Genomic DNA, 144,179 nt, shown 5'->3' with positions numbered 1-144,179 from the left:
CATTGTTAAGGTTAATTCCAGATGTGTAAACTAATGTCACCAAATATAATGTTTTCAACAAATCTGACCAATTTAAATGCATAGAAATTAGCATCAACTAGATTAATAAATGCTACAGAACATGTTGTTAATTGTATGTATTAATCTAAAATTAATTGTTGTTTTAGGTCAGTTAAATAACATAAGATACATCTTATTATTTTAATGTAATAATAATACTGTTAAAATAAACATTAACAGATTAAAGCTCAAAAGTTTAATTAAATGTCAGCGCCAATAGCCATGTGGTTAACGCGTCGACACATGGCACCTAGGTGTTCACGGTGACCCGAGTTCAATTCCTGGCTTGAGATCCTTTGCCGACCCTTCCCCATCTCTGCTTTCCTGTCTCTAAATCTCCACTGTCCTATCACAATAAAGGTGAAAACCCCTCCAAAATAATTATAAAAAAAAGTTTAATCAAATTAATTCCAATTTATGAACTAACTTGAAACACCAAGTAAAATCTTGTATGTGAAATAATTAAGTTCACAATAAGAAAACTAAAAAGTTATCGTTCATTGATCAAATAATTTAGCAATTATTGTTACCTGATATGGTATAGCTAACTAACTAGTGTATAGCTAATTAACGTTAACAATTAACTTTATTGAAGCGTTACCAAAATATGCTTGACATGAAAGGTGTGGTTACATCACAAAAACCTTTTATTCATTTTCCTTCAGTTTAGTCCCTCATTTATCAGGAGTCGCCACAGCGGATTGAACCACCTACATTGAAAAAATACATCTTTTTCAGAGTTAATATGAGCTCAAATTATTTGTGAGTCCACAGAAAATGTTTGGAGTTTGCTAAATCAATTACTCTGCATGGAAAACGACCAAAGCAAGAATAAGAAAAATGATTATAGTAAAAGTAATGGTCACAGATTATAAACTTTCCCTTCATTCATATAAACTTTTAAGCTAAACTGTTGACATAAAAAGTCCATGGACATATTATGCTTATGCCAGCTTTTGTTGTAAATCCTCCACACTATCGTGTGTGTGTTCTGGTGTGACAGTAACTTACCTAAACTTGTACACACAGCTTTAAAGTCATCTTAACTTCATTGAATCCCTTTTCCTGCAGAAACTACTGATTTTCCGGTGTCATTGTTAACTGTATTATATACATCTCTCTCTCTCTCTCTCTCTGCGCGCTCATTGGTCCCGAGTGATGATGATGCGCCCGAGCGCGCGCGCTTCTTTCTGCAAAGCTTTCTTCACTTCACGCACATTTAAAACAAAAATCTCTCAACCCAGTCTTTCTGACACACTTCAGTGTAAGCAGCCAAAAACACAAACCTGCCATTCAAACAGCGGGACAGACCGCCACTGTCTCCTTTCACACATGACTTCAATAGACTTTGAGGTGTCTTAGCAAGTTATTTCTTCTTCTTCCACACAAATGAACTTAATGAACATGGTAAAGCAGCCCATGGAGCACATCAAGAGACCAATGAACGCCTTCATGGTTTGGTCTCGAGGTCAGAGAAGACAAATGGCCCTGGAGAACCCAAAGATGCACAACTCGGAGATCAGCAAGAGGCTCGGGGCTGAGTGGAAACGGCTGTCCGAGTCTGAAAAAAGACCGTACATCGACGAGGCCAAACGACTGCGTGCGCAACATATGAGAGAGCATCCAGACTATAAATACCGACCGAGACGCAAACCTAAAGGGCTCCTAAGGAAGGACATGGTGCTGACTTTACCGCTTGTCGGCGAGAGGGACTCGGACAAACCACGAGATGTTCATTCATCATCCGCTGCTGCGCAGAATCAATTCGTGGAGCAGAGCCGCTCCAGCTGCACTGTTTTCCCGCACGAGAAACTGGGATTTAGCCCTGGCTCTTTGGCTTTCTCTCCGGCTGGGTATCAGGGTGCACACAGATCTGTGGGGAGTTTAGGATGCCCTGGCGGTCAGTTCGCACACACTCACCTGTCTCCGGCAAACCCCGGGTACCTGCTTCCCTGTAGCTGCTCGCCCTGGTCTGCCAGCCTCAATCCTCCTCCGCTCGCCTACATTGTGTTTCCAGGTATGAGCAACTCTGCCATCAACTCCACGATGCAGTGACTGTGACTGACTGATCGCGGACTGCTCCTTTTTTCCTTTTAAAGATGAATTTCACGTGTAGCTTTAATAACATGGAAAACATTTGAAATTATTTTATAATTTATTTATTTAGGCTATTTATTGATTTGTTTTTCTTTTTTATGTCTTTTTGATTGGATGAAATTTTACATTTGTTTTCACACACTGATTTGTGAAGCTAATCATTTGTAATGTGGTTTAAGATGAATTTAAACAGAAACACAAATGTTTATCGCAAGTTTGATCTTTTCTTTACTTGAAATTTTTATATGTAAGAAGATCTGTGAACGACCATTTTAAACCACTTCTTTACAACCCAAAAATTGACAAATACAGCCAAAAATGTCAATAACGTTTCTACTTTTTCATTTGTGTATGTGTATATGTATTTATTCATGTTTATTTGCTTGTTTTGATGGAATCTTACATTTATTTTCACACTTTTTGTAATAATATATATGATAGGCTATAATTAATTATTGTTCATAGCCAAACAGGGATTTGAACAGACATCACTGGTATTAACATTTTCTCGTCATCTGAGCATTTTTCTGATAAATCTTTATATTAAAGAAGTGCAGTTAAAGTCTATTTTAAACTCATTGTAAACTCATTTTCTACATGCTAAAATGCCACAGACTCCGCTACACAGACATAGCTGTGCTATAACTTTAAAGTGACGTTATTTATTTGTTAATAATAGTGTACTAAATGATTTTTATTTATTTTTTATGGATTTCCACAGAGTCTAAGGCTACTTGTGCTCCTAATACAGAATTAGTTGTGGTTCAGAGCCAAAGATTAATTTTAGCCATTAATACATACAATTGAGTCAGTCCAAGAAAACTGTCGATTATTTTATATATGAAATAACTTCTGAGGAGACTCATTGCAGGGACATTTATTAAAAAAATGACACAAAAAATAATTTATAAATAACTTGTATTTGTATTTTATGTGTCATTTTAGTATGTTTGAAATAGTCTTTTACAGAATTACTAAACGTTCATGTATATTATGTTATGGTTATTATGATTCCTATTTTTTTTATTTATTCTAATACTGATAATAACATGTATTTATTTATTTATGATGGAAGTCTTGAATTATTTTAGACATTGATTATTCAGAATTACTGTAATAATTATTTGGTGATTTGTCAAATTGTCCAATACTGTATGTTAGCAGTAACTTCTGCATGTAGATCCCAAATAAAAACTCTCCTTTTTTCAAAAACAGCTGTTTTAATCCAGCACTTGACTACATTCTCATTGTGAATTAGAATTTATTTGAAATATTTTTTGTTTTCTTAATAATTATTTAAATAATTAAATAATTGTTTATTTTTGTTTGTCTTCATTTCAGTTTCTGATCTGGTACAAGTGATGTTCTTATCAAAAGTAAAACTGAAAAGAACATTGTTGTATCGAAAAAATAATAATAATAATAAAAAACATCTCCAATTGTAAAGAAATGGTCTTGTAAATGTTTGTCTTTTGTAATAAAGGCAGTTTTTTTCCTTAAGCTTCTTAAACAATGCCTTTGTGTGTTTGACATTGAAATCTTTTTTTTTCACACTTTATACCTTCCCTCTGTCCTTCATCTCCACCCATGTCCATATTAATATATTTTTTATGTCCTAAAATACAGGTTATACATCATCACCATAAATAATGATATGTGTATCTAGTAGACTTGAACTGGTGTCAAGAAGTGTTTGCACATATTTGAGCCCTTATTGCACTTTGTATTTAAATGAAGTGTTTTTACAGCTTGATAAAATAAATGATCTGTTTATAATGATGATGAAACTTGCAGGATGTTTTATTGAAGCAAAGATCAAATATTTATACTCCTCGTGAAACAGAAAGCCATGACTGGACAGTTTTATATTTCCAATCTTGTGAACTTAAATATGTGAACTAAACTATTTCAAGGTATGGCAATCACTTCGGCTATTGTGTAGGGAGCTCACTCTTTCGATTAAAGATGACATTTTTGTGAATCTTTTGAATGGAAGACCAATAGTCATTAATTAAAACTATAAATTCTTATATTTACCAAGAGTGCCAGTAACTGACCACGACTGTATTGTTTTAAAAGCTTAAATTGAGTCCATTTTGTGTGTTATACTGTCCATGTCAAAGGAACATGTCAAAAGTTTTTTCAGATGCATTTTATGTGGAACTTTACATTGGGAAGAGGAAAACAAGAGCGGTATTAGATATTATTAGAAAATCACTTGGCTAATAAGGCAATTACAGCTCATTGTGAAATGTAAGTCTTTTGCTACAAAAATGAACACAGACGCACACATACAGACCTGCTGTATATTCCTAATTTGTTTTCGACACATTTTTAAACAACATTTTTGATAATTAATTTCTAATTATTACTCATTAACTTACTATTACTCGTTTGTCTTTGCTATGATGACTACATAATTACTAGTTATTTTGCAAGTTACTATTCAGCAATTTGGCAAGTCATTTGACAACAATGGTTTGTTCTGTAGCCAATCAAAAAAAAATAAAAAAAAAATTAAATTAAATAAAACAATAAAAACTTAAAAGATCTAATATCTTTTTTTTTCAGCCAAACTAAAGAAAGTAAGACTTTCTGTCTGAAAAAAAATCAAACAAAAAATCCTGTACATTTTTTAAACATCACCTGGAAATATTTTTGAAAAAGAATTAAACTGAAAAAATTCACACGAGGGTTAAAAGGTTCATTTTAAATTTATTACTCGGTTCAAGTTTGTAGAAATCAAAGCATCATGAACCGCTAATTCATCCAGTATATGCTTTACATGGTGGATGTCCTTCCAGCTGCAACCCAGTACTGGGAAACATCCATACACACTCATTCACACACAAACACTACGGCCAATTTAGTTGACTCAATTAGCGCAACCTATAGCGCATGTCTTGGACTGTGGGGGAAACTGGAGCACCAGGCTGTGAGGCAAAAGTGCTAACCACTGAGCCACCTTGTTGCCGAAATTAAAACTTGACCTTCTTAATAATTTTATTTTTCAATCATTGTTTACAATGATTCTTTGAGTAAATATCAACATAACAAAATTAAGTAAAACCTTTTTAATTCTCTATTACTAGCGTTCTGAAAATTTGCAGTTGTTCTCAGATTATTTTTGTTTTATTTATTTCTTATGGTCTAGTAATTTGCTGTTTAATGACATCTGGAGCTCATACTAACAAACAAACAAACAAACAAACAAACAAACAAACAAACAAACAAACATTCAACCAAGTATTAAGTGTTGCCTTCTGTTGTTCTGGTAAGTTATCATGATAGTAACATAAATTCTATAGTGTTGTGTATTCAAATGTTTTTAAAGTTACACACACACATTAAATCCATGCTAGCTTAAATCTATCCATTTGAATAATTCCATGCTAGCTTAATAATATGCTGGAAACAGAAAGTAAACATCTAATAAGTAAAAATGACTCAACAATGTTACTTTTATATAACTTAGTTAAGCGTATTTGACTGTGACACAGTTGAAGTCAGAATTATTAGCCCCCCTTTAATTTTCTTTATTCTTCTTTTTTAAATATTTCCCAAATTATATTTAACAGATCAAGGAAATTTTCACAGTATGTCTGATAACATTTTGTCTTCTAGAGAAAGTCTTATTTGTTTATTTCGGCTAGAATAAAAGCAGTTTTTTTTATTTTTTAAAAATAATTTTAAGGTCAAAATTATTAGCCCCTTTAAGCTATATTTTTTTTTCAACAGTCTACAGAACAAACCATCATTATACAGTAACTTGCCTGATTACCCTAACTTGCTCTCATCAAATTAACTAAATTAATTTAGTTACGCCTTTAAATGTCACTTTAAGCTGTTTAGAAGTGTCTTGTAAAATATTATTTACTGTCATCATGGCAAAGATAAAATAAATCAGTTATTAGAAATGAGTTATTAAAACTATTATGTTTAGAAATGTTGAAAAAATCTTTTCGTTAAACAGAAATTAGGGAAAAAAATAAACAGGGGGGCTAATAATACTGTACATTCAATTTTCTTTAAAAACAAAAATGCATCCCCGTTTGGGTTTTAACTAAAATTATCCTTTAGTACATGTTTACTTTATTGTACACTATGGTGTCTATTTTTATTTGGTGAAAAAAGGTGATAGAATAATGATAAATGGTACCTATTGTACCCCTTTTTCAAGATTTAATATAAGTCTTTTGTGTCTCCGGAATTTGTCTGTAAAGTTTCAGCTCAAAACACCCATCAGATTATTTATTATACCTTTCAGAATATCATTTCTGCTCTGAACACAATGTAGCTGTTTTTGTTGCCTGTGCCGTTAATGCTAGTTCTCCCCGGCCACCGGCTGCATCAGATAAACAGCACAGTGACAGACATGAAGGAAGCAGATCTCACGTAACGCTTGTGAAAAATTCTGGAGTAAAAACTTTACCAATTACTACTTGATAAAACTGATATATTTGTTGTGGAGTTGATTCAAGCCTTTTGATGAGTCACACACAATGTCGTTACAAATGTTTGTGCACATACACACAGCACATGCGTTTAAATTTGCACTGTTTTTGCATGCAAATATGACAAACTCTCAGAAAAAATGGTACAATGTTGTACCAAAGAAGGTACAAACCCTTGTCACTGGGTCAGTGCCTTTTTATGGGACAGAATTGTACCTTAAGACAAAGAAACAAATTTGTACCATTGCAGTTTGTACCTTTAAGGACATGATGGTCCACTGGAAACCAAAATGTACCTTTGGTTTTTAAAACCTGCAGATACAATATTGTACCTTTGATGAAGGTACAATACATATAGTTTTATGTTTTACCAGTTGTTTTGTAATATTGTATTATAGAACTTAATAATTAGTTTTTGAGTTTCTTTAAACATATTTAAATGATGATTCTTGTTTTAATATAGAAATTATTCATAAAATCACTTCGCCTTTCCAGTCATTTTATTTTCATAGGTATTGTAATAAAGGAGTTGAGAACAATTGTGTACCTTCATTTCAGTTGTACCATAAAAGGCACAGAATAGTATCATAAGAAGTCTTTTCTGTACAATATAAGGTACAACTTTTACAAAGACATAAACCTGTTCCTCAAGGAACATTATTTGTACCACCGTGTACTTTTTTTCTGAGAGTGCAGAACACGCATTATATCCACTACTGTATGGATATCTGTTATGTTAATGTAGAAAATAAACATGATTTAAAATCCACATAACGGAATGGAATCGTCTTCTTTTATAACTGTACTGACACACAGCTGTGGTGATAGAGATGGTAAAATCACTAAAAATGCACTATTTTAAAAATGTTTTAAATTTGTAAAACTTATTCTTGATCACATTTGATGATGATTGATGATCACAGAGAGCTTTTTGTTGAAATGATTATACGTGCCACTAGAGACATGTTAATACGGTGCTGTCAATCAATTCGGTGGGTGAGGAAACTGCACTCCTGAAAAAAGTGTTGCATGCAAAACTGTTGCAAACAATTTATTTGTGTTGAATTTAAACAAACAAATTAAATTTAATAATGTTCAACTTAATTTGTTTGTTTATATTCAGCCAAAATAAATTGTTTACAACCACTTAACGTAAAAAAAATTTGAGTAAATCCAAGGAATCATCTTTGAATAATTTTTTTCAGTGTACATCACGTTGCGGTGGGCCTCAAAATGGGAGGGATTTGGATCCTACTTTAATGTTAGGAAATTTAAAAAAAGAGGCTTATTGTGTTTCTATCACACCAATATGACTGTGGACACACTACGCCTAAAGTTCTGTCAAAACAGCCTAAAATAATGATTTTCATCATAGGTGCCCTTTAAAAAAACAAAACAATTACTATACAGTACATTAGTGGTATATTAAACAAAAAGAAACATCTTTAAGAGATACAGTTAGTTGTTTTTTATTGAATTGGCCATTATAATATTACAATGCCACATAATCCCATATATGTATAGTGGTCAACATTTGAAGTGGATCAAAAAGTCCAAAAGTGTCCTATGGCAAGAACAGATGTTTTTCAATAGTTTTAGGACAAACTTGATGAAAAGTTTTTATCAACTTAAATTTGTTGGTGGTTTATATATATATTTCTATATCATTTATCTTTAGTTTTCTATGGAAAGTGCGGTTAGTCACTAGTGTTGTTGTTTATGTCTGGAGCAAATCTGAATGATTATCTATAATAAATGAGCTACAGAGTTATGATATCATGCACAATCATAAATGAGTTATTTGGCTTGGTCTCATCACGTGCATCCTATTTATTGCTATAAACCATTTCAAACCTGTACTCATGACACACACACACACACACACGCGCGACTCAATTCACAACATCTCACGTTTGGCATTCTCCGCTCACAAATGAACTAATTATTTATTGCTCTCATTCTCTTTTCATCATCTGCTGATTCTTCATGCATCAGTAAAGTATTCAGCAGAGGAACAATCAAAGGCGAAGGCAAAATAACGCAGAATCATCTGATGTTAATGTTTTTTCACTGAGTCACCATGATCGAACAATTAGGCGTGTGGTTTAAGGCCTGTCTGAACTGTTCTGAGATATTACACATCAAGTGACCTCAGGTATAATATGTGTTTGTTAATGATCAGACGGATGGCGCTTTTGATGATTAAAACACTTCTTTTTTGTTTGCATTGGAAGTAGGTGGATCTCCAACCACTCAAAGGTTATCATCACAAGCATCACTTTATGAGTGTGCGTGACAGTTTATAAGCAGCCTCAGCCTGTCCAGCCTCAGTGAAGCTCAACACTGGACACCAGCAGATCTTCAGCGAGAAACACAGAACAGACAGAATGAGTGCCCCAGCTCTGCAAACCACAGGCTTCGTTTCAGGCGTCATTGGGACGGCTGGAGTTTTTGCAGCCACCCTAATGGACGTCTGGTGTTTCAGAAACCAGCAACAGGATCATCCCCAAAAGATCAGCCCCATCTACACTTATAAGGGTCTGTGGAAGGACTGCGAGATGTCCGGGACTGTATTCCCTGAGTGCCAGCCTCTCTACAGCCATCCTAACTACTCAGGTGAGATTTAGATTAGATTTTTAGATTAGATTCAACTTTATTGTCATTGCACATGTACAAGTACAAGGCAACGAAATGCAGTTTAGGTCTAACCAGCAGTGCAATAGCAGCAAGTGCAGGATACAGGTATAAGTTATAAAGTGCAGTTATAGAAAAACTATGGTGATATTTACAGATGGATGTACTATCAACATTATATACAGGTTGTATTAGCTATGAACAGATTTACAATAAATGAATATATGTACAGGATACTATTAATAGCAGAAGTGTGCTTACAGATAAACATAATTACAAATGTCCATGTGCAGTGGGTATGTCCAGTTCAAGTAAATGAATCAGTGCAATGAGATTTACCACTCATTTGACACCGATCACTCGACATCGAAGTATAATTCAGCCTTAACCCTTTAACTGCCTGCTCTACCAAATGGTTGACCATGTTTTTACTGTTTTAAAGAATGACTGTTAAAGTCATTTAAAGAATGACTGTTTTAAATAATAGTTTACACACATAGCATTGTTGGTTTACAAAAAATATAACAAACATAATCCTGCTGCACTATTACACTTGATTTTGGTTTTATTTTAAAAAAACAAAACAAGAAAACATGTTAAATGAGAAGTTGAAATATTAAATCAAATACTTCAAAAAATAAAGAGGATTTAACGTTTTTTTTTTTTGAATATATTTTTAAATAATTGGTTTTACACTTCATATTTTCAGATTTTTCATAGTATATGTATTAATTCCGGGACTTTTATCATAAACCAAACATATCAAGAATTTGGTAGTGGCTGATATTTTAGAAATTATGGGAAGGTGTGAAAAAAATGCAATGAGTGTGTTAACACGAGACATTAGGAGTTAAGAAATGCAATCCAAACATTTTTGTCTTGGTGAGGCAGTCAAAGGGGTTAAAAGGTTGCTTATTTTTCTGATTTTTTTGTTGATTCCAGGAATTTTTGCAGCAACGGCATTAAAAGATCAGCTTTTATTTATTCATTATCTTGTGTGTGTGTGTGTGTGTGTGAAAACATTTATCTCATTATCATTTATAAATGTAAATATATATATATATATAGTTTATTTTGACTGTAAATGAAAACAGCATCCATTGTGCCAAAGAGTGGACATTTTAATTTCACCCTCATTATTTTTTTTATACATTTTTTTCAATTTATGCAAAGTACAATAAATAAATAGGAAGTAATACTGCAAAATCTTAATTAAATAATAATCTTAAAAATCTTAATTAAATCGAGCATTCTTTCTTAACATGCCTTCTACTGTTGGCAAGATTTTATTTCTATCTTCTAGAGTTATATTTATTATATTTTAAAAATCAAATTTGAGAATTTTTAGTAGTTATTTTATACTGTAGTTATATTGTTGGCAGACATTTCTGTCCTCTAAGGAACGCCCCCTCACTATTTACTCACCCTCAAGTGGTTTCAACCAGTTATGAGTTTCTTCTGTTGAACACAGCTAAAAACATAATTATTAACTTCAATAGGAAAAACTATGGAAATCAATTGTTACAGTTAGGCATGGGCCGGTATAACTTTCTGACGCTATGATAACCTTGGATAAAAATACAACGGTATCACGGTATTGTGATTGCTGCTCTAAATTAAATTCTTTTTTAAATGTCTGGGTAAAGACAAAATATTTTTGTCCCCATTGAACAACATAATTTCTTTTAGGAAACATTTACAATATTTTGGAAGAGTAAACATGTCAGGTTAAATAATTCAAATAAATCGTTGACTTCTTCTGTCTTCATTTGTTTCAATAACACAGATATCTTTCCAACACACAAAAAAACTCCTTACATATACCTTAGGAACAGTATAACAGAACATTTTAGCCATTTTAAACCGAGGTAATCCTTGAAACCGGTTATCGTCCCATGCCTAGTTACAAGGTTCCAGCTTTCTTCAAAATGTCTTCTTTAGTGTTAAACAGAAGAAAATCAGTCAAACAAGTTTGAAACAAGTCAAAGGTGAGTAAATGATGACAGAATTATCAGTTTTGGATGAACTATCCTTTTAATCAATCTTCGTCAAACCCCAGATTCTGATAATGAGCCATGATTTTTAATGTAGTTGGCTCTGTCTCGCAACTGTTCACTTAAAGACAATATAAATGCACATTATAAAGAAGACAATATAAATGCACATTTACAACACTAATATCAAGACGAGATTGAACAAAAACAAAACTGACGAAAAGATGTTAATGTCATTATTTTGTTTTCAGGAATCCTCCAGGCTGCAAGAGCTTTGATGATAATAGCGATTTTGGTGGCCGTGATCGCAGTGTTCATCGGGTTTTTCTGCTTGAAGTGCCTCAAAATGAGAAATATGCAGCTTTCCACCAGAGCCAAACTCATCCTAAGTTCTGCGATCATTTTCTTCATTGCTGGTATATAAACAAAAGATTATTTATCACTCACTAGCCAAACTAAACCTGTCTGATCCTTCTGTTATCACTATGTTTACAGACGTTATAATAGCATGATATAAGTTTCTTATCATCTTTCTCTTTTCTCTGTAGGAATTTGCGGTATTGCTGCAGCATCAGTGTACGCTGATCAACTAGTGCCTAGTTTCATGATGCCCCAGTTCAACCAAAAGCAAGGAGAGAAGGGAGGAGTACAGTGTGCAAACAATGTAGCAGCAATGGACCCATCTGCTTCCAGGTAAAAGAAAAAAAAAACCCCACAGCAGTCATCCACCAGCATGTAATTCACATGTGTCATGTGTAAAAAAACAGAGTGCATAACTTCCTGATTTTTCTATTATTATTCGGAATGGTTAGGTACACGTTTGGCCCTGCCCTCTACATAGCCTGGGTGGGAGCAGCTTTGTTAATTCTGGGAGGAATTTTGATGAGCATCGCATACAAAAGAATGCAATGGTAAGTCACTGCATTTGTAATACTATCACATGCCACAGGAGGATAGTTCACCCCAAAATTAAAATGCTCTCATCATTTACTCATCCTCCACTTGTTCTAAACCTGTTTGAGCGCTTGTTTTGTAGAACCCAAAAAAAAGTATTTTGATGAATGTTGGAAATGAGTAGCTATTGACTTCCATAATGCTTTTAAAGGCTACCTATTTCCAACATTCATTCATTCATTTTCCTTCAGCTTAGTCCCTTTATTAATCAGGGGTCGCCACAGTGGAATGAATCGCCAACTTATTCAGCATATGTTTTAGGAATGGATGACTTTCTAGCTACTCATACACTACAGCCAATTTAGCTTAATCAATTGACCTACACCACATGTCTTTTGACTGTGGGGGAAACCGGAGCACCCGGAGGAAACTCAAGTGAACAATGGGAGAACTTGCAAACTGTGCCCCAGCGTGTCTTCCACTATTTCCAACATTCTTCAAAATATCATCTTTTGTGTTCAACAGTAAAAAAAAACAACTCATAAAAGTTTGGAGCCACCAGAGAAAAGGGTGGCATAATTAACATTTTTGGGTGAATTTACCTTTAAATCAATCAATCAATCAATCAATCAATCAATCAATCAATCAATCAATCAATCAATCAATCAATCAATCAATCAATCAATCAATCAATCAATCAATCAATCAATCGATCAATCAATCAATCAATCAATCAATCAATCAATCAGTCAGCCTCTTTATTTAAGAATTTCCTAGTTTTCAAACTAACCAGTGTATTGATTTATTTTTAGCAAAACTGAGACGAGAGAGGGCTACATCTACAACGCAGCCCAGTGCAGGGCAGCAGAGGAAGAGTCCCAGTGCCAGACCCAATGCCAGTCTCTGTCCCAGTGCCAGTACCAATGCCATTCCCAAGTCCAGAGAATCTGAGGAGAATCAATAATCTAACTGAAAAAAATACAAAATCTTTCATCCCAGACCAATCAAATGCTTTGCACCGAATTGTAAAAAATGACATGACAAAAAGTCATGAAATCAGATGTTTTTATGATACTTTAACTAATATTAGTTTCAACTAAAGTTTTTTAGTTATGCAAAGTTTAACTTAACATTTTTAGTCAGTTTGACTGATGCTTTCCTTTGATTAAACTAACAAAGATTTAGGCCACAAGAAAGAAACAGGAAGCAGGTCTTTACTGAGTGATAAAGTTATTTTAGTGTTTGCAGTAAAATTGTGTTTGAGTTTAATTGTCTTCAATTAAAAGTCTTAATTCTTGGGCGTAAATTGGCCAGACAACGTTGGAGTGTCGTGTGTGTATGATTCATCAGTCATTTGCTGTTAAAAAAAATGTTTGAATTTCAATAAACCTTTGCCAATCTCTACTTGAGCAGTTGAGTTTCTTGCTCTCGCACATTTGTTTTGTGTGTGTGTTGTGAAAAAAGATTGCTACATAATAAATGTAAAAAATGTTCTTTCTCTCATAAGGTTGAAATATTTTCCTTACAGGAAAACACTGCTAGCTAAATATGGATATAACATGAACATTTTATTGTTTTATATACAGCAAACTAAAAACTATTCACTAACTCTAACTCAATAACTAAAACAACACTGAAAAAAAACACAAAACACTTCTTTATAATTTACTTTACAACTCTGACAATCATAAACATCTATTCACATTTCAAATAACAGTTATAAACCCATCTTATAATCATTTTAATATACTTAAGAACAGTAATCATATTTTTTTGTGTATTTATAGGATAGCCAGTCAACAGAAAACTATTCTTCAACATGTAATAATAATAACTTCTAATAACTAATATCTATTTTTCAGGGAGTTTCATATCTGATGCTGTTTGTTGTAAAATGTCTATAGAGTGAGTAGTATTTAAACAAGAACATCATAAAATGAACAAATATCATAGAAACCTGGATTCTTCTTATTGTAGTCACACAATTAAAAAAGGCCATCAAACAAACCAAAAAAAACATGGGCCTCATCGCTGATTTCCTTTGTGTGATCACTGCAATAGTTAAATGAACGTTAACATATTGTAAACTTGCAATATAAAAACTAAAATGTAATAAATCTTGAAATACCTGCTAAGAGGTGTGTTTTCCTTCAGAGCTGCATCAGTCCTTGAGAAAAAATCAAATCTTTTTTGGACTGAACCTGTTTTGGCTTGACTCTGGTCACTTGAGAGGGAGTTTGTGTTCATTTTTGTCCACATTGCCTGTAAAATGACAATAAATGAAAACTATGTAACTGTGAATGAAAAACAGCCATCCATTTTATGCTTTCTAGCATATTTAAAATACAGGGCACCACATTATTTTTTATATTTAAGTTAAATGTTTAAAGTATTTAACGATACTTACATTTTTAGGTGTAAAAGCCATTGGTTGCACCCTGAAAAAAGTCATATAATTATTATTATTATAGTTATATCATGGTTAAATTGCAATGTCAGCCTTCACAATAGACACATCGCAGGATCTGCAATGTCAAGTTCAGCTTCAGTTTATTCATCCCTCAGGAAATTTGAGTGGAATTATAGCTGACCAAGATCAATACTGTGGAATTATGAAGCTTAAACTTAATAGAATGAAAGAGTGTTTATTATGACAATGAAAATGTATTGCATTTAACTTTTATCAGACCCCCTAGTTTTTCGCGATTTTGTGAACGCTGAATCCAACACAAAATCAACAAAGTCGCAAATTTTTGCAATCCTGCTAAATTCTTAATTTAAATGCAAAATTATTTGCAAATAATGTCAATAATCTCATAAAACACCCATATCCAAACCATATAATCAAATTATATTTATTACAGTTTGCAATTAATTGTTTTACATGAGATGTTGCATATATGCAGCGTATGATGTATTTGACTCTCTCTCGAAAAATGAGTCTCACCTGCACCATCACAATCATAACATTACATGAAAGTGGAGGTAAATTGTTTTGCAGCCTGAGCAGTAAGCAGACTCAGATGAAGTGCGAGTGATTTATATGTGAAGTCAATGGAAAGATGCTATTTGACATTCTATGGCACAAACTGTCACCCAACATACAGTAATCAGAATACAGTAATGAAACACTGCTAGATGTTGGAATAAAGAGGAGGGAAAGCCCTTAAAGTTACCTTTGTGGTAAGACAGGACTCTCAGTTCCTTGCAACGTTTGTGTTGGACAATAAGAGGCTGCAGCCAAACCTCCACATGCATAAAAATGTATTTAATATTTCACAGTTTTACTAAAATATAGACATTCAAAAAATATATTATAAAATGGAAAAAGAATTATAAGATGAATTTAACAAACCAGAATGTGCTGGCTGATGTTGCTCTGTCATCGGGTTAAATTGTTGGGATTCACAACACACATTGCTGGCATCAACCAGGTTTCTGTCATCAAAATCATCCCAATAGTTTACTCCCAGGTCAAATGTCACATCAGGGAAATCAGACCTGAAAAGACCACTGTCGGTGCTGTGGGTTGGGTTTAAATAAACCCTGGCTTTATTAAGACTGACCCTGGGCATGTGTCCATCATTGTGTGGCTTAGGCTGACTGTTAAATGTCATCTCTGAAAAGATTTAACATTTCAGTTTTATGACTTGTGGAGTTAACTGCTTCATTGATATTGCTGTTATTATTATTATTATTATATGTTATCCTGGACCACAAAACCAGTCTTAGGTCGGTTTTGGTTGGTATATTTGTAGGAAATTGTTGTATTTGCAACAATAAAATACAGTAAGCACCAAAATTATCGATGTATATACCAAGGTCATTAGGATATTATTTAAAGATCATGTTCCATGCAGACAGTTTGTAAATTTCCCACCATAAATAATATAAATCAAACCTGAATTTTTGATTAGTAATAAATATTTGCTAAGAATTTAATTTGGATACCTTTAAAGGACAATTTCATTTTATTTAATATGTTTTTTAACCCTCAGATTTTCAAATATTGTCCTATCCCAAACATATATCAATGGAAAGCTTATTTATTGGCTTTCAGATGTGCAAATGTCAGTTTTAAAAAATGATGACTAGTTATGTGGTACAGGGTCAAATATTAAGGGATTAGTTCATCCGAAAAAGAAAGTTCTTTTATTAATTACTCACCCTTGTGTCCTTCCAATCCCAGAGACCTTTGTTCATCTTCTGAACACAAAATAGTATATTTTAGATGAGCTCCCTCATCCTCCATATACAGCAATGGTCACAAGACAATCAGGAACCAAAATACTGTCAAATATTCAGTGTGATTTAAGTGGTTCAACTGTAACTTTACGAAGCTCTAAAAACACATTTATATGACAAAATAAAACTGTAGATATGACTTTTGTCAACCATTTCTTCTCTCCCATGTCAGGTCAGTGTGTGTTTACTACGGCAGTGCAACAAACAAATATCGTTTGTCCCATAGTAAACATGCACCCTGATTTAATGCAGAAGAAATAGGTGAACACAAACGTATTTTGAAGCTGATGGTTAAAGTTAAACCTCACAGAATGTTTTGATAATGCTTATGGGTTATTTCCTGGACTTTGAACATCTCAGGACCATTGTTGTCTATGATGAACAATCTAAAATATGTTAATTCTGTTCCGAAGATAAATGAATGTCTCAGGGGATTAAAACAAAATGAGGGAGAGTAATTAACGACAGAATTTTCATTTTTGAGTGACCCAATTCTTTAACATGAATACGACATGGCAAATATCTCTACAGAAACTCTACACCACTGTACTTTGTGGTAAAGCAGGAGGTTGAGGATGTTCTAATGCAGGGTTTACATGTTCAATATACCCATCTCCCAGCTCATCAATGTAACCTGTAAATAGTTTGACAATAAAAACATCAGAGTTCATTTTCCAGCATCACGTTGTCAGATAATGTCCTTAAAAATTACACTGTTATGTAATTTTGAATAAAGTATATTTTGGTATTAATATTTTAATATCAAATATTTTAGTATATCTTTAGTAACAAGCATTTGTTTCATGTGCCATGAAATGAAAGAGGCTGTTAATAGCACACAAATGAAATAACTAATGTAAAAAAAAAAATTTGAAATAGAATAAAATAAATCCTGATTTCTAAATAAAAGCTATAATAGTATCTCACGATCTTCATTTATTCATTTTCTTTTCTTTTCATTCATTTCTGTTTGGACTTGTGGAGGAAACCCAAGCGAACACAGGGAGAACATGCAAACTCCACACAGAAACGGCAACTGACCTAGCCGAGGCTTGAACCAATGACCTTCTTGCTGTGAGGCGAACATGCTACCCACTGCGCCACCATGCAGTCAACCTCACAATCTTGGTTACTGCAATATTTTAGGTGTATGTGATTAAGAGTAAGCATACCATCAAGCCATGCCTCAGATGATGAATTCTGGCATGGAGTGGCAAAACTGGCCTCCAGATCTTGGACTTGATATGCATTTTGAGCGTAACACTGACTTCCTTTAAACCTTAAAAATAAATAAAAACATCATCAATGTAAAAAAAAAATCCAATCTAAACATGATAAAGGATCGGTTCACACAAAATTATGGTATTTATTACGCAATCTTATATTAATCCACAAAATTAAGAGGTAAGATCCAACCCAGACTCATTCTGATTACGTACCCCTATATACATTTCTGAAGAGCACTAAATACATCCCACGAGCTACGTTTTTGGCAGTTTGTGTTTTTCACGAATCCACCAGAGGCTGTTGTGTATGCTTCTTGAGATCTCAAATTTCTCTCGCGTGTGCCCACCCACTTCCGAAAACCAAACTGACAGTTTTTGAAAAGCAATCCAGAAAAAGAAAACCCATCGCGGCCGCCTGATTTTTACCACGTTTTAAGATTATACCACATTCTCACCCTGTTGTTTGTTTTATTTTTTGGATTTTGTTTTTGTTTTACCTGGTTTCTGAAACTGTTCTTCGCCAAAACTGGTAACAACGGGAAAGCCGTCCATATGGAGGTAAGAGGTCAGCTGGTAAGCACGAAAAGGAACGACATCATACTGGCAACTTGCATTTGTTTTAAGGATGAAATGCAGCCAAACGTTCCTCTGGCTACATAAATGTAGCCTCCAGTAATGTACTGTATTTAGGGCTACATTTTCAAAATGAGCCTATGTTGGTAAAATCTGAGAGCTCCTTCATCCTCCATATATAGCAACAGTGCACTCATTCTCAGACAAATGCCAAAAAAATCTCAAACAGTCCATATGCCTTCAGTGAATCAGTGGAAATATTATCAAGCTTCAAGATTACTTTTGTTTGCACATACATCTAAAATAATTATTTTATAATGATTCAACAGTCTCTTTTCCTCTGTGTCAGTTTAAGACACACATTCACATGTCAGGCTCAGTTGTGCCTGATGCACGTGCCTGTGGTTTGTTTCAAACAGAGAAAGCCATGTGTGTGCATACATCAGTGCACAGTGCTCATGAACACACACTATACTGTCACAGAGGAAATGAATTGTATGAAGTTGTTTTGTTTTTTGAGTCTGGGACCCTGCTGTCTATGGAGGATGAGGGAGCTCTCAGCTATTTCACCTAAAATATGTTAATTTTTGTTTCAAATATGAACGAAGGTCTCAGGGATTTCATTTTTAGGTGAACTTAAAGTTTAATAACACAAACACTGGAGTACCTCTTGGCAGCAGAAAGTGTGTCTTTGGGATTGTAGGAGAACTGCTGCATGCTTATAGCTGCTGTGCCATTATTCATCATCATCTAAAGAGAAAGTCAAAACTCAATTGAAAATACAGTATATCTCACAAAACAAAATATTGGCATGCAGCTGAACTATTATTAGGTTATAACGAATTACATTTTCTGACCGTTGTGTACATGCAATCCTGATCATAAGAATTCTGACCTTCAACCGCTTCACAGGAGTCTCACAAAGTTTCTCATTCCTCATTTTTAGGTTGTCTAGGTATGAGGAGACATTGGACTGTAGTCCAGTCCTTTTGACTCCAATTTTGCCTAAAAAAAGAAATGTCATGAATGAACCAGTACAGACAAGGAGAGCAGTCTAGGATCACCTAAAACCTCTTGTACTCACAGCAGTCATGTCTACAGAGCTCTTTGTTTTTGCAGAGATGATGGCAATTTCTCTTAACCATGTTTGGAGCAACTTGATCCATGAAGAGAATGTCTATATGAATTTGAATATAATATGTTTAACACATGCCATAAATATTACTACATTATTTAAGCCATTTATTAATTCTTCATTCAGTTTTATTTAGAGATGCACTGATTGTGCCAGAGACAAGAGGAGTGCAGCAACCAGATATTTAATTAACAGTTTTCTAGACAGGAGTATAAAAACAGTAAAAAGTAAATATGGTGAAGTAAGTATGAATATATTTTAGAGTCTTGGTTTATTTTAATGTTTTTTTTTTTTTTGCAAGAGAGAGACCGCAAATGAAGGTGATAATGGGGTGACAGTAGAGGAAGAATGCAAGGAAGATAGCAGGAACATCAAAGAAGCCAAGCGAGTTCAAATAAGCGAAGATTACACCAGTAACTATGTTTCTATCCAAAGATGCTAATTAAATTTATGAGCAAAATAGGAATATTGTATAAAAGATTTTCAAATATTGCAGGATTTACATTTAATGACTCACTCAGTCACACTCCTTCACTGTTCTCCACTCCCTCAACTCAGCACTCACAGCACACACAACACTTGAACACCCACTGCTCATAAACTCTCTTATTTACACACACACTCATACACTACAGCAGTGGTCACCAACCTGTCAATCGTGATTGTCTAGTAGATTTTTATCACTTTAACGGTAGATCCCAAAAATGACAGAAGAATAAGTAAAAAAAAAAAACGCAGAGTGATGTATCTCACTTTATTTTTGTTGACCCAACTGCTGTTTTCAAATGTCAATATACAGTTCTTCATATGACATTCAGCAAGGAGCTAGCCTCAAAGTGATAAGGTACTGTTTACATATCGTGTTTTTTGTGCGCTTAAGTTTGTTATTTCAAATGGAGACACATGGCTTGTGTGCACCAATAGGGAACGAAGCGTGCGCATTGCGACACACTCAAGTTTTCTGTGTGCCTACAGCACAGCGAGTTAAAACAATAAATGTTTTTTATGAAACGCGAAAACTCAAGGCACATGAGAAGCTCACAAAATCTCACTGCTAATTAAAAACACCTTTAAAAAGGTGCCTCTCAACTGAAACAACGCGTTTGATGTGGTCGGGCTCTAAGCTGCCACAATAATATCCAGCTACAAGCAGCAGTTTGCCTTCTTATGACATTGTGAATTGATGCTGCAAAATATTGCACAAAATGAAAATTAAAATTGCTAAATTGTATCATAATGTTTTGGTATATAATTATGAAGGCCCTAATAGTTATTATTGTTACAGTACTAGTACAAATTTATTACAGCTTGTTTATAAAATGCTAATGTAGTAGGCTACCTGCAGAAGTGTTATTAAAAATCATATTACCAATCTTTATTTTTTTATTTTTACAGGCACCTTATAAGATCTCATTACTGCTAATGTCACAGTGCATTGTCATCCAAACATTATCACCCTTCCAAATGTCATCCAGGTGCATCTTCACATATTTTCTTGGTTGCATCAATTAAATTTTAAAGTAGGTTAGATTAGTGTTTGTACATGTTAAATTACAGGTCTTAAACAAATGCTATTAAAAAATGTAAAAAAAAATATTTTACAGTCAAGTTTTTTTTGATGGGTAGATTTTGTCTTTCAGCAAGGCAGAGGTTAGTATTCTTGGCCTAAAAATGGTTGGTGATCAATGCACTACAATATACTGCATGTCTTTGGACTATTGGGGAAACTGAAGCACCCAGAGGAAACCTATATGCGAACACAGGAAGAACATGCAGGCTCCTCACAAAAAAGTCTCCTGGCCCAGCTGGAACGCAAAACAGCGACCTTCTTGCTGTGAGGTAACAGTGCTAACCCCTGAGCCACCCTCCATCCAATGTGTCATCTAAAACACAATGGTCAATTCCTGATAAACTGGTGTCAAATATCAAACAGAAAACTTGCTGCGGTAAGAGCAGCTGCGCGAGTCTTTTTCTTATATAATAAATTACTTGTGCCTCAGAAGACCATGTTGACAATGGCGTTTGGAGGGTGAGATGCTCTTTGGGAGCACAGATGCTAAAGAAAGTTCTAAAGGGATAATACTATAATTGAATTTACAAATTCAGATTTTCTTTAACTGCCAGCATAGACAAACAAAAATATACTTTATTCCATAAAAAATATAAACACTACTGTTTCTCCCAAACAGCATTAATTTTTATAGCTTTTCCTTTTTTCTTATTTCACAAAAGTCAAAAGATAAGCATATGCTTATAATATATTAATATATATATATTTATTTAATAAATAATTGTATGTATAGACAGAGTTTATAGATACATAATTTCCAATTCTGTTTTGTTCTGGTAGAGCAAATGCTGACAACTTAAATGCGACTGTTTTCTCTAAACTCACTTATGACTGTTATGTCTAGCAGAGTGTATTACTCATGAAGTTTGGTGAAGGAAAAATCATGGTTTGGGATAACATTCAGTACGAGGGTGTGCAAGAGATCTGCAGAGTGGATGGCAACATCAACAGCCTGAGGTATCAGGACATTTGTGCAGCCCATTATATTACAAACCACAGGAGAGGGCAAATTCTTCAGCAGGATAGCGTTCCTTCTTATACATCAAAGTTCCTGAAAGCAAAGAAGGTCAAGGACTCCAGGATTGGCCAGCCCAGTCACCAGATATGAACATTATTGAGCATGTCTGGGGTAAGATGAAGGACGAGGCATCGAAGATGAATCCAAATAATTTTAATGAACTATGGGAGTCCTGCAGGAACGCTTTCTTTGCCATTCCAGATTACTTTATTAATAAGTTATTTGAGTCATTGCAGAGATGTATAGATGCAGTCCACCAAACTTAAAAAATGATGACTAGTTATGTGGTACAGGGTCAATTATTGAGGGATTAGCTCATCCAAAAAAGAAAGTTCTTTTATTAATTACTCACCCTCGTGTCCCTCCAATCCCAGAGACCTTTGTTCATCTTCTGAACACAAAATAGTATATTTTAGATAAGCTCCCTCATCCTCCATATACAGCAATGGTCACAAGACAATCAGGAACCAAAATACTGTCAAATATTCCGTGTGATTTAAGTGGTTCAACTGTAATTTTACGAAGCTCTAAAAACACATTTATATGACAAAATAAAACTGTAGATATGATTTTTGTCAGCCATTTCTTCTCTCCCATGTCAGGTCAGTGTGTGTTTACTACGGCAGTGCAACAAACAAATATTGTTTTTCCCATAGTAAACATGCACTCTGTTTTAATGCAGAAGAAATAGGTGAACACAAACGTATTTTGAAGCAGATGGTTAAAGTTAAACCTCACAGAATGTTTTGATAATGCTTATGGGTTATTTCCTGGACTTTGAACATCTCAGGACTATGAGTCTTGTCTATGATGAACAATCTAAAATATGTTAATTCTGTTCCGAAGATAAATGAATGTCTCAGGGGATTAAAACAAAATGAGGGAGAGTAATTAACGACAGAATTTTCATTTTTGGGTGACCCAATTCTTTAACATGAATACGACATGGCAAATATCTCTACAGAAACTCTACACCGCTGTACTTTGAGGTAAACCAGGAGGTTGAGGATGTTCTAATGAGAGGGCAAATTCTTCAGCAGGATAGCGTTCCTTCTCATACATCAAAGTTCCTGAAAGCAAAGAAGGTCAAGGACTCCAGGATTGGCCAGCCCAGTCACCAGTTATGAACATTATTGAGCATGTCTGGGGTAAGATGAAGGACGAGGCATCAAAGATGAATCCAAATAATTTTAATGAACTATGGGAGTCCGGCAGGAATTTCTTTGCCATTCTAGATTACTTTATTAATAAGTTATTTGAGTCATTGCAGAGACGTATAGATGCAGTCCTCCAAACTTATGGGAATCATACACAATATTAATAAATTTTCCACTGCACAATGACTTTATATTCTATACTGTTCATTATTTTTGTTAAGTGACAAGACTTTTGTCTAAGCAAAGTCAGACCTTACTGTCCTAATTAAATAATTCAAAATCAAGTCATGATCATATTTTATTTAGGTAAAATAAGCCTAATCTAGAGGCCTTTGCCTTTCATAAAAGCCACTTCTGATACCAAATTATCAACTAGAAGTCAAGTTATTATTTTTTGTTTATAAAACTTGGATAGGCAACAAGACTTTTGTCAGGAAGTGTACAGTGTTTTACATTATGTTTACTGACAGCATTAATTTGTCAAGTATTGACAAATTTTCAGATTAAGTACTCAGATGGCCAATAAAGTATGGGTATCTCTATGACAGCACTCCTAACAGGATGAACCGGCTGAATTGGACAAAAGACCAGCAGACCTCGATCAGTGCATCTCTAGTCAATGCATAATAATAATAATACATTTTGATATATAATAATCATTTTCAAATAATAATCTGACCGTTGAGTGAAGGATTGGGAGTTGCGGCTGTGGGGCCTTGTCTCTTCTTCATTGTGTCGTGAATCCTCTGAAATCTCCATGTTGGTTTCTCTGTAATGGAGCAATTAGCTCGCAAACCCTGCACTCCTGAGTAGTGGGCGCTGTAGTCCTGCTGTATGTCCAGACCCACTACACAATCAACACATATTCACATATTCACTCTACAAAAATAACAGAAATCAGCGAACAGGTTGCTCTGTATGTTTCTGTTTAGGCCAAAAAAACTATATTATACTGAAATGTGATCATCCATAAACCATTACGACTAGTTTAAGTGTTTGTCAGACATAATATATGACCACTGACCATATTCAGAGCTTATCAAATGAATGCTGAGCTCTTCTCCCTTTGGTGATCTTGTCACCTCGATTCTCTTTGACCAGCTCCCAGACTTCAAGATCAAGGTGTCCCTTAATAGCAAAACATGCATTGCTTCCATCATTCAAAAACAAACAAAAAAGATGATTCGCTAATGACAACTAAATCACATAGAACTTACGAGATTTTTTGTTGGAAAACCACCTTATTGTCACAATCTCCAACAATAAGAGTGACATAATGGTGGTCTGGTGCTGTCCGCTTCAGTGCCAACTCCTTAAAGTTACTCATGTTGACTGTGAAAACAATCTCAGCTGTGGATGGACTGTATCGTGGAATCTAGAAGAAAATATTTCATTGCATTCACCTTATTCTTTGCATACGAGCAGGCGCAGCCATTTGAATCTTTTTGGCTCAAGACTTCCGGTCTTATTCACTTGCATTCATTTTTAGACGTTATTTTAGCCTGTTACGCTGCTTGATGTTGCAAACTGATATTTTCTTATTATATGATTTGCTCATAATCATGCAAACACTTGTTAATAGAGCACTGCGGTTCTGCGGTTTATTATTCCTAGTCATTTCTCCCATAGGCAGCTGAATCTGAAGTTTTAAAACAATCGCAAAAACGAGCGCACGTCTGCATTGAAGAATAAGGTCAATATAATAATGTTTGAAAGAGTAAAATTATGACGATTTAAACTGCTGTCTTATCACCGTTAAGACTTCATATTAAAACTTATTAATGTACATGTGAAAATTACTAAATTACTACTTAATGTATATGTAAAATATTAATGTGTATGTGAAAACAGTTTTGTGTATTTTGTAGAGATATTATATTTTGAAGTATAAATATTTCATGTAGTCTCACAATTTGAGTTTAAAAGGCTACAAATATGAAATCTTACCTGTTCCAAACTAACTTCATATCTGGGAAGTTTGCTGATGGCTTCCTTAATCTGGTTTCCAAATGGAGGGTGCCTGTTGACAATCTGCCAGAAAATGAATAATAAAATGATAATATTATAATGTGTTAGTACTACCACTGTAACAAGATAAAGGGCATTGTGACTCCTTCCTGAAAAGTTATTTATCTAAACAATTGTATTAATTAAATTGAAAGGACATTTCAGCGTACTAGCTCCAATTCTCTAGGACTGGTCTGCTCAATTTTGCTGAATGTTGTAAGACCTGCATTGACCAAAGCAGTGGCAAGTGATAATCCTACAAAAGAAGATCCCAATTATAGAAAACACAACACAACCATTTTTTATTAAACTCTAGGTTTTATATACACACACACGTCTAGTCTGCAATCCTTATGGGGACTTCACATAGATGTAATGATTTTTCTGCTGTACCGACTGCATATTCTATCCCACTACCTCAACCCTCACAGAAAACTGTGATTCTGTATTCTGTGTGATTTCTGAGCATGTTTACTCACGGGGAGACCACATATTAGTCCCCATGAGTCTGTGTGCATTCAGGTTTAAGTCCCCATTAGGATATAAAAATAAGACTACACAAAGAGCACAGACACATATAGAAAGGAAGCGTTCTGTATACTATTACCTATCCTGTCAAGCTGTTTGCAGATGTAAGGTGAGTTTTCCCACAGTTTGGCTCGAAAACATTTGGCAAGAATTAAAGCGTTGAGTTGAGCTGCAAAGTTTGATTTGGAGTGGTGACAGAGAAACTCGGTCAGATCTTGGAGAGATCAGAAGAAGCATTTGGTAAAATCTTTGTTAAGTGGCAAAAAACTGTACTTTCACCATGCCATCAAAGAGATTGAAAGCTTAGAGATATTAAGCACTGTCATGTTAGTAACATACATCTGCTAACTCTAATTGCATTTCTGAATATTTTTCCAGTATCCTGTATAAGTCCAAACTCCTGAATGGGAATGCAGCCGAGCTGAGCTTGTATTAGACTAGGATGAGAATATAATTACATGCATAAATAATGAAAACAATTACAGCAGATACAATCAATAGGGTAAAATTATACAACCAAACAGCAAAAGCAAGACTTCACCAATTCACTTTCATGTCGTTACTTTTGATCTTCCCTTCCATTGGAAACCTAAAATTAAAATATAACAGTTTACTAGTGTTAGTCGACAAACACGCAGAACTCTAACTGTGTGTTTTAGAAAGATGAAGACAACTTTGACCTGATGGTGGTTCGGTTTTTATCCTTGTTCACCGTGTTCAAGGTTTTCTTTTCATTTACTCTTAACTGCATGTCACTGAACTCTTTTGCTTTTGATATCATTTCAATCTAGAAAGTGGGAAAATGATTTCTATCCTTATAATATGTTGTATGATGTATGCCTGAAGCAGTCATCTGGATCTAGAAATGAAGAAACAACAATACAGTCTTACCAGCTCAGGTAAGGTCTCTGTTCCAGTCACCATGCTGAACTGCTTCACAGTGTCAAAGGCGACACAGTACCTGGCCATGAGTTTTCCAGTCTCTGTGGGCAACCATTTCATGTATACAGACATTGTAATCAAAAGCTAAATTGGTAGAGTTACTTAAAAAAAGAAAAGATTATATATATTATTGGTAGAAAAAACATTATGAGTAACCTGTGGGCTTGATGTTGATGTCTTCATCCATGGTAATCAAGTTAAAAGAGGCCAAAGAGTTGAGATTCTTCAAGCAGAGTTCTGAAACACACAACGTCAATGTTGTTTTTATACCAGCAGCACATTCTAGACTCTTTAGCCATTGAATATCAACTGATTCACTGATTTAAGCTACTCATTTTTCATACCTTGTAATTTAGTCTCAATTCCACACTTGTCAACTTCAGGGGGAAAGCCTGTGAAATGAGAGGCTAATAAAAAAGAGCTTTGGTTGATGTCTGTAACTTCAGGGTGGCCATGGTTTGAGGTTTACCATAGTGTTTGGGATTTTTCAAAGCACGGATGTACAGGAAAGTGGAACGGATCCAGTCCAGAGCCATGTTCACATCAGATATGGTGTGAAGAACTATCTCTGCATTCAAGTGCTCCACCAGGTTTGTATGCAAGCTGAAAATAGTAACTTTTTGTACTTGTCAAATCCATAAGTAACAAATAAACCAAATTGTTCATATGATCTGTTTTTAAAGAGCACAGAAATGCAATTAAAATGGATAACAGAACAAAATGTGATTAGAAGGTGTGTACCTGCTCTCTATGCAGTCTAAACCACTCAAGAAATGCATGTATTTGTCCTTTGTCTGAGACCGTGTCATGATTACTGCAGTTGCTGTTGTGTCAAACTAAACAAAAACCAAAGCAAGTGTGTACTGTCCTAATCTGAATACTGTGTTTTTGATATTGTGTTTTACTTCTTAAATTGTAGCTGGCATTTTGTCTTTATAATGATTTAGTATTTGTTAATAGTACCTGTGGTCTGCCAGCTCTTCCAATCATTTGTAACAGGTCAGCTTCACTGTACTCCTCGCATGCACCACCAACATAGTGCATTGTGGATTTGATTACCACAAGGTGGGCTGGCATATTCACACCCATGGCTAGAGTGCTTGTTGTAACTAAAACAAAAATTAAAAGTTTTCCTATATATTATATGTATGATAATGCATCCTGAATAATGCGCAATATAAAAGAGTGAAAATAAAGTTGCAGAACGTACATAAAACTGGCAAGTCACCCAATGTAAATGTGTTTTCGGTGATTTTCCTGTCTGACACATCCATGCCAGCGTGATGATATCCAATACCATAAACAAATAGATCTGGAAAAGGTATAAGAAAACATGTTTAATTTACCTTCACCTAACAGTGACCATTGATCATGAATAACATACAGTAGAAGAAATATAATTAACACTCATACCTCTGAGTTTTGCATCAAGCAGAGAGTTTGCATTTTTCACCATTCTGCAAAAGAAAATATCAACTGAGCAGCAAAAAGATAAGCGTAACAGATAAACAGACAACTCCAAACTCAAACAACCACTGACCACACCACTAACCAAATTACCACAGGACTTTTATGAATGAAAAAACTGGTTTTCATAACACTGGTGTGGTGGTAGTGTAATGGTGTGAAAGATATTTTAACACTTTGGTCCCTTTAGTACCAACTGAGCATCATTGAAGTACCACTGCTGAACTGAGTATCATTGCTGACCATGTCTACCACTTCTGACCAATATTTGCTGGATAATGTGCCATGTCACAATGCTTAATGAGTTCACTAAAGATACAAATCTGCAGCAATTAACCCTTCAAAGACATTTGATTGACAGACGATCCAGCCAATCATAGCGCAGATATTCTGTGCCTGTCACTTTGGGCAGCATTCTCCGTCTAAACAGAACAGCTAGATTAACCAGGCATAGTAGATAAACATTGGCGATTAACATAAAAAATGGTGAAAATTTGCTCGTATATGAACGCAATTAACATAGAAAATGGTGAAAATTTGCTCGTATATGAACGCAGACAGCAGGTGCCCAGAAAGGCTGGGCACATATTTTATCTTTTCCTGTAACCAAGAAAAGTGAATGAAATGCGTAAGTTTGTGTGGATGACCTCATCATCAGCTGTTAATCAACAGTACTGTCACTTGATTGACTGATTATTGGACAGCATATGCAACTTTAGCTTATGGAGATGTGATGTGAAAATAACCAGTGAACTATCTGAGGACTAATAAGATGACAGGTGAGGTGAGCTAATTTAAACCGCATAGCTTGAAGACCCAATAAATCTTTACTGTCTCTTATATATTCAAAGATGCATTACTGTCTTGTTCAAGATGCCCCCGTTGGCATGTGTTTGGGAATTATGCATTAGGGAATCAATTTGTATCATTGTAGTTGTATGAAAATGATTCAAACTTCCCATCATTATACTTTGTAGACTAAAGCTAGTCTTTATTTTATTTTCATTTATGCTCACATGGAAAATATTTGTCTTGTATGCATAATGCAGACCTTTATGTCTGCTCTTGTCTGAAATCAGTCTGTAATATGTACATAAATTATACACCATTTCCCCTGGAGAGCGCTCAAATAGATAGGGGACCGCATGGCTGATACTGAAAAGCATGTCGGACAGTGAGAAGGGCAGCTGGGGCTTTGCGAAGGATCAATTAAGCACTAATTTCTATCACAAAATAAAGCAATACTAACAAGAAAGTGTACTTAGTACACTGGCCAGTGCATACCATTAATCTCTTCGAAACAAATATAAAAGTAGTGCTGCTGAATAATCGTTTAGATTGTACATGTATTTTTAGCATGTCAATGTGACTAAAGTACCTTTGTTTGTGATCAATGCTCATGATAAACCTGGCATCCTTGGCAAGCACAGAAGCAGATTGTTGAACTCCTTTTCTTGTGGAGCAAAACTGTGCAAATTTCAAACAAATGGATTACTGTATGTGGGATTTTTTTTTTATTTAACAACTTCTGTATACAAGACTCAACAAATTTTCATTCATGAACTCACTTACAACAAGGGTCGGTTTTTGGTCAGAGTAGGTCTGAATGACGTTGGCCAGTTTGTAGTTGAGAGAAAGATCAAACTTGAATTCATTCTGATTACTTCCACAAGGGAAGCCTAGCACCACTTTCCTCAGTTTCACTGGTCTGTGACTCTCATCCATCTCCAGACATGTGGCAGGCCCTGACTCATCCGAAAGCCATTCAGATACCTGCAAACAGGAAACAATGCAAATTAAACTGAACACAGATGAACCAATCAATTTGGCTGGCTTTGTACTTGGTGAAACTACTTACGTCTTGAATATTAGGGATGGAAGCTGAGACAGCCACAAATCTCACGGACGCTTTTGATTCGGGATTTACAGCCTGGCGGTAGAAGTGCATGGTTTTCATTCTGCTGACCACAACCTCAAGAGTGGCTCCACGGGTTTTGTCTTTCACCACATGTACCTAAAGTTGGTGTGTAGAAAAAAGCAAGTTATTCATTGACAAAACACAATCTATTTAAAGATATTAGCATTAACTTAGAATCTTGTAAGGCTAAATGCAATATATCAGACCTCATCAACGAGGAAGAGACGAATCGATGTCAATAAACAGTTATCCTTCCATCTTCTAGTCATGCTGTCCCATTTTTCCTTGAAAGAGGAGAAAAGCCTTCAGATTTGCTGGAAAGTTGTTTCGTGTTTGGACAGCACATTATGTGGGAACTTACTGGAGTTGTAAAAATGAGATGAGCATCCTGGATTTCAAAAAAGTCATCAATCTCTGTGTCTCCAGTTAATTCCTTGCATTTAAGTCCAAGAGGTCCAAACTTCGGTTTCCAGTTGTCATACTGTTGGCTGCAGAGAGCCTTAATTGGTGCCACTGAAGCACAAATAAAAGTCAAACAGTATTTGGTATAAATTACTGAATAACATTTCTTAATCATAATAAAGGGCCCATTATGGCCTTTCAAATGTTACCATTCATGTAGTTTGTAATAGCTCTTTGTAAATATAAAGTTCAGCAAATGCTAATCATTTCAATTTGTAACTCACTGTACACTGCTCTGACATTGTGCCAAGGCTCTGAAGCCTCAATCAGCAGTCGAACAATGGCCAGCTCAAAAAGCACAGTCTTTCCAGAGCCCGTGGGAGCACACGCAACAAAATTTTTATTGGAGTACAGAACCTGAAAAAGAGCAATAATCTGCCACATACTGTGTTCATGAGCTTTACATTATATAAACGGTGGACACTTACATCATCCAGTGCCTGGGACTGCACATAGTTGAAGTAAGGGAAATCTTTAAACACACTTCTGAATTTTGCAGCTTTGTGAATGTCAAGGAAAACGTGACAATAAATGCAACGCCTGTCCAAAGATATAAATGTACACTAAAAACGACATAAAAATATGTTAAAGTAACTATAACATGTGTTATCCTAATTCCTATGTTTGTATTTCCTATTGAAATATAATATTTAGACATTGACGTATTGAAGAACTTGTTTAATGTGCTAAAAGTGAACAAGTTGTAGCAGTCCTGCAGATACTACATTTGAAGTGGATCAAAACCTTTCATCAAAGTGGTTCAAAAACTAAAATGTGTATTGAACAATATATATAATTATATGAACAATTATGTATGACTCTGGCCTGGAAACACAACCAGTCATAAGTGCCTTTGTTTGGAACTTCCAACAAAACATGACTGAGATACAACTATTTTAAAATCTGAAATCTGAGGGTTCAAAAAAATTCTAAACATTGATAAAGTTGTCCAAATTAAGTTTTTGGCAATGCTTATTAAAAAAATTCAATAAGTTTTAATATATTTACGATAGGAATGCATGGTGGCACAGTGGGTTCATAAAGGCGTGAGGGTGAGTAAATTAAAATTTTTGAGTGAACTATTCCTTTAAAATTCTAATGATTTTGGCATAAAAGAAAAATCAATAATTTTGTCAATGGTCAAAAATTGGTGCAATAATAAGGGTGGCGTTGTGGTACAGTGCCTCACAGCAAGAATGTCGCTAGTTCAAGCCTCGGCTGGGTCAGTTGGCATTTCTATGTGGAGTTTGCATGTTCTCCCCATATTTGTGTGGGTTTCCTCCAGGTGCTCCAGTTTCCCCTACAGTCCAAAGACATACACTATAGGTGAACAGAGTAAGCTAAATTGTCCGTAGTGTATGTGTGTGAATGAGTGTGTATGTGTTTTTCCTAGTACTGGGTTGCAGCTAGTAGATCATCCGCTGCGTAAACATGTGCTGCATAAGTTGGCGGTTCATTCGGCTGTGGCGACCCCTGATTAATAAAGGGACTAAGCCGAAAAGAAAATGAATGAATGAATGAATGAATGAATGAATAAATAATAAATGGTAAAAATTTAGCTGTCTAACTTAAGACTAGTTTTGTGTTCCAAGGTCACATATACAATTACAATATTTATTAATTTATTTTTAATTACTAAATTCTTTATTAATTATACAATAACAATATGTTTTATCGGCGTGGTGGTGGCGCAGTGGATAGCACGATCGCTTCACAGCATTAAGGTCGCTAGTTCGAGCCCCGGCTGGGTCAGTTGGCATTTCTATGTGGAATTTGCATGTTCTTTCCGAGTTCGCATGGGTTTCTTCCGCGTCCTCCGGTTTCACCCACAGTCCAAAGACATGCGCTATAGGTGAATTGAAAAGGCTAAATAGGCCGTAGTGTATGTGTGTGAATGCAAGAGCGTATGAATGTCTCCTGGTGTTAGGTTGTGACTGGAAGGGCATCCGCTGCGTAAAACATATGCTGGATAAGTTGGCGGTTCATTCCGCTGTGGCAACCCCAGATTAATAAAGGGGCTAAGCCGAAAAGAAAATGAATATGTTTTATCCACTTCAAATGTTGGCTATTATAAAGGTGGGTACACTAGCTTCTAAATGGCCTCAAAACTACTGAACATGGAACAAAACATATTAATATTATAATATCATGACTTTAGAAAACAAAACAAAGTCCTTAACATTTTTTAATTTAGGTATCATCAGATAACAGGAGAGGATACGAATTTCAGAGACCGAACGAAGTGTTCCTTTTCCAGAAGACCCTTTAAAAACAAAATCAGAAACAAGTCATAGTCACACATTTTTTAAGGAGCCATTCTTAAAGTATAGTTAACAATTTTTTTAGCTACTGAGTAATAATAATTTATTACAAGTACTTCCTATAAGATAGGGTTAGAATGTGGGTTAGGTTTAGAGTTATTTGTGTGTAATTATGCATAATTAATTATAATTACAGTAAATACGTGTAAAATATGTAATAAGAATACTTTAAAATAAAGTGTTATCCAAGTATGTATGGAAATTTGTACGGTTTGGTGTGTATAACATAAATGACTGCTAAATGACCACAGGTAAACTAACGATACATCAATGCATTCCAGTTAACTATTAGTGCTGTAGTATTGAATTACCTTTAGATTCTGCAAGTTTGAGACCAAGATGAAGACTATGGCTTGAGGGAACATCACATTTCTGCTCTGTTTGGGTCAAACCAATAAAGGGACTACAGGCAGCAACAGCATGTGCAGTCTGTGGGCCGCTGGTCCTCCTAGCAGCCTGAATTAGGAAAGCAGTGTCATTTGTTGTTGACATCGTCTGATTTGAGATACCGTCTTCCCCATTTTCTGAAGTCCTTCTTGTGGGAGCTTGGAACAGCCTAATTTACAAAGAAGAGATAAATGCAGTCTGTTTACCAACTTATTGTTCTACTGCCAGTCTCCATTTCCAACACAAAGAACTGCTTGTTACGACAGAAAATTTTGTTAACTCAATCAAGATGTAGCTTAGATTACCGAGTCTTAAAGGGAGGAGCACTGGCAGTAGGTAAAGGCCTTGTTTCCGCAAAACCCATTCTGAAAACAGCCTGCTCTCCTGCACTAGAGGGTTCATGGCTCCATAGAACGGGCTCCTCCAGCTCATGTGATTTCACAGTCTGACCTTGGATACCGTCAGTGGGATTGTGAATAGGTTTTTGTGCAGGAGGCAGAAATGTCTTTGATCTCTGAGAGTAACCTTCATAAACGAAGAAAGAAAAAAAAAACACCAGAATATTTCATCTGACATATGTCATGTCTAACAAGACTTATTTTTTTAAATATACCAAATGTTGGAGCATTTTCCACCAAAGAACAAATAAAAAAGGCTTACATTTATTTTGAACAGGGTTATTCCACCAAGTATTGATTTCTAAAGTGTTATGAAGTTAAAACACTAGCATTGTGTTGCCAAAAAACAAACATAAACATGTCTAAAAACATTTTTTTTCTGTAATTCGAAAGCATTGTTATTATCGCAATTTACCAGGCTTATTAAACCCTGCTTGGCACCACATTTCTTAACCAATTATTTAGGAATGTGAAGTGCAGGCCCATAGCCAGTCTATTGTAAGGGGTGGTTCTTTTTTCTGAAAACGTGGATCTTTTTTGCAGTTATGCTCCTCATGCGAGGTTTAAATACTGCATTTAAGTGACATTTTAAGCACAAATGTTTGCTGGATAAGCTTGTCGGACGATGATCATAACCAAACTTTTTGATGCAATAAAAATATTTCCTACAATTTTGTCAAAGTGCTTACCATACTATTTTATTACGAAGTATACATTTACAAATTTGCATTTAAACTGTAAATTATTACAGTTTCAGATATAACGTTATGAGAATAGCATTTTGAATAAAAAATAATAATAAAGAAATATGAAAAAATATTTACTTTTAAATACAAATTTATTATCATCCATCATTTAAGACAAAAATTTGAAATCTGGTAAAACTTGTTTTAATCAAAAAAATTTAGGCAAGTAAAGTAAAAGGCAAGTAAAAAACTGGCCGTCTCAGTCAACTTTCCGTGACTGTAAGAATTTGTCCAATTAAATTTTTTAATTAAATTTGTCTTAAAGCCTTCTTCTATCTGTAATTTTCAGAATTTATGATGGCATAGCAATCAAAAATAGGACAAACGAGCACATGTCAAGCCCAAATTTTGAACTTTGTCAGTGTTATGGGCCGGCTATGGGCCTGTTGTGTAAAATGTATGTTAATCTACAGTATAGTATACTACAGGTATGTGCAAAAAAAGAATATAAATAGAAAGTCCATTTATTTCAATAATATGTTTCAAAAAGTGAAACTTGTGTGTTATATTAGTTCACTACACACAAAGAAAAAGATTTAAAGCCTTAATTTGTATCAGTTTTAATGATTATGGATTAAAGATGAAAAAACTCAAATCCAGTATTTCACAAAATTTGAATATCATCAAAGTTCAACATTGTAGGCTCCCTATGTCTCAATCTAGTCCGCTAATTAATGCAAAGCTTTGAAATTGTCTCAGTGTGGCCTAGTAGGCTTCAGAATCATGGGATAGACCTCTGACTTAAACCCTGACTTGACCATCATTGGAACCCCGATTAGGAAAAGTCTCAAAAGGCAATTGCGAAAGAAGCTGGATGCTCACAAAGTGCAGTATCTAAGTATATTAATAGCTAAGAGGAAGGGGAAAATGTGGCTGGAAAACGTGCACAAGTATGACCGCAGGCTTGAGAGGATTGTAAAGCAAGGGTGACTGAAGCTGGTGTCCGAGCATCAAGAATCACCACATACAGACGTCTGCATAACATGGGCTACAGCTGTAGGATTCCATGGGTTAAGCCACTCCCGAACCAAAAATGATAAGAAGCGTCTGTGCTGGCCTGGAAAGAAAAAGTACTGGTCTGTTGCCCAGTGGTCCCAAGTTCTCTTTTCAGATGAAAGCAAATTTTGTATTTCATTTGGAAATCAAGAACCCAGAGTCTGGATGAAGAGCGGAGAAACACAAAAGTCAAGCTGCTTAATGTCCAGTGTGAAGTTTCCACAGTCAGTTATGGTTTGGAGAGCCATGTCAAATGCTGGTGTGGGTTCATTGTCTTTTATCAGGTCCACAGTCAACACAGCTCAATACCAGGACATTTTAGACTACTTCATGTTTCCTGCTCCTGACAAGCTTTTTGGAGGGGATGATTTTATTTTCCAGCAGGATTTGGCACCTGCACACAGAGCCTAAGCTACCAGTACCTGGTTTAAAGACCATGGTATCCCTGTTCTTAATTGGCCAGAAAACGGACTGAAAACACCCCGTTAAACCCTATTGAAAATCAATGTGCTATTGTCAAGAGAAAGATGAGGGAACAGAGACCCTAAAATGCAGACAAGCGGAAGGCCGATATCAAAGCAACTTGGGCTACCATAACAACTTAACTGTGTCAAAGGATGATGGCCTCCTTGCCATGCCACCGTGATGCTGTAATTAGTGCAAAAGGAGGCCCAACAAAGTACTGAGGACATAATACAGTCCATTAACACACTTTTCAGTAGGCCAATATATGTTTAAGATCCGTTTTTATTGGTCACATGAAATACTCTAATTTTGTGAAATACTGGATTTGTGATTTTTTCATTTTTAATCCATAATCATTAAAATTGAAACAAATTAAGGCTTGGAATATTTCACTTTGTGTGTAGTGAACTAATATAACACACAAGTTTCACTTTTTGAAACAATTTATTGAAATAAATGGACTTTCCATCGATTTTCTCATTTTTTGGCACATACCTGTGTAGTAATGTATAGTTAATGTAGTATGAACAGTGTGAAACGTGATTACAGATAACCCAGGATTATGTTTATTTGGGGTTTAGAATGACAGAGGGTAACCAATTTCAAGCGTGAAAAGCTCCATCCATCCATCCATCCATCCATCCATCCATCCATCCATCCATCCATCCATCCATCCATCTATCTATCTATCTATCTATCTATCTATCTATCTATCTATCTATCTATCTATCTATCTATCTGTGTACTTTCATTGAAATTGTTGATTAACAAAGGACATGACACGCTGCCCAAACATCAAACCTTATTATTGCTTCAGTTTTAGCAAGACTCACTAAATGAGGTAGGGTGTGCTGTCTCTCTCTGGATGTCTTGTGTGGAAGGTATTTGTGATAATGATGGTGGAGCATCCCAAACCCAGGAGCCTTGTCCCTGACATAAGGGTTTCCTAAACAGAGTCATTCACAAATATGTTGTCATCAGAACAATAGCCAGTTTATCCACGTGCGTATTAACTATCTGACGTGTCTCTAATCAGGTGTCCTGTAAAGGCCTTACTCACACTTTATGAATTACTGGCCGGTCATAAAACAGGTTATCCAGTGATGATACACCTTCTTCTGAGTCTACCATAATGCGGGTGTCTTTGACAACCTAAAAAAACAACTGTATCGTAAAGATGTTAAGCTTTTTCAATATTAGACATTAAAACATATTAATGTAATGCTAATTATTTGACTGGCTAATGTTGTTTTGAGGTAAAATAATTAGCTTAATGCACAAGTAAGCGGTGAAATGTTTGTTTTAATAGTCCTACGTTATATGGGAAAATATTAACTAATTATTAACTATAGTTAAAATTTTAATAGTAAGTTTTCTGAAGTTTATCTTAATAAAAGCATTTTGTGACGAATAACGTTATAACTGACGCTGTGTTGAAGGCGGCTAGCGAGCCCGCGAAACGTTAACGTTAGATGTGAAGAGTAAATCGCGGGTTGACATCAATAAAGACATTAAACAATATCATAATACAGGAACAAGCTAGGATAAGACATACTCTACGCATATTTCATGGACTTAAAGAACGGGAAGCGACGCGAGTTCAAATTAATAAACGTAACGTTAACGCCTTTGCATGATATATTGCTACTGTTAACTGTCTCACTAACCTAACGTAACACATATTTGAGGGGGGAAATACACCTTTGACGGTCTCTGTTACGTTTCCTCAGTTCAAACCTGATGTACATGTGTGTCCACGACTCAACATAAAACATTTAAATGTGATATGCAGTGCTATAGACGTTATTTAATCTAAATAACTGACTAGGACTCCCTTTGTCATTATTTCTGCTTCTCTTCTGCTCACTTTACCGTCAGTACTTCTACTTGCCACCTATTTGGACTAGTCCAACTTTTGTTTGGGGGGAATTATTTGCGTGACTCACGCAATTTTTACATTTTTGTCCGATTAAACTTATAAGGCGTGTTTTTGATTATTACATTTATGTTATAAATTAGTGGTTGTTAGTATACAATTATAATAATAACACTATTTTAAGGACATTTTGTCAAGTTTATAGAGTCCCCCTCGATGAGACGCAATGCCTTTGTCTGTGGACCATCAAGCAAATATGGCGGCTTCGCAATAGATGGAAAGCTTAAGCGAGCAAAAATGAAATGATAACACTTCAGTGTTATTGTCCACAATCGCACCTGCAGAAAGGTAGGCTAAAATGCATTTGCCAACAATAGCGAAATGAGAAACCACCTACATGCCCCCAATATTTAGCTATGGACATGTGGTTTTAAGCTTGATGTTGAACATAATGGGCTGGATTGCTACCTTGCTAGCAGCACACTCTCATAGTATGGAGTAACAACAGCAAAGCCTAAACAGAAATATTGGATATATATATTAAGTTATTAATGCACGCAAATCTTGATAAGTTCTTAAAGTTTGAATTATTAAAAATACTGTTTGTGATTAAACTGGTTTTCTGGGTTGAAGTCATGTTTTGGTGTTTTTGAAGCACTAATTATGCAAAAATCTAACGTGATCCACAAAAAACAGAATATGCACTTTATTAATTGGATCAAAGCAAAAACATAATGATAACTGTTTAACTGTAAACGGGTTATTAACACATTAGAACATAAATGTTTTCCTAAAGGTACTTTTCCCAGACCATGTGATTTACTTAGCATTTCCATATGAAGAGAAGTGACTGAAGAGATTACTTCTATTCTTTGTTAGTTGTTTTTTGTGTAGTATTAATATGTTTTTCTGTGCATTTTTTGTGCATGTGTCATACTGCAAATTAGCAAACTGCAGCCTTCATACCTTTTATGCAGATTGTAGCTCCTATAATTAGTGTCCCTGTTCATCTAATATATCAGCCATAATGCATGTGTTATTACAGTATTAACATTACGCTTGAACTACTGTCTAGTTATGAGTGTGATTTCCACTTTCATATTAGGCCAACCAACTAGGGTGCTTAACTTTACCATGAATTGCATATACAATGGGGATTGATTGGCTTACTAAATTTATACTTGTTGAAACTTGCTTTGATTTTGAATGATGTTAACACCATGCTGTCAAGTGCAGTGTGCACTGTTGTTTACTGGCAATAGTAAAAAGCAGCTGTAATTAGGTAGATAACTAATTATAATTTTTAATATATTTTTTTATATTAATTAAATATTAATTGGTGGTGTTCGTATAACTAAAACCATTTAGGACCTAGTTATAATATTATACATTGGCAAGGCAAGTTTACTAATATAGCACATTTCATACACAATTGTAATTCAAAGTGCTTTACATAAACTAGAATAAATGAAACAAGAAAAGAAAATGATTAAAACAGATTAAAATGTATTAAAACGGGTTGTAAACGAATGAAAAAGAAAAGAATCACATAATGGTGTGATCTGTTAGACATAGCACAGTGCTCATTCACTAAAGGCACAGCTAAACAGATGTGTTTTCAGTCTTGATTTGAATGTGCCTAATGTTGGAGCACATCAGATCATTTCTGAAAGCTACATTTATAATGTTTAAAATATCATACACACAAGCCAGGTATAAATATCAACCATGAAAGTTATACATTGAATTCACTTTGCACTTTGTGTTTAATTATATTTTGACAAAATGTAAACAAATGTATACTGTTGTTCATTATATTATAACATTAATTGTTTTCCCCAAGTTGACTCTGAGAATAATACAAGCAGATGATTTTGGTTCATGTCCATTGTGTGATTTAATTAGAGAAGAATAAATTATTGTATAGCTGAGAAGAAGAAATATGTGTGAGCATACAGTACTAGTGTAGAAATGACTTCTTTCTATTGGCACAAAAATTGGCCACTATTACATGTTTGCTTGGTTAACGCTATAACGCTATACATTCCTGTGAATTTACTCACCCACAGGTCATCCAAGATGTAGGTGACTTTCTTGGTTATCCATATGATGGTAGTTAGGGTTGAGTAATGTCGACCACTTTGGCATTGGTGATTGACGATGGCATTGTCTGTTGACCCAACCCTAATGGCAGTGAATGGTTATATGTGTTTAGATAAAAAATAGACATATACAAATGAGTCTAAATCAATCGAGATGGCACCTCATGACACACAGGTCTGATGATGCAAAACGATAGGTCAGTGTAAAAAACATTATTTATGATATTATTAGCTACATCAGTGTGAATGTAGTTCTGTTGTTTCATGTGCAATCACCAATATAAATATTCATGTGCAAGGTCATGTGCAATCACCAATATTTATCAACAAACTGCATCACCTGATCTCCCATCCAAGCCTGTGCTCTTGCGCTTTCGTCATTAAAGCGAAAGAACTTAAACTACAGTCGCACATGTGCCAGGAACTGTTTGACCAGGCTAAGGAATAAAGCTAATATTATTCTAAATAATGTTCAATTTCTTACATGGACTGATTGTTTCTAAGCTGGTTTAGGTGGTCCAAGATTGCGCACAATGCATGTGATGTGAATTAGAACTGCATGCCTTGTGTTGTTTTTTGCACTACTCAGTTTGTCCACATGGTGTCAGTACTGAGTCAGACTGTTATTTCACAGTTGGACAAGAAATGGAACCAAAACAACAACAAACTACTAAAGACAGCAAAAACAATTCACTCATGTGCTAACACGTTTAATCGGAAAATAATGATATTAAGATAATCGTTCGGTGATACCAATAGTTGTTTACGTAACTAGTTCAAAAGCACATATAGTATTTCGAAGCACTTCTATAAGCTATGGGTACAGTGAACATTCTATAGTAAAAAATGCCCCGGTGATGAAATTTGCAATAGTGTCTGCATGCAGACTTGCAGGCATGCACTCTCAGACACGTGTTCTTCGTCTGCAAGTGATGTCACTGTAAAGGCAGATTTATATTTCTGCATCAAGCGCATGCGTATGGTCTGGCACAGCCTACGTGTGATCGCATAACCCTCGCCGGCGCTGATGCGCAGCTCTCAAAAAAATTAAACTACACGTTGCAACAACGCATAGTGCAAGCTCTGTGATGAGTCTGCTTGGTCTCGCTGATGAGTGTGGGAGGGCCGAGGGCCACGCGAACCCTTTGGGGTGAATGTTTACAAGCGTCGAGTCCCGTGAAGGAGCTCCAGGTGGAAAGTTTTGTTTTGTGTTTACCTTATGATTAAAGTTGTTGCACGTGTGCTGGTTCCCGCCTCAGAATGAGCAAGTTTAAGGTACTTGTACATTAAGGTAGCATTCAGAAAAAACAAAACACCAGCGAAGAAACTCAATCCAGAGAAACATAAAAACCTCACAGCCAGCTAGCGTTTCGGAAGTATTATTGCAGAGCGACACAAACAGCACGCAGAAGTATAAATGCATGGCAACACGCAAGCCATGCGCCGTGGGTCTAGGCTTGCGCTAGGCTTGGGCGGTATCCAAATTTTGATACCGTCAAACCTCCTCCCTATTTTACCTCGGTTTCCGGTATTACCGTGCATAATAAAAAAAAAATTATGTAAGCCGCAGACAGCGTCACCAAACTGTTGGCTTGTGCCTAAACCATTCAAAAACTGAATACCGTAAATGCGACCTTAGGTTCGCGGTCATCTGTTTGTCTTGTACGTATTAGAGATCTGCACGGGACGCTCTCTCTCATTCACACCCATACATACATACATACATACACACACACACACACACACACACATAAACAGCATCCACTTTGATGCGCGTGTGCTCGGTAGCAATACTGTTGGAATGCACGCCCGCTCCCGTTCAAATTACACCAGAGTTACCGACCGCTCCCGCGCTTTATTCGGAAAGTTATTCCTGCACCGCAAGAAATCTGGTGGGGTCCCGTGGCTCCCACAGTACTGTAGCGGGAATGCAGACCTCTAGTTCGTATTTACCACGTCTCCCTTCTTGTTCGGTTGAAACACTGCCAAACTGCCAAAGGAAATACTGCCAAACTGCAGAGGTTATGTTCTTTTTCGAGACCAGGAGCCTCATGTACAAAGACTTGCGTTGAATTCATTCTAAAACATTGCGTACGCACAAAGCTGTATATGTGTGCACGCAGTAAAAAATTCAGATGTATGAAACACTGCGTACGCAGAATCCCACGCATATTCTCTTTGTACATCCGAAATAACGTGAAACTGAGAGGACATGCCTCCTCCCTGACAGCATCTGGAGATTAAATGAAGATTTAAACAGAATCTCTCATGCATAAAATGTGTAGATGTGGCCAACAGTTACCTGAAAATTCCGTCCCACAGACTTTACAGTGAATGCTTTAGTTATTTTCATAGCGGACTTGAAGCCGATGGAAGTCTTTTATCCACTCTTCGAAAAGTGTAGATGGTGGATTAATGTTCACAGCATGATCAGTAATCAGATGTGCCATTATTTGTAGCTTTAGGTGTTTCTAAGACAAAATCTGTCAGTGTTGTTTTCATTCTCTCATCTTTAGCGCTTTACATTTCGTGGTTTTAGTTCCTGTCATCTGAAGACAGGAGGAGGCGTTGACTGAGTGATTGACAGCTGATTTTAACCAATCCATTCACGTTCAGTTCTAGAGCAGTGGGCTAATAAGAAGAGCGCGAGGGCAGGGCAAGCATTGCGGGCTTTGTTTACTGCTGCAAGTTGACATGACAACAGTTTTAAACTGTTCCTGTGTGCTGCGTTTCAAGTACAAAGGTGCATTTTTCAAACCCCCAGTTTGAGAACCATTGATCTACGCCATTAATAATTTGCATAATACATGCCCATGCCCATGCCAGCTGTACAGTATATAATGGCTTTCCGCAAAGCGTCACTTGTCCAGAGAAAATTATAAAAGGAATTCATAATTATTGCGATGAGACAAAAGAAAAAGAACTTTAAGGGTAATGAAGGTTTTAATGTTGGATGTGGAACACACTTTCTTTTTTTGAAAATGTGAGGTAAAATGCACTACATTTTTCTTAACTTAGAAAAAACTCGTCAAAAGAGCAGAACGCTGTGTATTTTATAATTCTAGCCCTGGCATTTTTTACAGTATGCTAGTTAACCACACAATATCAATTGTGATGCTTAGCGATGCATTTCATGCAGAGTTTTCTTTTTCCAACTTTAGCAGATTTCAATTTTGGTTCTTACTACACATTTCAAAACAATAAAGCATTTACCACTTTGTAATGCTGCCCTTCCCTTTCACAACACTTTCACAAAAATGTTTAGGGACTGAGGACACCAAGTGATGAAGTGTTTCGCATTTTTTCTGCAAACAAGTCATTGTCATATTTGACGCTTTAAAATGCACCACACATTCTCTATTAGAGAAAGGTCGGGACTGCAGACAGGCCAGTCAAGGACCTGTACCCTCCTCCTCTGCAGCCAGGACTTTGTAATGTGTGCAGAATATGGTTTTGCGTTGTCTTATTGAAATATGCATGGGCGTCCCTGAAATAGAAGGCATCATATTGTGCTCCAAAATCTTTGTGCACTTTTCAGCATTATTGGTGCTTCACAGAAGTGACCTTTGCCAAGGACACTGACACAAGCCCATACCATGACAGACCCTGGCTTGTGGACTTGTTGTTGGAAACAGTCTGGATGATAATTTTCTTCTTTGGTGTGAAGCATATATCCATTTCTATCAAAAATAGATAGACTGTGTGCTGGTCCATCCCAGATGCCTCCAAGTCTAGAGAAGTCAACGGCGCTTCTGGACACTTTTAAGATGGGGCTTACTTTTGGCACAGTACAGTTTTTTTTACTGACAGCTTTATTCTTGCGCCCTTGATCTTTACGCATTGAAATTCCTCCAAATTCCTTAAATCTTTTAATTATGTTATTCACTGTTGAAGGTGAAATATCTTTCCTATCTTTCTTTGAGGAACATTGTTTTTAAACATTTCAATAATTTTCTTACTTTATTGACTACATTTCAAACTTTATTAGTAAAAACGTCCGTATGTACATTTCATACATATATTTGTGTGTGCATATGGTTAATGAATGAGACCCATTATTTTGAGAGTTTTAGGAATGCATAATATTGTCTGTACCTTAGATAAATTGGCCAATTATTAATTTAGATGTATACTTCGGTTTTGCCCAGATAAGGAAAATATGCCTTGCTGATAGGTTTAAGGGTTAATTACAAGCCTACAGTAACTTACTTGTCTTAAGCCCCGAAATTTTATTATCTAGTTACTTATGAAAAGCATATGATTTTTGAAACACGCATGACTTAAAAATTCACATTTTCAATAATGATGTTTGCTGTAGATGGCATTTTTCTTATGAATCCCATTCTAATTTCCAGTACACAAATTTCTAGGGAACCTATGGCCAATTAGTCTTTTGGGTTTTGATGTCATTCTTTTGGCTGTTACTGTCATGTTGTCTAAGCTTGTATGATGCAAGTCTGTGGACATCTGTAATATTTCAATATTTGCATTCTTGTAAATAATGTGATAAAATGTATTGATATGTATAACATGCATGATCATCTTTTTTTTTTATTTTATGTTTTGTCTCCAGAAACGGTCCTTAGGACAGTTAGGAATGTCTGCTTTAAAAGAAAGTGCCAATGTAGAGGAAAATGACATCTCAATGTCAAGCATCTCTCAGGACCTTTTGAACAACCAGTCATTTTCTGTAGAGGGAACTACATCAGGACCATCAGTGCATTGTCTTCACGAGACCATGGAGCTGCTGAGTGACCAAGGAGACCTCCTGTCCAGTGTTAGTTTCATGGACTCCATCTGTTCAGATGGACCAGCCAAGGCTTCTTACGTCAATGGATCCACATCACCACATATATCAGATGAAATATTGCTGGATATTTCAAAAAATGTACCAGGATTCCTTCCGAAATCATTACATGCTCAGAATTCTGTGACAACCAATGTCCACTTTGAAGGAGCCGATCCACTCAGAAAAGAGGGGGAAATAACAATAAGGCAAACATTGACAGCAGAGGATGTTGAAAATAGGGGCATATGGGGCTTTGATAACGAATCTCCAGAAGCCTCATTAGATAATTATGATGATGGTAATGACCTTGGCTGGAATCCGCAACGAGAATTTATGAAGTTCTTGTGGGATGACGATAATGGTCTCGAAATTGAAGAAAAACTGTCACCAGTTCCATCACCCATCAACCATAAAAGAAGAGTTCCATCACCTGTTGTTCATAAAAGAAGGAGACGTAAAGAAAAATTGGTGCTAAAAGTTGACCCTTCAGAGGACCCCTTCTCTGATTTGAATTTTGATACAAAACGAGATCACCCTGGTGAAGATAGCCCGACAGACTTTAGTCCTGTAAAGAAAACTCGTTCACCAAGGAAACCATCCAAACTACAGTCACATATTGTGAAGAACACCAAATATTTAAATGGAGCTGCTGAGGCTGTCAAACACTTGTTTCCCAAACCAGCAAAAAAACCTATTAACAAGGCTCAAAAGATGGGATCGATTAGAGAAACTTTGTCATCAGATTCTGAGGGGCCTACATTTTTTCAACAAAACAGCGATTTTAAAGACAAATCACCAGGACAAAGTCAAATCACATGTAATACAGACAAAACTAGCTCAAAGCCGTTCATATGCAAGGAATGTGGACAGTGTTACTATGATCGGAGTTCACTGTTAAATCATATAAGTGTTCACCAGGACAAGGAAAAGAAACTAAATCAGTTCCATCAAATTAAGGATGAAGGGAAAGATGCAAAGTTGCAATGCCCCCAGTGTACTTTTGGAACAAACTGTCCGAACACTTTTGTGCAACACGCTAAGACCCATGAGAAGGACAAACGGTATTATAGTTGTAATAAGTGTGATTTTGTTGAAATGAATGAAGATGAACTGAGACGACATTTGTATCATAAACATGGCGTCACTGGTGCTGATCATACTGTTTGGAAATCAGATGGATTCCAGGAGCGAAAAGTCAATAAATCACCATGTATAAATTCCTACTCCCCTTCTAGAAAAACAAAAAACAGCGTTGGAAATCATGTTGAGGAAGAACAGCTATACTCTCATTCACTTGACAGTGGTGATGAAGAACCACCTACAACTGAACAGACGTTCTCGGTTTGCAATGTTCTTACATCATGTGCAAAACCAAAAGCAAGGTCACCAAGATTGTTAGTGAAGTTCGGGGCACCAGATGAAGACAAGAACCTGTCCAATGGCAAGTGCGGTCTGCTACGGAGGAAAAAACGTGTTGGTGAATCAAGACTTGACAAATCAATCCACACACTTTTATCTAGAAAGAAACGTAGAGACCGGAGTGGCTCAGAAATCAACACTCATCAGGAGCCTGCTGAAAGCAGTACAAAAGAGTTTCTTGACAGTTCGCTCAATTGCGAGACCACATTCTCTGAAACTAGTTCACCTCCCACAAAATATCTGAAAAGATCAGCACATTCTAAAGAAGGGAACACTAAAAGAACTTCTAAGTTTGATGTAAATATTTCCTGCTCAGAAGATGCTGGAAACACCAATTACACGCATTTAGGTTTGGAAAAGCAAATATTGAAGAAGTCGCCTTCCAAAAGAAAAATGTCAACTCCATTCCACAATATGCAAGGCCAAGATATTCTTCTAGATTTCCCAAAATGTAGGCAGAAATTTAAGAAACCTCAAGCATCTAGGAGGAGGAAAGTACTGATCAATAATTCTGACATTTTGAGTGTTTCTAATGATGCTCTTGGACCTAAAGAATGTGAAATTGACAAGAATGCTAATGCTCGATTTGTGAAAAGACGGTCTTCATCTTCAAAGGCGAGTCTTGGTGCCTCAACTGGTCACTTTGAGAGAAATCACAGTTCTCCAAGGGTGTTTTCTGTCAAAGATGAATTCAAGGATGAAGATATCTCAGAGCCAATCACAGCTGTAAAGCTTGAACTGAGCTCAGATGTTGAGACCGATCTGAAGTCTTGTCCGTACTGTCCTGCTGTATTTGAGTCAGGAATTAGCCTCTCTAATCATATAAGAGGTCATTTGCACAGAGTTGGCCTGAAAGTACGCCGTGCTCCAGTTAAATCTGCAGTTAAAGTAGCTTCTGACAAAGTACCTCCAGTTCGACGACAAGCACTGCCGCAAGTCAAAACAGGTGAAAATTTTAATTTACTTTCCTGACTTTCTTGCTGTACTTCTGTTGAGTTTTCTAGACTGGTTGTTACTTAATTTAATTAAAGACACCATACTCCCATAAAGGAAGATTCATTGTTAAAGGGTTAGTTCAAAAGTTTTTATTTACTTGTCCTCATGTTCCAAACCCCTGAGGCCTTCGTTTGTCTTCATAATACAAATGACAGTATTTTAAATTAAATTTGAGAGCTCCCTCATCCTCCATAGACAGCAATGGTCCAGACTCATTCAAGAGAAATGCCAAAAAACATTGTCAAAAAAAACCATGTGCCTTCAGTGGTTCAATCAGAATATTATCACTCTACAAGAATATGTTTGTGTGCACTAATTCAGTGTCTAATTTCGGTGCCACTGGTTCTCCGACAAGGATGTAAGAATCATCTAGGGGTACATCAAAGGCACACATAAGTACGCATTGTGTCACACCATCTCTTAACATTTAATTCTAAACCACTTTGAGGGATATAGTCACCATGGTTGGTTGTTAAGAGTTTGTTCTTGTTGCTTAGATATTGAAGGCAAAGTGCGCAGTACAGCGCATCAGGCTAGCGACTACCTTCATCAACAAGCATGATCACATTTATCTAATTTGCTTAAACCAGAGTGTGGCTATATTTTACATTGGATTCTGACACACCAACATGCAACAGATGCTTTATAAAAGTTTCCTGTAAGGGGGGGGAAACACGTCAAACTTAAGAAATTTGAGGGCTCATGAAATTAACTTAAAGGCCATTTTTAAAGTATCGATTTAGCACCAGTTTCGGAATAACCCCAAACGAAACCCAACTCTAGCTGCAACTTCTGAAGAAAATAATTATTTTAACTGTATGTACTCATACTCGATAAAGTTTCCATTCAGCCACTGAAGACGCATGAATATTTTGAAGATGTATTTTGGTAACTTTTTGGACTTTGAACAAGGTGGGGCGATTGCTGTCTATGGAGGATCGGAGGGCTCTCGGTTTTTATATAAAATATATTTTAGTATTTATTATTAAGATCAGTGTTGGGCACGTTCCTTTAAAAGAGAAATTAGTTATAGTTCTTACAACTAGTAACTTAGTTAGTAACATAATTATAAAAGTAACTAATTACCAGGAGAAGTAATTATTGCAATATTTAAAAAAAAAATCTAATATGTCAAATGACTATAAAATAAATATTAAACATTGTAGACTAATCTACACTATATTAATGTTGGAAACTAGTGCTTACATTTCCAGTTTGCAAAAGCTACCTTTGAACTTGTTAGATTTTCTCCTGGTCCTTGGTGTGTGCGACTGACTGTGCGTGTGCTTTTGTGTGAACACTCGCACTGCCCTGCCTCTGATTGGCAAACAACAGAAATGTACTCTATCTAAGCCAATCATCATGTTCTCAGTTACACCACGTTCACAGACACACCAATCATTATTACTGGCTGGTTATGTGTCCCAGCCCGAAAACACAAACACATACACACACAAACACACACCCCAGAGAAAGAGTGATCCTATGGCTGAAAGAAAGCTGCTCACATGAAAACTGCTTCAGTTTTCTTAATTATAGGAATGTGAATATTATTGTTAGTAATGGCAACGGCATTGTAACAGGTGAAATAGCAATTCATTCGATTACTTGTTACTGAATAAAGTATCGCCGTTAGTAATGCCCTTTATTTATAGCGCCGTTATTCCCATCACTGCTTAAGATGAATGAAAGTCTTAGGCATTTGGAATGAGGATGAGTAATTATTTGACAGATATTTCATTTTTGGGTGAACAATTACTTCAGTTTACGCCCCCACAAGTGAACATTATTTACAGAATTTCATTTAAACTTGCACATGAACTGATGCTGTTGGTTTACAATGGAGAGAATGAACACATGTGTTGTATTGTTCAACAAAATCATACTTTTGCTTATCCTGGATAGTAATGCAACAGCATTAGCTCATGTGTGAGTTTAATTCAAACTGTTGTGATCACACTCAGGATAGGATACTTTTTATGCTGAAGCATAGTGAACAAAAGTATAAACAAAATCAAATTTTAAAAAAGCATTTACATCTATATAATTAGTTTATTATTTTATTTAAATAAATAAAGGAATATGTGCCCTATCCAGAGTGATCTTTCACTTCTCTGAGTAATTTTTTTTTTCCTGAGGCCACCATGCTGGTCACATTTATTGAATTTGTTTACATTCATAAAAGTTGTTGTAATAGGAGAACAAAACAGATCTTAAAGGCACGTTTCTCCCAATAATAAAAATTCTGTTATCCTCATTTTTTAAAAATTGTTAGTCATATACAATTATTTTACATCTTGCATGTCTTTAGTATCATTTTCCTTGCTATGGAAGCCCAAATTTGCTGGTATCCAGGTTTCTTTTTCTACTTAAAAGATAGATTTTACAAAGTTTTTTGTTAATTGCCAAACAAAATGTGGTGTAAGAATTCAGGCTGGTGTACCCTATCTAGATCTGTACAAATTGGCTTATAATAAATGCAAATGCTGTAAATAAAGCTGATTTCAAATGGTTTCTTTGTTGCCTTCTGATCCTGACAGAGGAGGACAAGTCTCAGACTGATCATCCGGCAGAGCTGCCCACTGACTGCCAGCAGACAGAGCTCATCTGTCCTCTCTGTAGGGAGTGGTTTGACAATAGGACCGGGCTGTCCAATCATGTGAGAGGCCACCTAAAGCGACTGGGCAAACCCACTTCCACCGCGTCTAAATCTCCAGTGATCATATTGAAAGAATTGATGCGCGATAAGAAACAGTTTCAGCTAAAGCTGCAGGTTCTTGAAAAGAAGTGCCGCACCACCAATACTTTCTATCCTGTTAGGTTGAGTAACGGACTGACCTTTGCATCCACTGTCAAACGACAAAAAGATGACAAGGAGGAGAAAAAAAGGTTGGAGATTAATAAAGGCTCACCACCAAGCGATCTGATTGGTATTTTGAAGAAAAGAAGAGCACACGAAGAGGCCAAAGCAAAGCATCAGTCTCTTACGGCAAAAAAGGCTCTTTCTTTATCTTCAGGCAAAGACTGTGGCCTTGAAATTCACACTTGCAAAGCAGTGCCAAGTTCACCAGGAGGTAATGTTTCATTTGTTTCAGTGGTCACCTGTAAAATAGGCCAAACGATGCAAAATGAAAGTTTTGTCACTTCGCATTCTTATATTTGACCAAACTCTCATGTTTTCAAACATGAAACTGAGAGAAAAAATTATAATAATAATATAAATTTTAAGTGTAACTTTCACTCTGTTTTAAAAGTTAATAAAAAGAATAAGCATTTGTGTAAATAATGGCAAAATTATTATAACAAGGTGAACTTTGTTTTAAAAGGACAAATAAAGATTTAAGAATTAAAATAATTTAAGTTTCAAATGTAAATGTGAAACTTTTGTTTTGACTATAGCAAAAGAAATCAGTCTCTGCCTTAAAGGTTTCAAAAAAATGATGTAAATGATGAAATTCTTATGGGTGTTTAAAAAATAAATAAGATAAATATTCTCTTATCATTAGTCAATTATGGGTATCTTAAATAAAAATGATAAACGTTTTGAATAGGAAAAATGTAATCTGTGGCGACACAGTGGCTCAATGGTTTGCAGTGGCACCTCACAGCAAGAAAGTCGCTGGCTCGAGCCTTGGCTGCGCCAGTTGGCATTTCTGTGTCGAGTTAGCATGTTCCACGTGCAGGTTTATTCAAAGTCAGGGAGGCAATGGTCAACAAAGGTGCAAACAGAAGTATAAAGGCAGTCCAGAATCATGGTCAAATGTAACAGGCGAGAGGTCGGTAGACAAGTTGCAGACAAGGAGAAAGGGAAACCAGGCAAAGATCAAAACACGGAGGAACAAGACTAAGGGAAACGTGTTGTACTGTCACTTTACAGAAAACAAGACTCGGCAAAGGAAGTGAGTGTGTGCTGTTTAAATAGTGTGTGTAATCAGTCTTTGACAATCCTCAGGTGGTGCAAGAGTAATCAGTCAAAATGAGGAAGCATGTGTGTTTGTGAACGGAGTGCATGTATGAAAATGTAGTCCATGAATGGCGGATTTGTAGTCCATAGGATATTGTGAAAGTGAATGCTTACCAGCGATCTAGGGAGTTATGATCGCTGGTGACCGTGACCGTATGATTGTGTGTGAAAAAGAGTGTATAGATGTTTCCAACTACTAGGTTGCAGCTGGAGGGGGAACTGCTATGTAAAACGTATGCTGAATAAGTTGGCGGTTCATTCCGCTGTGGTGACCCCTGATGAATAAAGGGACTAAGCTGAAGGAAAATGAATGAATTGAGGAAGATGTAATTATTTCTGAATGTTTTTTTTTAAATGGTTATATTTTTTGTTAGGCTTCTAGAAATGTAGACTGATCACAACTAAATGATCCGCTGATGAGGGTCTTGTTGACCCTGAGGAGTGCACGAATGCCTTATAGCAGGCGCTCAGCTAAAACACAACTTAACACATCTAAACCAACTATGTAGGATCTGAAGGAGCATTTAGTAATAAAGACAGGTCCGTTTAATCAAGGTTAATCAAGCTGAACTCTGCAGAAAGGTAGATCTCCAGGAACGGTGTTGGACACCCCTGTCTTACAGCATCTGTAATGACTGTATATGTTTAATCTTATATGTTCTTTTTTCTTTTTTTACAGAGAAAGGTGACAACAAAAGAAATGTGTGTATGCACTGTAATGCCAGCTTCCACAGTGGAATAAGTCTCTCCAATCATCTGAGGGGATATTCACAAAGAAAGAGAAAAGCTCTTCAAGATGGTGCTAGTATGTCGATTTTTTTCGTCCTGAGTAAATGCTTCTTATTCAGACCTTATTTGTAAATGAATATCATCATTTTTCATATCATACAGCTTTTATACAGCTTTACTCTGTGAACAAACAAGAGTCTTTTTTAGCCAAACGATCAGTCATTTGCAGAAAATTATTCATTGTAGAAATATTATCATAGAGTTCTCATTTACAGTCTGATCACATGTGGGCATGTTAATAAAGGTAAAATACAGTAAATGCTCATTAGTTAATTCATTATGTTTTGATAGGTCAAAAGCTTATGTTGTGCTTTTGTTAAATGCCTGGTTGTATTGTTTCTGATACAAACATTGTGTATTATTGCAGCTTTGGACTGTAAACAGAGAAAGCAGAGAGCAAGACCTTGGTCAAAGAAGAAAGCCTACTCAATGATGCACAATCCAGAGGAAATCTATAGACTTACTTGCAGGTAACCTCTATATTATAAGTGCATGTATAATGTATTAGAATATACAAGACTGGAATTGACACAATTTAAAATTCTCAATTTCTACAGATTTGCTGTTTTTCATTATTCTCTTATGGTATTATAACATTTATTCTAAACTTCAATTAAAAATAAAATGTAAAGCACTTGTTTTGCTATATAAAAGACAGTTGGTCAGAGTCACATTTCATTTGGTTTGATTAAACACAACAGTTATTCCACCAGTGACTGATCTCTTAACTCTTTTGTAGTTAAAGCTTTGGTATTTTGGTTTGGTAAATGTATTATTACATGGTATTAAAACATGCAAAATATAAATAAATTATCTAAATGAAATTAGGAAGACAATTTTGACATAATAAATTGACATAATAAAGTGAAAATTATGGTTAAAGGGGTAGTTCACCCAAAAATAAAAATTATGTTATTAATACCTCTTGATGTCTAATTATCCTCATGTTGTTCCAAACCTTAAGACCTTCGTTTTTCTTCATTTTTGGAACATAAATTAAGATATTTTAGGAGAAAAATCTGAGAGCTCCTTCATTCTCCATTAAAAAAAGTGCAGAAAAATAACAGAAAATATCCTCAAAACAGCACCAGTCAACCCTCCTGTTTTTCCCGGGAGTCTCCTGTATTTTACATTTCTGTCCCGCTATCATTCGGCAAAGGTATTTCCTGTATTTCTCCCATATTTTCAAACTTTCTATGAAGGGTGGCAACAAACATTAAAGAGTTGATCCGATCCTCCTTATACGCAAACTATACCGCCGAACCACCAGGGGCGCCCCTTGCTCTTAAATGTGAATCTGTTCTGTGCTTTCATTTCATTTAGACATGAAAACACTTTGAAATAAATATAAAAATGGTGGGATTCTCTCCTCCTATACAATCTTTAAAACTGTCAGTTCATGTAGAGGTGCGTGAGTGATAAATAGACGCAGTTTCCTACATGGTTTTATGTACACGCAATTTGAAGTGGAGTGAAAGTGGAAACTGTTGAATAATATCATTATTTTTGTTTTATGTGCACACAAAATATTTTTAAGGTGCGTCCCAAATCGCATACTTATGCACTTTTCTATGCCGTTTTCTAGTATAAATTGTGTAAGTAGTGCGTTCACACTTAAACTTAAAAATAATTAGTGCACTTTAAAATACCCGGATGATGCACTCATTCACCCAGTAAAATGAAGTGTGGAATGTTGAACACTTCATGCACTCAACGGCCGCTGCTTTGCTTGCATAGCGGAAGAGGCAGAGCTATTGGACGCTCATGTTGGATTACGTTTTTTATTTTGGATTGTGAAAGCAAAATTCCCTCTCTTAAAGGGATTTAAACCACCTCCCGATGGTGAATGTGGTTATACTCATGGCAGGTATTGTTTAGTAGTTTGGTCATTCATTTCACTAATTTGGCAACCGTCAAACGTCATCAGGGAAACGGTTTGAATTTCCGCTTGGTAAAAAAACATTAGTGTTCCAATTGGGTCAACACTACAAATGTATACTATGCTGTTGAGTGTGTAAGTGCATCAGTACACAGTGCATAGTGTGCTATTTGGGACGCAGCTATAGATTAATAATATTCTGATTAAACACTGAAGACACATGGACTGTTTTGAGGATTATTTTTTTTGTATTTTTCTGAGTTGGGTATCTGTCTATAAAGAATGAGGGAGCTCGATGTTTAGGGTTCATGTAAAACATCTTAATTTGTATTCTAAAGACGAAAAAACATATGAAAGGTTTAGATCGATTTTTATTTTTTCATAAATGCAGAGAAACTCAACATTTTTAAGTGGTCTATTTTTTCCCCATAGTTTTATATTATATACAGTTGAAGTCAAAATGATTAGCGCTCCTGTACATTTTTTTCTTTTTTAAATATTTCCCAGATGATGTTTAACAAAGCAAGGTGTTTGTCACAGTATTTCCGATAATATTTTTTTTTCTTATTGAGAAAGTCTTAAGTCTTATTTGTTTTATTTTGGCTAGAATAAAAGCATTTTTTAAGACCATTTTAAGGTCAATATCATTAGCAATATTTTTTTCAGTTGTCTACAGAACAAACTATTATTATACACTTTAAGCTAAATACTATGTATTGTACTATGTACGTACTTACACTTACCGACCACTTTATTAGGTACACATGTCCAACTGCTCATTAACGCAAAATCTAATCTAATCAAAATCTAATCAGCCAATCACATTTAAGTGACTTTAAACGTGGCATGGTTGTTGGTGCCAGACGGGCTGGTTTGAGTATTTCAGAAACTGCTAATTTTTTGCGATTTTTACGCACAACCGTCTTTTAAGGTTTACAGAGAATGGTCTGAAAAAGAGAAAATATCCAGTGAGTGGCAGTTCTGTGGGTGCAAATGCCTTGTTGATGCCAGAGGTCAGAGGAGAATGGCCAGACTGGTTTGAGCTGATAGAAAGGCAACAGTAACTCAAATAACCACTTGTTACAACCGAGGTATGCAGAATTGCATCTCTGAACACACAACAGGTCAAACCTTGAGGCAGATGAGCTACAGCAGCAGAAGACCACACCGGGTGCCACTCCTGTCAGCTAAGAACAGGAAACTGAGGCTACAATTCGCACAGGCTCACCAAAATTGGACAATAGAAGATTGTAACAACAATGTTGCTAGGTCTGATGAGTCTTGATTTCTGCTGTGACAGTCAGATAGTAGGGGTCATAACTTGGCTTCAACAACATGAAAGCATGGATCCATCCTGCATAGTATTAACGGTCCAGGCTGGTGGTGGTGGTGTAATGGTGTGGGGTGTTTTTTCTTGGCATACTTTTGGGCTCATTAGTACCAATTGAGCATCATGTCAACGCCACAGCCTACCTGAGTATTGTTGCTGACCCTTTATGATCACTCACCCATCTTCTGAGGGCTGCTTCCAGCAGGATAACGTGCCATGTCATAAAACACGAATCATCTCAGACTGGTTTCTTGAACATCACAATGAGTTCACTGTACTCAAATGGCCTCCACAGTCACCAGATCGTAATCCAATAGAACACCTTTGGGATGTGTTGGTATGGGAGTTTCGAATCTTGGATGTGCAGCTGACAAATCTGCCCCAACTGTGTGATGCTATCTTGTCAATATGGGCCAAAATCTCTGAGGAATATTTCCAATATCTTGTGCAATCTATACCACAAATGATTAAGGCAGTTCTGAAGGTAAAAGTGGGTACAACACGGTACTAGTAAGGTGTACCTAATAAAGTGGCCGGTTAGTGTATGTACTGTCATCATGGCAAAAATGAAAGAAATCAGTTATTACAAATATTATGTTTAGAAATGTGTTCTAAAAATCTTCTTTCCATTAAACAGAAATTGGGGGAAATATACAGGGGGCTAATAATTGTGACTTCAACTGTATATATTTTTCATTTCTTGTTTTTTCCACAATTGCCAGTACATGATTGTAATCCATTGTGTAATTATTTGCACATGCAGGTTTTGTGATCTAGTCTTCCAGGGCCCTCTGTCAGTGCAGGAGGACTGGATCAAACATTTACAGAGGCACATCATGAATACAGCTGTACCGCACACAGGAGCAGGGTTGGTGGAAGTCACCTCCTTCCCTGAGGACTATTGCCCCAACACAGTACCACACGCACAATCCTCAGTGATGCAAACATCCTCATGAGCCCAGGAATGCACACAGCTCGTCCTCGGAATCTCACTCGTGTAAATTGTTTCAGTTCCCATTGAAATTTTTTTATCCGCCATCCGTAAGGGACTTTTAATCTCGATGAGGATCTTATCACAGGTCGCCTTTTAGATATTGTTACATTGTGCTGGTGTTGTATGGTCAAATAACGTACGGACGGTGGCGGAACTTGAGATTTCAGTGGAACCCGCCGCCAAACACAACCTTTACCTCAGATTCTTCTCATGTTTAATCTGTCAATGCAGATTTATGCTCTACAAAACCTGAAATCGTTTTCTGTATGTGGATTTTTACAACAAGCCATTTTAATTTGAGCATCTACACCATTACCATGATAATATTTGGAAGTTGCACATATGATGCATATGTGTACCATTTAAGTATATGGATTTACTTGATTCAGAAGTTTGACTCCTGCGAACACACCAGTCATTATGTGAAACAACCCGTTTTTATTGATATTTAGCAGACGGTATGCATGTCATTACTCCCTGTTTACACCATTTCCGTTTTGGTTTTGATTTTTATCTGCGGTCTGTAAGTTTACCACATGTGCAAAAAACAACAAAAAAAACATTAACTGTTACTCGTGTAGGCCATTTTTTTTTTTTTTTACAGTCCCAAATTTCTTCTGTATAAACCTTTTTAGGTAATTTATGTGAAAAATGTAAATCGGTATAAACATTTTTGCTGTTGAGAATAAAATGTTTCGTCGTCTTCAGCTTGTTGGGATGCTAAGTTTTGAGCTTGACTATTCACAGCTTATTCATAAACAATTGCTAAGGATAGCAGTCATTTTCCACCCATGTTTATTGAATATCAGTAAATGTGTTAGTTGCAACTTAATTTAGCCCTCTGAAGCATGTATTACTTTGGCCGCTAGAACTTAACATGCTGCCATTTAAGAAAACGTGCAATTGCAAAAAATGCCAACAAATTGCGAAAAGATCTTCATCCATTTGACAGAATATGTAAATGATGACAGAATTCTCACAAAGCAAACACATTAAAAATGTGCTGCATTTTCTCACAACTCAAACAAGTTAATGAAGCGTGCTGCATTTTCTCACAATGCAAACACGTTGCATTTTCTCACAACACTTTCAAAAACATTGGAACACAACAGAAATATTTCAAGAGGCCCGTAAATGTGACGGACGTCGCTGTGCCGTGACTATGGCTGTATGCGAAACTGCCTACTACTCAGTAGGTACTGCATTTGAATTTAAATGTTCCACTCGGTAGTTATAAAAGTATGTTCTATACAGTATGAATGTCAGTAGTATGAATGGAATTCGTACGTACTACATCCGGCCTTTTGTCATGGTCACGTGACCTATCTGCGTAAGTTGCGTCGCTCCACTCCCATTCATGAATTCTCTAGCGGGGCATCATGGGATAGCGCAGCATTCATGGGTTGAGTACTTCAGAATCTCGCTGGAAGTAGTAGGTCATCCGGGTACTTCTCGCATACTGATTTTCTAATTCTATGAATTCAGACATACTATTCAGCTCTCATACTGTTTTTAGTGTACTATATAGTATGGAAGTATGCAGTTTCAAATGCAGCCTATTGCTCAGTGAAGTTGTACAGTAGGTGAGCTTTTGTTTGTTTATTTTAACAACCCAATTCCTTTGTCTTTTGTATTTTATTAGCCTAAATAACCATAAGCTAAATAGGTGTTGCCTCACAGCAAGAACGTTGCTGGTTCGAGCCTTTGCTGGGTCAGTTGGCGTCTCTGTGTGGAGTTTGCATGTTCTCCCTGCGTTCGCATGGGTTTCCTCCGGGTGCTCCGGTTTCCCCCACAGTCCAAGGATATGCGGTACAGGTAAATTGGGTAGACTAAATTGTCCGTAGTGTATGAGTGTGAATGCGTGTGTATGGATGTTTTCCAGAGATGGGTTGCAGCTGGAAGGGCATCCCCTGCGTAAAACATATGCTGGATAAGTTGACGGTTCATTCCGCTGTAGCAACCCCAGATTAATAAAGGGACTAAGCTGGAAAATAAAATGAATATATAACTGGGTCCGTCACTTTTTAGGGTCCCCTTGAAACATTTCCGTTGTGTTCTGTGCTATTTGAAACTGGCAGCGCGCTTTCGTAAATTGTTTTTGCTGTGAGAAATTGCAGCACGTTTTATTAATTTGTTTGTGTTGTGTGAAAATGCAGCATGTTTTGTTAATGTGTATGCATTTTGAGGATTTGCAGCACATATTTGGAAAAACAGATGAAGAGCTTTTCTCAAATTTTCACAAATCACATTTGGCTCTCTCGGCCACTGCAAGTCTGCATAAAGCGGAAGTTGCAGAGATTTATTTCAGTTTGTTTATGTACTTGCAACTGAAACTTAATATTGAGTAGGGGGCAGGGCTTTCTTTTTGCATATCATACCCTCATAGCAAACTAACGGTAAGAGGGGCATGATTTAGAATATTGTGGCTGAAGCAGTCAAACTGACATCAACAGAGGATCACCGTCTACCTCTCCAAATGCGGAATAGAGTTCTGTCAGTGTGCACTAGCAAATTAATCATTGCAAATTTTGATTTCACGCGGACATTTAAAGCTGATTTCTACTTTCGCGAGCCCGATGGAGTGAGTGTTTACAAGTGTGGAGTCCGGTAAAGGAGCTCCAGATGCAAGCTTCTGTTTTGTGTTTATCATATGATTAAAGTTGTTGCACGTCCGCCAGTTCCCACCTCAGAATGAGCGAGTTTTAGCTACTTGTACATTAAGGTAACATTCTGAAAAACAAAACCCCCGCGAAGAAACTCTATACAGCGGAACATTTAAACCTACCGCCAGCTAGCATTTCGGAAGTGGTATTGCGGAGCGACACAGACAGCGTGCAGAAGTATAAATGCACGACTAAGCGCAAGGCAGGCGCTGTGGGTCATGCCATATTCAGTAATCTTTCAAAAATGTATATTTTTAGAAAATGAATAAAATGTATATTCCACTGGCGAACATGTACCTAAACAATAAACAAAACAGTATTAATTTAATGTCAAAATGGTTAAATATCATGCAATTGACTGTTATGGTAAATTGATGAAGAATTATTTAATTTAATGCTTTGAAAAATATTTAATCCTATTTACATGAATTTCAATGTTGTATAGGACAAAGGAATGACATGAAATGGCTGCAGTGGTCAACAAGTGTGGCTGTCTGTCGTCCATCTTGGATTTAAAGGAAAATAATTTGCAGTTACAATGACTGACCACTAAAAAAGACCTAATGGAATGGTGCAGCAGAGAGCACTCATCAGCTGATATGCAGTCTCATCTAAGAAACCATTGCATGTAGGAGAAATATAATTATGTAATTGATTTAATTTGCTGTCTACCTGCAGAGGGTTACAGCTTTAAATAACAATGGCTATTATTTGTTTTCTAGTCTTATAACCTGGATAAGAAATGACTCACCAGTCATCATTTACATTTACCAACAGATTATGGCTTCTTTATTTTTTTATGACCAGAAAAAAAGGTCAGTAGATTTGATTTGAATAAACTATAGATTATATATATATATATAGAGCTTTCTCTTTCTAAATGCACAGTCTTGCAATAAAACCAACACCAAGGTAAGGGTTTTCATTAAATAAATATTTTTGGGCTTTTTTTCTCAGTCACAATTATTAACCCTACTGTAAAATTTGTATTCTTTTAAAAATATTCCACAAGTGATGTTTAACAGAGGGAAGTTTTTTAGTAGTAGTTTTAATAACTTATAGTTTCTAATAACCAATTTATTTTGTCTTTGACAGTACATAATATTTTACTAATTATTTTACAAGATACTACTATTCAGCTTAAAGTGCAGATTAAAGGCTAAACTAGAATAATTTAGGCAAGTTTGGTTAATTAGCTATGCCATTGGACCAGCGGTTTGTTCTGTAGCCAATCGACAAACCATGTTTCCCAAGGGGCCTAATAATATTGACTCTAATTTTTTAAAAAATGTAAAAACTGCTTTTATTTCAGCCAAAATAAACGAAATAAGTCTTATAATAATGTCTTTCTCTTTTAGAAAAAAAATCTTTGAAAAATAAGAGAAATTTTACAGGAGTCCTAAAAATTTTTGCCTTCAACTGTATGTACACTACCTGACAAAAGTCTTGTCGCCTATCCAAGGACTTATACACAAATAATAACTTGACTTCTAGTTGATCATTTGATATCAGAAGTGGCTTATATGAAAGGCAAAGGCCTCTAGATTACGCTTATTTTACCAAAATAAAATATGATCATGACTTGATTTTGAATTATTTAATTAGGAGTGTAAGGTCTGACTTTGCTTAGACAAAAGTCTTGTCACTTAACAGAAATAATGTACAGTATAGAATATAAAGTCATGGTGCAGTGGAAAAATAATTAATATAGTGTGTGACTCCAATGAGCTAGGAGGACTGCATCCATACATCTCTGCAATTACTGAAATAACTTATTAATAAAGTCATCTGGAATGACAAAGAAAGCGTTCTTGCAGGACTCCCAGAGTTCATCGAGATTCTTTGGATTCATCTTCAATGCCTCCTCCTTCATCTTACCCCAGACATGCTCAATAATGTTTATGTCTGGTGACTGGGCTGGGCAATACTGGAGCACCTTCTTTGCTTTCAGGAACTTTGACGTGGAGGCTGAATTATAAGAAGGAGCGCTATCCTGCTGAAGAATTTGCCCTCTCTTGTGGTTTGTAAAGTAACATGCAGCATAAATGTCTTAATACCTCAGGCTGTTGATGTTGCCATCCACTCAGCACATCTCTTGTACAGGCGTACATGAGATGTGCAGAGTGGATGGCAACATCAACAGCCTGATGTAACCCCAAACCATGATTTTTCCTTCCCCAAACTTGACTGAATACTGTGAGAATCTTGGGTCTATGCGGGTTTCAATATGTCTTCTGCAGTACTTGTGTTGATTGGGATGCAGCTCAACAGATGATTCATCGAAATAATCTACGTTCTGCCACTTTTCTAAATGATAAACTCGAAATCAATTATTTGTTGCTCTTACAACTGGGATCGACGACAAGACTTCTGTCAGGCAGGGTAGTATATGGCTTGTATTGCTTGGGATCATTTTGAAATGCTCTTAGAATTGCAAGAAAGGCTGTTTCTACATTTCTCCTTTTGTGGTTTGACAAAGAAAAAAATAATATGTAGAAACACAGAAGTGAGTAAAAATATAAACAAATTAAGAATAATTTTATCACTTCAAATGTCTTCAGTATCAACACTGAATTATTAGTGCTATTGTGATAATATAGAACAAAAAACATCTCTTTAATGAGACAACTCTACAGTCACGTGAAAGTGTCTGAGTCAAATTATTCAACAGCTTTAACTACGAGCATGTTTATCAAGATCTAGAAATTTCTAAGGGCAACAACAGCAAGACCAAAAGAAGGGGGTGGGCAACAATACATGTGAAACAAGGCAGACAAGCTGAAACACGCATGCATGCGAAAGTGTAGTATGCAAAACCTTGAAACTGCTCAAGCAAAGTGTGAGTTTGATAGCCCAAAAATACAAAACAGCCACCATCTCATAACTACACTTTAAATTTAATATCTTTGCATGTAATGTTCTTTGTAAATATCAAAAGATAATCGAGTTGCTTGTTAAAAACAACACACCGTTGCACTCTAAGTGTTTTCAAATGTAGTTCATACACCAAATTTATTAACAAAAACAATCAGAGAGTTAAAAATAAGAAATCAACAATTACATGCCGGAGCGTCGATGTTCTTCGAAAAGCATGTGCATCTTCTAAGACACATTTTAAATGACACGGCAAAAGTGAACCAAGTGTATCTTTATAAGGTCACTGAGTTTTTTTCTAATCATGTGAACATGGTGTACATCCTCCCCCCATCTGGCAGTTTTTAGTCCTTGATATGCCTCTTATCAGCACATTACAGCAAAAACTCTTCATATGCTTCCTTTTTAACAAAGCGAATACAAAAAAACGTGCATTCTCTGACTCGAAAGCGTGTTGCAATATTGCTGTTATTGCTAAAGGTGAACTTTCATAAGGTCTTTTATCGTGTCAGATCATGCCTATTGGAGTGCATCAAATGTTAAGAAGCGCTGCTCCTAAACGTGCGGGAATCATTTAAAGAACATCATGTTGCGTATAATACTGTATAAACAATGAATTTGTTGCCCTAAGTTGGGTCTGTTATTATAATAAAACAGTAAAGACCTCACTAAAAACTGAAACTTAGGAGAACTACTGACCTATAAACCAGGAGCATCCAAACCTACTCCAAAAAGGGCATCTGTCCTGCAGAGCTCTCTGGTTAAACAGCTAATCAAGGACTTCAGGTTTATTAGAAATTCCTAGACAAGTGTCTTGGAGCTAAACTCTGCAGGGCATTGGCCTTTCTGGAGCACTAATGGATTTCCTTGTTTTAAATACTTAAATGGATAGTTCACCTAAAAAAACAAATTCTGTCATCATTTGCTCGTCCTCCGCTTGTTACAAATCTGTTTGAGCTGTTTTTGTGTTCCTCAGAACTTTCATTAAAGTTTACAGCCACTTGAATGTGAGTACAAGGTAAGTAAATTCAGTTTTTTGGATGAACCATCGCCCCTATCCAGTCCTTCACCTGGAGGGCCTGTCCTGCTTATTTAAGTTCCTACTATAATTGAATATATCTGAACTAGCTAGTAAAAGTCTTACTGGGTATAGCAGAAACTTCCAGAAAGGTGTGTTGGGGCAATTTGGAGCTAAAATCTAGAGTACCTCCAGAACCATGATTGGACTCCCCTGACTGTGAGGGTTATCTCACCCCATCTTCATTAGTGGTTTCGACATCTTAGTGACAGGCTAATTTAGTTTCCCCAATTGACATTTCTAGAACTGCAATGGTTCCCAGTTTCTGTGGTGGGAAAACACCAAAAATCCAGTTTGAGACACTGTGAAAAGTTCCTTCAGCACGAAAGCCCAAATTATTCTCATGCTATTGCAAACTTGTATATCTTGTGGAATATAAATGTCTGAAAATGTTTTTTGATTATATGAAGCCAGATATTCAATTAGAATATATTGTCCAAACCAGTTTGAACATCTCTTAATCATGGTTTCCGCTACATTCTTCCATGGTGGGGCGCCACACCAAAATTAATCCCGCCATGGCTACATTACAGCTTCTTATTCAAAACATTCAGTCTTTGTTTTATTTAATAGCTGGTTCTAGTCGCACCAAAATGTATTAAAAGGTAAGTGAATTATAACAGCGCAAACCTTTCTGTAATCGTAGTAGTGTTGTGTGTTATTTGTTTAACCCTTTAAGGTGACATGCTGACTGACCGGTGCGTGAGGCTAGCAAACACGACGTAGATTTCAGTTAAGATGAACAGTTTACATAAATATGCTTTATAGATAAAGGTCTATGGCTCTGCATGCAATGACTTTATCTTGCTGGAGTTTATGGCCGTTTCACTTTACTTCAGGACGCATAAATGAAAAGGTATGCGTATGCGTAATGAAATTGCGTAATGAAATCTGTACGTCTATTGGAGACATTCATAAATATACCTAGCAAATCTAATAAATGTTTGAGACATACTTGTCACATAAACGCACTAAATTTCACTTCAGCAGCATATATTTGAGGGCGTGCAAGAAGTTTATTGCACGAACAGAGGAAATTGGAGCGCAGATGAGATTCACATGCTTGTACTACATAAATGCGATCTCTACTTGTAATACTGCGATCATGACATCTGTCATTGAAATAATGCCATAGGTAGTTGGTAGATCTGTGTAAAAGGCCTGCTGCCACAGCTGAAAAAAATCCTACAGAAAAACACTGCTCTCTTTATATATATTTATATATACAGTTGAAGTCAGAATTATTAGCCCCCCTTTGAATTTTTTTTTTCTTTTTTAAATATTTCCCAAATGATGTTTAACAGAGCAAGGAAAAATCTCCATATATATATATATATATATATATATATATAAATCTCTCCATATATATATATATATATATATATATATATATATATATATATATATATATATATATATATATATATATTATTTTTTTTTTACCAAAGTGAGAAATTAATAGACGTTTTGAGTGACATGAAGATGAGGCTATGATGGCAGAATTTCAAATCTGGGTGAACTGTCCCTTTATAAGAAACATCAGTCTGCATATTCAACAACAAGAAATGTTTGCAAATACAAACATATACACATGAAAAAATGTAACAGAACAAGATTTAAATTAAACCTACATTTTAGGCAAACAGAAGCAAACACAAACCTGTTGTTTGCAACGTTCCTGTTATATTTTGCAACACTTGTGTTTTTTCTTCCTGTCTTTGAGGCCCGCTTCTAGACCGTATTGTTGATGATATATTGGCAGGCCCATAAAAAAAAGCTGCGTTATCCTTTACATATTCATTTATTAAGCATTTTGGTTTGTCTGATAGTTGTGTCATCAAACACAAAGTGTAATGCTTAAATCCCTTCAGATACGTTCCATTAATCACTACTCATGCTATCCTTGACCTCAAGAGGCAGTGTGTCAAAAAGATGATCCTCTACAAAGAGGAGGTTCTTCCGAAGAAGCTGACATTGGCCAAGCTGAAATGGAAGGTAATCCAAGCAGTTCCCTTTGAGCTCTAGGTGGGACAGCTGAACTAACTGGCCAATGGAGTCTGGGATGCTGGTGATGTTGTTATGACCCACACACAAAACCTTCAGTTTTGAACACTTGAACAGTTGATTAGGTAGAACTTCTACCTTGTTGCCTGTGATTGCAAAATGTTGAAGATTGTGAAGGAGTCCTATCTCTACGGGTATATTTGAGATGGAGTTGTTGCTGAGGTCAATGTGCCTCAGTTTTGGAAGGTGAAACAGAGATGGAGGAAGGCTCTCCACTTTATTGTGACAGATAATTAGGGACTCCAGACTCTTCACAAGGCCTATAGATGGTGGAATAGTGCTGATCTTGTTGTACCACAACTTGAGGCACACCAGTCTTCTCAAATGCTGAAAACTGATGATCTCCTCAATGGTGCGGATGTTGTTATTCTTCAAATCAAGTTCTTGCAAGTTAGCCAAGCTAAAGATGGAATGGGGAATCCTCTCCAAATCACAGTTATGGAGCTCCAGATCAACCAGACTGGTCATCTTCTTAAGACTATTCAGCACCAGTAATTTAGTCCCATCGTTGTGTATCACTAATTTAACGAGATGTGGTGACAAATCTGTTAGGTTTGAGGGTATTTTGTTAAGGTTGCTTTTAAGGTACAGTGTCCTCAAGTGTCTCAGATCTCTCAGTGACTCCAGTCCAATCATCTTGTTGTGTTCAGAGTTCAAGTTCCCAAACAGGTTCAGTTCCTTGAGGCTCCTCAACAGATAAATCCATGGTGGGATTTCTGCGACATCAGTAAACTTAATGTGAAGGCATCGTAAATGGTCACGGAGAAAAGTGAAAGCAGTTTGTTCCACTTTAGCAGGGCAGTGATATAGATGTAACTCCCGTAGGTTGGTCATCTGAGAAACTTTAGCTGAAATTCTGACCTCAGGAATAAGCTCTAACTTTAAGATTTCCAGATCAGTGAGGTCGAATACCGCATTAGGGAGTCCCGACAACATAAAGAGGTGAAGTTCCTGCTCCTCTTGAGCATTGGTTGACACATGTTGACGAAGTTTTTCAAAAGTCCACTCATGATTAAGGCTTATTTCTCGTAGTTTGTTCTCGCTAACCTCAGAGAGAAACACCCCAAATCGTTTAGAGTACAGCTGATCATACTGGTCGACCATGTGTAACAGAAAAGCAAAGTCATTCTTGACATCAGGAATATCACTAAAGCTACTTTCCTCTCTGACTTTTTCAAAAGAGTACTCCTTAAGAGGTCTCCTGAAGAGCCAGTAGAGCGTGTACAGACACACCAATCCATAGAGACAGATCATAGCCATGAAAGTGAAGAGAAGTTTCCTTAACATGAATGCCATGTTGTGTGTGCAGAAGAACTGATCATATCCTGTCAAACTTTCCACTTTAGGTTTGCAAATATGGCAGAAGCTTATTTCTGCAGCAAATGTTGACGTATAGCTCAAGATCAGTATGACTTTTAGGACTTTTATCGTCGTCTGAGCCACATAGAGTTTGTAAATGAAGTCGCTGTCTTCTACATGAGCTCGAAATTTCCGCACTTTCTCAAAAAGGGCTTTGGCTTGTTCGCCGTCTTTTTTATCCAAGGTGGTAAGGCTGGGAGCTTCTGCGATGAGCTTTTCAGTTGAAAATGGCACTGTTGGAGTTTCCACCAAAGGAGTAGACTGACTGTCCTCTGAAGATACGTGTTTGTGATAAACAGAACCACCAGTAAACCTCTGCTTGGTTCCCTCTGAATCTTCACAAGCGGTTTCAGACAATGCTTTCGTTGTCCATGGTGATTCAAAGCACCGCCCCAAAATGGAAACAAAGTGTTCGATCTTTGAGCTAGTCTTTGGGTACTTGAACCAAAAATTGCTGCTCACCATTAGCATTATAGTGTGTATGAGGGCAAGGTAAGGGAAGTACTTGTTAAACCATGGTAAGGCATCGTGGTAGCACTTTTGGTTGACAAAAACATACTGCTGGAAGTCCAGGTTTGTTTTAACTCCTGTAGGCTGAGGTTGAGTCCACACTCCTTCTTTTGGTAAGGGGGCAGGTTGAGTGTTAAGAAGCTCATTCGCAACACTGTCAGGAAGGTCTTTAGTTGTTGGAGGTCCTCTGCCCGGAAATGATAAGGAACATTCTGATCGATTTTGTGCCCCCTCAAGGTTTATGTTTTTCTCGAGAATTGGAAGACATGCCACTTGGTCTTTGGATAACTGCATAGTCCCGGAAAAGATGGCTAACATCAACATTATCACGCCAATGTAATCCATGAACACATCCCACCATGGTTTCAGAATGCGATAAGTTGGCTGGATGTCATTAAGGGAGGCAACTTCAGTAAGACTAAACATCCCTGCAATAAAGAGGAGTGCAGTCAGTGCATATATAAAGTCAGTGCATGCCTGAACAAAATTAGCTCGAGTCTATTATTTCATGTCTCATCGTTTCGTAATGTTAATGACGATGCACACATTTGAAAGTATTGGGTGTTTACTCCAAAATAAAAAGAAAGTACTGTATTATAATGAATAGATTTCCATTTAGTCTTTTAGCAGATCCTTTCTGTGACTGGTGTGTATATAAACGGGTGAGGTAAACCACACAGAGTGTGTACGAACTCTGCACTATTCATCAAATACCTGTTAGCCACATGTGGCTTCAAGTTACAACTTGAAAGGTCCGAACCATCCCAAGAGTGTGTTATGTTTGCAGTGGCACTTCACTGTGATGTCTTACATGTTCATGTGGCACGAGAAGCACGACAGATATGTTTTCTTGATTCCAGGTTAAACGTTTGTAGCTGCCAATGTGGTATTAATAGCTCAATTTAACGTTATTCCCACTGGCATGTACACAGCTCGAGCCCGGCTTGATTTGATGTCTGCTATTTTCTCAGACTGGTGCGTGAGAAATAGAGTCTAGAAGCAAAAGGCAGCTGTTATTCATTAGAATTGTCTATGTTAACTATTTAGGGGTTTTAAGAAATATATAAACTAAGAAGCCCACAGTTCTGGCTTTGAGGTGATTACAAAAACTGGGTAATTTCCACTAAAAGATGTGAATATGTTTTAAATTACTTTTTAATTGTATTTATTTATTTTTTAATTATTTATTTATTTTACCAGAAACTGCTTACAGTTTCAATAAGTCTGATTTGCACTGTAAATATCTATGCAACTGTTGATTTATTTCTGTTTAGAAATTTGTATTGGAAAACAATAATACAGCTTTTTTGTTGTTGTTTCGTATTATTTGCAGGGCATACAACATTTGGTTTGGTATTACAATGCTATAGTTTAAGACCTGGGGGGACTTTTTTTTACAAAACATGTTAAGACTTGCAGAAAACATTCAAACATTTTGTAAGCAAGGGACCATCTTTAAAATATAATACACGGAAAAAATGTTTTAATGTTAGTAAATTGAATAAGAAACAAAAAACCTGTCACATCTCATGGTCAAAATGATCAATAACCTAAAAAACAGATGTTTCTGATATTACTATTAATATTATTGTTTGTTAATGAAGATTTCTATTAATAAACATTATATTAGCATGCAGAACTTTCAAAAGAATGTAGTCTTAAAAACTTAATAAATGATAGCTTAACTTCTAGAAAGAAAAAAAAAGAGTAATGCCCATTAAGTGGATGACCCAGTAAATGCAAAACGTATCCAGGTTGTTCTGAAATGGTTATTATTAGGCTAATGAAACATTGCCTCAAAATAGAAATATTCTCACATGTATAATACAGTTAGGCTACATGATGGATCTGCATTAGAGAAAAAAATAACAGTCTAAACGCGAAACTGCACTATAATAACCTGGCTGAAACCCCTGGGAATACTATACTAATAATATTCTAGGAAGTATGAATAAATGAGTCATAAAGACCCAGATACAAACCATAAAACGGTCAACTTACTGTCTGCCTACTCTCCGTCAGTGAAAATCCTCACTGTCGTTCTCCGTAGACACTAGATTTGTCAAAAGTTGTCGTTGAACAGGAAACGGGCTACAAAAGACAAAAACATAATCGCTACCAAACAATTCCCTTTCAGCTCAATATTATAATGTCCGTCAAGCGCTGTTCACGCAGTCTAAAGAAGTCTGAACTCGGCGGTAGCATTGAAATATGCGACTCTTTGTCCGACCTGCTTCGACTTGTAGTTCAGCAGTCAAAATGACGGAGCTGTTCCGCTCGTCAACTGCGTCTTTCATTGGACGGTGACAGCGCTGCGTTTATGAAGCCACTGGATAATAAAGGTAAACGATCAAACAAACCTCTTGAAGACGCTCCCTGTGCGCAAGGCAGTGTCTCAGATAAAGGTGCTTTTAAATTATAGGTGAAGTTTGTGAAGTAGTACAGTTTGGACAGTCATAACCGTGTAATGATTAAGACTAACCCAGTACACTCCTTCTTCTGCTTTTTTCTTCTTTTTTATGAGGAAACTAGGACCCAGATGCGTAGAAAGTGCAGTATTGTTTGGCTGGCACAGTGCAGGAAATGTCTTGGTGACTAAACCAACCCAGCCTAAATGTGTGTTTTTTCCCTCCAAGTTTCAGCTAGTTTTGTAAGAGGAACTTTTTTTTTCCTGCTAAATCATGGTCACGTTGATTTTCTTTCTTTCTTTCTTTCTTTCTTTCTTTCTTTCTTTCTTTCTTTCTTTCTTTCTTTCTTTCTTTCTTTCTTTCTTTCTTTCTTTCTTTCTTTCTTTCTTTCTTTCTTTCTTTCTTTTCCGTGAAATTAACACAGGAATTATATTTTATTTTAGTAATTCAATATTTTATATAGTAATCATAATACTATTTATAAAGCCATTATAGTTAAAGAGAAAAAAAAAAGAAAATTCTTTCATCATTTCACCCTCTACCTTGACCTAAGATATTTTGAAGAGTGCTGGAAACCACTGACTTAGAGTTTTTTCCCCATCATTCTTTAAAACAGCTTATTTTGAGGGTTGGAATCTCAAACTTTCATTTTTGGGTGCATTTACCCTTAAAAAATTGGAAGCATAGACTTAAAAACATAAACTTTAACCTAACTTAAACTTTTGTAATTATAAATGTATTGGAGCAGAGATTTATTTGGTTTATTTGAATTTATTTCTAAAAATCTAATGTTATATTATTGTTTTTCAAATGCTAAAACAATGTAACAATTATTCAAAAAAATCTAAAATAAAATTAAAATAATTATTTGTGAAAAAAAATTAAAGATTACCATTAATAATTTTTTATACCATAATTAATCGCGTGGGTTTCCTCCGGGTGCTCCGGTTTCCCCCACAAGTCTAAAAACATGTGGTTTAGGTGAATTGGGTAAGCTAAAATTGTCCATAGTGTATGTGTGTGAATGAGTGTGTATGGATGTTTCCCAGTGATAGGGTTGCTGGAAGGACATCTGCTGTGTAAAACATATGCTGGATAAGTTGGCGGTTCATTCCGCTGTGGCGGCCCCATATTAATAAAGGGACTAAACTGAAAAGAAAAGGAATGAATGAATGATTAATCGTAGTTTTAGTTATATAGTTATAATCATGCACACTATAATGTATGTAAAGACATTTTCCTCCCAGAGGACCACACGTGAATACAGAATGACCTACATTTTTATTTTTGCAGTTCCATTTTTTTGCAGTTCAATTTGCAGTTGCCATTAAATATAAAAGATATACAATCACCTGTTTACCATTTTATTTGCTCATTTAGTGCTCTTGAGTTTTATTAGAAAGAAATAGATGATAACTTTGGCAACATATGAATGTTCTCGCATGCATGATTATAAGAGGGCCCAACCCTTGAGGTTTAAGAGTACACCAACTGAACTCTTAATGACCATGTATGACACAGTTGCATTATAAAGCACAAATGAATAATGAATTTAAGGATGGTATATCATTTTTCAATAGAGCATAATTGTTGCTGGAATATTAAAAGCCTAAGCTGTAAAACATGACAGATAGTTTTAAAATGAGACATGCAAAGCACATTCATTTTCCATCATTAGTCAAATTAAGGCCACGTGTAGTTCAGCACATGTGTGATTCAGTCCAGGCATTAAATTTAAACTTAAAACTAAATTTTTTGTTAATAATTAAATAGTTAGATCTATATTGTACTACTGTACAATCCCCTTTTTTTCATATTTTAATGACATCTAAACCTTAAAAATGTTTTGGGCCTTCATTTAACCTACTTTTCAGTTAAATACTTCTTTAATGATCCATTTAAAATTAATTTTAGATTAACTTTAGGCCATAGCTATTTATAATATAGCTATAATACTAATAATAACAAGAACAACTGATGTTAAAATAATAATAATTGTAGAATTTTACAGTTTATTTCAATTTACAATGTTATTAGGAGGAAACGATATGTGGATCAGATTAAGGGACCACTTGAAAATGGTTTGTTTTGCAGAGTTTATTATGTGTGAGTTTTAGAAAAATGCCATTATCACATTATTCTAAAAGGTCTGAATATTTCTTCCCAAATTCAATTAAAATGTCTGTCATTAAGAGATCTATTTATCAGAAATATTTGTTTGTTACTGCCTCTATCTGTGATGTCTAAAAATGAATGTAAACATGTCACATTTTAGTTATAAAATAATAATAATAATAATAATAATAAGATACTTTTTCTTAAAATTTGAACTAAATGCCAAAGCTTCATTCATTCATTCATTTTCTTTTCTTTTCAGCTTAGTTCCTTTATTAATCAGGGTTTACAACAGCGTAATGAAGCGCCATCCAGCATATGTTTTACACAGTGGATGCCCTTCCAGCCACAAGCCAACACTGGAAAACACCCACACTCTTGCATTCACACACATACACTGCGGACAATTAAGCTTTTTCAATTCACCTACAGGGCTTGTCTTTGGACTGTGGGGGAAACCGGAGCACCTAGAGGAAACCCACACGAACATGGGGAGAACATGCAAACTCCACACAAAAAAGCCAACTGACCCAGCCATAGCTCGAACCAGTGACCTTCTTGCTGTGAGGCGATCGTGCTACACCACCGTGACGCCTGAAATGCCAAACATTACAGAATAAAACAGAAATTACCTTTTAGTCAAAGATTATACATCGTAAATCCAAAGAGACCTTTTTATAGAAACATACAACATACATATTTTAATTCAAAATATAGACAAACGTAATGAAAATACGACATGTGTCTAAAAAAAACTACAAATGGTGGAACATGAATGAATTTCTCGAAACATAAATGTCAAATTTGAACCTTATGGCACCCCGTCCCTTTTTTTGTGCACGTGACCTACAAAACCTATAAATAGAGGTAGCGAGCGTCCATTGTGTTCACCAGAGAGTCACTGCCGTGGACAACAGACAGAAACAGTATGGCGTCAACGAGCCGGTTGGTTTCATTTCTGATGCTTTTCTGTCGGTTCTCTGTCTGTCTGATATCAGCCTGTAAATGCAAATTATAGATGAACTTTGAATCCCTCCGCTTTGTGCCTCTCTAGGCTTTTATTAGCTGTTTGTCGTCGCCGTGATGCGTATGAAAGGCTCAGAAAAACATGAACACTGTCATTTTCTGCTAGCGCATGTTGTCTGTTCTTTCGTACCCTGTGAAACGAGACAAAGCGAGAGCTGCTGGAGCTGTAAATAACGTTAAAAGACGAGTCGTCAGGGTTGTTGTCTCGGGTCTTTGTGGAGGCTTGAAATGCTTGTCAAATGTGAACCGAGCAACAGTCACCAGAGAGCTAAAAGCGCTAACTGCTCCCACATCAACAACTCAGGAAGTCTTGCCTGGTGTAGTGACAAATTATTGTTGTTATTTAATGTTATGCTAATTAATACCTTCGTTTTTAGGCGTTTACTACTGTAAATGTTGTGTTTGAACAGAAAACCACGAATCAGCCGTCATTTATAGGGGAGTTTCAATGTTTTCTTTTGTAATAATAAGATAAAAAATTATAATTTGTTTTTGAATGAGTTGTTGTGTAGATTTACTTTATAAAAACCTTCATCAATTAACGTTAGCTAATGGATTATGTAAGATCATGATAAGCTTAATGAACATAATTCGTTTTGATGTTTATTATTTATTGTCTTTATCATATTAGTTGAACATACAATTGTTTGTGGTTCAAATCAGTTCTTTGAAAATTAAGCTAACGCTTAATTAAAGTTAAGAATGGTATTTGTTGATGTTAAAATCGTTAATTAGGACTGAAGGAGTTTAGAATTATTTTTCATGTTCGAACTTAGTTCGCTATAGGATTTACGTAAAGTTGGTTTTATATTCGCACATAGGCATGGGCCGTTATAAGTTGCGGATGGTATAATAACCTTGGATAGAAATACCACGGTTTCACGGTATCACAGTATTGGGATTACTGCTCTAAAATAAGTCATTTTTAAATGTCTGGGTAAAAAAAAACTTTTCCACTATTGAACACTATTTTATTTTAAGAAACTTTTATAATATTTTAGCACAGTAAATATGTCAGGGTAAATAGTTAAAATAAATCATTGACTTCTGCTCTCTTCATTATTTTCAAAAACAGATTTCTTTGCAACAACAACAACAAAAAAACCTTACATATACCTTAGGAACAAATTAACAGATTTTAGCCATATTAAAACCTTGTCTTTTCCAAACCGCGATAAACCTTTCGCACATTTGTTTATATCTTAACAGTGACAACTTGTTTTATTGTTTAGCACACTACTTTGAATAATCAGACTGAAATTGCATGTAAATATGACTTCAAAACAACATTAACCCTATTTAATTGACTGTGAACAATGTTGTACATTCATAGTCATTGACTGCTAATATGATTTCACTGTTTATATATTGCAGATAATACTTTAATGAAATTATATTATTAAGGAGAAAGTCAGAATGTGCGAACTAAATATAAAACTAACCTTACATCAATAGCTATAAGGACGGTCACGATTATTTATTAGTTGCATTATTACAGTTATACTGTAATCAAACTATCTAAGATAACTGCAGTTGGAAGTTCGGTGACATTTTGGCTTTCAAATATAGAGGATATAAGGCTGTAAGCAAACGTCAGTCAGTTTTCTTCAGTTTTATTGTTTTTGAAAAAATGTCAATCAGAATAAAAAGAGTATTTTAGCCTATTAAATTGTACTTTTACAGCCTCGTGGAAAAGCAAGTGGGCCTAAGAAAATTAGTAATGTAGTAAAATAGTAAAACGTTAAAATTTTCATTATTTTTTAGTAATACAGCATAAATGGGCAAAATGATCAATTAAATCATTCATTTACACTTGAAATGCTCATTGTAAAACTCCAGAAGAGTTACGGGGGTTGTTACTAGACTTTTGAACTGTTATAACTTTAAATAAATAAAAATAAAAACATTGAAATTAATGTTAACAAAGTGACAATGTATGGTTCTTCTCCCGATATTTCCTCCAGTTATTTTTTATTAGATTTTGTTTCTAGTTAAAGGATCATCTAATGTTGTCTAATATGTTTTTCTGTATCCTAATCTACTGGAAAGCAATTTATTTCAGATGTCAATACGGTTTAAAAGTGTTTTTTTCTGACCTCTGGAATCTAAATTTTGTATTTCTCAGTGGAGACTCTCTTCCCAAAGTGCAATGCCCGAATCACCCCGATGCCCTGCTGGTGGAGGACTACAGGGCAGGAGACATGATCTGTCCTGAATGTGGCCTTGTAGTAGGTATGAGTTTCAACCTGCTTCTGAATTATACAGCTGGATGTTTTCATCAGTAATGTAAACAGTAAGACAATGAATGCTTATTCGCTTTCTATTGCAGGAGACCGTGTTATTGACGTGGGGTCAGAGTGGAGAACGTTCTCCAATGAGAAGGCAACCAAAGATCCGTCTCGTGTTGGTGATGCTCAAAACCCTCTTCTCAATGGAGGAGACCTCACTACCATGATCAGCAAGGTAAGGAATGATTAATGAAAATGATTAAAAAAAAACATTGATCTGTATTTTTTTCTTATTTTTATGACTATTTGAAAAGAAATCCTGATATAAGCAATGTTATAGTTAAAAAAAAATTCTTATAATAAGTACTTTTTTTTTAATGTCTTGGGTCTGACAAGGGTTGCAGTCCAGACAATGTGCAATTTGGTGCATGAAAACAAATATAGTGACCATATCCATCAGGCTATGATATACATTTGAGTTGAGGTAATATTTAAAACAACTGCTTTCCCATTTTTTTAAAGTGAAAGTTTAAATCAATCAATAATTAAAAAATTATTCAAAATTGGCACATGTAAACATGATGAAAACAAGGGGCAATATTAATATTTTTATGGTTTATCCTGATTTAAAGGTGGCTCAATGAGGATTAGTGTATTTACTTTATACATATCCATAACATCAACGGGTGCTTTAACATTTTAATTATCTATATGATAATTTATATGTTTTGTCAATGTGTAATTATGTAAACAAACAGTTATTTGAACAGGAAACAAACTGAACGAACCAGGTTGCAGAAAGGAGTTGAATTTCCCTTTGCCTGAGGCTGTGGATTAAAGGTCATAATGTTATAAAGAATGTTCAGTATCCTGCACAGACCAATGGTTTCAGTTCATATTTTTTTCGTTTTCTTTTTGAGTCTCAAAGTTTCAGCAGCTGTTGACTTGCATTTTATGAATCAGAACCACAGTTTCACTGGAAATCTTTTGTAACGTTCTACTGACCAGAAAAAATTGACCTATATCATTGATGGCCTGAAGATGAGCACATAAACAGCAAGTTTCCTAAGAATTATTAGTTTGTTTGAAAACTCTGTATAAAGCATTCTCTTTAAACATTCAACTTTGGTCATGTGCTTTATCTGCAGCATCTCAATGAGTTTTCTTGGCTATATGTCTTATTCACATTGTCCATGAATATTCTTTATTTGCTACTGTATTGTTGAATGTTTTCCACTGCCAGACCTGATTAATTGATAGTCAAATTGATTTTCTATTGATATTCATTATCAGATTCTTTTGTTATTTGCAGATTAGTAGTTCCAGTCTTACTTTATCAAAGACTATAGACTACACAAGACATGTTGCATTGTTTTGAATGGGGAAAAGTGTAATGGTCAATATGGTGAATGAAGCCCCGCCTTCTAGTACAAGAGCCAATCAGCGATCGCTATAGGCTGATGATTCTCTGGGGGAAGGGCTGGGACCAGATGTGAATTTCTGCAGATTTTGTGTGACTCAGACGTTTAGAAATTAGCCTAAAGAGACAGTTGTAGTTTCATTCTATTGTTGTTTCCTAATATGAAATTTAATCGTAAGCTTGCCAAGCAATGTTGGCAAATTTGATGTTTCCGCATTCAAACAGAAAGCCTGAGATAACTGCCGGAGAGGCGTTTCAAAGATGGCCGCCGAGTGAAATTTCTTGGTTTTTAAGGGACTTTATGTACCGACTTTTTAATTTAAAAATTTTGGTTTACAAATGTGTTATCATAATTTAACACCTATATTTTCCTTCTGAAATGTCAGGGAACGGGTGCGGCGAGCTTTGACGAGTTTGGAAATTCCAAGTACCAGAATCGAAGATCCATGAGCAGTTCTGATCGAGCCATGCTCAATGCCTTCAAAGAGATCACCACCATGGCTGACAGGATCAACCTACCCAGAAACATCATTGTGAGTGACTGCTGTTGTTGAATTAGATAATTATTTGGCAAAAGTTTAATTTAGCTGCCTTTAACTATACCTGGGAAGCTTGTAACACAACGTAAGGCATTTTATATAATCACATTCTATTTAAATTAGAAAAGCAATAATGAAGTAAACTAAACAAGGTTTGTTCAAAGTGTATTTATAACGTGCCCTACGCAAACTCAAGGTCACAATACAGGGAGATAATGAAATAGGACAGTGCACCAACAATATACTAACATAAATCCATACATGTATACATCAGACTGATACCACATTGGTAGTTGAGAACATGACTACAGATAATAGAACTAAATAAATACATAGATGGAAATAAATGCTGATAAAAAGGTAGAGGTACAAGAACAGAGCCTTGAGGGATATGGTGAGAGACGAAGATGGTGATAGGTTATAAAACAGATGCCCTCTACATTGTAACATGACAAATTAAACATGAAAATAGTGCGTAAATGAAAACAAAATGGGCAAGTCATTATTTTACATTCACCTTAGTCTCTTTATATATTGATTTAAGATGGTATTACCTCTATTGATGGTGACTAAGTTTGAGGTTTGAAATTTGGGGTTTTTCCCAAAAGTTAAAAAGTTATCCCAAAAGTTTGCTCTGTTGAAAATCTGTTTGAATTGACTTGTGTTTTTTTTTTTAAATCACAGGATCGAACCAACAACTTGTTCAAACAGGTTTATGAACAGAAGAGTCTGAAAGGCAGAAGTAACGATGCCATTGCTTCAGCCTGCCTCTACATAGCATGCAGACAGGAGGGCGTCCCAAGAACATTTAAAGGTAAAAACTGCATACACTTTTTCTATGATGTTGGTCATTGACAGACAATTCTGCACTGAATTCAATTTGTCTAATGTGTTTTTGACATTAAAGGTAAAGTATGTCATTTTATTGTGTTAAAATGCTTATTTCTACTTTGTATAATTTCTAAGTTAATTCTGCGGTGCAAAGCTGCAAACATTGTGTCTCCATCATGCTATCAAAACATTGCTTTGTTTGAGCATGATGAGTAAGAATCACACACTTTTTTCCAGAGGTGAATTGATTTTTTGAATGCTAATAACTTATATATGTGTTTATTAAACCCATCTGTTCATGTTAATTCAATCATAATAATCATAAACCTATAATCTTGTTTAAAATTAATTTGTGAAAAAGTAAGGCTACTTTAATGAGTTAATGCCCATATGTATATACATTTTTATTTTATTTTTTAGGTCACAAACTTGAAACTAATAATAGAACAAAGGACCAAGGCTGCTGAAAAAGTACACTCAATAGAATGAGTTTATTTGTTTCTGTGATAAATGGAAGGTAGAAGGAGTTTTCCGGAAAACCTTTTGGTTGTGAAGCTCATTCGTGGAGGCTAGTGGAGCTAAAAATTGCATGCTTCAGGTTTGGGATTATGCAAGTTACCTCAAAGTATGGCTTTTTGTCATTCTAAACCCAAATTTTAATCTCAAGGATGTTTTACATTTGTTATTAAGAAGGTGGGTTAACATTATAGAGCTCAGCCTCACAAACCTCATATACTGGGGTCTCAAACTCAACTCAAATCAATGGCTGACAATTCATAGGTAAGCCATTTTAACATTCAAGCACAAGAAAAAAGTGGAAACCTGATGTAACTGATGCACTCAGACAGTCTTCCCCAGAGTATCAAAGCTCTTTCTTTTTGTTTCTTGTTGTACATATTGAAGGGGTAGTTTAAACTGCTATGAAAATACTACAATTTAATATAGGCATAATAATAATAATAATGTCCCAGTCAATTGTTGCTTAACCATAAGTTTAACAGATATAAGACAGCAGATGAACAGTTTGAGTAACTTTGTTGACTTTACCTTATTTTTTATATTTTTTTGTAAAACTACAACAAAGAGGGGAAAAGAATATATTCACATGTACTTTAGCATGTTCAATTCAGCCAGCAGTAAAACTTTACTAATGCACATTTTTATACAAATCTTGATAGGCATATTAAGAAAATCTATTAATGAGACCATTTGAATCGAGTATTAGCAAAATTATCATATTTACACCATCAACATAACGTGTAAGCCATGGAGAGGTGTTTGTACAACAAAATGCAAGTGGTAGAAAACTGATAATAATCAAATCACCCTTGAATATTTACAAAAATAGAGCTGTAGTAAAAACAGAGCACCTACGGACATATATTTCAATGTTTAAATCAGCCCTAGAAATAATCTTTGCGTACGTTACTCTCGCCTGCACCCTGAGAGAAATCAAAAGTACCCCGATTATATAGTACAGCACTTTAAATGTCCATTAGGTGGGGGTCAAAAGCCACAAGTGCCTATATTCAACTGCACATCAGTGATAGGGATTCAAAACTATATATTTTGTTGGGCTGAATCTTGTTATATTTTTGATGTCAGTTGCGGGCCGGAGGGAGGAGGGGAAAAATATCGAATAGTGATTAGAAAAATATATAGTCCAAAAGTCAAGGAAAAAAAAGATTGCAGTTGTCCATATATAAATATATGCAACTCTTAATATGACAGTATTGTCCAATCAATGACAAAGACACCATGGTTTGGGAATATGCAGTGTGAAGTCATTTTATGGATGAGCAAAAACCCTTAAGTAAATCGTTTATCAACCCAGTATTCAGTTTACACAAGCTTTAGAATAGCCCAGGATTAACTACAAATGTGAAAAAGCCCTGTGTATTTGTATATTGATATATTGTAGATAGTTCCTTATCAATTTTATTTAGTGTTTATGTATAATTCATATGTCCCTCCACTCCAGAAATCTGTGCAGTGTCTCGGATCTCAAAGAAGGAGATTGGCCGCTGCTTCAAGCTAATTTTGAAGGCTCTGGAGACGAGTGTGGATCTCATCACAACTGGTGACTTCATGTCACGTTTCTGCTCCAACTTGGGTTTGCCTAAACAGGTGCAAATGGCTGCCACTTACATCGCCAGGAAGGCCGTGGAACTGGATTTGGTTCCAGGCCGCAGTCCTATCTCAGTGGCGGCCGCAGCCATTTATATGGCATCTCAAGCGTCTGCCGAGAAGAAGACACAGAAAGGTTAGAAAAAGTACATGTAAAGGCCAGTTCACACCAAAGACTATAAAAATAAGAATAAATGTACCATTCAGAATGTTTTTATGAATGTTGAACCTTCTCCAGAAACATTGTCATTAAGTGAGTGTCGGCCCTCACAGAGAGACTCTAAATCACTTTCCAGTAGTGGTGTAACAGATCACAAATCTCACCATTCGTATCACATTATGGTTTTTTTAGTCATGGATCAGACCATTTTTTTCAGATCAGCCAAAACGGGGAGTCTTAGAACTTAGAACTTGTAATTTTATTAAAAATAAAATGAAGTAATCAGCTGATAAAAAATTTATTGGAAAATATTCAGTACTTTGAACCTCGCTGTTACCACTACTGTTCAATAAATGATTGTTTTACACACAAAACTTCACACTTCATTGCTAGATGTGTAATTTTTGAAGAGTTATTCAGTGGCATATTTTTGATGTCCACCTGTTGGCTAAATAATGGATTTGCTGCCTACAACTTTCATTTTTGAGCATCAAGTTAAATGATTATGAGGATGATTTTAATCTTTACCATAAACATCAGTGATTATATCTAAACTAAACTGTTATCCCAGTACTTCTGTCTTATTTGACTGTCACTTTATAACTAACTCAAAAGACTAAAGACTGAATCTATTATTTGATTTTTGCGTTTTTCAAACACACATTTGAATGCTGCGATTTTAAGGATTAACAAACATATGCAAACCACCGTCATTTTTAATTTGTTGCATGGGTGTTCAGATTCCTATCTTTTATTGATTAATCGTGCAGCTTAAACTGAATGCATTAATGCAGGATAAACAAGTAGTGACAGAAAACACCTTTAATCACCCACCACAACTTCTACTGTCATCATTATATTTCACAGGAATGCCTAAATGCATTCATACATGTGATTTGATTGTCGAGAGAGGCGATCGTTACAAATTTAGCATTAATCTACCAGTACAAAAATATTATTAATCCGCAGGCCACGTGTCTTCCGAACTGTGGGTTGTGATCAACCGTGATCCATTACACCCCTACTTTCCAGAACTTTTTCTTTTACTGTTACTTGCCGGTGAAATGATCTTTCTAGTCCCACATGAACGGCTGATTCACTGGTAACATTCAAATGGAAAATGGAAACTCATCTCTACCCCGGGCACCTGACAACATTCTAGAATTAAAAAAAAAAAAAAAATATCACATTTTCTTTTTCCTCCCTAACCTGCTCCTAAATGTGTCTGCTAAATGATGTTTTAAGTGTAAAATAGTAGCAGGAGTTCAGACCACATCTATAATGTTAATGATGCAGAGAAACCATGCCTTTCAGCTGATAAAGACTATGTCAAATAGTTCGGACTGCTGAGCGAATCACTGGTACACTGGTATCACTGGTCTTTGAACTTTTACCTTCTGGTCGACGCTACAGAGCACTGCGCACCAGAACAGCCCGACACAGGAACAGTTTCTTCCCTCAGGCAATCCATCTCATGAACACTTGATGATAATAGTTGCGAAACCAACATCACTACTTGCTATACACTTTTATACACATATACACTTATTTAACAACACACTTTACATGCCAATTTGCACATAACAGCTGCACATATAACGTTGTATATAGTAATAAACATGTACATACACTTGTCAATCTGTATATTTGCATTCACTACTTACTTCTATTTTTTTAAATATATTTATTATCTGTTTTTTGTCCTGTCTCTGTAATTCTGTTGCACTGTAGAAGCTCTGCCACAAAAACAAATTCCTCGTATGTGTGAACATACCTGGCAATAAAGCTCTTTCTGATTCTGATAATTGATAAACACTGACAGCCAATCAAAATCCATTCAAATACAAAAGACTCACACATTGCAATTTTCACTACTTAATATTAAGCCTTTTACAGTTGAAATTTTGCGTATTGTTTAATCCATTCAGTCGATCTCCAAATCTGGCAGAAACATTTTTAGCTTAGCTTAGCATAAATCATTGAATCATATTAGACCATTAGCATTGCTAAAAAAAGGCCTATTAAAAAAAAAGTGTGGTGTTACTGTTCCTTTAAAATAAATAGATTGACATTGTTTGCTAGTGTAGATACAAAGACAGTGTTCGATTTGTTTGTTCATCTTTATTGTTTTTGGTGTGAAACCAAGGCAACGTCTTAATGTCTTTGATAAATTGGTTTCATTTTTCTGCAGAGATCGGAGACATTGCCGGAGTGGCAGACGTGACCATTCGCCAGTCCTACCGTCTCATCTACCCTCGCGCCGCTGATCTCTTCCCTCCCGACTTCAAATTCGACACACCAGTGGATAAACTGCCTCAGCTGTGAACACCACGTGCCCCTCGCTCACCCGCTCTTTGTACTTTCAGAATTTTTGCCCTTCTCTCTTTGAAATTCGCAACGTTTGCTCTTCCCTGCGAAGGCCGAAGTCTTTTAAAAAGACGACGGCAGGGATTCGACAAAGTACAGAAGACACATTCCAAGATAAACGCAGTTTGCAGGCTGTACTTTCATTTGTGTGTATATAAATTGTACATATGTCCAAGTGAGAATTCGATTGGTGGTTGCGACTAGGCATATTTCTTACTGTAACATTTTCTTTTGTAGGAAATGATTTTGTTAGCTTGTTTGCATTCTATTTAGTAACTTAAATAATAAATGCTTTTCAGAAAAGCATGGTGAACGTCTTGGAAATACCCCTAGAAAGGTTTACAGGTTTACCTTGAGATTTGAAAGCGTGTTGCTCACGAATGGTTTTATTTCCCCCCCCTCTCTTTTTTTCGTTTCTTGAGGGGAATAGGGTTTCTGTTAGTGTTTCTGTTCCTGTATTTGCGGCTCAGTTATTATAAAAGATTTCACGAAACACCACAGAATCCTTTTTGAAGTGGCAATAAACCATTTACAAAGAGACTCGTGACTTTACATAATAAACATTTAATTTTTGCATTCATCATGGCTGACAGTTTGTAGCAAAACCTGTTATTTACACCGTTGCCAAGTCAAACTTGTGACTGTACCATTGGAAACCTCATGCTCAAACATATAGAAAACCTTTTTACATCATCGGTTTCCCACAATTTAGATAAAACATGGATATTTTAGACAAAAAGTAGTGCTTCCAGCTTTGATCATGTTCATGTAGTGTAGCCTATATAACACGCCAGACCTCAAACTAGCCCTCAGTTTGGATTGCTTTTTACACATGAAGCTTCAGGAGTATATGTTCAGGATATTTGGTGTCTAGCATGGATTCCAGTCTATCAAGTCTCATCCACTAGTTATGAGCTTTTTTTTTAATGGATGAATTTCAGTAGGGAACAACTAGAGCTAATGTAAAAAGACAGTTCACCCAGAAATGAAAGTTCTGTCATCAATTACTCACTGTCAACTTGTGCTTGAGTTTCTTCTGTCCGCCATTAACATCCATAGTATTTTTCCCTACAATGGATGTCAGTAGATACCAATTTTGGTAGGTTTGAAACCAATGTACTGGAATCAATTTTTACTTTTGGGTGAACTTTCTCTTTAACAACTGAGGTAATGTTATTGCCTGTCACACACTACCATTTGAAAATTCTACTCAGTATGATTTTTGAGAAAGTTTCCTCATGCACCAAGGCTGCATTTATTATTAATATCAATAATAATAATAATAATAATAAAAGGAAATTTACTCTGAGGTTTCCCACTCTTTCATGAACACCAAATTCAAGGATTTTCAAGGACTTTTTAAATCACTAATATTTTAAATCAATCACATTTGTAATTCACACCCCCAGCATATGTAGCGCCATGATAGTCCTTCCTGACTTAACATTTCACTTACACTTAATATTTACATTAAAAGGTCATGATGTTTTGAACGTCATTTTTAATGTTGACCATTTTAAACAATCCTTTAAGTCATGTTCAAAGAACTTTAATATACAATTAGTTGAATTCTATACTGGCAAGCTTTTCTAGTGTTGATATTGATAAAATGCATTATTTGTCACAGGTCAAGTGTAATATTGAAATTTAAACATTTTCAATTAAGAATTTCTTGTTTTTTTTTTTCATTTAGTTAGAAAGCAGCACAGAACAATTGTTGAAATAACACCATAAACTTGAAATTCACGCACTTGCAAGGACCTGTTTGTTTGTTAAGTGCTTTCCTGGCCTTGAACTCATTTCTTAAAATCAAGCACTTTCAAGAAGCGTGGGAACCCTGTCCTCAGATGGCAAAGCTGAATTGTTTTCAGCTATTATTTCTCCAGTCCTCAAAAGAAAAACTCTTTCAAAAACAAACTGAGCAGAAACTTTTAAAAGGCAGCATAAATCCATGGACAGCTTAAGTCTGGTTTAAAAGCAAACAAAAAGAAATAAGTTACTGAATGAAAGACATTTCATGAGTTATTTGTAGATTCATCAATACTCACTGTAGAGAAGAGTATGGGTTGCATTATGTAAAAATGGCTAGATGTTTTGGTAATGGTGGCAAACTGTACATTCATTGGATGAGATACAAAGTATCAGATACGATGATCTCAGCCTATGGCTTTAAAATAAGTAACACAGACATTTGACAGACTATTTTTGAAACCAGTCACACTGTAAATGCTTCAAACACACACAAAAAACATCAAAATCAAGGCTCATCATCCCCAGTGTGACTGTCAAAAGGGATAGTTCACAAAGCACTAAGTTCTGTCATCATTTCCCGACCCTTCACTTGTCACAAACTTCTTTGAGTTTTATTTAAACACAAAAGATCATATTTTGAATAAGGCTGAAAACCAGTAATAACCAATGAGTTCCATGGGATTTGTTCTTCCTACTACGAAAGTATGACCAGCTTTCAGCTTACTTCAAAATATCTTTGTTTTGTGTTCAACATAAAGAAACTCAAAGGTTAGAATATTTTAGGGTGAACTATCCCTTTAATGTGACTTCCACAGCACTAGGGGGCGTCAATGAGTCATGATTCACATGCTCAAAACTACACTGAAGAACTGATGTTTTTTTTTCCGTGTTCAGTCAGTGCTTTATAAAAGACGAAACCTGCAAAAACAATAAATAAATGCGCAAATATGCAAATAAAGTCCTGCATAAATAAAACCTTAAATATGCAAATAATGAAATGTATTTAAAAATCCACAAATTGCTGTTTAATATATAAATAATTAACAGTGCGGGCAGGTGAATAATTAAATAAATTACATGGTTGTTGGGGGAAGAAGAAAATGCTAAAACTGAAAGTTTATCCCCTGCCCCCCTCCTCAAACGTTCATTTATTTCTTGAACATAGCTGCGTATTTACTTTTCAACATGCTAATGAGAGGCTGTCTGTCAATCATCAGAAGGCGGTCTATATGCCATCATTGGTTGATCGTTAGAAAAATTTTGCATTCGATTGTTTTGACCACCTTCTGATGAGTGACAGACAGCCTCTGATTGACATGTTGAGCCGAGGAAATATAAATACGGAACAACATTCAAGAGCAAATTAATGTTTAAAGGGGGAAAAATAAACTAAGTTTTAGCATTTTCTTCTTCCCCCAACATTCGAGTACCTCGTTTAATTATTTACCTGTCCGCACTATTAATTATTCTATATATTTATTTATGCAGGAATTTGTGGATTTTTTATATACATTTATTTATTTATTGTTTTATTTCTGCAGGAATATTTTTATTTATTTATATATTTGTGTATTTATTAATTTCGTTTTTGCAGGTTTCGTCCTCCATAGTGCTTAGCTCCAATCAATTCTGATGAAATGGGTCAATTACCTTGAACCCGAATATACAGGCAACACTTATAAAAAAAAAAATAAAAGTTTCTTCATCATGTTAAAACTGAAAAGGGGATCTAAAATAACACTGACAGCAAAATAGGGAGATCTGCAAAAGGTCTGATTCACATTTTCTGCAAGTGTGTGTTTGTGGAGAGAATGGGGATGCCAAGCATATGGCTAACACCAGTCTGCGATGTAGTCAAAGTCAGTGAACAGGTCCTGCTCGTGCTGGTTTAATGGCCGCGGTTCTCTGGGTGGTGTCAGCACTGGAGCCTCTGAGGTAAATTCATCATCAAAGTTACTAACGTCACTGGAGCATTGAATCATGGGTACAAACGGTGGCTTTACTTTCTTTGCTAATAATCCGTCCCAGTCAATATCCTGGAAGACAAAGTAGGAATGATGTTTTATTCAGAGTGAGAGGGGGAAATGATTGGAATAATTGAAGAGATGCAGCCAGATGTTTCTTCTGAACTTACTCTGAAGAACAGATGTTTCTTCACATCTTCTGCATCTCGTTCAGCAGCTCCCAGTCGTCGCTCTGGATTCCTTCTTAACAACTGCAAATGTTATCAAATATATAAGACACAAAGGTTACAGCACAGTTATGGAGATATTAGCTCCTTTCAATTAATACTTTCTGGAGCTAAACTAAATAACTTATGATAACAGTCTAAAAATTTGTATTCATAGTATTCATAGCGCTTCACTTTTTCCACATTTTCTTATGCCTTATTCCAAAATGGATTAAATTAATTTATTTCCTCAACATTCTACACACAATACCACATAATGACAATGTGAAAAAAAGAGTTTTTTGAAATTGTTGCAAATTTATTAAAAATAAAAAAAGCTGAAAAATCAGATGTACATAAGCATTCACAGCCTTTGCCGTGAAGCTCTAAATTGAGCTCAGGTACATTCTGTTTCCACTGATCATTCTTAAGATGTTTCAGCAGCTTCATTGGAGTTCACCTGTGGTAAATTCAGTTGATTGGACATGATTTGAAAAGGCAAGGTTGACAGTGCATGACAAAGCACAATCCAAGCATGAAGACAAAGGAATTGTCTGTAGACCTCCGAGAAAGGATTGTCTCGAGGCACCAGGCTGGGGAAGGTTACAGAAAAATTTCTGCTGCTCTGAAAGTTCCAATGAGCACAGCAGCCTCCATCATCTGTAAGTGGAAGATGTTTGGAATCACCAGGACTCTTCCTAGAGCTGGCCGGCCATCTAAGCTGAGTGATCGGGGAAGAAGTCAGGGAGGTGATCAATAACCCGATGGTCACTCAGCGTTCTTCTGTGGAGAGAGGAGAACCTAACAGAAGGACCATCTGTAGGCATCTGTAGGACTCATCAGACCATCACCTTACCGCACATCACGCGGCATTCATGTCTCATCACAAAGGGGCAAACAAAACTGACATTTAGCCTACAATCCTTGCACAACATACACATTTAACTGTTATCTCTCTCTTTTGGTAGTGCCCAATTTTAACGTGAGATTTTGAAAACCAGATCTAAATTTAGCCGGAACAGCTGGGTCGGGTAGAAAACGGGGTGCATCTGGCGGCAAGTGAATAAAGACTGAATATACGGCGGAGGCGGTATAAAACCTGGCGGGAGCAGGATTAAAATTTCAGTCAGATCTCTAGATTGTAGTTCTTTCCCTCAAATCTGTTGAAGCGACAGTTCACCCAAAAAAGAATAGTTGGTCATCATTTACTCACCCTTGACCTGTTTCTTTTTACTGTTAAACACAAAAGAAGATTGTCGGAAACTGGTAACCACTGACAGAAAAACAAATACAAAAAAGGTCAATGGTTACCAGTTTTCAACATTTTTCAAATTATCTTCTTGTGTTAAACAGAAAAAAAGAAACCCAAACAAGTCAACAGTGAGTAAATGATCATTTCTTTATTTTAGGGTAAACATTTTCTCTTTTTATTGATTTTTTTTATGTTGAGTTTCTAACATTATGATTCTCCTTATCGCTGGTTTGTTTGTTTCATGGCTTAAAAAACTTTAGCAAAAACGTTTTTATTTTATTAAACATTATATTAAAAAGTGAGTGGCACTACTGCACTTTATTCTTTTTTAAAAAGTGTCTAAGCTTGGTAAATGCCCCCTAGTAAAATAGCTCTTTGTACCAACCCTTCTCATGACGGAGATGGCTTCTGTTGAGAGGACTCGTGGGTAGCGAACCTCGTCATTCACAATGCTGTCAAACACCTCTTCTTCATCATCACCAGGAAATGGAGACTACGGAAACATGAATCTACTTAAGTCTCGCAGAATGGCTACAAAACTTACTGCATTAAATGAAAAAATACATTAAAATAGAAATAAAAGATCTTCTATTTCACACTTTTTCAGGTTTTACTGTGTTTTTCAATAGAGAAATGCAGCAATAGTGAGCATTTTGTTTTAAAAATAAATAAATAAATAAAAAACACACCAACCCCAAACATAATGAATCAGGATAGAAATTCTAGAAGAAATGAAAGTCAAATATCTGAGCTCTGACCTCTCCAACAAGCATCTCGAAGATGAGTACGCCGAGGCCCCACCAATCCACCGCTCGTGTATAGGATGTTTCAGTTAACACCTCAGGTGCCAGAAACTCTGGAGTGCCGCAAAAAGTGCTGGTTCTGTCCCGATAACCCATTCCTAAAACAGAAACAGACAGAACATTCGAGTCTGCTGCTTATACAGAGCTAAACACGACAGCAAACAGAGCGTTACCTTCTTTGCAAAGACCAAAGTCAGCAATCTTGACAAATCCCTCAGTGTCAAGCAGTAAGTTATCCAACTTCAGATCCCTGAAGAACACATTTATAAAGTCAATTTAAGGAAAAACATCAAAGATTAGTGTCATATTTTGAAGAGTTATTTTGTTTTCTAGAATAAAAGTGTTTTTTTTTAAATGAAATGTGCTGTGGCTATTGAATTAGCACATTAAACATGCAACTAATGTGAACAAATGTATCCAGCAAGGTTTCCACAGGTTTTATCAAATCAAATTTAAGACTTTAAGACCTTTTTAAGACCATTTTAAGATGATAATTAATGAAATTTCAGACTTACACAAGGCTAAACGCTAAAGATTTTTTTAAATGGCCAAGTTAAAACCTTAAAACAAAACTTAAAAACAAATGTTATTGTAAGGAAGATAATTAAACCACATTAATAAGTAAATAGAGTTATTTACAACACATACACATACAACACAATATTTCAGTGGATTTAAGACTTTTTAAGGCCTTAAATTTAGTTATTAAAATTTAAGACATTTTAAGAAACAGCAGACACCCTGATTTAGGGTTGATGCTGACAATATTAGTTCTATAAATTGGCAAAAATCTAACAATACAATACACTTGGGGTTACGGTAAAATTGCAATCCTGTAAACAAGGTGATTTCTTGGATTTCTTCTATTTCTGTTTGCATTTTATTGTGTTCCATTACACGGAATTTCTGTACAAAATTAGAAAATGTGATGTAAAAACATACTTTTATGACTTCTATAGCTAGATACAGCAAAAGCTGGATTATTTACAAATTGTAGTCCAAATTACATGATGAAAATTACAGTCAATAATGTGACTTAGATTACATTTGTAAATTATTGCTATAGACTACATTTGGAAACCTTTTTGGATTACTTCAGACCTAATTGGATTACTTTTGGTTTTAATGTATTCCTAAATTAAAAAGTATTGATCACAATTGAATTTACATCATATTTATATGCCCTGTTTTCATTTTTTTTTATTCATGAATTTTATGGCAAATTACAGTAAAAAAAACTATTATATTTTAAAAAGTATAGATAGTATCAACTTAAGCACATACTTAATAAATAGTAAACAATAATGTGGCTTAACAAAAACTATTTTACAATATGTATCACATAATACACTCTATTTTGAACAAAGACTCCGTTTATATCTGACAATAAAAAAATGTTCTTGGATAAATTTCCTAAATGGGTCCCAATTTTTTTTTAAACTGCTTGGATCAGGGGTCACCAATCTCGGTCCTGGAGGGCCGGTGTCCCTCCAGGGTTTAGCTCCAACTTGCCTCAAAACACCTGCCTGGGTGTTTCAAGTATACCTAGTAAGACCTTGATTAGTTTGTTCAGGTGTGTTTGATTAGAGTTGGAGCTAAAATCTGTAGGACACCAGACCTCCAGGAACAAGTCTGGTGACCCCTGGCTTAGATGAACAATTTTTTTCTAACTATAGAAAGAAGAGGACATCACAGAATATTTGTTGTTTGGCCAGGAGCACGATGAAAGCTATGCAATCAGATTGTATCTTTGTGAGATTATATGACGTAGGAGAAACCCCAAAAATGGTCTTTTTATTGTGAATATTCAAAACTAAAACATGACAAAATACCATTTTTTAGGATGTAAATTTTGAAAGAGGGGCGACGCGGTGGCGCAGTGGGTAGCACGTTCGCCTCACAGCAAGAAGATCGCTGGTTTAAGCCTCGGCTGGGTCAGTTGGCATTTCTGTGTGGAAATGAATGTTCTCCCTGTGTTTGCGTGGGTTTCCTCCGGGTGCTCCGGTTTCCCCCACAAGTCCAAAGACATGCGGTACAGGTGAATTGGGTAGGCTGACATTGACCGTAGTGTATTTGTGTGAATGGGTGTGTATGGATGTTTCCCAGTGATGGGTTGCAGCTGGAAGGGCATCCGCTGCTTAAAACATATGACCCCAGATTAATAAAGGGACTAAACCGAAAAGAAAATGAATGAATGTAATTTTGAAAGAGAAAAGAACTAGCAAGCATCAAATTATGAATAATTTACAGCTGCTGTATATATAATTTGCAATATTGTTTTTTAAAAAGTAACTAATCTGATTATAAGTAGGGATGCATGATTTCAGGAAAAATGGACATTACGAAATGTTATTTTACTGCGATAAATACTGCAATGTAAATGCACTCTCACACAAATGGCTCTTTTTGTCATAATTTTAGAAATGAAGAAATGAACAATGATTTATGATTTTCTGGGGAGTCAAACAGAAAAATAAATTAAACAATAAAAATAACTTTGCATTGAGTAAATAATCGTATAATGTACAATTCATCTTTAAGCTACACACTTCTAATTTATTGTGCCCAAGTGGCTTAAATTTGTATAAATGACTACACAGTCACAGGGTTTAAAAGTAACAAAAAACAACAATAAACTTTCACATTTCAGAGAGTGAAATGACTCCTCTATGTTGTTAACTAATGTCTGGATAATATAATCCCAGGATGCAGGCCTGGATTAAAAATTCAGAGGCCCCTGGGCACAATGTCTTGTTGGCCTCATACCTAGCCGCACCCCTATAGTTGAATTAAAAAACAAGATTAATATCATATTGTTAAATAAAATTAATCTATAATGTATTGCCCGCATATTTTAAATAAATGATATACAGTACATATATTTCTAGTCTACAAAGATTTAACTTAGTTTTAAAGCATTTAAAGCAGACTTTGAAAAAAATATACGAATCCAACTAGTGAAAATTAATGGATTTTAATATACTTGTTCACTGAAGCAGGACTAAAATGTATATTTAAGGGTATTTTTAATGTATAACTTCACAAATTTATAATACACATGCCTTGGATATAACACCTCTCCAATCCAGTTCTAGGAATCTGAGTCCTCCATAATACACACACTTATTAATGATTCCTACTTGTCTTCCTCGTGATGAAGAGTAAGCAAAATCTGATATGTAGTGGGAGAAATAAGAAGAATTTGTTCATCAGACGCTGGATTCGAACCGGGTTCACGATCGAAGATGTTGCCATGCGCCTTACGAGATACACCACTTACGCTGCTGTCTGTTGCGCTCTTTAGTTACGTTGTCTCTGTCAATCAAACGGTGATGGCCGTTAACCGCTTAACTAGTTTATTCCAACGAGGTGCGCTACTTGCACTTATCCTAAATAGACACTCCAAAATTGGCGTCCCATTCCCCATCCCCCGCCTCCTCCCTCGCAGGGGCCCTAAGTGCGGATGGGTCAATGGGCCTGTGCCCATAATGCCTATTGGTTAATCCGGCCCTGCCTGAATGTGACTGTTGCCGACTCGTACATTGTGATATCGATGCTGAAGCAATTTATTGTGCAGCCCTAATTATGAGCATTTTAAAACTAAATATAGTTACAATCCAATCTCATAATCCAGATAATATGTAATCAGTAACAATAAACTCAACGCCTTTGTGAATTATTTTCCTGAAAATATGATTGCGAGCACCCTCAGCTTTTCTCTTACCTGTAAACGATCTTGTGCTCATGTAAAAACTGCAAACCCAGAACGACACAAGCTGCATAAAACCTGCCACATTCAAGAACAACAGAAGATGTCATGCTAATAAAGACAACCAATCATCTGAAAGAGTGATATTACTGTTCCTCACGTGGCCCGTGGCTCTGAAAACACGTCAGCATGAATGTGCATCATAAGGTCTCCTCCTGCCGCATACTCCATCACAAAACACACATGATCTTTAGTCTGGAAACATGCAAACAGATTGACCAGGAACGGGTGCCGAACGCTGTTCACAGTCTCGAATATCCTCTTCTCACACATCAAACTGAGAGAGAAAAAAAAAGAAGACAGGATACTGAAGGGATACAGATCATGCATGTCAATGGCTACAGACACTTAAAAAAAACACCTTAATGTATTGTCAGGAGCCACTGGTATTAATTTAGTTTGTACATGTGTATATGCAATTTATAAAATACCAAGGACCACAGATTCAACAAAAAATCTACTAAACTCTGCAGCTTTTTTGATATTTCCACACATATTTTACAAACCCATTTGAAATGTTTACCCTACACACATACAATGGAGGAAATGAACAAAAAGAAAGGTGTCACTGATGAAAAGAATCTTCAATAAGTCATACTGGATGGCCTGAGGGTGAGTAAACTAACAGCATATTTTCTTGCATGAACCATCACTTTAGATAGCGGCCAACAGCTAGTAGATGTTAAGTAATAAGTGTTGTTGATTATATACAAAAAAAGAAGGAAAAACAATACCTTTCAACCTCATCACGGGCAACAATATCTCCCTTTTTAAGGGCCTTGATGGCAAACATTTCACCAGTAATAGTGTATTCTGCTAGTAAAACCTGCAGGAAGTGAAACAGATAGAATTACAAACAGATGTTTACACTTTCTCTGAGGTTTCAAGGATGGTGACAAAGTTTAAAGACTTAAAATGACAATCAATTAGCATTTTAGTGCTGCACTGTGATGCTTGAGAAAGATGTCCAGTTGAATTCAGGTCAACAGGTGTTCAATTTATGAAATTAAGCCTTCTTTCACAGTTTGAGTCTCATGAAACTCAGTATTGTCAACCTAGAAAATATACATCTTCATACATGGTTGTTTAAGATTTAAAAAACAACAGACTGTATCTAGAAAAATGGCCAAAAGGCAGATTAATATCTCTAATAAAGATCTAGCCATAGACTCTTATTTGCTATATGCTAACGCTTTTATGCCATTTGATAACTCTTATATGCTACAGGTATGTGCTAACTCTTATATGCTATATGATAACTCTTATTTGCTACATGTATGTGCTAACTCTTATATGCTATATGATAACTCTTATATGCTACAGGTATGTGCTAACTCTTATATGCTATATGATAACTCTTATATGCTACAGGTATGTGCTAACTCTTATATGCTATATGATAACTCTTATTTGCTACATGTATGTGCTAACTCTTATATGCTATATGATAACTCTTATATGCTATATGATAACTCTTATATGCTACATGTATGTGCTAACTCTTATATGCTATATGATAACTCTTATATGCTATATGATAACTCTTATATGCTATATGATAACTCTTATATGCTACATGTATGTGCTAACTCTTATATGCTATATGATAACTCTTATATGCTATATGATAACTCTTATATGCTACATGTATGTGCTAACTCTTATATGCTATATGATAACTCTTATATGCTACAGGTATGTGCTAACTCTTATATGCTATATGATAACACTTATAGCATATAAGAGTTAGCATATACCTGTAGCATATAAGTGTTGTCATATAGCATAAAAGAGTTCATATTGCCCTGACATTTGAATCACTTCGCTGATCTTTAAACTCCTGCTAAAATGAGCTATGGCTTTCTCTCTGTCCAATGACAGTGCGCGTTTAATTTTTAAGCGAAAGAGGGTTTAGCTCGACTTAAGGTGAAAGTTGATTGGTTGCTCCAACGTGTGAACTGTCCAACGGCATTTTTAAACTCAATTTTTTTTCGACTCGAGAAAAGCATGTAGCAAAAGTAAAAGAAATGCAAGTGCCAAATAGACACAGAAAAAGCATTTGTCAAATGCCTTTTTAAAAAGCTATTACTTTACATTGTGCATTTAAATGCATTTTAAATTATCTATAAATATACAGTTTTATTGTTTGATTAATCAGCGTTATAATACATGAATTAAATAAACTATAAATAATCTATTTATAAAAAATGTATACATGTTTTATTGGGCAACGCAGTGGCGCAGTAGGTAGTGCTGTCGCCTCACAGCAAGAAGGTTGCTGGTTCGAGCCTCGGCTGGGTCAGTTGGTGTTTTTGTTTGGAGTTTGCATGTTCTCCCTGCGTTTGCGTGGGTTTCCTCCGCGTGCTCCGGTTTCCCCCACAGTCCAAAGACATGTGGTACAGGTTAATTGGGTAGGCTTCATTGTCCGTAGTATATGTGTGTGTGAATAAGTGTGTATGTGTTTCCCAGTTATGGGTTGCAGCTGAAAGGGCATCTGCTGCATAAAACTGGATGAGTTGGCGGTTCATTCCGCTGTGGCGACCCCAGATTAATAAAGGGACTAAGCCGAAAAGAAAATGAATGAATAAATGACATGTTTTATTGCTTTATTAAATGACATTTAAAAATCACAATTTAAATAAACACATTTAAATATATGTCTATTTATTTGTCCATTTAAATTGTGATTTATTTATACACATTTTAATATTTCAATTATAAAATTGATAATTTGATTAATTTTATTTCTAACTGGCACTTATGGTCCTCCATACTTATTTATTATACTTATATATTTAATTGCATCATTTACAACGTTTCATTGGACTCTAGCATTTTACCACTTAAAGCAAACAAGTCTTTTATCTGATTTTTAAAAAAAAATCAAAATTTGCAATGTTATGATTCTCCTCATATCTGATTGGTTTGGTTTATAGCATGTACTGCATAAATTAAATATTTTAAATTACTTATTAAAAAAATTACACACTTTCAGAAATATCACTGCTGAAAAAATAGATTAGGCAATCAGATCAATGACCGCTAAATTCCAACATAAAAATAAAAATTGTAACCATAAAAAGCCTCATACCTTTCCGAAATGACCACGGCCTAACACTGCAACACATTTAAAGTCTTTAAGACTGAAATGAAACTGTTCTTCTTCATCCCTAAAACAACAGACGCCCATTAGTAACTTGAATATTTGAGTATTTATAAATCAGAGTAATATAAATAGCAGTTCACCTTATTTCTGTGCTTTTCTGGACATTTATGAGCTGTAATGCTGATGGTGGAGTCTCATGTTCAACTATTTCTTCAAGATCAGACTGTACAATGATACTATTCCTGTCGTTTCGGTAGGCAAACGCCGTCAAAGCGTCCTGTACAAAAAAAAAAAAACATCAACAACAACAACAACAACAGTCTTTCAGCTGCCACTGTTTACACAAGATGAGAGTGGATATCGGTTATTTTTCCGTTAATAAAGGTAACGGTGAAGGCATTTCCTTTTCCTTTTATATGCAAGGGGGCAGATGAGAGACTGAGCATGAATTGCGTGTCTGCTTCAGATCTTTATCCTCAGGGTTTAAAAAAGTGCTTTCAAGGAAACAGATGGCATCAATGTTTATCTCGACAGTAACCGCATGATAGTGTGTGATGTTACCCGCTCTCGCTCTTTGTTGGAGATCTTGTCCTCAGGCAGGACTTCTCGCACACTAACAGGAGAGTAATGCTTCGGTGTAGTGTCTCTGTCAAAGTCCAGTTTAGTCACTATTGGGTCACTAGAGAGGGCAGACAAAAACAAACAGACACATGAAAGCCTGGTTTGGCCTATTTTTCTGTCACCTGATGAAGAATGGTTTTACCACTGTTACCTTTGGCTTATTTAGTCAAGATTTAAAACAGTTAAAGGGGTACTTAAACTTTTTTTAATGGTTTCTAGTGGACCCACTAAGTAGCGCAAAACCAATTCAAAAACACATATACGAGTGAATAAAAATGTAATGTGCCATTGAAAAACCATAGAAAAATATGTAAAAAAAATTATAACGGGTTAGTTAATAAAAATGCTGTTATTAATTAGTCACCCTAATGTCATTTTAATGAGACCTTCGTTCATCTTCAGAAACCAAATTATGTTATTTTAGATCTGAGAGCTCCCTCATCCTCCATATAAAGCAAGGGTCGTGAGACAAAAGTCCAGAAAATGAACCAAAAATATTGTCAAATATCATCGTGACTTCAGTGACTTCTACTGTGATGGTCATGTCCTCTCTTTAGATGCGTCAGATCAGGGTGCACATTTACTACGGGACTTCAATGCTAGCGTGTTGCACTGATGACTCGAATAGCAATACTTTGTACTGTTGGTTACATTGTACCATTGTCTGTAGACTTTGAAGTTCTCATGTTCCTTGCAGTCTATGGAGGATGAGGGAGCTCTCAAATTTCATCTAAAATATCTTCAGTTGTGTTCTGAAGATTAACAAAGATCTCAGGGGATTGGAAATTGTAAAAATATATTCAAATATACTTCATATATATTAAAGGGGTGGTCCAGAGTGTATATTTAAGGCTTGGTTGTGTTTATAAGATGCAAAGCAACGTGTGCTCATGCTTCATTTGTAAAAAATCACGTTATTTAATCTTTAATTATATACAGCTACTCTGCTTACATGAAAACAACTGTCATATGTCCTATTTCCTCCTAAAGGCCTACCCTCAAGTGGCTCTGATTGGTCAGCTAACATAATGTGCTGTGTTTCGCGGATCGACTCCATGGCACCAGGAAAAGCGTCACGCCCCTACAAGCACATGCTTTGCCTCTGCTCTGTAAATAGTCAGTGTAGCCGTATCAGTTTGTGCCTGAATCAGACAGAAAAGGAACAGGTCACAGCTGAACCTCATGCCTGCTCTCTAAAACAAAATCTGACAAATCGGGCTATATATTCGGGTTATAAGCATGTGTAAGTAATATGAAATTTTCTCATCTTTTGCGAGTTTGTTATTTGAGATGTAGAATGCTGGGAATGCAGCCTCATAGAGAGCGCTGCTGAAGATTGTGGGTGTTTACAGCGGTTTGACTGAGAAATGTGAATTTGTAGCTAAATTGTTAGCGGTGCCAAACAGCATTTCCTGTTGTTTACATCCTCACTACAACATACTGTCCATGTAATTGATCAGTTTTAAGAAATTAAAATACTTACAGGGTGTGTCTCTCAATCCACAGCTTCGTCTATTATGGTTAAAGCTGCTCCTTCTTTGAGGAGATTTTAGCCGAATCCAGCACTGAACTGAGAAAGATTCTGGAAGCTGTCCTTTGTCAAATGCTAGCTATATATTTTCTTTAATTCTCTGGAAACATAATTAAAATTAAACTCTAAGCACTTCTCTCTTTGTGTCCTTTGGAAGCCCAAATACAGAAATAGAAAAAGCTCTGTGGAAATAACAGTGTTTGAATGACATTTTAGCTTTCTCTGCTCTAATATTACAGTGCCTCTGGACACGCCCCTTAGATGCGCAGGGTTTCTGCACGTGGTAAATGCATGTAACCGGAAACCCTTGTGATCTCACTAGCCCGGATGTATTTTTTTGTAGTCCCTAAAGTTTGTTCACTGTGGCCTTTGCAAAGCGAACTCTGCAAAAGCCAATGTCTCCCTTTGCACTGCACTTTGAGAGCATTACATTTAGAGATGTTGCATGTTCACACATCTACATTACACATCAACTAAGCTTAAAATATGATATCTTAGTGGACCACCCCTTTAAAATATATGAAATATATAAAAAAAAATGTTTAGCTTTTATTTTTTAAAGATTTTACTCTAAATCTGCAAATTAGGACCTCCTTTTAGCCTTAAGATTGTTTGTGAATATTGCCTCAGGTAAAAAAATAAATAATACAATAAATAATACAACGAGTACATTTACATGGACACCAATAATTCGATTTTAATATGATTTAGATAACACTCTGATTAAGAGTCTACAATGTAAACAACGATTTTTGATTAATCCGATTAAGGTCATAATCGAGCTAAACAGAAATCGGAATAAGACATGTGGAGTATGCTGATTTTAGTCGCATTATTGAAGTGCAATACAGACATTTAAACACCTTAATCAAACTATCACCGTCATGTAGGACTTTTCGCGGTGTTTACAGGATAGTCTATACACACACACACAGCTGTTTGACAATATTCTCTGCACCAATCGAGTCAGTGAAGAACCACTGACACATACACCGCAAAATGCAGAGTGTTTTTTCTTCCATTTGGTGTGCGGTATCAAATTCCATTAAAACAACACTCCTCCCCCAGTCCTTAATTCATACTCGCATCCAATACCTTAGTTTGTCACGGGGGCATGAATGAAATGTTCCTGAATTAAAGTGAAAGTGCCAAATAGCAGTTAAAGCCGAAATATTAAAAATGAAACACCCGAAACTACATAAAACTCCGGAGAAAACATTAATAGGGTGGGGTCATAATGATGTTAATCGATCTATGTGCTATAACATGTAAAATGGGATGATCCCTTGGTTCCAGCTCGCATTTCAGCCTGCCTGTCAGACATTTCACACTGGATGAAAGATCATCATCTTTAGCTTAACCTCGCGAAAACGGAAATGCTTGAAGTTTCTGCCAACCCGACTCTACACCATAACTTTTCAATTCAGATGGATGGGGCAACCATTACTGCATCCAAAATGGTAAAAAGCCGTGGAGTAACGATTGATGACCAACTAAACTTCTCTGACCACATTTCTAGAACTGCTCGATCTTGCAGATTCGCACTCTATAACATCAGAAAGGTCTGACCCTTCCTATCTGAACATACAGCTCAACTCATTGTCCAAGCTCTTGTTCTCTCCAAACTGGACTATTGCAACTCTCTACTAGCAGGGCTTCCAGCTAATTCTATCAAACCTCTTCAGCTGCTTCAGAACGCAGCAGCACGAGTGGTCTTTGATGAACCCAAAAGAGCACATGTCACTCCATTACTCACCCGTTTGCACTGGCTGCCAGTTGCTGCTCGCATCAAATTCAAAGCTCTGATGTTTGCTTACAAAGCGACCTCTGGCTTTGCTCCTTCTTATCTGCTCTCACTGCTGCAGATTTATGTGCCCTCCAGAAACTTGCGTTCTGTGAATGAACATCGCCTCGTGGTTCCATCCCTAAGAGGGAAGAAATCACTTTCCCGAACTCTCACATTCAATCTGCCCAGTTGGTGGAATGAACTCCCTAACTACATCAGAACAGCAGAAGAAACGACTAAAAACTGTTTAGTCTCCAATTTCCTTCCTAATCTTAACTGCCTCTCTGGCTATACCACTAACTGTACTCTCTCTCTCTCTCTCTCTCTCTCAAAAAAATAAATAAAAAAATAAAATTTACTAATGCTTTGCTTCTTGGACTCTACACACCTGAAACTTGTCTATAGCGCTTGTTCACTGCTGCTCTTATAGTTGTGTAAATTGCTTCCTTGTCCTCATTTGTAAGTTGCTTTGGATAAAAGCGTCTGCTAAATGACTAAATGTAAATGTAAAATGGGATCATGAAAAGAACATTCAGAAAGCAACTCATGTAAACACCTTAAACATATTATTGTCTTATTAAGGCAAATAACTTGATTACTGATGTCCATGTAAATGAGTCAATAACTTGTGCACATCAGGTTTGGGAAGCTATTTTAGGACCCCAGAAAACATCTAGTTCAAATATATTTGAGTTTTTCTGCTGAGATCATTTTTGTCATATTTGATGCATAAAAATTCTGTTGATCATCAAAATCTGACAAATAAATCTTTGAAAAAAAAAAACAGTTCTATAAATGTTTTACCTTACAGGAGACAAAAAACTCTTTATCAATACTAGTGGTCATCAAACGTCACAATTGTAGCAGGAGCAATTGACTGATTAATTTAAAATTCCTCAATATTCAATATATCGATATTTAATTTTAATTGATCAATACTGGTCAATTGATCAATACAATCATTACTATTATTAGTCTCAAATTTCAAAACTGATTTTTTTCTGTTTATTGAAACAATCTGTACTGCACAAAGCATTATAAAATAATACCAAAAATGACTTGTTCACCATACGAATGTGTATAGCGTGTTCATACCTCCTCAGTGCAGGGGTTCCAGGGTGACCGCTGTGTCCAGTCTCGGCCGCCAGCTCCGCCACCTGAGGACTGAAAGAGTTATTGGGGGAAGGAATGGCCCTCCTCACCAGTCGACCCCATGTCCCGATGCTCATCTGAGGAGCCCGCAGGAACGTCCTCCCTGCAGGAATGAGAGACGAGAACAAACACATTCATCAGACCCCTATATAAACCTCCTCTCTTACAGTAACACCAACAAAAAGCTACAATGACAACAGCAGAACTTGAAGCAAACGGTGTTTCACAAAAGAAAGCAGTCAGAAGGTGCAGGTGCAGATTTGGGACTGAAGCCCGGCTCTGTTGACAGGTGTGAATAAATCATTGCTTTGTTTTATTATAAACAGTGTGCCTGCATTATAAAAAGACACTATATTTATAACTGGCCCATTATGAGTTATTAGGTCGAAATCATTGGCCTTTTATGTCTACTTTAATAAGAAGAACTGTTCTTAAAAATGTTTATGTTTTGAAATAAAACAGCTTGAGTTTCTAAGTAAGCAGACTGGAAATTCCTCTGTATTACTAGTATTATCCTCAGTATACTATCCCATAAGAAAACCTGTATCCATGTTTGTAAAATTAATACTAGTTTGCTATTAACATACAAAAACAATACTTTTATAATACTTTTATTTTTAAAGAAAGTAGTAAATTGATTTTAAAAACCCTAAAGTTTCATTGTAGCAGAATAAAATGGGGAAACATTTCATTGCAATTTTTTAATTTTATTTTTAAAAATATTTGTTTAAATTATTAAATAAAAAAAATAAAAATGTATAAAAGAAATATCATTATTGTGCTGTATTGTATTTCTTTATAGCTTTAATGTATATTAATAATAATAATATTAATAATAATATTAATAATAATAATAATAATAATAATAATAATAATAATTATTATTATTATTATTATTATTATTAATATTAATAATTATAATAATAATAATAATAATAATTATTATTATTAATAATATTGTTATTATTACTATTATTATTATCAAAGGTTAAATGATTAAACTAATATTTATGTGCTTTTTTGCTTTCAAAATAAAATAATGATTTTTTAATACAAGTTTGCATTATTTTAAACAAATGTTATTATTAAGCATTTTATTAAACTCACAGCACTTGCAAACACAGTTTGTGTGAATCATTTACCATGAAACAGGACACTGAAAGCACTGTTATCAAGAGCTGCTTACACCGAAGGATCACAGTGCAGAGCCTTAGAATACACGATTATATAAATGCAACATACTCTTTGAGATTTGATAATATCTGTAAGTCATACTGCATTCCTAGACACTGCAAAAATATTTATATTAATAAAGTGACCTGGTGACAAACACCACGTAGATCACCATGGTCTCACCTTGTTGCTTTGAAAAAATCTTCTTCTGCCTTTGGAGTTTAGTTCGTCGCTCAATGACTGGATTAAAAAAAGTGACCTGAAACAAAAATGACCCATTTAGATCAAACTCCCAAACTAATCAAATTCGACTTCGGATCCACCGGGCTCAGTTTCTTTAGAGAAGCAAAGGTGGGAAAACCTGCCCGGGGGTTTCAGGGGCCAGCGAGCGTGAGGAATTCCTTTTTGATTTTCCCACAGAGCTCTGGGCTGATAATCAGAGGGCTCTTTGTGAGCGAGTATTGATCGCTGAGAGACAATATTGTAAAGTTACCTCTGCAAACAGAGTCCCTTGTGGCTCAAGGTAAAGGCACATTCCGTGCCGCTGGTTGTCCAGGAAGTCCTCAAGTCGCAGGAATTTGACTGCACAAAGAGACCGCCAGTCCCTCCAGTACACCGAGATCTCCAGCTCACGAGACTGCAACACACCATCATTCATCACGGCATGAAGAAACGACTGGCCACCATTTAGCAATCAAAATGATGGAGAACATGTTTCAAATTGACAGTAACAAAACGCTCAGATTTTAAAATGGGAACGTTTGGAAAAGTTCAAAAGTAGATTGAAGAAAAAAAAATAAGTAAAATAAAAACTCCAAAAAGTAACAAAAGACAACCACAAAAAAACTTTTGGAGTTATAAGGTTCGATTTGATTTCAAGAATTCACACTTGGATAATGCTCTACTATGATAGCAGGTTTGGCATGCTGTCCCAGAAGAGAACACTGAGCTCGTAGATAGATGAGCCCAAGGTTCCCGCCTGGTCAATGAGCATTAGGAGGGATACAGGATCAGGTGTTTCTCGAGTGCCCCTATATGCTCTGGCTAATAGGTGGTACTGATTGACTAGGTATGCATGCGTTAAGTGCTTGTGACTGTATTACGATTCACTTATGTACATGTTTTTAGACTGTGGGAGGAAACCGGAGGACAAAGAGAAAACCCACGCAAACACGGGGAGAACATGCAAACTCCACGCAGGGAGTGCTGACTGGCTCAATTAGAACTTGAACCTGTGGCCCTCTTGCTAACCACCGATTCACTGTGTTGCCCGATCATGAAAGAGGAGGAGAGAGAAGGGAAGGATGGGGTGGGGGGGGGGGCGGTATTTATTTATAGTTTAGGCAGGATATTTATAGCAGTTTTAGAATGATTTTATAGGTTAGCTAATGATTAGCGATAGGGATCAGCTGTAGTCGATCATATCACGTGCTCCTCTCGAAATTAGTTTGTGAAAACATTTCATTTCAAAAACCTGATAAGATTAAAACTGAAGACATCAAGACTTTAAAGGAAATAAGCTCATTTAATAAGTCTTCTAGTAGGGCTGGGTGATTTGGCCTAAAATAAAAATCTCGATTAATTGAACATTTTAACTCGATTACGATTAATGAATGATTATTTTTTTTTAATTTTTTTATTTTGTAGGTATTTATGTAGTTAGTTGAGTAATGTTAGTAATAGTTGACTGACATATTTTGAGTAAATATGATCACATATTACAGGCGAGAGATTTCTAAATGAAGGGTGCATTATTTGATTTTAAAATAATTGAAGGAAACACACACTATCTACTATCTTTGATTATTTTTTGAACGTCAACGTTAAACAACTGAAATTAAAACACACATTGCCTGAAACCAACAGTCACGAATAAATAACTTGCACTTTCAAAACAAAATTTATTATGTTTAATGTTTTTCATATTAAAAGTAGAAAATAAGCAGCATCTCTTCTAAATAAAATACCTCTTGTATATCCTGTAAATAATGTTTTCGGTAAACATCTTCTCTAAACAAAGATTTTTATGTAAATAATAATAATAACGTTAATGTCATTGAAAATATCTCATCATAGCAAGGCTGCACCGGACCACAACTGTGAGGTGGACGCACAAGTTTACATCAGCCTTAATGAAGCGGGGTCATGTGACTCCGCACGCAGTTAAGTAATTAAAAACTGACCTGAAAAAAATTGATCGATTATAGGTTAGGAACTTCGATTTCAATTAATTGCCCAGCCTCATCTTCTAGAGTTTACAGTCGAGTCTGGCGGGAGCACTTTTAGCTTAGCTTAGCATAGATCATTGAATCTGATTAGACCATCAGCATCTCACTCAAAATTTTCCTATTTAAGCCTTGAATTTTCTGCAAGTACATTGTTAACTAATATCTAAAAAGATTTTCTAAAAAGAAGAGTCATTATTCAAAGCAGTCACCTTTATTTATATAATGTTTTGTGCAGTACAGATTATTATGAAATTTCAGACCAGTAGTAGCATTAATTGTATTGTATTGCATCTACTGTCATGGTGCATCAGCAAAGTTCTCTTATTAAGATTATTACACCAGAATGTGAGTATAGTCTCTAGCTATAATAAGCTAGAAAATAGCTAATTTTCATTTTCAAGCTGTCTAAGCAACTATCGAAGAGTGAAGCTTTAAAGCACAGGTCTCAAACTTAATTCCTGGAGGGCCGCAGCGCTGCAGTTTTGCTCCAACCCTGATCAAACACACCTGACCCAACTAATGGTGTTCATGACTCTTTTGAACACTTCGGTTATTTGGATCAGCTGCGTTAGATAGGGTTGGAGCAAAGGTATGCAGAGCTGCGGCCCTCCAGGAATAGAGATTGAGACCTGTGCTTTAAATAGTTCAATGATCAAAATTGTTTTTAAAATTTGAGCAAGATGCTAATGGTCTAATCAGATTCAATTATTTATGCTAAGCTAAGCTAAAAGTGCTATAAAGGACAAGTAAAATTAACCTATTTCTTAAAAATATGGAGTGTTCCTTTAAAAGCAGCAAGAGAACAGATAATTGTTTAACATCTAACAAAAATATACGCAATATTTTAATAATTTTAACTATGCAACACAGTTATTAACAAGAATAAAAAATACAATTAATTTAAATTAATGTTACAAAATGATTGTAAATAACATTTAAACATGAACTTAATACTGCTCATTTCAGCCTTTGAGATGATCTGATTGGTGCTCTTGTGTGCATTCAAAGTGCTGATTGGCTCATAAAAAACCTCATAGAACAGAGTTAAAAATAGATTTCTAAATATGAAAAGTAAATATATACTGCATACAGCAACATCACATGAAATAAATAAGCTGACAGATAAGGAATATGTGAACTCAGTTTGACATAAATGTGAGATAGAACCTAATAATTCAAGGTAAATAAGCTCATGTTTACCCGGTCAAGCTCCAATGTAAACTTCTGGTCCCATGACTGGTTACTGACAGGTTTCCAGCTGGTTTGACCCACTACAGTGTTGTCAAGCTTCAGAACGGCACTAATCTCATCTAGAGACAAACAGAGACACATAAGCATAATAAGCTCCTCGATTGCCTCAGTGCTTTGCTTTTTAATTGTGCAAAGCCTAATGAAAGACTTGTGAAAAGCCACTGGGAACTACTCAACTGGACAAGTCGTCATTTTTAGAGAGGTTTCGAACGCTGGTTCCTCTGCGGTTCCCACGACTCATGAAAGATGAGCGAGTTTCACTGGGGCTCCAACCAGGCAGCGGTACGGACGTGGCTTTAGAGCGGCCAGGCACACTGTCTAACAGATCCTGACATCCCATGAGTCGAACCTCCAGTTTACCTGTTTTAATTAGCAACAGTCAACATAGAAATGCACTTCTGTTTTAAAGTTTGCAGTCAGTAACATAAAAGTGTTTGAAAGAAGTCTTTAAATCAGGGCTATATAGGTTTGCTGAAAATATTTCAATGGGGTATATGGACAGCTAGTGTTTTTTAACCAATGATAAACTTCCAATGAAAGAATAATGGGACTATTTTAATTTTCCCAAGGTTCCTTTTACAGAATCGATGTTGTAATCTAATTAGAATACATTCAGTTAAATAGACTTAAGCATTCAATTAGCTGTTCAAGCGCAAATCGAGATGAAAGACTAAACTCTAACACGTCAGGATCAGCACAAAGAACGAAAAAACTCCATTGAAGATACTGGAGTAAAATAAATTGTCATATTTTAAATACAAGGTGGGGGAAAATGGAATTTAATGCAGTGCTTCATGTCTGGTCTGAGGCCCACTTTATATAGTATATCTATCAGGCAGTGAAGGTCACTGATTGTTAAAGAAATCAGACCCTTAAAGTGGCAATTTTATAATGGAAAGCCCAGAAGACCGGAAGCGCTGAGGCTGGCTGGTTGAAATTAAATGTCAGTGTGCTTATACCCCATTAAAATATCACTGCAATTTGAAATAATCAGAAAAAAATTTCAAAAGAAAATTTCTTTTAAAATTTATTAAATTTTTTAAATGTAATTTATTGATAAAAGCAGAGTGTAACCAGAGTGTAATAAAAAAGTGTAACCAACATTTCTTATCAAGGCTGACAAAACACTAATAATAGAAAAATGGAAAGTTTCTATTTCCATGTTCTCTAAATTTTTAGAATTAAAATTTGTTTATACAGTTGAAGTCAGAATTATTAGCCCCCTTTTAATTTTTAATTTTAATTATTTTTATTTTAATATTTCCCAAATGATGTTTAACAGAGCAAGGATATTTTCACAGTATGTCTGATAATATTTTTTTCTTCTGGAGAAGTCTTATTTCTTTTATTTCGGCTAGAATAAATGCAGTTTTAAATTTTTTAAAATCCATTTTAAAGGACAAAATTTTTAGCCCCTTTAAGCTATATTTTTTCCCCAATAGTCAACAGAACAAACCATCATTATACAATAACTTGCCTAATTACCCTAACTTGCCTTGTTAACCTAATTAACCTAGTTAAGCCTTTAAATGTCACTTTAAGCTGTACAGAAGTGTCTTGAAAAATATCTAGTCAAGTATTATTTACTGTCATCATGGCAAAGATAAAGTAAATCAGTTATTATAAATGAGTTATTAAACTATTATGTTTAGAAATGTATTCTCTCTGTTGAACAGAAATTGGAAAAAAAACAGGGGGGCTAATAATTCTGACTTCAACTGTATATATATTTTATTATTAAACAAAAATTATTGATAAAGAATTACCACTATTGGGATTTCCGCAATAATTATATCACAACGGTAAAATTATTTAACTAATATTTATGTTTTTTTTTTTTAAATTCAAAATAATTTCTCTTTTGCATTTTCTAAAATAAATGTTACTAAGCTTATTGATGAACGTACAGCACTTGCAAAGACGTTTGTGTAAATCATTTACTTTAAAACAAGATGCCGAAACACTGATCAGTTTTAAGAACCTGGTTAACATTACTCTGAACTTCTATGTAGTTATATGGGAACAAGAATACTGAAAAGGTATATCTTATCAATGCTGAAAGCATTAACTAAAACAATTACATAAAATAAATTAAATAAAACAAAAATATATTTTGTGAAAACATTCTATTCTCTCCAAAACAACAGAAGATTTTTTCAACACATTTCTAAACATAATACTTTTAATAACTCTTTTCTAATAACTGATTTATTTTATCTTTGCCATGGTGTACATGACAGTGAATAATGTTCGTCTACATATTTTTCAAGACACTTCTATACAGCTTAAAGTGACACTTTACTAGGTTAATTAGGTTAACTAGGCAGGTTAGGGGAATTAGGCAAGATATGGTATAATGATGGTTTGTTCTGTAGACTATTGAAAAAAAATGTGGGGCTAATAATGTTGACCTTGAAATAGTTTGTAAAAAGTTAAAAACTGCAAGAAAGGGGGGCTAATAATTCTGACCTTAACTGTATGTATGTATGCATATATATATATATATATATATATATATATATATTCTGTGTTAATAATATTACAAGTTTGTATTAATAATAATCACAATAAATCTTAACACATATTTACACAAAATTAACACATATTTTGCCCCTGAATGAAAGTTATAGTAACCAGCCAGTTAAAGTACTTTTTGTTTGTCAAAACATGACAAACACATGAACTAACCAGCTGAATATTTCAAACATCTAAGGTTTATTATTTAAATTAAAAAATATTTAAAAAAAACTTGCTTTGAGTTATCTTAAAATCTATGGTAAATCCATGAAATAGGCTTTTAACTGGATGGTTCATGGCCCACAGTGTTTCTCCTGTTTGTCAGTGCTCTTTAAACAGGCTTTAAACTAAATCACAGAGACATCCGTGTTCTTTGCTAATTTGAAGCGTTTCTGAATTGGTCATGTGATCAATTCAAGATATGTCTGCATGTAAACAAACCTAAACTTGTACTGCTGTTGGCTGAGATTTACACAAACAGAAACGGTCTGTGTGGCGCAAAAAAATAATGCTGTTGAAATCCATAAATATGACCTCAAACAAACACATTATCATTTTATTATGAAAAATATATTGTGATAATTATCGCTCCAGTCCTATATGTAGGTAAATGTGATGGTCACCTGTGAGAGCCGCTGGTTTGGTGCTGTACTGGTTCTTGACGGTGCTGTTGTGGTTCTGTGTAGATATGAAGCTCTGGCGAGGACTGAGGGTCGGAGATGACATCAGAGATAGCTCCTCCATGATCAGGCTGCACTTCGGGTGGTTCTTGGGAAGCTCATTGAGTCTCTGCTCCAGGGAATACTTCAACAAATCCAGCTTCTGATTAGACTCATTGAATCTTGCTTGGGCCTAAGTTACAAAAGAGTTATAAATTAGTTAAAACACAGAAGCACTGTGAACTTTAATTTACATATGCTAAGCTAAGGGTAAGTAAATGAAGACACAATTTTTCCAACTAAAATGCAATATCAAGTATTGTATATTGAGTTTCTTTTATTTTTGTGCTCCTCCTCGCTTGGTCAAATCTTTCTGTCAAGAACATGTGATAATTTAATAAACAACTTTTTTTACCATTAGATTTGTTTTGCTAAACTTAAAGGAAGTTGAACATTTTTATTCAAATTAAATCAATTTTTATAATTTTTTCATCACATAGCAAAAAAGTGTTTGTACAAATTGTTACTTTATCATGTACAAGCTATCAAGCCTAGAATATTAAAGTATGTTACATTGTCATTACTTTTTTCACACATTACAAACAAACTACAAAATGTATTTATTCAAATGTTTATTTCAAGCTTACAATTAAAGAAATTTAGTTTGTTAAAATGGCATTATAATAATACAGTTCATTTGATGTCTAATACAATGTTATATTTGGTGATTTTTTTATATTTCAGTTGAAAAAAAAATGATAACAGTGAGCTACATAATAAATTCATTAAAAATAAACAGGTTTAATTCTATTTAGTTCTTTTCTAAATCAATATTACACTTCTGTAAAAAAGATTAAAAAAACTGTCTATACACTGCTGTTGGTTTGTGTGACCACCAAAAGCCAATGATCCGAATGTAAATAACTATAACCATCTTAAAACTTAAAAAGAGCACATTAAGATTTTTTTTACAGAAGAAGATGATGATGATGGAGTATGCAATACCTCTGAATGAGCCCTCTTCTCTGCCAGTTTGCCAGAACCCAGCAGCTTCATGACGTTCTTGGCTCCTTCGGCTACAGCGAACTCTATGCGTGTGTGATGGCAGAGCTCCTCCACCCGCAGGTCCAGCGGACTGATGATGGGTTTAGCTGCACCACAACACCACACATTTATTATTTTACTCAAATCTGAACATGAAAAGGGTTTCTGCAGGTTTCATGAACGTATATTTAGGACTTTAAGACCCAGTAAAGAAAATTACATTTCTAATAATAATTTCAAGCACAACACAATATTTCAGCATGTTCACTAAAATGTAAATAATCATTCTAATTTTGGAAAATACAATTTGAAATTATCTAAACTACTTTATATTTAAAAAAATAAACAGAAACAAAAGAAAAACAAAAACGTTTGAGATTTAAATAACTAGAATGTAGGAATCTCGTTTGCTGTGCATTCTGATAAGGCTCTTTCGTGTTTTTTTTCTTGTTTTCTAAATATCTAAAGTTTGATCAATAAAGGGAAGCAAAGCTCCAGATAAAAAGTCTTGATTTAAAAAATAATAATAATAAATAAATTAATTAATTAATAAAAAAAAATTATAATAAATAAAAAAAAAAATAATAATAATATATATATATATATATATATATATATATATATATATATAAAATACCATTTCTTAAACACTATTGATAGCTAGTGTAAAATAATAAATCAATAAATAGTTAAACTAACATAAATTATTAATATTACAACTATTATAGCAAATGGTGAAATAGGTATTTAAGTATTAAGTTACTCTCTTCAGAGATTTTTTAAAATCAGGTTATATCTTATTTAACTATATTTTTATATTTTTATGAAATTATAAATGCTTGTTTATCATGTTAGGATTTTAGAGTGTTTGTATAGTGATGTTTTTTATGTTCTTGTTGGGTCTGTTGCAACGTAATTCTGCACTACAATTTTATTGTGATGTTTTGAATGACAAAATAAAGGAAACTGAACTGAATCTGAAATAAATATATATATATATATATATATATATATATATATATATATATATATATATATATATATATATATATATATATATATATATATATATATATATATATATATATCCCTGTTGAACACAAAAGAAGATATGGGATGGTTCACCTAAAAATTTAAATTCTGTCATCTCCAAGCCCTTCCAAACCAGTTTGACTTTTTCTTCTGTTAAACACAAGAAAAATTATATTGAAGAAAGATGGAAACTGGTAACTGATAATTTCCAAAGTATTGATTTTTCCAACTATGGATGTCAAGGGTTAGTGTAGGGCAAGAGAGGAGTTTGAGCTCAGGTAGGTCTCAAGAACTCTTCTGCTTACTTATGGCTAATGACAAATTAGGGATTGCTATGAACAGATATACTGCTGATTAAGAGCTCATCTATTGTGCCAATTTGGTTTGGTCAATTTACCAATGTCGCATGTTTTTGGACTGTGGGAAGAAACTGGAGAGCATGAGAAGAACATGTAAACTCCACATAGAAAAGTCGACTGGCCTATTAGAGACTTGAACCAGTGAAATCCTTGCAGTGAGGCCATGGTAGCAATAGTGTATAAAGCAAGATTTATCATGGACAGTAAATCAATGTATACATTATATAACACACTTATGTTGCCATATACGAGTTATTGTGTTGAAATTTGGGGGAATACATATAAATCTAATTTACGATCCGTATGTACAATGCAGAAAAAAGTAATTAGACTGATGGAATATGTGGGGTATTTGGAGCATACAAATCCTTTTTTTTTTTTTTAAATTGAAGATACTCAAGTTCAATGATTTGGTTAAATTTAAAACAATTTAATGTTTAAAGCTAGGAATAAACTACTTCCGAAATGCATACAAGTGTTTTTTGAAGAAAGACAAGGGGGATATAATCTGAGAGAACAACTACATTTTAGGGGGGTTGAAAACAAGGACAACATGTTACAAAATGTAAAGGTACAAATGGAGTCAAGCATATAATTTGTCAGATTCTGGAGTGAGAAAATAATAAGGTTGTGCTTCATCCCACTGCATTTTCGACCATGTTGAAAAATATTTTTTGTAAAGGATTGTTTATGTATGATATTTCTGTTTGAAAAAACTATGTATGATATTTCTGTTTGTAAAAGTGAGGAGGAGTAGGGATGTGGGATTCTTCAAGACGAAAATGACTGAGGTAAGAAACTCTGGTTATTAATAGTGAGTTAGGAATCATCCATTTGGTGAATCATGCGATTGCTAATGCAGGACCAGCCGTGGACAATCATAAGCACGCGATCCTCTTGAAATTAGTGTATAAATAAACTTCACTTTGTGTTCAAAAGAATTAAGAAACTTAAATTGGTTTGGAAAAAATTTTTGGGTGAACTATGCCTTTAAAAAAAGAACCGATAGCCATTAACATCAATAAAAGAATAAAAATATTATTGATACCAATGGCAACCAGTGTCCAGCATTTCTCAAAATATATTTTGTGTTCAACAGAACAAAGGAGGTCAAACAGGTTGAACAAGTGTAAAGTGAAAAAAACAATGACAGAACCTAAATTTTTTGGGTAATCCATTTCTTTAAAAGATCCTAAATTGTGAAAGACCTTTATTTTAGAAAGGTTTTATGAAGTTGTGCGTGTTACCGATGACGTCATTGTTGTCGAAGCTGAGCTCGCTGGTCTGGCTGGCTTTGAGGATCTGCATTCGGATGAACTCAATCTTGGTTTTGCTGTCTTGAAGCATCTGCTGTGCTGTTGCAAGAAGTTTTCTGTCCTGCATGGTCAACAACAATCAGATTTAATGTGGTGAAAAAAAACTTTGTTCTGTATATTTTCATTTTCACTTCATTAGACCTTAAGTCATCTTTAATAACATCTTAGTGTTGGCAGCGCTCTCGTGCAGGCTGGTCAAAGGCTAAACATATTCCAGGGTCTGTTAGCGAGTGTGAGAAGGAAAGGCTTCCGTTTACAAGTCATTTCCTGGTTGACATCAGCCCTCGCTTAATTTCCCATAGGGCTCCAGGCCTGTTAATACTCCACATCCTGACACCCGTCTGTGTCTGTGTGTGTGCATGTGTGTGTGTGTGGCCGGAGGGTATCAACTCACTGTCAGTGCCGCTCCTGTGGCCAAACATCTCAGGCAAGTTACAGGAGCTGCACTTTAACATGTTAATAAAAGTCAAGCAGTAGTTCTGGAGCCTGTGTTTCGAACAGAGTAAATTTAGACATATATTATGAGTGTTGGCCTTACTCCTAGCACATAAGTCCAATTTAAAAGTATGGGGTTACATTTTTATTTGTCTTATTAAAAAGCACCCATGAAGAAAATCATCTTTTGTAAGCTGTTTGGACAGAACTGTTTGTAAGTATAGTTTGTCCACTGTCATACTGGAGTGATAGAAACACAACAAGTCTCTCTTTTTTTTTTTTTTTTTTTTTTTTAAATATCCTGATGTTAAAATAGGAAGCCCACCGCAATGGGACGTAGGTGTGCAGTTTTCAACACCCACCGAAATGATACACAGGCGTGTATTAGCCTGTCTCCATAGTAACACATATAATCCACAGGACAGGATTTGCTAAGAAACTGGGATTAAAAGATCTGTTCCAACTATCTGTGAACAACTGCACCTCAAGAGAATGAGTTTTACAATTGTAAAAAACAGTGCATGTTTTTAAAACTGTACAAGTTTTGTAATAAAGAAAAGTGCAATCTAGTTCATAGCTGCTGGAATGACCACAGCTGCTGCATAGTGCAAGTATAACTATAGAGGATGCTTCAAACACACAACAGGGATCCTGGTTTGTGGACATTAAATCAGGTTTATTTTGTACAGTAGCATAATGAATATCTATACAGCAGTGGATATTAACTTGTATTCTGTCACATTTGCGAGGTGTGCAATGTATGCAATGTAGGTATGTAGGTGTGCAAACAGTGCAAAGTAAAACGTGTCTGTGTGTGTTGCAAACACTGTAATGGCATTTGTGTAACTCATTGTTGCAGAAAGGCTTGAATAAACACAACAAATACACTAAATAACCTTACTTGGCATTTTTACTCATAAACTGCATCACTTTTTCATCTAGGAGTGTAAAGGATCACGGTTACTAACTTTTTTGAACTTGTAGGTTAACCCAACATTTATAACAATTGCAGAGAGTCTTTCAAATCACATGGATGAATACATTTTGGCTTTCCTGTTAAATATAATGATGATGGAAGAAGTTGTGGTGGGACCTAAATGCATTCTTAGGTTATTAATTAAAGGTGTTTTCTGTCACTGTTTGTTTACCAGCATTAATGCATTCAATGTCAAGCAGCACAATTAAATATTGTGATCTCAATTCAAACCCACGGAACATGAATGATAAATGACAATGATTTGCATATGTTTATTAATCCTTCGCAGTGCTGCATTCAAATCTGCGTTTGATCGAAAGAGATTCAGTTTTTACACTTTTTTCAGTAAGTTACAAACAATTAAATAATACAGAAGTTTATAGTTCAGATATGAACACTGATGCTTATGGTAAGGATTACAATCAGTTTAATAGAACTTGACGCTGGTGAATGTTGTAGCAATTACATTGTTTAAACAATAGGTGCTTCTGTTTAGCATTATCAGCAACAGTAGCAAAGATCATTTTTCTTATTGAATATTTTCCTTTTTTTCAGCTGGTTCTTTATTTTTATTAAAATTACAGGTTCTAAGTTCTGTTTATTAAAACCAAAAGTTTTTTGTATAAACGGAAAGCAAATGAAATTCGTCCCCTCCCTTTTTTGCTGATCCGAAAAATGGCCCAATCCGTGACTCAAAAACCATAGCGTGATCCGAACCGTGAGATTTGTGATTCGTTACACCACGAGTTTCATCCTTGTCTGTCTCTGTCACTGACTGCTGTTTATTTGACGTAACACAGGAAAAACAGACACATGTAAGAACAGTGAGCGGGGAGCATCAACTCTTTTGCATTCAAAGGCACAGGCTACAAAAACAGCTAACTTTTTCTTTTACTCCAAAATGTATATTTTCAGCAGGGTATAATAAATTATCTGATGAGTATTTTGAGCAGCAACTTTACAGACACTTTCTAGAGACACCTAATACTTATCTTACATCTTGTAAAAGGGGTCATATAGGAGCCCTTTAAAGTCCCCTTAAAATGAAAATCAATATTTTTTTAGATGTTAGTATCAGTATGTTAGTCTTAATGTTATCTATTAGCTAGTGTGCAACAAAACAGTGGCAAAATTCGCTTTAAGATTATATAAACATCCAAGGCTTGCAGTTTGTCACTTCCGCCTAAATGGATCCATTTTTTTTCATCACCTCATACTTTAAACCAATCAAATTCTCTTTATTATTAGACATTCCCAGCCCCTTTCAAGACACTATTACTATATGTGATTGAGCTCAACCACTCTCACTGGCAGAGCTGTGATAGAAACGAAGCATTAATGGCTGTTGTTTTTTAAGCAGGAGGAGCTATGCTATGTCCTATCCTGTCTTCATGTTTCAGTTCATATTACGTCATACTTTAAACAAAAACTTCAAAGCACTCCACAGGACCTTTAAAGAAATGAATACTTTTCAGCAACTCAAATTGTTAGTGTAAAATATTTGTAGTGTTACAGAAATTTCATGAGTCACATTTTACATCAACCAGAATGTGCTGCAACAATGTTTTCAACATTTCCAATGTGACTTGGTAAAAATATATATTTGGAGATTTATCATATAACAATAATCATTATATTTTGTTTTATTTAAGGTTACAGGTAGTCTATTTTACATGATTTATTAATGAAATTGTAGAATTTTCGGCTTCATAATTATTGTGTGCTTATTATATCTATTTCTTGTCCTCTCAACAATGCCCTTAATAATTTGTGATTTTTATGTTCACCAGAATCATAAAAAAGTGTCAATTTCTACAAAACTGATTAGCTGTCCAGCTTTTCTGCAACATGGATAATAAATGAGCATATTCAGTTGCACAATATTTACTCTTTAAAATAAATGCAACAGTTCTGATAAAATTGCTGTATTGGGGTTCATAAAAAACTTCTTTCAAACACATTTAAAAAAATGAAATCTCGAATGGAAGTGTATTGTGTGCAGGTAGACTGCCAAATCCGAGTCTATACTGTTCTCTCTTGAGCTTTGTAAACAATACAGTCACCGGTGAAAGGGCCTGAAGCCAAACAAAGTCATTAAATAAAAAACAAATGGTACATTACCTTGGAGGAGCCATTTGAATACATCTGGATCATGTTCTCGGCCCCCTGCTTCACCTTCAGCTCAATGTCGTTCTGTTTCTTCAGGGCTGCTAGTCTACTGCTGCTAGTGCAAGTTCGCGCTTCACTTTTGGGGCTGTCCAGAGTAAGTGGGCACTCTGGGGGGGAAAAAGGGGGCAGAACGTTAGTGTTAACGTTAGTAGTGGAGCAACCCTGGTCTTTTTTGTTTTTATCTTTTTACCGCTTCTCATTTTGGCCTTGACCATCTCGTAGGCTGGTCACATTAATAGTAAATTTTTAGACCGTGGAAACAGCTCTGATCATTTTGGTGATGCAATAAATTGTTCATCGTGTTTACATAAAAACGACTACAGTCAACATTTTAAGCCTCCTTCACACATAAAGTTAGTGATAGGTGAAAGTGTTAGGCTACTTTAGACATTGAGATGACTACAGCAAGTCTGAAAAAAAAAAACAATACAACTTGAACACAATAGAACTTCACTTCAGTGTGTAATGGTGTAAGGCTAACTCACTAGATCTCCAATAATCACTTTTAACCAATAAAAACAAAAGACATACATGTAATATTATGCAATTGTCAGCAACATGCAAGATTAGTCAATTAAATGATACTGGTATCTGTCTACACTAAAAATACAAGTTGTTTGTCTGTGCCGATAACATTGACAACGTTTACATGGACATCAGTAATCGAATTATTTACGTTAATCTGAATAAAACAATAATATGATTAAGGTGTTTACATGAGTTGCTTTTTGAATGTTCCTTTCATGATCCTGTTTTACATGTTATAGTACATAATTCAATTTACATATTTGCATCACCACACAATCCACATTTCCACCGGAGTTTTGTGTAATTTCGGGTGTTTCATTTTTAATTTGTCGACTTTAACTGCAGTTCGGCAGTTTCACTTTCATTCAGGAACATTTCATGCATGCCCCCATGATTAACATGATATTGGATGCGAGTATGAACTGCTGGATAAGTGTAGTTTTAATGGAATTTGATATCGTCACGTCGTAGGAGGAAAAAATAACTGTGGTCCTTGACTGTCAGTGTAGGTGCAGACAATAGTGTCAAACAGCCGTGTGTGAATGGACTATCCTGTCGCAAAATGCAGCGAAAAGTCCTACATGACGGTGATAGTTTAAGGTGTTTAAATGTCTGTATTGCACTTCAATAATGCGACTAAAATCAGCATATTCCACATGTCTTAATCTGATTTCTGTTTAGTTCGATTATAACCTTAATCAGATTAAATTAATCAAAAATCGTTGTTTATATGGTAGACTCTTAATCAGAGTATTGTCTTAAACATATTCAAATTGGATTATGGGTGTCCATGTAAATGTATGCCATTGAGGATTGTGCACAAACATTTAGCGCAACTACACTTCAGACGTCCCAAGTTTGAACCTCCGGCTCATAAACTTTTAGCTTTTCTCTCTGTCCAACTAAATTTCCACTCTAACTACATTCCTATCACAATAAAAGGCAGAAAATACAAACTATAGACACATTGTTTATTAATAGCTTCACTGTCCACTGTTTAAGCATGTTCAAAATTATAGTCGCTGTAATCTTGTAATAAAAAAATGCTACTTCATAATAGCATTCACAATGACAACACACTGCACAACAAAAGCAAAACTCTAACTTAAATGCTTCACTAAAGCTATGTTTTGGGAGATTTAAAACATGGATGAGCAAGCTGTTGTCCTACTAACAAACAACAATAATCCTTTAATGTGGAAGAATTTGTGTTCATTCTGGAGATGCTCAAAATAACCGATTAACCTTTACTAAAAAGGTGCGTTTTTAACCAATTAATGGTATCAGTTAAACGATTTAAAAATATTATATTTTTAAAGTTTGGCTGCATACGGGGTCGATCACAGAGAATGAGCTTTTTGCATTGAGAGCCACATCTTTTGAATGGTTTACTAACAGCCGTGAGTGTTTTGTGTGCTGCTTATGTGCCCTGCGTGCCTCACATTTTTGCTGTTGCGCGCTCGCAGTTGAAATAAAAATCAACCCTGAGCGGAAAGTCAGTCGCGTCTTTTACATTCTTCAATCGACTGAAAGCAGAGGTGGGATATGTCGGTTGGCAAAATGAACTGAAATGAGCATCCCTTGTTTATTCACGTTTATTTTAAGAATTTTGTTTTGAATATTGAGTTGTTCTTATTGGTCCTGCCTTTTCTACTGATGTAGTGGTTAATATCCATGCACTGTTTATTACAAACACTTTTGCTAATAATCATGTCATTCAAATTTGACATTTTGAGAAATCGCTCTGCTTTTTTTCATTCATAAATAAAAAAAAAAGTCAACAGGCTCCATATTTGCCACATGACAATAATAAAATATTGTCTGTGCGACACAAACCCACAACCCTTTGGTAAAATGTTTTCAACTACTTCAGCACCAGAAAGAATCTTGCACTTTCTTTCTTTCGAAAAAGACACTGGACGCAACATGGTTTGTATGCATTTATGCAATTTTCTGTGGCCAAATCTTCCAGATTTCTGGCTCAACCACATATAACAGGAAGGATGTTGCAACAAGAGTACCTGATTCTTTATTTGACCTTCCAGAACCACATTTAGAAGCTGCACTAGTCCAACTAATCCCAGCACAAACAATTCATGTTTTAGATTAATATAATATATTTTTTATTGGCGCAGCAAAATGTAAACAGCTGTTCATATGGAGCAAGAACACTTGTGTGTGGCTGCTTAATTCTTCAAACAGTTTAAGGAATGTTTTTTTTGAGTGTTGTTTTGATGAGTGACTGTGAATACTGAAATAATTTCAGTGAAGCACACCACCGCTTTTCATGTCCAGACTAGAAAAAACTACCCCCACTTCTATACATAAATGAAACCTGTTAGACTTCTGCTAATAACAAACAAAAACATCAGCTCTTGAAATGGCACATTACGCAACTGCAGAACTAGGTAACATGAACAATATGGTGGCAGGCAGATGTTTTTGATGACATCTCTATCATGTCAACATCAACAGCAATAATGCCAAAACAGTTAATAATGTCTGTTACTATAAATGGATGATTTAAAGGGCACCTATTATGCAAAAAAAGCTCTGCCCTCTTTTGAAAAGAGCACAATCTCATTTCAATTTAAACCAAAAGGCCCTACAACTTCACATACACATTCTAGGGCAGGGGCGCCCAAATTTGTCCTTATGAAGTGCCAAAAACCAAACTTGATTGAGGGCTGTGGGCTGAAGGTAAACACACCAAACTGTATTACATTCAATCTTCCATGAATAATTTCTTAAATTATTTCTCAATATTTTAAAATAACTACAAAATATTGCTTTAAATGATATTAACTAATATGAAATTGTACAATTTTTATAATGAAATGATTACAGTAAAAACATGATCCCATTAACAACACAATGGAGTACTATGCTGAATACACAAAGCTGCACTTGCTTTTGATTTGCTCCCCGATGTCTTGTGCATTGCCCTCTAACTCAGTGTTTCCCAACCCTGTTCCTGGAGGCACACCGACAGTACATATTTTGGATGTCTCCATTATCTGACCCATTCATTTCAGGTTTTGGAGTCTCTTCTGATGTTATGATAAGATGATTCAGGTGTGTTTGATTAGGAAGAGGTTAAAATGTGGACTGTTGGTGTGCCTTCAGGAACAGGGTTGGGAAACACTGCTCTAACTGTTGAATGACAGTATTTACCTTACTTAAAAGGCTGATTCATTTACAGAATAAATAAAAGGTTACATTTAAATACGAAATGATGATCTCTGTCAGAGATATTCACCCCAACCAACCCTTCCCATCATTCTCCCTCTCTTCTCAAATGTGATGGTGGGCTAAATCAAAGGTTAGCATGGACCAAATTTTGCCCACATGCCCTAATTTGGGCATCTCTTCTCTAGGGACATCAAAAACTTATTTTAAATCTTGTAACAAAGGGGTATAATAGATTCCCTTTAAAACAAAAGTATATCTGTGTGCCTGCTAGCGCACCCTCTGAAAGATTTTCAGCACATCCGGCAATATTTTCACATGTTAACTCGCATCTCTGACACTAAGCAGGTTGGACATGCTGGTTTTCTTGTCCACAAATCTGCACCAATTTTAGTATGAATGCTGAAATATGTCCAAACAATCAATTAAGTTAAGAAAGCAATACATCAGCAAAGAACATGTTTTGGTCATCTGATTGTTCTTGATGTTTTGAGGTTGAGCAAGTGGTGTGGCTATTTATTAATATTTCTTTTGTCCACATTGTTAGTGTTTCTAATTTGTTTACGCAGCAGTAAAACATGGCTGTTCATTTTCAAAAATAGTAGTGAAGCTTAAATAAATTAATATTAAAATTTACTAATTATAATTTTTAAAAATATTTTATCACATATTAAATATTGCATTATGTAGCATGGTATACCATATTTTTCTTCAAAATCTCACAGCCATAATGTAATGTAATATAATGATTATACTTGTGTTTATTTAGACAAAAAAAGTGTCTTTACACACACACACAGTGAATCAGCATGGCTGTGTCCAAAATTGCATACTTCCATACTATATAGTATGTTAAAAACAGTATGCGAGCCGAGCAGTATGTCTGAATTTATACCATTCGAAAAACAGTATGCGAAAAGTACCCAGATGACCTACTACTACTACTACTGGCGAGAATCTGAAGTGCACACCCAATGGACGGTACACTATCCTATGATGCCATGGAGTATTTATTAGAAGACATGAAGCATCGCCATTATCAAGGTCATTTGATAATGAAAAATGGCGAATGGAGTACATCTGAATTCCACTCATACTACTTATTCATACTATATACAGGTATCAGTTCAATAACCCTTTAAGACTCTTTCCATACATTTTAAGACCTTATAACCACTTTTCAAATGTAAACACTGGCGAGTTTTTAACTTGCAGTATATTTACTGAATATTAATCTAAGAAAATAATTCATAACATCATTCATATACCAAATACAAATCTATTACATCTAGCTAATTCAGCAGGTTGGCGCCTACAGAAATAATGTGCTGCCTTGGTTACTGCAGTTACTTGCAGACAGCCAACATTACAGGATTTCATGCGACACTAAAGACTAGAGTGACAATGCTGGAGTGAACATTAAAAAATACATTTAAATAATTCTAAAATATAATAAAACAATTACTTTGAATTGAAATTTTACTGTGTACAATTGTACTACATTTTGACTAAATAAATGCATAAATACAGCATAAATGCTGTACAGCACAAATATGTTTGTCTATACATGTCTCAATACATCAAAAAAATTAACCATCAATAAGGATTAAACCACTTATTTTGAAATTTTCAAAAATGCAATATAAAAACTTCATAAAAATCTCTGATATACAGACTGTTTACTGGACAATCTGCATTCTCAAAAATCATTGTCTGTGATTAGTAAATCTTAACAGAGCACCTCAGTGCGGGAAACACATGTTAATGAGGAACAATTGTCTTTTGTTGAGCACCTGGAGACTCCTGAGTCACGTCATTACGCAAGGCATAAATACAGATGCCTCTGTTGTGGTTATGATAAACAGAGTCTTCAGGGTAAGAAAACGGCACACTCACACACACAGCAGGCATTACTAACCTACTGCAATGAGGCATAAGGTGCTGAAGAAAAGATTAAAGGGGTATAACCTACTGGACTGGAAAGTTTGCTTAAATAAATATTGAACAAAACCAATAAAACTGCTGAATTATATTATGGCCGTAAACTGTTTTAAACTGACAGGCTATTCTAATCGACCATTACTCTGGGTTTAAACAACTATGTATGCTTTCAACATGCTAGCCATGTGCTAAATACATTAGCAATATAGAATGAGCTAGAATACATCAGTAGTGTGTTAAAACATGCTAGAAACATGATATTCGCATGTTTTAATATTTGACTGAATTGTTTATACAATGAAGACTATGCAGTATTATTTTACATTCTAATATTCAATTACTATACAGTTGAAGTCAGAATTATTAGCCCCCCTGAATTATTAGACCCCTGTTCATTTTTTCCTCAATGTCAGTTTAATAGAGAGCAGTTTTTTTCAACACATTTGTAAAGATAATAGTTTTAATAACTCATTTCTAATAACTGATTTATTTTATCTTCGTCATGATGACAGTAAATAATATATGACTAGATATTTTTCAAGACACTTCTCTGCCGCTTAAATTGACATTTAAAGGCTTAGCTAGGTTAATTAGGTTAACTAGGCAGGTTAGGGTAATTAGTCAAGTTATTGTATAACGATGGTTTGTTCTGTAGACTATCGAAAAAATATATAGCTTAAAGGGGCTAATAATTTTGACCTTTAAATGGTGTTTAAAAAATTAAAAACTGCTTTTATTCTAGCTGAAATAAAACAAATAAGACTTCCTGAATACCGATCGACGCCTCGGAAAAAAAACCAATAAAATTCAGTTTATTTAATTGGTATCTTTTTCTTTATTCAATTAATCAATGCTTGTATGTTTTATGATGCTTGTTTATTTTATTTTATGCACTCCCCTACAGAATCATCCCAATCAATCTACAATTATAAATTCTTTCCAAATAGTTCTTAACAAATCTAGTGAAATTGTATTTATATTGCAATATATATCACAGAATAACATTTATCGTAATGTGAGATTTTTCCAATATCGTGCAGCCCTACTACGAGTGTTGTTAATCATACAAAGTATGCGTCGAAAGCTGACTTGTTGCCCCACTGGCCTATCAAGAAGCAACTTTGGGTGCAGCATTTGTGTATGATGGCACCCCGCAAATGGGATTTAAGGGTGCTTTCATATTTGGTCCGAATGCCTGGTCCGAACCCAAGTTTGATATTTCTCCTCGGCTGGTTTGTGTTTTCCTTCTGAATCCTGGTACGCTTGTGTAATTAAATCTGCTGTTGTGATGGCCACAAAAGCAAAGCGCCAAAATGAAGACGTCCGCATATTACGGCCATTCTGAGGAAAAAGTTTGGTAAAAAGTGTACATTTAAACACAAAATGACATCTACGCCTTCAAGATGCCATGTTTGCTCAAATGTTGAAAATGGAAAGCACAGGATTGTGGGATGTCTAAGGCAGCACAGGACACATCTATGCTGCCTTATAAATTCAGAAAAAGATATACCTGCAGACACAGGAAGTGAGGCAGAATTTGGATTTGAAAATGCCTTGATGCCTTCGAATGTATATATCCAAAATAAATATTACAATGCAATTTACTCCGCTTATGGAAGTTAACAAAATATAGCCATATCACCCAGTAGCCCAAGACCGGTTACTCACCTGAAGCTAAGCAGGGCTGAGTTCAGATGCCAGTACAATCCTTAAAATATATAAATAAAGCAAGGATGCATAATATAGTGCATAATATAAAAGTAACAATAAGGAATTATGAACCACTGTTAACAATAACTGAACAGCAAATCAACATGAGAATAATTTCTGAAGGGTAACTTGACACCAAATTATGATTAGTGAAATTTCTGCTTTATACCAATACTGGAATAAATAACACTTTAAACATACAGCAAACCTGTCTGAAATAAAACAAAAAACTCCAGAAATTATTCATTATTTCTCCTGGAGAGTTTATGAAACGGCACTGGGATCAGCATGACTGAAAGCAAAAACTCTTCTGACATGGCAAGGTGTCTCAATTATTTTCTACTTTGGACTACTAGTGTGTGTGTATGCTACAAAAAAACAAACAGCTGTGTCTGTGCCTTTGCTGTAATAAGAGCCGATGATGTAAAGAGCTGCAAAAGGCTTGACCCGAGTCAGCAGTGAGGGCAGCAGCTTCACCCAATCAACTGTCGGGGCAACAGTCGGCCACTATGATATCATCAGAGAGGCTGTTGTTGTCTTCCAGCAGATCTGCTGATTTCTGCTCGGCGGACACAGAATGAGGAGGTCGAAACAGAGGTGTGACACGCGGGCAACATTCCTCCTGCGCTGAGTCACCAAACAAAAGCCCCTTCTCATCCGATAAGGTTTCCATGCCAGGCTAAATCTTGCCCCATCTAAGGATGTGGTTAGTAGCATGACAAGAGATCTGATCAAGCTTCTCGCAGAGATCTTCACAACAAAATATTATAGTTCAAAGGAGAGTGTTGTATAATCTTTCAGTTTAGATGAAGTGCTACACCTGTTGCACCTGTAGTGTGGTAGTGGCTCACATCTCTCACAAGACTATGGATTATCTTCAAAGCAATCAAAAGTGCTTTGTGGACAATATGAAGCCCATTCAAAAAAAAGCATATGTAAAACAGGGTTAAATGCATGCAATATTTGTCAAAGCATTTTAAAAATCTCTATATAGACATTTGGTCCCACTTCTTATTATTTTAGATCTCACTTTATATTTATATTAGAGCTTACCCAATATGTACTTACTGAAATTCTTAAAATGTACTTATTGCATAAATACATGTTTTTACATTGTACTCATAATTGTTTTTTTTGTTTGTTTTTTTTAGCGGTTCTTAACCTTTAATGGATAGAATAGTGCAGGGAATTGACAGGAAATAGTTGGGAGCAAAAAGAGGGGAAGGGTCGGCAAAGGACCTTGAGCCAGGAATTAAACTTTGGTAGCCGAGAGCACCACGGTGCTATATGTTGGCGCACTTAACCACTAGGCTATTGGCGCCGATCATTATACTCATAATTGATTAAATACCGGCTTGTAATTACATCTGTAATTCATTTCTGTAGTTACATTGTTCAGGCATGTGATCAGCCAAGGACAAAAAAGAAGAACGACGATACCCCACCCCTTCAAAAAAAATTAAAAAATGTATAAAAAAAAAAAAAAAGTATGTGTGTGTATGCATGTTTATATATATATATATATATACACATATATACACATATATACACACACATATACACACACATACATGCATACATACACACTTTTTTATAGAAATAATGATTAAAAAAATTATTAAATAAATAACATTTTTTATAAAAATATAATTAAATTGTTATTTAATATAAAATTAACGTTAAAGTGAGCGGCGTTTGTCTGACAGGTCCATTTGCGATACCCTCCCAATGGATATTGGATAAGATGAAAAGGCCAAGTCCCAAATATACAACTACCTCATTGAAACTCCAAGTGATTTTACAAGAGAGAAGTTAAACGCCTACAAGTTATTGGATGCCTACAATTTAGTTATGCGTGGTCATGTGCAAGAAATAATGTTCCATGATTACCAGATTTAAAACTTTGTAGTGCTAAAAACCGAGGTTCTGCCCAGCCAAGGAAAGACAAGGAATAGACAAGAAAAGAAGACGGAACTGTACAAGGCCTGGGTAATCATCAACAAGCAAAACAACTGCGTTCTGACAGTGAACTACACCTGTACAGCAGGGTATGTGAACTTACATTTTTACATTTCATTCTAAGCATTCAGTAATGTGTATGATTCAGCATAGCATGAACTTACAAGATACAAAATGAAAACTGCAGAGTCGAGCATTTTTAAATAGGTCCTCACTCCATTCAGCTCTTATGAAGGCTGTTAGCCAAAGACGTCTGCAGTTGGCATAAAAAACGGTGTGGGTAGATGGTGTATGGTAAAATTTAAGTTTTCCATTTTTGGACATTTCGATTTTGGCATCCTACTGCACAACATGACATGTTTGCTATTGCAATCAACCTTTTTTTGCAACCGGAACCCATTGGATGTCATGTGTGACGTTTTGGTAATTCCCCTATACTTTGTACTTCAATGTCGGGACAGATCCACACACCACAGCTAGATGGCGCCACTAACTCTGTTAGTTCTCGTGTCCACAGAATATAACTTTCCCTGTAATTTAGTCATCTCTTTATTCCAACATGATAAATAAACTACTAGTCAGTCAACAATTCAAACTGTAAAAATATTAAGTCCAGTTGAATTGAGTAGCCTAATATACTTTAACATTCCACCCTGAAAACAATATCATGCATCACTAAAAGGAGTTTATTACTTTCACTTTCACTTTCCTTCGGCTTATTCCAGGTTTTTAATAGTTTTAATTAATTATAAAATATATTTTAATAAATTTGTAATATCAACTAAACTTATGACACTTTCAGGTATTTAATATAAGGTGCAAGGCTGTAGCACTGAATTAATGAAGACATAAGGACAGATGACTTGCAGAGGATAACAACAAATGTGCGTCCTGCAGCTGTATTTATAATGTGCAATTGGCACAAGTGGTCGTGACACGTAAATGTGAAAGTGGAAAAAGTGCACATCCGCGAATGCATTCAAATCGATTCATAATCTTGTATATTGTCAGTAGCTTTGTCATGTTACAGGACTACACAATATCATTATGTTATATACACAGTAGCCTAGGTACATCTACGATTACATCCTTGAAAGAAGTCCGGAATAAAGCAGGTTAGTTGTTAAGGCTAAATCATATAAAATGGAACCAAATTTTTTATTATATTTATGAGTGATTCTAAAATTGTGGGCAAACCTATGATTTTTCAAAAACAAATGCTAAATTTGCCTTGGTGCAGAATTAAATATTCACACTGGTATTTCACCTAAAAAGTTGTGAAAGGACAAATAGATCAAATTACGTGAAATGCATGACGCATTTGCCTTGAATGCGTGGAATCAGCAACAATCATGTTTTCCTTGCAAGTTCGAAAACATTTCATTAAAAAAATTGTGTGTGAGGGGGAAAACTTCCCACAAGAAAACTAGCGTGAGTGACGCAGTTCTCAGCATTTGATGTGAACCTAGCATTAGAATGTTTGTTGATCAATTAGAATTAAAGGTATAATTCACCCAAAAATGTAAATGTACTCACTATATATTCACCCTGATGTCATTCCATACCTTTATGGGTTTCTTTATTTTGTTGAACACTAAAGAGGATAGTTTGAAGAAAGCTGAAAACCTGTAACCAAACTATGAAAGTCAATGTTTACAGCTTTCATCAAAATATCTTCTACTGTGTTCAGCATCAGTCAAACAGTAAAGGGTGAGCAAATGATGACAGAAATTTCTGTTTTAGTGCTGCCTAATTTGGCAGAGGTCATATTTAGACATTTTAACATTTATAACATTTTATTTAAATTAGTACAAACATTTCTTTTGATTCATTTGATGAACCCTTGTGGAAATGTATTGATATATGTAAAACTAAAAACTATTTATTGACCCAAATATTTGAACGCTAGTATTTATTCCATATTTACATGTATATGTAGTGTAAATACAAGTTACTGAGAAGAGCTTTGCTCATACCTAAGAGAAGATCCTCTGGATCCTTCACCACAATATGAGCGTTGAGTTCCTGCAACTCTTGATGCAGCTCCTCCAACTTTTTGTTGGATTTCTTAAGCATATTATCAACATATGCCAGTCTCTTTTTTTCTGTGGTGACCTTTCTAAGGTTCTCCACTCCCTCTTTGATCTTCAGCTCTTTGCGGATTTCCCTCTTGATCTGCTCCTTGATTTCATCTAGCTTCTGTTGCACCATGGTGTCAGACAGGTCAAGGTTGTGTCCCAGGCCCAGCTGCTCCGAAACCATGCCAGCCTGTACAAAATAAACATTGGAAAGTCAAAATATATTACATTAAAGTGCCCCTATTATTCCTTTTTCGGATATTAGCTTCCATACAGTGCTTAACATAGTCGTTTGTGGATGTAAAAGGTTAGCAAAGTTTCAAAGATCAGAGTTTATATTAAGAAATGGTTTCCCAAAAGAAAGAACCGACTGCCTAAAGCAGGTCAACATTAGTTACACCATTACTTCCAAACAAACCTACATATTGTCCGAGTTATCCTACTTTTGACCTCTTTACTGATTACCATGTGGGATGAGAGCAAATGTGTGTTCTTTTTTTTTTATTGTTCAATCTAATATTGATCATCAATGTTGAGTAATTAACATTAGCTTTCTGTACCTGCATGTTTTGTCCTGTGCCAGTATTTCACAAGCCTTGCATTACCCAAAACAACATAAATTTAGTAGTTCCACTTTCTACTGTGCTGAATTAGAGACTGCTCTGTAGTTGGAGCCATTTTAGTTTCACGAAATGGCATAGGACTAAAATTGCTCCCAGTCCATGCGGGACAAATATACCAAAAAGCATGTACTTCCACCAAAAGTAACATATTAAACCTGTGCATTTATTCAAAATTCTGGCTTCCAATCATTATGAAAAACAATAATTGAGATACAATATTTATTGCCTGATTTCCCGTCTCTTTACATCAGTCCACATTTATTTTTCCACAAAACCCAATTCCTTGTGGAAATCAGTAAAATCATATAATATGACTTTTGTCATGTCACTTTTTTAATAATGTGTGAAAGAAAACGTGCTGTTAAAGAGTTGTAAAGAAAAATGTATGCGTAACCGAAAATCGGATATGTGCGGCTCTTAAGGCCAGAACACACCAAGTTGACGGCAAACAACTAGTGCTGACAAATACTACTAAACCATTGGAACTAAATGATGCCTAGTTTACACTTTCTGCTGCGAAGGAGAAAACAGAACTTCTGACATGTGCATGCAAAACGTAAACAAAGCAGTAATCTGTTTGACTACATTTACATGGACATCAGTAATCCAATTATTTGCCTTAATCTGAAGACAATAATATGATTAAGGTGTTTACATGAGTAGCTTTTAGAATGTTCCTGTTTTACATGTTATAGTACATACTTTGATAAGCTACTTTACATGACCATTCAACATTAGTTTTACACAAAAAACAGTTTGTGTTCGTCTGTGTTTCGATTTTAATTTTGCAACAAGTTCAACTGCAGTTAATTCTTCACATGATGTGTCCAAACAGACTCGCACTCGCAACAAACTCTGGATACTCTGGTACTGGATGAGAGCCTAGTCATCATTTTCCGCTCGCACCAAAAATGTGCTCTCTTGCTTGAAGCCATTCTCATTTGTATGTCGTCAAACGTCTAACAACTGTCGTGTGTGTTTCTTGTTACAAAATGAAGCAAAATACTACAAAACAGTAATAGTTTGATTAAGGTGTTTGCCTGCACTGCACTTCAATAATGTGACTAAATAATAATAATACATTTTATTTATATAGCGCCTTTCCAGAGCTCAAGGACACTTTACAAAGAATGCGACAAAAAGAGATAGTACAAGCAGATAAATGTAGAGACAGCATTAGTTACACAAACATACAGGAAGTTAAATATAACAAACTGTAAATACAAAAACAAGACCTAAGAGACAAATGAGCAGAGTGCAAAATCTGCATACTCCACGTGTCTTAATCTGATTTCGGTTTAGTTCCATAAGGACTTTTGACGGATTAAGGCAATCAAAAAAAATTATCACTGTTCATGACAGATTCATATTGTCATATTGTCCATGTAAACGTACTCAGTGTCATTAAGAGGGATTTGCACCTGCAAATGTCTGATGATTTAATAATTCATACCCATGGTTTCTGCTACATTCTTCCATGGTGGGGCGCCATGCCAAAATTGATCCCGCCACAGCTACATTACAGCTTCTCATTCAAAACATTGTCTTGTTTTTTTTTTAATAGCTGGTTATAATCGCACCAAAACGTATAAAAAGGTAAGTGAATTAAAACAGTGTGAACTTTTCCGTAACTGTAGCAGTGCTCTGCGTTATTTGTTTAACCCTTTAAGGTGACATGCTGACTGACTGACTGACTCACAGGTGCATGAGGCCAGCAAACACGACGTATAGCCGTTTCACTTTACTTCAGGACGCATTAATACTGCTCTGTAGGTCTATTGGAGACATTTTATAAATATTCCTAGCAAATCTTATAAATGTTGGAGACATACTTGTAATATAAACGCACTAAATCGCACTTTAGCAGCGTTTATTTGAGAGTGCACAAGAAAATGCACTTGAGCAGCGTATATTTGAGGGGCGTGCAAGAAGTTTTGTGCACGAGCAGAGGAAATCGGCGCACAAGCAAAGAGATTCGCAAGCTCGTAGGCTATTACATAAATGTGATCTCGACTTGTAATACTGCGCTCACAACATTTGTCAATGAAATAACGCCACAGGAAGTCGGTAGAATTATGTTAAAAAATGGCCTGGCGCCACAGATGGAAAAAATCTTAGAGGAAACACTGATATCATTCATACCGGTCAACCCTCCCGTTTTTCCCAGGATTCTCCCGTATTTTACAATTTTATCCCGCTATCATCCCATAAAGGTATTTTCCCGTATTTCTCCCGTATTTTCAGTCGTTCTCTGAAGAGTGGCAAGTAAACATTAAAGAGCCGAGCCTCCTTAGTCCTTATACGCAACCCATACCGCCGAACCACCAGAGTCCAGCCCTTGCTCTTAAATGCGAGTCTGTTCTGTGCTTTAGCTTTGTTTAGGCATGAAAACACTTTGAAATAAATATAAAAATGGTGCGATTCCCTTTCGTTACAGGTGCCGTCTCCCCTTTATATTCAGTCCTCAAAACAGTCATATAGCGCTGCATGACTGTCAGCTGACGCGCTCCATACTGATAAACAGACGCCGTTTCCCAAACGGATTCTGTACACGCGATTTGAAGCAGAGAGAAAGTCTGGGTTTTGGGTGCATGTTTAAACAGACATATACACATAATTTATGATATTAACAATAAAGATGTCGATTTAAAACTGAATTTGTCCTAAATGAACATAAAAAGTTAGAAAAGCAATCGAATGCTTTCATTATAACATAAGATGTGTGCATTTTTAAAGTGACACCTGTTATTGAATGTAATCAAATGAAAAAAATCTAAAGAGATTCATTGGTTATTCTTTAATCAGATATGTAAGTTATACAGTGAAGAAACGGCTAATGAGATTTGATAACTTGATTCTATTTTATTATAATAGTTAATAATTTTAATAAGCTGAACTGTTTGCTAATGTATTTGCTGCTAATGTATACTATTTTTTTTCTTTTGAAAATAATAATAATAAAATATATTACTGACCATTTAACTATTTATTTACAATGAAACAGCTCCAAATGAACATATTTAGTAGTTTGGGGATTTTTTAAAGGGGGTGATCACTTAATATGGTGGGCATGTGCCTTATTTTCACATCCCAATGTTGAAAGGTATGATCATTTGCAAACATTTGAGAAATGTATCAAAACTACAGCCATCCTATTTGTGTTCCTTCCTGACTTGAATGATTTACTTGCTGCATCACACTCGCACTCTGATTCATTGATAAATAACTAATAAGAGCACTCTCTTCAGCCAATGGTCGACACCAATTCTAATTGCTGAATTGGGCCAACGAGCTCCACTGTTACCCAACGAGAGCCGATGTGTGGAACACATCTAAACAACAAGCTGAACAGATGAAACCCAATGGCTGACCATCGCCTTGGTGTCCCGACCATTAAAGTGACAGCAGCCTATATTCCTGTTGCTGACTGTACTTATCATTAGTTAGATGTTTCCATGCAAAGACGCAACTTAAATTTATGCGCAAAACAGGAACATTACATAAAAGACGTGCGAATAAAGACATTGAATGTGTCAAAGAGAACAAAATCGTCACTTCCCAATAAACTGGCGCCAAATGTTAAAAATAAAAAGGGATGCTGCATGAATCTTTTCTTTATTTAATAAATGACTTGCGCCTGAGATGATAAATGCCGACATGTAATAAGCCCATGGTGGTGTTTGAAGGCGTGAGATGCGGAGCACAGACGCTCTTGATTCTGGAGGTAATTAATAATATAATAACACCAATACTGAAACGATTAAGGCATTTCAGAATGACCGAAACAATATTTCAGATGTTTTACAATGTGCTCAGCCTGCTGATTTGTCCATTCACATTTTTATCATCGCATGGTCTCTTCAAACAAAATCACATGACTTTTTTAATGCGCATACTGGAATTTGTTCGGTAAAAGTGTTTCCATCATAGTTTATGTGCATCTTATTGAATAAAAAGTGTATCCTACTCAGTTATGCGCATACGTTTTTTATGCAAATTTTCAAAACTCATGCGCATCATGGCGTTTCCATCAACCGTTTTTATGCGCATCTCCAAAATGCGCATAAAAATGAGCGGATGGAAACATAGCTATTGTTAATCAAAAAACAAAAGACATGGAGAATATTTAAATAAGTCAATTAAAATGTTTTAGTCATATGGCCTTGTAATCATTTTAAATAATCATGACTCCTGTAAATATTTTATAACATTTAACATAAAATTGGTTTAGAAGGAAAAATACTTTCTTAGGCAATCATCCATACCATGAAATTAAAGAATAAAACATTCTTGAAGGAAAGCCCCTCCTTAGGCTTAATTGTTGCCTGCAGTAACATGAGTCATTATATACTGGATTCATATCTCCCAGTGCACCCTGCACACTACCCCTCTAAACATGCATGAAAACGCACACACACGCAGACACACACACACACACACACACACACACACACACACACACACATGAAGAAACGCAGTATAACTGACATCAGCAGGGAGGATAACTGGTCTGAGTGGGTGAGCCAAATCCTGCTTAGCCCAGCTCTTCATGAGCTCAGTGACAACATGTAAGAGAACTTACACGGCTTCTCTAATCTTCCTCCAGGGGAAAGTCGAGCTAAATAAAGCTTTAAAACAAAGCGCTGAAACCGTTTTGCAGAATGTGCTCATTCAGGTCTGAGAGAGCGTGAAGGTGAGGCTCATCAAGCATCCACAGACTTTGTAGATGAATCTAGAATGTTATTAGTTGTTGACATTTTTTGTTATTTCTGCACAGAATTTTAGAAAAAATAAATAAATAAATAAATCTGTGGTAGGGCTGCACCATATTGGAAAAATCGGACATTGCGATATTTTGCTTTTCTATGATATTTATTGCGATATGAATACAATTTCACCAGATGATTGAATAGGTCTATTTGGAAAGAAATAAGTCATTTAGATTGATTGGGGTGATTTTGTAAGAGTGTGAATCCTGTATAAAAATAGATAGAGCAATAAAAACAGTTAAATTAACAGTGCTTTATGGTTTTCCACAGTCAAACAGAATACAAGTACAGAAATTGAATAATGAAATTAAAAATAACACTTTATAGTCTTCACTGTATTTATAATTTAGTCAAATTATTCTTCAATAAAGTTACAAATAAGCTTTTTGTGCCAAAATGCTTTACAGTCTCTTGAAATGCCTTTAAATCACATACAAATGATAATGTTTCACTCTGTTATTGTTATATTGTACTTTGAAGTGACTCCACAAATCTCATGTATTTTCAACTGCTGTGCTGATCAACTATAATCGCAACTCAACATTGCACATCCTGCGATATGACTAGGCATGGGCCGATATAAGACTCTGACTGTATGATAACCTTGGATAAAAATATCACAATTTTGTGGTTTTGTTATTACTGTTCTAAAATATGCTCTTTTTAAATGTCTGGGTTAAGAAACAAAACTGTCTTTCCCATTTGAACACAATACTTTTTATTTTGAGAAACATTTAAAATATTTTGGAGCAGTAGCTAAATATGTCAGGCTAAATAATTCAAATGAATCATTGACTTCATCAAGACTCCGTCTTCATTTGTTTCAAAACCACAGATTTATTTACAATTTAAAATGGCGTCTTTGGATATCTTTTCCGCTGGAGATACTGTTGTTCTAAAAAAAAAAAAGCAACAACAAAAACAAAACGTAAATAAAAAAATAATAATAACAAAATAATTTTAAAAAAGTAGTACACATACCTTCGAAACAGTATAGTATAAAAATTTTACGGTTTTAAAATCTTCACTTTTCCAAACCGCGGTATACCTTGAAAACGGTTATTGTCCCATGCCTAGATGTGACTATTGCGGACACACATTATGATATCGATGCTGAAACGATATATTATGCAGCCCTAATCTGCAGATTTATGGGCAATGATTTTGGGAGATATAAAAACTTCAAACATGAAATTAAAAACAAAAACGTTTAAACCTATTTAAGATTTACAATGCGAATCCAATTAGATCTACTTAACGCAAGTCTCTCATATATCTACTAAAAGACAGAAAAGAATATTTTACTGTATTGTACTTAAATCATATAAACATTTGCATGCATTTTAGTCAATATTAATAATATTACTGAAATGAATATAAAAACTGAACTATATATACACAATTACAATACACACATTTACAAAAATAGACAATAAAATAGACTGAATGTTTGGATAAAAAAAATAAATAAATAAATAAAAAAAATCGGTGTATTTCTCAGCACATAGATTCCGTGTGTGCGTATATGAACATTTATATTAAAAATACGGATGTTCTGACACTAATACACTGGCTGATTTAGTTCTGACAGTCAGTTATTTCAATACTGTAGAATTAAACTGATTAATTCAATGCACTTTTGTATGAACATCTAAAAATGTACGTATTTTTAAATATATAAATTTTGAGATTTGTTAAACAATGTAAATGTAACCATGTTAGCTCTAGACTGAGACTAAGGCCTCGTTTACACAAATACATTTTAGTTTTGAATTTAAATTCTAGAATGAAAACGTTCCACGTCCACACCCACACTCCACATTTCACCCAGCGTTTCTGAATGGATCTCAGTCCACACTGCACTGCTGAAAACGCACATCACGTGACCACACACACTCTGGCATGTGCTGCAGCGTACTGTATGTGGATGTCTGAGCTTCAGGCAGTTAGCGGGTGGTTTGAGCACAGAACCCCATGTGAGAGCGTTGCATGTCGAACGGTTCATCAAGAATCTATCACTGAATATAAGCTCACTATAGGTGTTAAACATGATATTTAATTCATATTGTTGTCTATATCTAACAACATATTCCCCAACTTTGGACTTTTAAATCTATTACTTGTTCTCCGGTAACTGGTTTCGGCTGAACGCAAAGATAAGTTAATATATTAATTTATGTAACTACGTACACTTATTCTGCACATTGACTGATTGCTTGTCTTTATTTCCTATATTGTATAAACCTATTGTACGTTATACTGTTATAATGGCCATTAGTTATAAAAAAAAGTGATATTTAGCAAAAGACAGGGTATGTTTCGTATTTTCAATGAAAATGAAAGGAGGCAGTAATGTTATAGGCTCCATTTTGTTATAAATATGCATACAGTGAAGATGAAGGTCTTATAAATATGTAGCTACACGATGCCTCAACAATTTTGGTGTTCGTTAAGTTGTTAATATCAAAATGAAAATAGACAGTTCCTTATTTCATGTTTTCATTTTATTGTTAAGACAGCAAAACAACGTAGCCAGGGTGATGTAAATGACATCGTAAAGTACACTGTTCCCTTTGAAGATTCATCCAATGTGTCCTCTGAGTTTGTTTTCCACATCAAACTTGCGAAGGGTGAACATAAGGAAAGGATGCAAGACTGAACTTTGTGTAGGCTACTTAATATTGAGGGAAAAGCACCAATCAGATTCATCCATGCATCCACGCCTCCGTTTTCAGATGTCTCCGTTTTTCCCCATCCACACCGAGACGGAGCAGCAGTGTTTTAAAATGAAAACGGCCTCTTCAGCATTTTCAAAATGCTCAGTTTTTGCCACTTGAAAACTCCGAGGTAGTATGGATGGCAGGTGTAACCGTAGCAAAACTTATGCAGTTTAAAACTAAAACATGTCGGCACAATAGCCTAGTGGTTAGCGCGCTGACATATGGTGCAGTAGCACTTCAGGGCATCCCGAGTTCGAATCCGTCCCTACCCCCTCTCTCTCTCTCCCACTTCACGTCCTGTCTGAAATACTGTCCTATCCACTTAATAAAGGCAAAAAGGCCGTAAATCTTTTTTAAAAAACATATTAGTGTAAACTGGGCCTAAACGATGGCATTTTGCAACTTTTCTTTCCCTGTCGATGTGACTTCGTTTCATTAGAGGTCATTATGCCACAATTATCTAGTAGTTAGAAGGCTTTTCCCAGCTGTTCACATCAACAACACATTCTTATCGACACCTTCAAGCTGCAGCACCACACACATTTAAATTAAAAATTACTAGTAGTAATAAGTATCAGACAAAAAAAACCATCTATGCTGCTCCGCACTGCCCAGCAGTCCCTTTTTCCAGCTGTTCTGCGTATTTTCCGCTGCATTTTCCACTCATGTACCTCTGCTTATCCATGCACGTACAGCACACATGCTCACCAGAAAAGTAAAGTTTGGTTAACTAATTTGCTGACAGGACATTTCGATGTAGTATACTTGTTTCTGCTGCTTGCTGTGCTACTGTGCTGTCATGGCAACACTGGTAAAATGTTGCCTCTCATCTTGTTCACTTTTAATAAAATGTAGCTAATTAAATGGCTAGTGTGTTTTAAATTCAGTATTAGGGCTGAACATGATATCGTTTGAGCATTGATATTGCAATGTGTGCATCTGTAGATCGGTCATTTTTTTAAAGATTAAAACAGAAATATTATATTATTTTTAAATATTTATACAACAATGACCATGTTATTTTATATTTGATTGTTCAATTTGTGTACACTGTTAGACTCCCCAGAAAACCCTAAAAAAAGCTGTTTTTTTTTTACTGTAATTTTTTATAATTTATACAGATGCACTGCATAGAATAAAACTTGATCATCTCCATCAATCTAAACGAATACAATTTTTACAAATAGAGCTACGCAAATCATCTGGTGAAATTATATTCATATTGCAATATACAGTTGAAGTCAGAATTATTAGCCCCCTGTTTATTTTTCCCTAATTTCTGTTTAACGGAGAGAAGATTTTTTTTCAGCACATTTCTAAACATAATAGTCTTAATAACTCATTTCTAATAACTGATTTATTTTATCTTTGCCATGATGACAGTAAATAATATTTGACTAGATATTTTTCAAGACACTTCTGTACAGCTTAAAGCGACATTTAAAGGCTTAACTAGGTTAATTAGGTTAACTGGGCAGGTTAGGGTAACTTGGCTAGTTATTGCATAACAATGGTTTGTTCTGTAGACTATCAGAAAAAATTTGCTTAAAGGGGCTAATAATTTTGACCTTAAAATGGGTTTTAAAAAATTTAAAACTGCTTTTATTCTAGCTGAAATAAAACAAATAAGACTTTCTCCAGAAGAAAAAATATTATCAGACATACTGTGAACATTTCCTTGCTCTGTTAAACATCATTTGGGAAATATTTAAAAAAGAAAAAAATTCAAAGGGGGGCAATTAATTCTGACTTCAACTGTATAGCAATAAAACAAAATATCACAATGCCAGATGGCACCAATATCATGCAGCCCTATTTGGTATAATTATAGTTATTAAGTTAAAATTTATTATTATTATTTTTTAAATATGTATAAAAAAATTATTATTGATTAAAATAACAAATAACTATTACAAATCATATTTAGTTTCATCCAGAATTTCCGTTTTAGCACAGATTTTCATTTCGCGGCAACCCGAGTTTGATAACCGGCTGGAGGTCCTTTGCCGATCCTTCCCCTCTCTCTGCTCCCCATATATTCCTGTCTGTAAATCTCCACTGTCCTATCAATAAATGTGAAAACCCCTATAAAAATAATTATGCCTGTTAGTTTCAGTGCTGTACTTTGATAGATTTCGCAAAGGCTTCAGCTATTCTAACTGTCAGCTGGTACCAGCCTCAGTTTTGCGACTTGACTTGTGTGGCGTTTACGTATCGATGTCTGGATGACAGCAAGAGCGAGATGAGATCAGACCTCAGATTCGATCTGTGGCCGCACGTTGCAGTTATTTTACTGCAATTTTTGAACATTAGCTCATCTAAATTAACTTTTCATTCAATTAAAAGGCAAAATATTGCCAGGCAGACGAAGAAACTTTCGGTTTTGGAAGAGAGCGACTTCAGTGATAAAAGACGCGCACACACACACAGGATACACTCTTGTAGGCCTATTCATTATTGATTTTTTTAACATTCAAGGCATAATAAGAGCAACAAAAGAGCTGAACTTGGCAAAAAGTGATTACTGCGGTTGCCGCGATGGTTGCTTTGTTTCTCTGCAGTTTATTACGATTATTTATTATTAAACATTGTGAGATGATGGTCGCGTGATTTCTTTGAATAAGAGTTGGCCTATGCATTGCGTATTTATAGCTATTAATCTTATCTACCCGCGACCCACCCATAGTTAAACATCCAATATAGCCGACTTTTTGATTACCTGGCCAGCGGATTAACAGCAGGACTCGTGAATATGATAGGGTTGGAAAGAATCACGCATAACAGGGTTTTTTACGTCCCCAATATGCAATGCCAAGAGAGTGACTCTATAAGGTAACCTACACTGCACACACTTTTTGTAATGTGTAAAGTCGTGGACGCATGTCAGGATAACTAGTCCTTTAAATGTCCATGCATAATCATTAATAGATAAGGTCTGGATTTGCAGGGTTATCAACAATCTGTGTATTTTTTGCTTGGAACAGCCTTCTGTTAAAAGATTTTTGTGTTCATCCTTGCTACAGGCAAAAAAAACAAACAAACAAATAAACTTAATTGAAACCAAATCTATGAAGTATCGGTACTCTGTATCGGCGAGTACACAAATTAAAATACTCATACTCGTATTGGTTTGTAAAAAAGTGGTATCAGTTCATCCTTAGTGTTTACCTTATGGTTAAAGTTGTTGCACGTCTGCCAGTTTCTGCCTCAAAATGACAGAGTTTGAGCCACTTGTACATTAAGGAAGCGTTCAGAAAAAACAAAACACCAGCAAAGAAACTCTACACAGAGGAACATAAACACCTCACTGCCAACTAGCGTTTCAGAAGTGTTACTGCAAAGCAACAGAAACAGCACGCAAAAGTATGAATGCACAGCTATTCGCGTTGCATGCACCGTGGGTCACGCCGATCACTTGGCGCAGAAGTATAAACCAGGCTTTAGAGTACCTCTTACAGTGTATCCCTTTTTAAATGACTAAAATTCTCGAATGCATTTCTATTTTTCTATTTTCACAGGAGGGGAGTCTCTGTTACACATTTAACTTAATAACTTTATACTAAATGTAAAACACACAAGCCACTTAAATAACCCTATTTCATGAATAAACGTCAGTGTGCAAATGTGCATCAAACAGATGAAGAACAAACGAATGGCAGCTTGATAATTCAAACAAAAAAATACATTGTGCTATAATATTTTGCAGCACATTTTCACCAAAATGCAGTAGGAAGAAGCATTTAAATAGATTTAAAGAGAATCATACTGTGCTTCAGGGCTGCACGATACTGGAAAAATCTGATATCACAATATTTACCACAGAAAAAACATATATTGCAATACGACTACTGTTTCACAAGATCACCTAGACTGCAGCTCTGCACAAAAAGTTTGGCCAGAGGAGAAATGGTCGTTCCCAACTGAGCCTGGTTTCGTTCTTTTTCAAGCCTGGTTTTGTTCCTTGCCACTGTCGCCACTGGCTTGCTTGGTTTGGGACTTGTGGAGCTGCGCATCGATGGATTTGCTCTTCAGTGTTTGGACTCTCAGCAGTGAAAATTAAACCACACTGAACTTCAACACTGAAAACTGGACTGACAGTTTTACACAATTTACTAGAAATTCTATGTTAAGCTGCTTTGATACAATCTACAGAGTAAAAGAGCTATATAAATAAACATGAATTTAATTGAATTGAAAGATAGTTTGAATAGCCCTATTTGATAGTTTCCTATGGAGTTTAATAGTATTCAGGTACAGAAATTAAATAATCACAATAGGGAAAAAAAGCTTTTTTTTTTACTTTATTTTGTCTTGTTTCTAGTTCAAATAACAAAAAGAGCAGCAAATAACAAGAAGGTTTTCACCTTCAGAAGAACTAAGTCACAATTAGGAGATTTTCCTTAAACTAAATTATCTGCCAATTTGTTAAGTAAAATAATCAGATTTTCACTTTGAAATGTAGATATTTGAACTAGAAACGAGGCAAGAATTCTAAGAAAGATTTTTTTTTGTATAAATCAGATATATTCTGTACAAATACAGTGATTTAATACAATTCTGTAGCTCTTGCTCAATATAATTCTCTATAATATGCTCTATAATTTAGACTCAACATTGCATATCTTTGCATTGTGACTATTGTGGATGCGTATTGCGATATCAATGCTAATTCGATGCATTGTGCAGCCCTACTGTACTTTTTCCTCTGCTATCCAGAAAACACACCAAACCATCGCTAAACCACTTCAAAATTATAATTTTGAGCATATGAAGTTAAAACTAAAAGTAGAACTGGACTGAAACATCTGACATTTAGTCTCTGATGACCCTTATGTTTATATTCACCGTGCATGAAATCTCACTCTGAGAAAAAAGAACTGTATAAATAAATAAATAAACCCTGAGATGAATGTTTTAAACACTCAACTTGCACATACAGCACTGACTCAGGGGTCAAATGAAGGTCATAGAAACGTCCTCTCCTACATTTTAGAAGAATGAGCCAGGTGCAGCTTCTCTTCCTCCCAGACCACAGGACAAATACAGATCTATATTAATACAACACAATATACAGGACTAAAAATGTCTCCATTAATAACATGTTTTGCTTATTAAACTCAAACTGACGAGAGGGGGAGAAGAGCACTTCATCCAACAATGTCTCCAGACCTCTCAATCACAATATAAAATCTTATTATGCCACAAACGTCTCTCTTCCACTTTCCATAATATATTAATTTAAGTACACTCTTGGAATTGTCAGTTCTGGGAACAACGCTGACAAAACATGTTTCAGTAACAACAGTGTCATTTCCAGTTTACAACAGCTAAAAAAAACACTCCAGCAGACTCCTCAGAATTTTAATAAACTGGCATAAAAATTACGCCTGCCAAGACGGTTTTGCATAAAAGTGGAAAGCTGAAATCTGTTTCTGTGAATGATATAAAAAGTGCAAGTATGTGGACTCAAACCTTTAACAATTGTAGAAATAATGACACACTGGGTTTAGATGAGTCCTTCAACAATCATGCACTATTTTAATATAGTGCAGTCATAATGGCTGACGGATGACTGCAACTATTGAAATGTCACCTGTTTGCCAAAAAACATTATCTTGACTTTATGATGTCTTAGACACAAGTCTCTTAAACTGATATTTAATAACACACGTCTATATATAGATGGTTTTGGATTTTGGTTTAAAGAACGACTCACTGTGTTAAAAGGCAAGTGTTCACTAAAAAAACGCCTTTGTTTCATCATGACAAGACTAACAAATTTAGAAACAAAACTGAAGCACTGAACAAAAAGACAAGTGATCAAAAGGACTAACGTTATAGCAACTCGTTTGTAGAAAACCCCCAAAACAATAAAGCCTATAGAAAATAACGCTTCATACAAGACTTTACACTAGTAACGTAAACTTTACTATAGTATGTAGAGTCAGCGGACTTAACAACGGTTCATTTAAATCGGTTAAAAACTACCCCGAACTCATTTTGCTGTCTAGGTAGTCAGCACACTAGATTTTGAGACACAGCCAATCCATCACAACTCCGTGTTTTCAAGAAAGAATCATGGCACAAATCAGGCAAACTGTATGTGGGGACACTACTCTGACCGCATGGGTAAAAATACATGCCTAAACTCCTGTCACAAGTGTTTTCCAGGCCCCGTTCCCTGTTTTCCCGTGTCATAAGCTCTCGGAGGGAGCAGCTCAGCTCGTCCCCGACCGAAGAAAAGTAGTGGTTTGAAAGAGTGCGCGAGAGAGAGGGCGCATAACTGCGTGTTTAAAGCAATAAAAGTCGCCGTGCACACTTAAAGACTCTTTAGATCAATATTGCACAAATTACACAAAACTTTTCCTACCTGCATGGGATCGGCGGCCATCTTGGTTCTGAACTCTTTTTGAATCAAACTCTGGGGAAGGGGAGGTGAGTCACTCCCAAAAACAAGCCTGTTATGTTTCCGTCTCAAGCGACGAGCGCGTTATTTGGGGTGCGATCCATAGCGTGGCCGGGAGACGAAGGGGGGCTCATGGCTGGGCTGGGGGTTTGTTGTAAATGCGGGGGTAAAAGACCCGGGCTGAGAGCAGAGATCCGTGCGTTTAGGGGGAACGCAGAGCCGCGCTGCTTACATCCAAACAAGGGGAGGCACATCGACCCAAGTGCAAGTTTCTGTTCCCGCACCCAGTTCAGCCGCGGCCAGTCCAGCCTCGATCATGTGATCAATAACAGATCCACAAACACTGAAGCCTCAACATAACACAGGGCAGCACGGGTATATTTTATTGCTGATATGTATAAATATAAGTAAAAAAATTTTATATATATATATATATATATATATATATATATATATATATATATATATATATATATATATATATATAATTTTTTGTTTTTGAAGTGATACAAATTAATTCTATAGCAGTAACACATTTTATGACATCATTGTTTATGTACATGAAGCTAACTATTCTATAGAAGTTTTTCCTTAATGACACATTGTAGGATTATTTAAAGTTATTTAATTATAGTAATCTAAATCAGGGAGGTTTATTATTTTAGATGCCCAGAAGACCCCACCTCCCAAAAAATGTGATCATCCTCCTTTCAGGGACCCCCAGGCTAAAATTTGAAAGAGGTCTTTAATGTTTCTTGTAAAAGATCCATTTTCGGTTGATGTAAAAATTTAGAATATTTCTTTAAATATTATAGATTGCGTACCACAGAATGGGTAAAGAAATTGGGTTAGCAATGAAAAGCAACAAATCTATATTACCTGATTTTACTTTGATCACATAAAAAAGTTATTTCTTTATTATAGTAGTTTAATACCATATCCTCATAAGTCCTTACTGTTATTTACTCCTTCATTCATTTTCTTTTCGGCTTAGTTCCTTTATTAATCTGGGGTCGCCACAGCGGAATGAACCGCCAACATATTAAGCATATGTTTCACACAGCGGATGCCCTTCTAGCTGCAACCCATCACTGGGAAACACCCACACTCATACGCTACAGTCAATTTTAGCATACCCAATTCACCTGTACCACATGTCTGTGGACTTGTGGGGTAAACTGGAGCTCCCGGAGGAAACCCACGTGAACACGAGGAGAACATCCAAAGTCCTCACAGAAATGCCAACTGAGCCAGCCAAGGCTCGAACCAGCAACTTTCTTGCTGTGAGGCGAACGTGCTACCGACTGCACCACTGCATCGCCATTATTTACTCTTTTGTTTACTTATTTGTTTCAACACTTTCTGGATTCCCATGTTTAAATCTTTTGTATATCCAATGTAAAATTAATAGCGATTGATCACATTCAAAATAAAAATATATTTTGACAATATATATGTGTGTGTACTGTGTATATTTATTATGTATATATAAATACACACTTGCATACATATATTTGAGAAAATGTTTTATTTATATTTCGATATAATCTAGAAGATAGAAATTTTATGTCACAAATTATATGTAAATTTAAATATCTATGTAACAAAATTGTTTTGTTTCTGTGTATCTAAATATATAAAACACAAACATATATTATGTCAAATCAAACATTTATTTTGGATGCGATTAATCTTTGTCCGGCACTATATATAATACTAACTTGTTTTCAGTTTTAGTGTTAATGTAATTTCTACTTATTTGGTTGTTTTAGTCTAAATTGTTATTATTTAAACCAAATTACTTAATCATAATTTTCTGTTAACTAATTTATAATTATTAGATATAATTCAGATTTTTGTTTCTTTTTTCTTTAATATTTGTTCATGTTTACATAAAATGCTTCATTTATTTTACTTAAATGACGTTTACAGAAAATTGATCATTTATTGTGTGTGTATTATTCTTATTTAACCTTCAATGACAATATCTCTGATTCAAAAACATTCAGCCACTGTATTTTGGTTTATAAGCAAAACCCAACGGAAGTTAATATAATGATAAATCTTTAGATAAATGAATCAATAACACTCAATAACAATCAATAACACTCAAGTCAAACATGCAGATTCATGAAAAAGAGGCTCATCAATCATTCATCTGTTGTGAGTCACTACAAAAACATCCATATTATTCATTCGGCAAACATTAATAAAAGCATGCTGCCTTTTTTATTTCTAAATGTGTAGTCTATACATAGTTATCATGCTAATTATTATTGCTTTTATTTAAAAACTGCTCTTATCTTTCAAGAAATGCTTATTTATTCTTTGATGTCTGCCTCAAGTTAATTACAAAAATCCTTTTTTAAACACAAAGTATTTAGCGCATATTAAATGCAAATGTAATTTAATGTTCCAAATTTTTTTTTGTGAAAATAAAAAGCAAAAATATGGGAAAAAATGTTACATATATACACTACGGGTCAAAAGGGGTTTTTAATGTTTTTTTTTAAAGAAAACTATTCTTTTCATCAAGACGACATTTATTAAATATATAAAAATTGTTACATTTGTCATAAAATTTTAAATAACTGCTTTTTTCATTTTATGTAGTTTCAAATGAAATGATTACTCTAGTCATTATTGCTTTTATTACTATTACCATAATAATAATAATAATACAAATATTAGAGTAATTTCTGAAGGATCATTTGACTCTGAGACTGGAGTAATGAAGCTGAAAATTTATCTTTAAAATCACTGGAATAAATTATTAAATGAAATGATAAAATACAATTTTATAATGCATTTTATAGTGCAACAACATTTCACAATTATACAATTTGTATTGTATTTTTGATTAAATAAATGCAGCCTTGGTGAGAGAAAGAAAACTACAATTGTCACTGAAATAACTTGAAACTGAAAAAAGTAATGATTAATCAAAAATGACTGAAAATAAACAATTTAAAATCAAATATTGCTTTCAATGCATTTTAGCTAAAACAATTTAAAAAATGCCAGCTAATGTGACTGGCCTGGACAAAATTGAAGGGGACCAACAAATTTGTTCACGTCTGTATAAATAAAATAAAACTATTTACTTCTGACCTGCAGTTATTAAAATATACAAAAGATTAAGTGATCATACTCAACTCTATTAGCTTGTACATTTTATATTACTCAAAATTTCTCGCTGACAAATGGGTAAAGTATAAATATACTTTAATCAAAATAAAAAAAGATATTTAATATTTATGTCATCAAACAATTCTTGTTCTAAATATGTCTAACAAGTGCTTGCTATATAAATATTGTTACACAGACTGTCATTCTAGTGGGATTAAAAATTATCCCATAATTTTTTTATGCACAGAATAAAAACTAATATATATACACACACATATACATATATATATACATATATATATATATATATATATATATATATATATATATATATATATATATATATATATATATATATATATATATATATATATATATATATATATATAAACAACAGGACACATTCTAATGCATGAAAAAAAGAT

At 35.3% G+C, this 144,179-nt stretch overlaps 7 protein-coding genes across 7 annotated transcripts; 4 read left to right on the top strand and 3 right to left on the bottom strand.

The window, feature by feature from the left end:
- The first annotated feature begins 1,449 nt into the window (after positions 1–1,449).
- LOC130242928 (transcription factor Sox-14) lies at positions 1,450–2,115 on the top strand. Its single transcript, XM_056474892.1, has one exon. It carries the CDS (start codon positions 1,450–1,452, stop codon positions 2,113–2,115), a length of 666 nt encoding a protein of 221 aa, XP_056330867.1.
- A 6,854-nt stretch (positions 2,116–8,969) lies between these two features.
- On the top strand, positions 8,970–13,109 carry cldn18 (claudin 18). Its single transcript, XM_056474880.1, has 5 exons — positions 8,970–9,227; positions 11,491–11,655; positions 11,788–11,932; positions 12,052–12,150; positions 12,946–13,109. The coding sequence occupies exons 1-5, from the start codon at positions 8,999–9,001 to the stop codon at positions 13,082–13,084; spliced, it is 777 nt and encodes a 258-aa protein (XP_056330855.1). The 5' UTR covers positions 8,970–8,998; the 3' UTR covers positions 13,085–13,109.
- Positions 13,110–13,976: 867 nt separating this feature from the next.
- On the bottom strand, positions 13,977–36,854 carry hfm1 (helicase for meiosis 1). Its single transcript, XM_056474944.1, has 40 exons — positions 36,755–36,854; positions 36,528–36,640; positions 33,395–33,614; positions 33,014–33,258; positions 32,603–32,644; positions 30,810–30,880; positions 30,606–30,738; positions 30,281–30,432; positions 30,126–30,203; positions 29,860–30,015; positions 29,574–29,774; positions 29,380–29,468; positions 27,948–27,991; positions 27,745–27,846; positions 27,498–27,643; positions 27,276–27,370; positions 27,004–27,137; positions 26,879–26,926; positions 26,691–26,771; positions 26,484–26,575; positions 26,273–26,379; positions 26,134–26,181; positions 25,932–26,029; positions 25,672–25,806; positions 25,235–25,320; positions 25,005–25,088; positions 24,275–24,432; positions 24,082–24,185; positions 23,737–23,904; positions 19,262–19,354; positions 19,073–19,182; positions 18,845–18,927; positions 17,551–17,657; positions 16,929–17,012; positions 16,301–16,339; positions 15,489–15,752; positions 15,310–15,379; positions 14,541–14,571; positions 14,262–14,395; positions 13,977–14,185 (listed from the first exon to the last, which is right to left on the bottom strand). Exons 1-40 carry the CDS (start codon positions 36,823–36,825, stop codon positions 14,119–14,121), a joined length of 4,383 nt encoding a protein of 1,460 aa, XP_056330919.1. The 5' UTR covers positions 36,826–36,854; the 3' UTR covers positions 13,977–14,118.
- A 961-nt stretch (positions 36,855–37,815) lies between these two features.
- Positions 37,816–56,551, top strand: znf644a (zinc finger protein 644a). Its single transcript, XM_056474778.1, has 6 exons — positions 37,816–37,918; positions 44,246–46,826; positions 49,417–49,950; positions 51,520–51,645; positions 51,997–52,099; positions 55,602–56,551. The coding sequence occupies exons 2-6, from the start codon at positions 44,270–44,272 to the stop codon at positions 55,792–55,794; spliced, it is 3,513 nt and encodes a 1,170-aa protein (XP_056330753.1). The 5' UTR covers positions 37,816–37,918; positions 44,246–44,269; the 3' UTR covers positions 55,795–56,551.
- Positions 56,552–63,885: 7,334 nt separating this feature from the next.
- lrrc8da (leucine rich repeat containing 8 VRAC subunit Da) lies at positions 63,886–68,838 on the bottom strand. The gene is made up of 2 exons (XM_056474802.1): positions 68,382–68,838; positions 63,886–66,808 (listed from the first exon to the last, which is right to left on the bottom strand). The coding sequence occupies exon 2, from the start codon at positions 66,804–66,806 to the stop codon at positions 64,329–64,331; it is 2,478 nt and encodes an 825-aa protein (XP_056330777.1). The 5' UTR covers positions 66,807–66,808; positions 68,382–68,838; the 3' UTR covers positions 63,886–64,328.
- Positions 68,839–71,780: 2,942 nt separating this feature from the next.
- gtf2b (general transcription factor IIB) lies at positions 71,781–82,141 on the top strand. Its single transcript, XM_056474853.1, has 7 exons — positions 71,781–71,848; positions 74,055–74,161; positions 74,259–74,392; positions 75,964–76,110; positions 76,801–76,930; positions 78,929–79,210; positions 81,426–82,141. The coding sequence occupies exons 1-7, from the start codon at positions 71,832–71,834 to the stop codon at positions 81,557–81,559; spliced, it is 951 nt and encodes a 316-aa protein (XP_056330828.1). The 5' UTR covers positions 71,781–71,831; the 3' UTR covers positions 81,560–82,141.
- A 4-nt stretch (positions 82,142–82,145) lies between these two features.
- Positions 82,146–140,912, bottom strand: pkn2a (protein kinase N2a). The gene is made up of 22 exons (XM_056474790.1): positions 140,590–140,912; positions 126,006–126,297; positions 114,655–114,809; positions 111,054–111,183; positions 108,377–108,522; positions 107,336–107,564; positions 104,373–104,555; positions 104,145–104,254; positions 101,210–101,353; positions 100,900–100,975; positions 99,487–99,646; positions 95,015–95,132; positions 94,594–94,730; positions 94,439–94,517; positions 92,082–92,173; positions 91,448–91,624; positions 91,303–91,365; positions 87,752–87,828; positions 87,534–87,676; positions 87,161–87,268; positions 85,488–85,568; positions 82,146–85,389 (listed from the first exon to the last, which is right to left on the bottom strand). The coding sequence occupies exons 1-22, from the start codon at positions 140,608–140,610 to the stop codon at positions 85,186–85,188; spliced, it is 2,925 nt and encodes a 974-aa protein (XP_056330765.1). The 5' UTR covers positions 140,611–140,912; the 3' UTR covers positions 82,146–85,185.
- Positions 140,913–144,179: the final 3,267 nt, after the last annotated feature.

Source organism: Danio aesculapii, chromosome 2 (genome assembly GCF_903798145.1).
Source record: "Danio aesculapii chromosome 2, fDanAes4.1, whole genome shotgun sequence".
Taxonomy (NCBI): Eukaryota; Metazoa; Chordata; class Actinopteri; order Cypriniformes; family Danionidae; genus Danio; species Danio aesculapii.
This window is presented reverse-complemented; position numbering and strand designations above follow the sequence as displayed.

Excerpts from the sequence above, each read along its gene's own strand:
- LOC130242928 (XM_056474892.1), top strand. The coding sequence starts at position 1,450 with ATGAACTTAATGAACATGGTAAAGCAGCCCATGGAGCACATCAAGAGA.
- cldn18 (XM_056474880.1), top strand. The coding sequence starts at position 8,999 with ATGAGTGCCCCAGCTCTGCAAACCACAGGCTTCGTTTCAGGCGTCATT. Across the intron at positions 9,228-11,490 it reads CAGCCATCCTAACTACTCAG|GAATCCTCCAGGCTGCAAGA; the intron begins GTGAGATTTAGA and ends TTTTGTTTTCAG. Across the intron at positions 11,656-11,787 it reads GATCATTTTCTTCATTGCTG|GAATTTGCGGTATTGCTGCA; the intron begins GTATATAAACAA and ends TTTTCTCTGTAG.
- hfm1 (XM_056474944.1), bottom strand. The coding sequence starts at position 36,825 with ATGGTAGACTCAGAAGAAGGTGTATCATCACTGGATAACCTGTTTTAT. Across the intron at positions 30,433-30,605 it reads CAATGTCAGAGCAGTGTACA|TGGCACCAATTAAGGCTCTC; the intron begins GTGAGTTACAAA and ends TTTGTGCTTCAG. Across the intron at positions 30,204-30,280 it reads ATCTCATTTTTACAACTCCA|GAAAAATGGGACAGCATGAC; the intron begins GTAAGTTCCCAC and ends TCCTCTTTCAAG.
- znf644a (XM_056474778.1), top strand. The coding sequence starts at position 44,270 with ATGTCTGCTTTAAAAGAAAGTGCCAATGTAGAGGAAAATGACATCTCA. Across the intron at positions 49,951-51,519 it reads AGTGCCAAGTTCACCAGGAG|AGAAAGGTGACAACAAAAGA; the intron begins GTAATGTTTCAT and ends CTTTTTTTACAG. Across the intron at positions 52,100-55,601 it reads ATCTATAGACTTACTTGCAG|GTTTTGTGATCTAGTCTTCC; the intron begins GTAACCTCTATA and ends TTGCACATGCAG.
- lrrc8da (XM_056474802.1), bottom strand. The coding sequence starts at position 66,806 with ATGTTTAGTCTTACTGAAGTTGCCTCCCTTAATGACATCCAGCCAACT.
- gtf2b (XM_056474853.1), top strand. Across the intron at positions 74,162-74,258 it reads TGAATGTGGCCTTGTAGTAG|GAGACCGTGTTATTGACGTG; the intron begins GTATGAGTTTCA and ends TTTCTATTGCAG. Across the intron at positions 74,393-75,963 it reads TCACTACCATGATCAGCAAG|GGAACGGGTGCGGCGAGCTT; the intron begins GTAAGGAATGAT and ends CTGAAATGTCAG.
- pkn2a (XM_056474790.1), bottom strand. The coding sequence starts at position 140,610 with ATGGCCGCCGATCCCATGCAG. Across the intron at positions 100,976-101,209 it reads AAGGGACTCTGTTTGCAGAG|GTCACTTTTTTTAATCCAGT; the intron begins GTAACTTTACAA and ends TTTTTGTTTCAG. Across the intron at positions 85,569-87,160 it reads CCATCTCCGTCATGAGAAGG|TTGTTAAGAAGGAATCCAGA; the intron begins GTTGGTACAAAG and ends TAACATTTGCAG.